This window comes from Cinclus cinclus, chromosome 23, assembly GCF_963662255.1.
Source record: "Cinclus cinclus chromosome 23, bCinCin1.1, whole genome shotgun sequence".
Classification (NCBI taxonomy): Eukaryota; Metazoa; Chordata; class Aves; order Passeriformes; family Cinclidae; genus Cinclus; species Cinclus cinclus.
Window position 1 is genome coordinate 1,934,470 of NC_085068.1, and position 116,736 is coordinate 2,051,205.

Consider the following 116,736-nt stretch of genomic DNA (forward strand, 5'->3'; position numbering starts at 1 on the left):
CCCGGCTCGTGCCGGCCTTAGGGCATCCCGAGGATGGTGGGTGAGGGTAGGCGAGGGGAGGAGGATTTGGTGCCCTTCCAGGTGGGTCGGCAGCCGAACAGCTGAGGGAATGGCTCTGAAATAGAGCTTCGGGGAAGAAATGAGTCACCCCAGGCTGGAAATAAACAGGACAACGGGCGCCCGAGCGGGTTCTGATGCGGGTTTTTGTCGGGATGCCGGAATATCCCTTACGGAGACACCCCTCGGGTCTGAACCCACACTCCTTTTTGAGGGTAAAGCATCAAGGAAACATCAAAAAATGGAGAAGGCGGCAGTCAGACGTTCTCAATAATTTATCCCAAGCTCTATATACAAAGACAAGCTCTGGCGAAGGGTTGGGAAGGGAACCTGGCTCCCGGCAGGACTCTTGGCACGCTGGATCTTCCCCTTCAACACACGCCAGCTAAAAATTGCCGGACCTGGGACTCCCCTCCGGAATTTCTCCGGTGGGTGACAGGATGCGTTCAGCATAGGTCTGACCCCACTCTGGAGGGAGCGTTCCCATTCCCTACCCTGCGTCCCGCCTCCTTCCCAAATCACCCATTTAATTAGTGAGGGAGGGAAAGGAGCCCTCCGACCCCTCAGATCTTGATCTCAGTCCGGAAGGTTTGCTGGACGTGCTCGGAGTGCTTGGCCGGCCGGCGCTGAGCCCGGATGGTCAGCATCCCGTTGTCCCCCAGCGAGGACGACACGGACGTGGGGTCCACGTCTTCGGGCAGCTGGCACTTGTGGGTGAAGGTGTTCATGATTGTGCCATCCGTAGCCAACTGCGAGGAAAAAATGGGTGAAAAGAGGCGATTTTGAGGTGAAAGCGGAATAGGGACTCATTATTCCCTGCGGTCGTCATTAATTAATGGTGAATTAGACCCCGCTGACTGTGGCTTCAGCTGTTTGAGAACTGGGTGGGAGCTGGGTGGTCCGCATCCCCCGGTGAGGATTTTGGGGTCCCCCGCTTTAGGGGTGAGCAGGGAATGGAGGGAGCACCCACCTTCTCGGCGTGCACCTCGATCTGGTTGTTGGAAGTGGTAACGATGATGTCCTCGGGCGCGAAGTCGCTGACGTCTACCGTGAACTGATAGGTATTCCCCAGGGTCTTCACCACACCCGTGTTACCGGGGCGAGCTGCTGAACAGGGTTTGGGGGCATCACAGCCTCGGCTTGCTGAGGATCCCCCCTCACATGCCTCCTGGGTGCGCCCCAAACTCACCTGGGAACCCCAAGGTCTCTCCGTGGGGCCGGACAAAGCTCCCGAAAACCTCCATGGTGCCGGCGGTAGAGGATTTCACCTTCACCCACCGCTTGTCCCCACCTGCGACCCCCAGCTCCCGCCGGGGGGAAGAGCAGAACCCCTTTTCTCGTTCTCCTCCCGGCGAAGGCGATGCCGGATCGGTTATTTCGGGATATTTCGACTTGACGAGCTTTTTAAAGCCTCGTTAAGGCTCCCGGCCGCCTGCCAGACCTCTCATAAAACCGGCTAAATTTAGGTCTTGCGCCGGAGACGGTGGAAATTTTTCCCCTCCCCGTCCCCCCCCCCCCCCCCCCCCAGCTCAACGCCATGGATATGCGATGCCTATTATTAAGGAATAATCATGCTAATTAATTAAAATACTTAACAAATCAAATCCTCCCCGCCGCGGGACGTACGTTGGGATTGGGAGTTGGGAGGTGGCGGACGGGGGAAGGAAACCCGGCTCGCTCCGGCCCGAGCGGGTCCGTCGGATTCGTCAAGGTCGTTTTTAATGAGCTCGTTTGCAAACTCAGTTGGGCAGCGGAGGCTGAGGCGGGAGGTCGGGTCACGGGGTGCTAAACAAAAGGGGGTGCAGTCCCCAAAAACGTCCCCGGGATGGAGCACCCCATCCCCGGGGGGCTGCGGGGGGAGAAGGAAGAGGAGGAGGAGAGGGTGCTGGTGTCGGAGCACAGCTGGAGACCCTGCCCCACCGCCCGGAGAAGGGTCCGAGGTGAGACCCCCCCACCCAAAGAGGGGGATTCTGGGGGCGGGGGCTTTTGGGGAGGTTAGTGCCCTGTTTCCCCCCTCGCAGGGTGCTTGGAGTGGGTGAAGCGGCAGCTATTCCGCGTCGGGGAGGATTGGTACTTCCTCTTCATCCTGGGGGTCCTCATGGCCACCATCAGCTTCACCATGGACATCATCATCACCAGGCTCCACGCAGGTAAACGAGGGGGGGCTCCACCGGCGTTTGGGGGTTCACCAAGGATATGGGGGAGAAATCTTTCGGGGGGTGCATCTCCCCACACCTCTCCTGCAGCTCACATGTGGTTGTACCGAGAGATCGGGGACATCGGGGTGCTCAAGTACCTCTCATGGACCCTGTACCCCATGGCACTGGCCGCCTTCTCCACCGGCTTCTCCCAGAGCATCACCCCGCATTCCGGAGGTGAGCCAGTTGCACCCCGACCTCCCTGGCTCCCTAAAATGGCCCCTCGGTAATAGGGGACCCCTAAAATTTGGATCCTGGCTCCCCCTCCCGGCTCCAGGTTCCGGCATTCCGGAGCTGAAGACCATCCTGATGGGCGTGGTGCTGGAGGACTACCTGGCCATACAGAACTTCGGAGCCAAGGTGGTGGGGCTGACCTGTACACTGACGTGCGGCAGCACCGTTTTCCTCGGGAAAGTGGTGAGGAGATCCCCTTCTGAACTCCAAAATCCCCGACGGTTCAGTTGGTGCGGGGTGGGGGGGATGCTCAGCGCTGTGTCCCCCCCACAGGGTCCCTATGTCCACCTCTCTGCTATGGCTGCAGAGTATCTGGGGAAGATGAGGACCACGGTCGTGAGGGAGTATGAGGTGGGAGTGCCACCGCCCAAAAAATGAATGGAGGGATTTGATTTTACCCCTAAAAAGTTGGGGTTGTGCTTAACCTCCCCTGCCCTACAGAACAAGTTCAAGCAGCACGAGATGCTGGTGGCAGCTCAAGCCGTCGGGGTGGCCACAGTCTTTGGGGCGCCCATCAGCGGTAAGGACCCCCCTAATCCCACTCTAGGCACCCCTAAACCTCGCCCTGATCCCTTTCCCTGTTTTTCCAGGGGTGCTTTTCAGCATCGAGGTGATGTCCCCCCACTTTGCTGTGCGAGATTACTGGCGCGGCTTCTTCGCTGCCACCTGTGGTGCCTTCATGTTTCGGGTCCTGGCTGTGTTCAACAGCGAGCAAGGCAAGGCAGGGCAGGGAGGATGTGCCCCTTCTTCCCCTTTACCCTCCCCCCGTGGCATTTTTGGCGTGCTCACCACTAACCCCTCACCCTCATTCCTGTCCCCCCTCCCAGAAACCATTGCTGCTGTTTTTAAGAGTGACCTCAAGATTGATTTTCCCTTTGACCTCCTGGAGACCTTGTTTTTTCTGATTTTGGGGTATGAAGGGTCTGTTTTAGGGGTGCTGCCTGTGCTCTGCCTGTACCTTACCTGCCCTCTCCTCACAGGACCATCTGTGGAATCATGGCCTGTGCTTATCTCTTCTGCCAGCGCTGGATGATGGTGGCCGTTAAGAAGAACCGGCTGACAGCCAAGCTCTTGGCCACTGAGTCCGTACTGGGCGTCCATCCATCTGTCTGTCTGCACCCTGCACCCTCTCTGTCTGTGTGTCCATGCCGTGCAGGCTCTGCGTGTCCCTGTGTCCTTCCCATACACCCTGGGTATCTGCATGCCTCACATGAAGCACCCTGGCTGACCCTGTGTCCCCCCCTACACCCTGCCCCTCCACTCTGAGTATGTCTACCGTGTACACTCTGGTCATCCATGCATCCACTCCATACACCCTCCACATCCACTCCATGCACCCTGAGTGGCCCTATGTCCCCTCCCTGCACCCTAAGTGTCCCTATATCCCCCTCATGCACCCTGCTCACCCCACCCCATCCACTCTGGGTGGCCATGTGTCCATCCTGTGCCTCCATATGTCTCCCCAGTGACCCTGGGTGCCCTGATGGCACCTGGTGCCCTTATGCACCCTGTTCACTATCCCCATCGACCCTGGGTGTCCCTGGGTCCCTCCTGTCTGTCCATCCATCTGCCCCCATGTGCCTAGCCCTCTGTGTTCCCCTGCAGCAAATCCGTGTACACGGTTCTGGTGGTGCTGCTCCTTGCCTCCATCACCTTCCCGCCCGGGCTGGGGCAGTTAATGGCCTCCAGGGTGAGTGGGGACACATGGGGCTTCCTGGGGACCCCAAAACCTCCCAACCTGAGCGGCGGCTCAGGGTGTCCATTTGTCAATCTGTCTAGCTCACCATGAAGGAGTATCTCACCTCCCTCTTTGACAACCGCACGTGGGGATTGCTGGCCCTCAACGCCTCGGGGGTGGCCAAGCCTGGGGAGCTCTGGCAGGAGTGGGACCATCCCTCTGCCACCATCTATGGCACCTTGACCTTCTTCCTGCTCATGAAGGTAACCATGTCCCCCAAGCTCTGGGTGGACACCCCCAATACGGTGTCTCCGTGGGGTGACCCCCCCAGTGATGCTGGTCCCCCCAGTTCTGGATGCTGATCCTGGCCACCACCCTGCCCCTCCCAGCTGGGTACTTCATGCCCATCTTCATCTATGGTGAGTTGGGGCTGGGGGACATGGGGAGGACAGCCAAGCCGAGGGGGGACATGGGAGGGACAGCCAGGCTGGGGAAGGGGTGCAGGGGGTTCATTCAGCCCTTGGAGTGGGGATACTGGGGGTGAATCCAGACCTGGAGGGGTACATCCAGTCTGGGGATACAGGGGAAGCATCCAGCTCCGGGAGGGCTGCAGGAGCGTGGTCACCTCTACCTCCATCATTTTTTGGGGGGGATTCAGGGATCTCCCCACCTTCCTTCCCCTCCCAATTTTAGGCGCAGCCATCGGGCGCCTGATGGGGGAGGTGGTGGCCCTGCTTTTCCCACGGGGGCTCTATTCAGAAGGACCCCCACGGCCCATTATTCCTGCTGGCTATGCCCTGGCTGGTGAGTTTGGATATACTCATGGGAGGGGGGACACCCACCCCTATCCCCTGACCCCCATCCCCCCCACCAGGAGCAGCTGCGTTCTCGGGCTCGGTGACCCATGCAGTGTCCACGGCCCTCCTGGTGTGCGAGGCCACCGGGCACCTGGGCCACATCCTGCCCACTGTGCTGGCTGTGCTGGTGGCCAATGCCATCAGCCAGAAGAACCAACCGTCCTTCTATGATGCTGGCATCATTGTCAAGAAGCTGCCCTACCTGCCCCCCATCCGCAGCCGGCACATCGCGTAAGCCCCTGCCCCAAAAATCCACATTTTGGGGGGATTCTCCAGGAAATGATGGAAATTTGGGGGTTTTGTGCTCCCCAGCTCCTATCGAGTGGTGGTGGAAAAGTTCATGGAGCGCCAGGTGGTGGCCTTGGCCAAGGGGGATGGTTTCCAGGAGGTGCTGGTGGCCTTGGATGCCTCTGCCGATGCCGAGTACCCCGTGGTGGAGAGCACAGGTGGGATGTGGGATCTGGGGGGTCACTGTCACCATGAGGGGTGGCCAGCAAGTCCCTGGCCCTGTGGTGGCCCTTCCGTGTCTCCTCATGGTGTGCCCCCAGTGCACACTGGATATTCCCATGCTATCTCCGTACCATGCCCACGCTGTCCCTATGGGGTGTTCCTGCAGTGTCCCCAAACTGCTCTTATGGTTCCCTTTGATGTTCCCAGGCTGTCTTGTTCCCATTGGTGTCCACAGGTTGCGCCCTCAATATTGCTATGGTGCCACCTCAATATTCCCATACTGTCTCCATGGTGTCCCCATGCCATTCCCTCAATATTCCCATACCATCTCCATGGTGTCCCTGTACTGTACCAATGCTGTCCCCATCCCTTTTGGTGTCCCCATGCTGTTCCCTTGATATTCCCATTCTGTCTCCATGGTGTCCCTACAAAGTGTTCCCTTAATATTCCCATATTGTCCCCATACTGTCCTCATACCTTCACCCTTCTGTCCCTATGGGATGTCCCCAGTACCTCCCCCTGTTATTCCCATACTGTTCCCTTGGTGTCTCCCTGGTACTCCCATGCTATCCCAATACTCTCCCCTCTCTCCAGGATCCCCCACTCTGGTGGGCACTGTCAGCAGGTCTCAGCTGGTCACCTTCCTCCAGAGCCCCGAGCATCCCCAGGCTCCCCAAGGGGAGAAGGTAAACGGGGTGGGGGGCACTCTGCCACACCCAAAAAGCTGCTTTTCCACCCCAAAATTAACATGCCACCTTTCTAAAGCTGGCCATCACGGGGACACTCGGGGACAACTGCGCCATCGAGCCCATCATGCTCCAGTTCTCCCCGTGGACCTCCTTGCACCAGGTTTGGGGAGGGAAATGTGTCTGGGGAGCACCCCCCCAGGCGTGTCCCACTGAGGGGACACTGCAAGGGTGGCTCTGTCCACACATGGCCCTGTTGTCCCTTTCCCAGGCCTATCACCTCTTCCAGCTGCTGAAACTGCAGCGAGTCTTTGTCACCCACTCTGGGGAGCTGGTGGGAGCCGTGAGCAGAGCGGAGGTGAGGGGGGAAAATGGGGGGAAAAGGAGAAGGGAAGGTGGGGGAAGGTCCCTGTCCCACCTCCTCTATGCCCTTGCAGCTGCGGAGAGCAATCGAAGACCTTGCCAACCCCAAGTGATAACGTTTTGGGACCACAGGGGAGCCCTTCCCAGAGATGTCCCCCAGGAAAAGAGGGGGAGTCCTCACCCGCCAGATGGTGTGGGAGGTCTGGGCTGGGGGCACCGGTTCTCTGCCAGTGTGTTGTGCATTAAACACATCGACCTACCAGTGCTTCCTCCCCCTCCTCCTCTTTCTCCAGCCCACCGGTTTCTTTTTTGGGGGGTCACCCCTTCCCAAACTCAACAACAACGTTTAAAACCGCCAGTATCACCCCAAAACTGCCCAGGACATGCACTGAAGTGCCCCAGTCTCTGTGACACCCCCCTCTGCTGCCCTCCTAAAACTATCAGCACATAATTATCCTTATTTTAATTACTGCAATTAATAAGGTGGGGGGTGTTTAGTGACCCTGCAATCCAGGGGGAGTGGGGGGGCTAAGTTCCTCCCCCCCCCCCCTTTGGTGACCCCCGGGCTGGGGCGCAGCGGGTATGGGCGGTGCATCGGGCGCTAACGAAGCCGTAATTAAGCCTGGGGGGATAATTAGGTGCGCCGGGACAGGTTGGGCAGGGCTGGCATGCCCGGGCCCGGCGCAGCACGGGTGAAGCGGGGTCAGCGCCACGCAGACACCCCAAAAGTGGGGCAGGAGCTGGGCTGGGCTCCGGGCTGGGCGCTGGGAGCGGGGCTGGGCGGCGGCACCCACGGGAGGAGCGAGGGGAGCGGTCCGCAGCCCCCTTGGGGGCTTGGGGAGGTTGGGTGGATGCGTGGTCAGCGCCCCCAGCTCTGTCCGTCACCCCAAAAACCCCGCTGTGCCCGTGCCTCAGTTTCCCCACGGCATCCCCATGCCCTGGGCTCCTTGCCCGGTCCCGCCCTGGGCACACAGGCGCCAGGGGCTGCCAGGAGCTCCGGCCCGGGCTGTCGGCCCGTCCGGCTCCTCCCGCTGGACTTTGAGCCGCGATCGAGGGACTGAAAGCGACAGACTCGCGACACCCACAGGCCACAGTGCCCCCACCTTGGGTGAAACGCCCCCAAAACCGCGGCTTTGGCAGCACGATGTTGGTCCGCCCTCACGGGCCGCCCGCCCCTTATTATGGTTTGGGGCAGAAAAAAATGTCAAACTCCTTGTTCCGGCGTTTTCCTAACCCGTGATTTGCAGGCTCCGGGTAGCCGGCGCGGCCGAGCTTTGGCTTCGGGGGAGCGGTGGGGGAATAAAAAGGCCAAATTCCTCGTGGGTTTTGCTGGGGAAAGAGGCCCCGCATGGGAAACACACCAGGAGCAGTGTGAAACCCCTTAAAATCCCTGATAGCCCCCTAAAAACCTGTAACCCCCTTAAAAAAACCCTCATTAACCCATTAAAACCCCTAAACTACCCCACTTTTAAAACCCTTTTAACCCCCTCTAAAAATCCCTAAATAAACCCCTTAAACAACATTAAGAATAACTTACAACCCCTTTAAAGCCCCTAACATCCCTTACACACTCTGATAGCTCCTTAAAATGTCCTAAAATGCCTAAAAACCCCCAAAACTTTAAACTTCCTTAACTGCCCTTTAATGCCCCCCCAACCCCTTTAAAAATCCTCAAAGCACCTTAAAAACGCTCTTTACATCCTTTAAATTCCTTTAAAAATGCCCTTAAAACCCCTAAAATCCAAGGGAAACCCTCTCTCCTTGCCCCCCACATTTCCTCAATCTCTGTGAACCAGTGGGAAAACACAATATTCTAGAAAAACAAAAAAGACATTTTTATTCAAAACCCCAGAACAATCCCCATAAATCCATAAAAAGGGGGGTGAAAAAGCAACCAAGTTTTTTTCTTTAATTTCCCCCTTTTTCTCTCTCCCAAACCTGACACGACTTTTAAATCCTCGCAATAAATATACAAAAATAGAATAAATTAGGTTAAAAAATACAAGGCAACACTGGCAGAACAGCCTTAAAGGGGAACAAAACCACCCAAAAACCCGGTGGGAGAGGAATAAATAGGGAGAAAAAAAGCAAAAATAAATCAGTTTTGGGACCGACCCCTTTTTTCTTGAAATGTGGGGGGGGAGTGGGGGGGCTGGAATAAGAAGAAAAATCCTTCCCCCGGCTCCAAACAAGCTTGAAATTCCATTTTTTTTAAGGGGGGAGGGAAGGGGCAGCACCCGTTTCATCCCCAGGTGGGGGGACAATATCAATAACACTATAAAAGAACGCTTAATAATTACAAAAATAATAAATAAACCCCTCGGGGAGGAGTGGGGGTCTTCATGTGGTTTTCTGAGGGGTTTGGGGTCAGCCTGGGGCCCCCCCAGCTCCTGCCTGCTCCTGCAGCCCCAGCAGGCTGTAGGCGATGCGCTTCTGGTGGCCCGGCAGGCGCACACCAATCCGCTTGATGTCCCTGGGAAAACAGGAAAAGAGTCAGGACTGGTGGAGCCACGAGCCTGGAATGGGGCTGGGAGGGGCTGGAGCCAGCGATGGCTGCACACCCGCTTTGGGAATCCCCAGGAGCAGCGTCCTCAGGGTGGGGATGGATGGCTGGGTGGACACAGCTCTTCCCAAGGGATGGAGGGCTGGACATGGCTCATCCCAAGGGAGGGATGGATGGATGGACGGACCAACATGGCTTATCCCAAGGGATGGATGGATATGGCTTAGCCAGATGGATGGACGGATGGACATGGCTCATCCTGAGGGATGGACAGACTGACATGGCTCATCCCACTGGATGGATGAACACAGCCCATCTCAAGGGACAGATGAACAGACACAGCTCATCCCAGCCGCTCTGGCCTATGAACATGTAACTTTATCCCATCCCTTGGGCCACCAAGGCCACAGAAGTAGTTTCCATTCCCAGCACCTCCCTGTCCCATGGGAGCCAGAGGGGGAGTATGAGGACAGTGTGGGGACAAATCCCAGGGACAGCAGGGGAGTGCTGTGGGGACAGTCTGGGAATTTCAAGGGGACAGCACAGGGATAGGGACTCACTCGCTGGTCATCTGCAGGACCTTCTCGATGGTGCTGTAGCCCGAGGCCATGAAGGTCTCTGTGTACTGGGGCATCCGGATGGACTCCAGCCACTCCGGGACTGAGCGGAACGGGACGCCCTCAGAGCCACTGGTGCTGGGGAGCCGGATGGACACCCTGCGGAGACAGATGGGGGAAAATGCCGCAAAAATGGAAAGACGCAAAAAAAAGTGGTGCAGAAATGCAAGGCTGGAAAGCAAAAGGACAGAAACTTGATGCAGGAAGGAAACAAGGCAAAAAAAAATGATTCCACAATGGAGGGATGTAAAAAAATAATGTGAAAACGGAAGGTGCAAAAATTGTGAAAATTGGAGGCTGCAAAAAATGGCGCAGAAAGGTGAGGATACAAAAATATTGCAGAAATGAAACAATGCAAAAATTTATGCAGGAATGGAAAGGTACAAAAATAGTGCAGGAATTAAAGGGTGGGAAATAGAGTTGCGAAAACGGAAGGACGGAAAAATAACAGAGGGTTGGAAAGATGCAAGAAATAACGTGAAAACAGAAAGATGAAAAAGTCTGCAGAAATGGAAAAGTGAAAAAAAAAATGCAAAAAACTGTGTGAAAGTGCAAGGTTAAAACAATGATCCAGAAATGGAAGGGTGGAAAAACAGTGCAGAAATGGGAAGATGCCAAAAAAAAAAAAAAAAAGGAAAAAAAAAAAGAAAAAAAAAAAGAAAAATGGGGATGATGAAATGATGGTGCAGAAAATGAAACTATGTAAAAAGTGGAAATATGAAAATGGGGAAATTCCAAAAAATGATGCAGAAATGGAGATGTCAAAAGCAGCGTGAAAGCACAGATGCAAAACCCAACCCAAAGCAGCACCACGAGAGTGCAAAGAACGATGCACAAAATGCGAAGATGAAAACAAAATTATGCAAAAAAAAAAAAATAGAAGACTCAAAGATGTGCAAGAATCAGAGAATCCCAGACTGGTTTGGTTGGAAGGGAGCTTAAAGCCCACCCCATTTCCCCCTTGCCATGGCAGGGACACCTTCCCCTATCCCAGATTGCTCCAGCCTGGCCTTGGACACTCCCAGGGATCCAGGGACAGCCACAGCTTCTCTGGGCAACTGCCCGCCTCCCTCTTCTTGCCCCCCACTTCATCCTGGCACTCCCTGCACGCACCGGGGGTCGAAATCTGCCAGTGCCTTGAGGGACTCGGGGGCGCGGATGAGTTTGTCGAGGATGCTGACGATGTCGGCGAATTTGGGGCGCCGGCAGTGCTCCTGCTGCCAGCACTGCATCATCAGCTGGTAGATGGCTGAGGGGCAGTCCAGTGGTGCCGGGAGGCGGAAGCCCTCATTGATTGCCTTCATCACCTACAAAGAGGAGGAGGGGGAACATTAAGGATAGTCCCCCCAAAAAAAGGTGTTCATTCACAGAATCCCAGAATGGTTTGGGTTGGAAGGACCTTAAAGCTCATCTAATTCCAGCCCCTGCCCTGGGTAGGGACACCTTCCACTGGCCTTGAATGTTTCCCAAAACACTGATGATGGTGGAGGGTGGGCTCTCACCTCATGGTTGGAGAGCTCCCAGTAGGGCCGCTCACCGTAGGACATCACCTCCCACATGACGATGCCATAGCTCCAGACGTCACTGGCAGAGGTGAACTTGCGGTAGGAGATAGCTTCGGGGGCTGTCCAACGGATTGGGATCTTCCCGCCCTACAGCAACATTGGGGTCAACCCTGCACCCCCAAAAAACCTCCCCACCTTGTTCAACCACCCCAATATGACCAACCACCCCCTCACCTTGGCCAGCCACCCTTCCATGACCAACCAGCCACCCCTCCCTGGCCACCACCCCACCGCAGTGACACTCACACTGGTGGTGTAGGTGGCTTCAGGGTCATCTTCCAGCACCCTTGAGAGCCCAAAATCAGACACTTTGCACACCAGGTTGCTGTTCACCAAGATGTTCCTGGCTGCCAGGTCCCGATGGACGTAATTCATGTTGGCCAAGTACTTCATGCCAGCGGCAATGCCCCTCAACATTCCCACCAGCTGGATGATGCCAAATTCACCCTCTTTTTCCTGGGAAAAAGGGAGAATCCAGTCTGGAATCCACCTGTTGTCCCACCTCCTGTGGTAAGTGTTGGATGTTCCACCACCCCATGGTCATTGCCACCATGTATCACCTACCCGCAGGAATTTATCCAGTGCCCCGTTCTCCATGTACTCTGTGATGATCATGAAGGGCTTGTCTGTACAAAAGAAAGACCCCAAAATAGGTAAAATCCCCAAAAAATATCCCTCCAAGCCCCCCCAAGTCATCCCCCTAAAAATCTCTAAACCTCCCACAAACCCCCCAAAATCCTTAAACTCCCAAATACCTAATGTCCCTCAAAAAAAAAACACCCCCCCAAAACAACCCCAATGCCTCAAAGATAACAGAAATCCCCAAACACCACCAAAAACCCAAACCCTCCCAATTCTCTCCAAAATCCCCTGACCCCCAACTCCCCAAAAAATCATGTCCATTAAACTTTCCCAAAAAGCCAAAAAAGTTTCAACCTCCTTGCAGACCTCAATAAACCCCAGCAGCCAAATCCCAAAATAATTCCCCCAACTCCTCCAAAAATCCCCTAAGCTCCCCATAAAACCTCCCAAATAAACCTGAAAGGTTTTAATTAATTTTTTATTAATTCCATCCCCAAAAGATCTCCAACCTCATTCCCCAAAAAGACCCAAATCCCCAAAATTCCCCTTTGCACCAGTGCTCAGAACACCCTATTTTTACATCACATTTTTGGGGTGTTTTGCTGGGAAATTGGGGTGTTTTTTGAGGCGGGGACAGGACATAGAGGCCACTCACACTTGGAGACGACGCCCTCAAGGCGGATGATGTTGTGGTGGCAGAACTGTCCCATGATGGTGGCCTCGCTCAGGAAGTCCACACGCTGCTTCTCTGTGTACCCCACCTTCAACGTCTTGATGGCCACCGACACCTCCTTCCTGCCACGCTTCAGGGTGCCCTTGTACACCTCCCCAAATTCACCTGCTCCGAAAATTGTGGTCCACTCTTAGCCCCCCTACCTCACCCTGATTTTGGGGTGTCTCTGGGGGAACAAAGCCACGCACCGGCACCGATGACCTTCTGGCGGGTGATGAAGGATGGAGGGATCTCAGTGGTGAACTTGAGCATGGCTTGGTTGGGGTCTTCGTAGGTGTGGGGGTCAACATAGGTCTTGAGGGGCTTCAGCTGGTCTGGAGATGTCAAGGAGGGGGTCAGCACCCCTGTCACTCCCCCGCCCATCCCCATTGTCCCCACTGTCCCATGGCTCACCTGACTTGGAGAAGTAGACATCCTCAGCTGATTGGCGTGGCCGTGGCCTCCTCCTCCTGTGGAAAAAGCAGCCCTTTGTCCCAAAAGATCATCCCTCACCCATATTTGGCAGTGGGACAATTAAATTTTTGGGGTTTTTGGGGGTCTCAGGGGAATTTTTCCCCTTACCGCCGGATGATGCAGAGGAGAGCGGTCAAGAGCCCGACAACAACAATGACACCAGCGACGCTGCCGGCAATGACGGCAGTCGATGCCATGGCCTCAGAACCTGTGGGGACCGTCCAGGTGAGCCCTGCTCCCCCTGGAGCCCCCACCTCTCACTTCCGAAAGCCCCTGGAGTCCCCATCCCACACTCCTGACACCCCAGGCCCCTCCTCACCCTCGGGCAGGGTCTCGAACTCGTGCTGGGGGCTGAAGGCCCCGTGGCCGTCGGCAGTGAGAGCCTGGACCCGAACCACGTAGGCGGTGGCTGGGGACAGCTTGGGCAGGGTGACAGAGGTGCCCTCACAGCGCAGCACTGAGTAGCTGTTCTCATCCACCTGGGGACATGGCAGGGTAACATTGGGGTGACACACAGGGAGGGGTGGCATAGGTGGGGCAAAGATGGAGGTGATGTGGGTGAGGTGACATGGATGGGGCAGGGATGGGGAGGTGACAGGGATAGGGACAAGGATGGAGGTGGCATAGATTGGGGCTGATGTGGATAAGAGCAAGGATGGAGCAATGACATAGATGGAGATGTGGATGGAGATTGCATCAATAGAGGTGACACAGGTGGGGGCAAGGATGGAGGTGACACAGATGGAGGGGTAGGTTTGGGGGTGTCAAGCTGTGTCACCTTCTTGCTGTAGGTGACCTCATACTTCCAGACCCGACTCTGCTGCCGCAGTGGCACCGTCCAGGACAGGACCAGGCTGGTGGCCGTCCTTCCATCCAGGCTCACTGATGTCACCCGTGGGGGCTCTGCCGTGGGGACATATAGGGATGTCACTGAAGTGTCCCCAGGGGATCAAGGGATAGCAAAGAGGGATGGAAAAATCACAGAGGTGTCCCCATTGGGGACAAGGACACCACAAATGTGTCCCCACCACGGAGAGAAGATGTGGGAAACTATTGGTGTCCCCTCACCCGTCTGGTTGATGCTGATGGTGGTGCTGGCCATGCTGCGCTGGTGGCTATAGGGGGACACCCCGTTCTGGGCCTCCACGGTGAAGGTGTAGTTGACATGTGGCTCCAGGTCGGTGACAGTGACCTCTGTCCCCATGAGCCCCCGGGGGGGCTGTGAGAACCGCACCCCCCCGTCGCAGGGCCGGCACTCACCACTCTCGAGCCAGCACTGCTCGCAGGTGACACTGTAGGTGACGTCCTTGCGGCCACCGGGGTCAGCAGGGGGGGCCCAGCGCAGCTGCACTGTGGCCCCCAACCCCAGGGCTGTGACAGCCTGGGGGGGTGAAGGGGGACCTGTGGGGGACACAGCGCAGGGTCAGGGGACAGGGCAGTGCTGTGTCACCTCAGTGTTCCCCCTCTGGAGGTGACTTACGGGTGCAGGGATGCTCCAGGGGGTCCTCAGGGGCCCGGAAAAATCCATCCTCACATGGGCAGGTGGCGGCAGCAGCCATGGCGGGCAGGGTGTGGGGGGGACAGGGCTGGCAGCCCCCTGAGGACACCACGGCCTTGAAGGTGCCTGGGGGACAAGCTGGGGGGGACACAAAATGACACTGGTGAGATCCCAAATCCCAATCCCCATCTGTGGGATCAGGCAGGTGGGGAGGGAAGCACCCCCCAGAGGAGTTTAGGGGGGTTCACCTCATTTTGCAGCTTCTTTACTATTGGGGAGCCCCCCCCCCCCAAAACCACCCCCCTCCAGGTTGAGTCCTGATGCACTCACTGCATGAGTGATGCTGCAGGGGAATGATCCAGGATGGGGAATTTTCCAACATCTCATTTCTCCAACTCAAATGAGGAATTTTAGGGTGTTTAATCTTATTTTGCAGCTTCTACTTTATTGGGATCTCCCCAGCGCACCCTCCACCAGTCCAAGCTCTCCCACACTCACTACACTGGTGATGCTGAAAGATGAGGATACAGGGCTGGGAATTTTGAAGCCAAAACCTCATTTCTCCAACTCCAAATTGTGAATTTTTAGGGCATTTCACCTCATTTTCGCCCTACCCTTCTCCCAGCTGAGCCCTCCCACACTCACTGTACTCAAGGCTGAGGATCCAGGATTGGGAATTTTGGGGCCAAACCCCCACCTTACCCCAAGCACGCACCAAACTGGCCTATCCTCAGTTTACCCAGTCCATACCTTGGCAGGTGTCTCCCAGGCTCTGGAAGCCGGTGCGGCACAGGCACTCCCCGATGGGCACGAGCCACTCACCGTCGGCATTGCAGTGCAGAGCAGGCGCCTGCTCGGCCACTGCCTCGGCCACGCACGAGCCCCGCACCTCGGCCAAGGTCTGCGAGTCCACCCCAGCCACGGTCTCCGGGAACTGCGCCATGCCCCGCACAACGGCTGGGCACCGCTTGTAGTAAACGCGCACGGAGAGCAGCGCCACACAGGCGCCCAGATCCTGAAAGGCCAGGTAAAAACCTTTCCTGCGGAGTGGCCCCACCGACCGCACCTCCATGTTCAGCTTCACATTGCGGGCAGCGAAATCCTCCTGCACGGTGATCTCATCCGGAGCGATGGTGTCGATCTTCTTGAACTGCCGCTTCTGGAAGTTGGTGCCGTAATCCACGTCAGACTCGGCATAGTAGAGGTTGAAGGTCTCCTTGCAGGAACCGCCGCCGGCCGTGGGGAAGCTGTTGCAGTCACGCACAGTGAACTGCAGCTCGATGAAGATGCGCTGGGCCACTCCACGGTAGATCCAGTTGGTGCGGAGCCAGTTCTCCTGCTCGCCCTCCAGGACGTTGCACACGGAGTACATGTAGATCAGGGAGTCATTGAGGACATTCTGCAGCTGGTCCCACTGTCCCCGGAGACAGAAATGGGGCTGTGGGGGGGAACTGAGGCACAGCCCCCTGCCCCCAGGTATGGGCTTGTCCTCATCTCCTTCCCCCTGTTCCCATCCCCATGGAGGTCCCCAGGCACATCCCAGAGGTCTCTAACCCCATGGATGTCCCCAGGCACATCCCAGAGGTCTCTAACCCCATGGATGTCCCCATGTCCATCCCCATGGGTGTTTCTGGTCCCATGGAGGGTCCCAGTCCAATTCCAGTGGAGGTCTCCAACACCACAGGTGTCCCTGTCTCCAAGCCCATGGAGATCCTCATGACTGTGGGATGTTCCTGTGGAGGTCCCTGCCTACAGATGCTCATGTCCCAGTGGATATCCTTGTCCCCATTCCCATGGATGACCCCAGGCCCATCTCCATGGATATCTCTATCCTCATGGAGAGCCCCATCCCCATTCCTGTGAAGGTTCTCAAAGATGTCCTTTTCCCCATCCCCATGGCTGTCCCCATTCCCCATGGAGGAGTCCCCATTCCCCATCCTGGTGCTGGCCAGTAGGGCCAGATGCCGGATCCATGGGTGCTCACCCCTTTTCCGTAGGGATGGGTGAGCCAGCCCAGCTCCCCATGTGCCTTGGCAAAGTCCAGCAGCACCACTGTGGGAGAGGAGAGAGGACAGGGCCATCAGGAGAGTCACCAGGACCCACAGATGGCCCCAGGACTTTCAGGTGCCACCAATACAACCTCCTGGTTCTTTAATGTCCCCCAGGACCCACAGACGTCCCTCCAGGACACATGGACAGCCCTATGGAAGTCTGCAGGATGTGCAAACACTCCTGGGATCCACAGATGTCCCCGAAATTCATGGAGGTCCTGGGCACCGACAGATATCCCTGGGACCCACAGATGCCAGGAGGTTCCATAGATGTCCTCAAGACCCCTGGATACCCCTAGGACCCATGGATCCACCCCATTCCCACAGATGTCCCCAAGAGTCATGGATGTCTCCAGGACTTCCAAACAGTCCCAGACCCCAGAAATGTCCCGTGGACCCCTCTGAATCCCTCCATTCCCGGCAGATTCCTCTGGAAGAAGCCCCCCGGGGCTGCCCCCGCAGGCGGAGAAGCCGCGGGGGCCGGCGGGACCTGCCCTGTCACGCCGAGGGCGGTGGCCGGATCCAGCGCCAGGAGAGGAAGAGGAGGCCGGACAGGGAGCGGGCCCCCCCGGTGAATCACCCCCCAGGAATGTGCCCGGACGCCCGGGTTCAGCGGCGAGATGGGTCCGGCGGCACGGGGCAATTTCGGGACCCATGGGCACCCCACTTCCCACGGCTGAACACGGACGAGCTCGTGGCGTGTCCCGAGAGGGTCAAGGCTGAGGGGGGACACCAAAAGCTGCCGGGGGGGACACGAGCGGCTGCACCATCCCCCCCGCGCCGTGGCCGGGGTCAGGAAGGATGCCGGGGCGGATATCCCGGTTTTCCTGAGGCTGGAAATCCCCCCCGCGAGCCTCCGGAGAGCGGAAAGCGGCGGGAGCCAGAGCCGGAGCGGGCGGGAGTTCCCTGCGGGTGCCCCCGGGGGTGGCTCTGGGGACACTCCCAGGGCGGGGGCTGCTCCAAGGGCGCAGCACCCGCGGGAGCTCCCGGGACAGCGCCGGGGCCGCACCCCCGTCCCGGGAGTCACCTGTACCCACAGCCACCATCATCAAATTCTCCGTCGCCTTCGTCACCTGGCCACGGCCGCCACCACCGCCAGTGCCACCGTGAATGTAGCCAGCAACCGCATCACCACCCTGAGCGCCATCCCCGCGCTCCGGAGCCGCATCCCCGTCCCATTCCCGTCTGCAGCCGTTGTCCCTGTCCCCTACCCTGCCCTAAACCGTCCCGATCCCAATATTTGTCTGATCCGAATACTATCCCATTCCCCAAGTGAACTCCAGTCTCACCCCCGCCGTTCCCATTCCTGTCCCCATCCCAATCGCACCCCCATCTCAACCTTAATGAGAATCCCAATCCCAAAATTAATCCCATCCCCTCCTCAGTATCAATCTGAACCCCAATCATAATCCCAAAATGGATCCCATCCCAATCCAAATTCCCTCCTCTTTAATCCCCTCCCCACCTCAGCTCACCCCAAATCCCACTGGATCTCACCGCGGAGAACCAATCCCACCTCTCTCTACCACTTTCGCTTTCCCCCCCACGCACTTTTTAAACCCCAAATCCCAATATTCCCTCCTGGGAAACAGCACTTTGGGAATACACCCCAAACCACACAGATACCACGGGATGATCCCCTCTGCTGTCCCCTGAGCACTTCCAAACCCCCTAATTTTAGGGGTTTTTTACCCCATTTCTAGTTTTTAGGGAGTATTTTCCATCCCAGCTTCTGATTTATTTGCATTTGGGGCTGGATTCTTCCACTTTACTCTCAAAAAGGATGGACTAAATCCATCAGAGTTCATAGAAACAATCTTAAAAAAATTCAGTGTATACACAAAAAAAGTGATTTCCCCCCTTTTCTTCTGCTCAGCCTTCCCAAAATAAGCCCCAGAATCACTGGGGGAAGGGTTGAGAGGTGGAGGCTGAGACGCTGCTTGTTTTTTCCCAACAATTTTTTGGGATTTTCCTGACATTGTTTTCCAGCTCTCCGGCCGGATCCAACCCGGACCTGCACCACCCATGGGAAGCAGTCCATTTTAAGGTGATTTTCCCCCTTCTTTTTTTTGGGGGGGGGTGTATTTTTAAATTCCCCTCCCCTCACGCCTCTGCCAGCTTCTTTTGGAGACTCGCGGCAGGATCTGGCCCTGGCGCGTCAGTCGGACACTCGGCACGGGGAAATTGCCCCTAAATATCAGTTTTTCTCTTATTTTAGCTTCCCCTCCCCCCCCCCATTTATATACTTTATTCTCTGTTCTAGATCTTCCCCAGTTATAGCTTTTCCCTCCCTGTATTTTTAAACCCACATCACCTTTTTAACTACCCCCTCTTACATTAACTTTTGGCCCTTAATTTAACGTTTCCTCTTTAAATTTAAACTTCTCCACCTTAACTTCAACTTTTCCCCTAATTTTAACCTCCCCCTGCCCCCCAAACGCGCTCCGGCACCTGCAGGTTCCCCACCGCCCCCCAAACGGTGGGGGGAGGAGGGGGAACCCACACCACCCTTTACCCTCAGAGCGCTCCCCGCGCTCCCCAACTTCTTAGCTCCCCCCAAACCACCCGATTTTACCCTCAAACCACCCCACCCTTGGCGCTGCCCACAATAAAAGAGTTTTGGGGCGCTCCCCCACAAAAAAAAAGTTGGGGACTCACCTTCCTCGGCGGCCAGGGGGCTGAGGGCGGTGAGGAGGAGAAGAGTGAGGGCTGGGGGGGTGCCCGCCATGGCGGGGCGGTTCTGGGGGTCCCGGGCTCGCCCCACGAGCGGCGGCCCCGCGGGGAGTGCGGGGGGTGTGAGGTGCGGGGCCGCGCGCCCGCTCCTGTTCATTCATGCCCCGCTGACGTCACCGGCCACGCCCGCTCTTAAAGGAGAAGGAGCCGCACCCAGTACGTACCAGTACCGCACCGGGAGGGCGCGCGCCCGAGGGTGGGACGCGGCCGGGTGGAGGGGCGGGGGGTGTGGGAGTCCCTTCAAGGTGGGGCATAGCCCTGGAGGGGGTTTAGGGGTCCCACAGCCCCGCGAGGATCCCCCAGGCCCGGCCCCGAAGGGGTGAACGCCCCCCCCCTTTCATTCATGAATCGGCGTGGGAAGGGCGGGGGGCGGCAGCCAATGGCTGCAGGGGGCGGGGCCACGCCGTTACTACCGGCCACACCCCCCCGCCCAGCAGTCCCATACTGGAGGTCGGGGGGGGACCGGTTTGGGGGGGCTGCCCGGTCCCCTCCGGCCCCAGCGCCCCAAATTCTCAGCACCACCGTTCTCATAATCCCGCAGTACCCCAAATTCTGCATCTTTCATAGCATCCCAAATCCCGCAGCACTCCCAACCTCTGTAGCACCTGCAGCACCCCAATCTCATCACCTCTAGCACCACAAATCCCCCAGTACCCCAAAGCAACTCAAATCCCACAGCACTCCGTTCCCATAATCCTTCTGGAACCAAATCCTCCAGGATCCACAACACACTAAATCTGCCAAGACGCCCAGCACGCCCATTCCCTGAACCCATTGAACCCCAAATCTCCCAGAATCTGCAGCACCCCCATCCCCAGGATCCCAGTGCACCCCACACCTCCCAGCACCTGCAGCACCCCAAATCTCGCAGCACCCACCTCCTGATTATCCCATTGCAATCCCTATTTCCCAGCACCCCCAAATCTTCATTATCCCAGCACTCCAAATCCCCAGTACCCCACTCACCCCAAATCCCCCCAAACCCCCCACCCCACGCATCGGACAAGGCAGGCCACCAGGGATCTTTTTCATAGAAAATCACTGCTTTAGCAAAAAAATACCTTCACCCCTCCCAGCCCCCAAACCCGCTCCAAGAGGGAGTTCATGTGGGGGTGTCCCCCATGTCCACCCGGGTGACGCCGGCGGTCACTTGGTCGCGCCGCCAGAGCCCCTCGACCAGGGCGTCCAGGACAGGGGTGACCCGGGCCAGCCCCGCCCGCGCCCCACCGGCCCCTGGGGTCCCCCCGGCCCGCAGCACACGCAGCCCCCACGTCCCCTCGAAGGTCCGCACATCCTCCTCCGTCACGGCCGCGTGTGTGGCCAGGTCGAATCTGGGGTGGGGAGGGGACAAAGGGTCAAGGGAAACAGCAACACCCTGGAAAATCCCCCCAAAACCACCCAAGATTCATGGAGACCTGTGAACTCATCGGTGTAACGAGGTGGGAGTGTTCTCTGCCTGCCCAGGGGTGAGTGGTTTGAAATCTGGGGGTGCAAACCTGATTGTGGGGGGCGACACAGGGTCAAGGGAGACACCAACACCCCGAAAACCCCCCAAAAAATACCTAAAGCGAAATGGGAATTGTGAATCCTTTGGTGTGGTGAAGTGTTCCACATTCTCAGCCTGCTGAGACAACAAGTGCTGAGAAATCTGGGGGGTGGGGGGGTGGCAAATCTGACTGGGGAGGGGGGGAACATAGGCTCAAAGGAGACCCAAAAAAACCTCCCCAAACCCTCTGTAAATAACTGGCAACTGTGATCCCCCCAACCCCCTAAAAAGTCAATGGGAGTTGAGGACCCATCAGTGTAATGAGTGTTGCACATTCTCAGCCTAACGAGGCATTGAGTGGGGGTACAAACCTGCTTGAGGAGGAAGGGGGACACACAGGGTCAAGGGAGACACCAACACCCCAAAAATCTACTTGAGGGTGGCAAAACTCCCTAAAAATAAGCAGGAGCTGTGAACCCATTGGAATAACAATTTGTGCATGTTCTCACCCTGCTGAGATACCAAACGCTGACAAACCTGGGGGTGCAAACCCCCTTTTTGGGGCGATAGGGGGTCACAGTGTCAAGGAACATGTAAAAAAAAAAAAAAAGAAAGCACCGACAAAAATCAACAGGAGTTGGGAATCCATCGGTATAAGGAAGCGTGCCCGTTCTCAGCTCCTGCCATGCCAAGCGCTGAGAGCCCCGCGGGTGCGACCCGTCCCCACGAGGTGACTTTACCCCCCAAGGGGGACGCCCAAAAGGATACTTGGTGCCCACGACTACCCTGATGAGGTCGCCGTCCCCGGGGCTCAGCACGCGGTCCATGAGCGCCGGCAGCTCCTCGAAGGATGCGCGGTCCGTGAAGGAGAACAGAAATAGGGCGGCGTCCGCCTCCTCCTTACAGGCCTGGGGACGGGGACATCCCCTCACTGCGGGCTCCTGGAGGTGTCTCCCCCACCCAGAAACGCGTCCCCCGCTCACGGGCAGCAGGTGCTCGAACTTCCTGAGCGCTCCGTCGCCGCAGTCCCAGAGGTGCAGCTGGAACAGCACGGGGCGGCCGCTGGCGAGGGGCTTGGCTGGCCAGAACAGCGTGGTGGCCTCGATCCCTGCGGGACACGAGGGACCGTCATCCCCCGGACCCTCTCGGGACACCCCAGGCTGTATCCAGGGTCTCGAGGTGGCCGTGGTGGCCTCGATCCCTGGGGGGACACGTGGGATCTTCACCCCCCGAACTCCTCGGACCTCTCAGGCCGTACCCAGAGTCTCGTGGTGGGCGGGGGGCGTGGAGGTCCCCCCCAGCCAGGCCACCAGCGCCGTCTTCCCGACGCCGCTTCTCCCCACCAGGAAGAGTTTGTAGGTGACAGTGGGGACAGCTAGGGCGGGCGGCAGGGCCGGGCGCTCCAGCAGACCTGGGGAGGGGGCTCAGGGTGATTCTGGGGCGGCTGAGACCCCGGCTTGGGGGGAGCAGGGGGGTTACCCACCAAACACTCTCCGTTGTTTCTTATGTAGGATGGAGTCCAGGTAGGGGCGGCCGGCGAGGGACAGGAGCCAGCCCGGCTCCAGCGCCCGGTCCTGCTCTGCCATGGGCCCCCAAACCTGGGGGACAGGGAAGAGCCCCCCCTTCCCATATGGGGTCACTGCATCCCGCAGCTGTGGGGTCCCCTTCTGACCCCACCCCAGGGTCCAGACACCCATCCCAGGGTCCAGGCACCCTCCCCAGGGTCCCTAAATCTTCCATTGTGTCCCTAAACCACCCCCCAGCATCCTCCCATGGGGTCCCCGACACCGCTCGGTGGGATGCCTAACCCCCTTTCCATAGGGTCTGTGCCCTCCCTATTGAGTCCTAGCATCCTCCCATGGGGTTCATGACCCCTCTCTGGGGTCCCTGTGCCCCTCTGGGGTCCCACCACTCTCCCATGGGTTCCCTGACCCCACCATGGGGGTCTCTGTGACCCCCTGCCACCCCAGTACACCATCACAGGGTCCCTGTTCCCCCATAGAATCCGTCCCCCTATCCCCGGAGTCCCTGCAAACCCTGCGGGGTCCCACCGCCCTCCCATGGGTCCCCTGCCCCTCTCCGGCTCCTGTGGCCCACTTTGGGGTCTCGGATCCCCCTCACTGTCCCACCACCCCCTCAGGGTGTCCCTCACACCGGAGTCCCTGCACTCCCTTATGGGAGCACCACCCATAAGGGGTCTGTGCTCCCCCAATCGACTCCGTGCCCCCACAACATTCAAAAGGGGGAGAACCCAATCCCCCGTCCCCCTCCCCGCCCCCGCTGCCCCCCAAATCCCTCCCATACATTGCCCCTACACCAATTTTCTCGTGCGGTCCCTTTAAGACACGACCCCGCCGCCCACCTGAGGCCGCTTCCGCCTCGCCTTGACGTCACGAAATAGGCGGGCACACACAGAGAGCACGCCCAGTTGCCGTCGCGCGTGCGCGGGTGAATTGAGGTGACGTGATGACCCCGATCCTGCGGATTTTGGGGGGTCCCCATCCCAAATTACTGACAATGTAATGGTTTGTGGGTCCCCATCCCCAATTCCTAGCACTGGCGGGATTTGGGTTCCCCAACTGCCCGTTTCTCCACGCTTTGGAGTCCTCATCCCTTACCACTGACACTGGAAAGCTTTGGCATGTCCCACACTGGCAGGACTTGGGAATCCCAATTTTCAGCCCCAGCGGGCTCTAGGATCCCCATCCCCAATTCCCATCTCCAACAGGCTGTGCGATCTCCAGTTCCCAGCACTGGCAGTATTTGGGGTCCTCACTTCCAGCCCCAACTACTTTGGGGTCCATGTCCAAAATTTCCAGCCCCAAGAGGGCCCAACAATTCCCAGCACTGGGAGGCTTTGGCATCCCCAGTTACCATCTCCAGCAGTCGTTGGGATCCCCGTTCCCAGCTTCCATCCCTAAGAGGGTTTGGTGTCTCCAGTTTCCAGTGCTGACAGGCTTTGGGGGTCCCCATCCCTAATTCCCAACCCTGGCAGGATCTGGGGTCCACAGTTTCCAGCACAGGCAGGACTTGGGCTTCCCATCCCCACTTCCAAGCCCTGGCAGGTTTTGGGGTCCCCATCCTAAACTGGGTTTGGGATCCCTGGGTCCTACAGGACCCAGCTCCAGTAGGCTTTGGGATCCCCATTTTCCAACCCCACCATGCTTTAGGGTCCCCATCCCAAATTTCTGTCTCCAAGAGGCTTTAGTGTCCCAAATTCCCGGTGTTCCCTTTTGCCTTCTCTGCTGCTCCAGCATCCCCTGGCACAAGTATTTCCTCTTTCCTACCCAAAAAGACCCCAGACCCCCCCCTTTCACCCCTAAACTTGTGGGGAGCACAGCAGTAATTCGCCCTCCATGTCATTCCCATCCCACCCCTCCCCAAAAGCATCAACCATCCATTTCTTTTCCTTTTTATTTGTTAAACCACTAAAAATTCGTCGGGAAGGGGGGGAGGGACCCCCATGACCCCCCCCCCAAAATGTACACAAGATTTTAAATATCACTGAAATTGCTTCCCATTGCTGCACTTGGCCCGGGAATGATGGCGGGGTGGGAGACACCTGAGTTGCGGTGGGGGGACACCTCGCTCACAGCACCAGCAGCTCCCATGGGATTCGGGGGGCAGGGATCCAAATTTGGGCTGAATGTCTTGTGAACGGCACAGAACACGCGTTTCCTGACCAGGGGGATTCCGGGAGCGGTGCAGGATGCAAATGCTGGCAGAGCATCCCTCAAGGGATGCTCTGTAAAGCGGACATCAAGGTGCCGTCCATCCCTGGTTTGACTCTTTTTTTTGGGGGGTGGATGACAAAAAACATGCAAAGGGGACGTGGGAATCGGTGCCGAAGCCTTGACTGCCCTCCCCACGGCCACGCTTGGAAAATGAATATTCCACAGCTCACCCAAGGTGCTCCTGAGGTCTGGGGTTTTTCTGGGGGAAAAATTGCATTTTGCTTTCCCTTAGGACAAATCAAATCATTCTGGGATGAATGGGAGAGGTGGGATTTGATGAGGGATTCATTTACAGAGGTGGAAATGCCACGGGTGAAGCAAATCCCTCCCCATCCCCATGTGGCTGGGATGGGATTTAAGGCTCTGACCGGCAAAAAGCTCAGTGGGAAAGGAGAACAAATATTTAGGGAAGGGACCACATCATGGCACTGCCGGCTTGGGGAGGGCTCCCAGTTTTTAGGGTGCTGGAGGTTGCTGACCAAAACCTGGCAGAATCCACCCTGTTTTCCCCCCATCTGGAAAGGACAGGGAACGACGGGGGTTATCCTAGAAGGACGCACAGGTTCAATCCCTTCGGATTTGGATTTAATCTTTGCGGAAGGAGGCACGTGCAAATATGAGGTGAAGTTACTGCATTGAGGCTGCCCTCAGATTTACCAATATCTGTCCTTTTCCCTGGAAAACCCACCCTGTTCCCAGGCTCCAAGGGGCTGCTTCAGCCTTGAATGGGTTTGGGCCATTGAATGAAATGAAACCTTTAAGTCTAGAAGGGAACTGGCAGACAAGTATGTCAGTTTTGGGGGAATAATGGGATTTTCAGAGTATTTTTTCTGGTCAGAGGGGATCAGGGCTGATCCTGAAGCCTGATCCAGCAGGGCAGGGAGAGGAGGGATGATAACAATCAAGATTTTTGGCATTTTGACACAAAAAAAAGTCCTTTCCTCCTCCTTTTGGTCCTGCCTGGAGGACAGGGACAAGCGACAGGTGAGGTAAAATAAAAGGCATTGTGTTTGTGTTAAGCAAAGGTTGGCAGCGCTTTGAAATTCCCAGTGGGATATTGCTGTTGTTTTCCTGATGGAGTCGAGCATGGAATTTATCAGGCTAACAGCCTCCTGCCTGCTGGAATTTGGATTATTCCTATAAAACCACTTCTACTCACAACCCATGAGGAGTTTCGGACAGACCAAGACTTGCAAACACCTGGAAAATAAACCCAGGAAGATCCTGGCTGGCAGAATTCCCTAGCTGCTCACCCCAAATCCTTGGATCCTTCCCCACCTGTAAACACAACTCGCTCGACTGGGGTCTTACTGGGAACTGCTGGGTTTACTTGGACTGGAGGGTTTACTTGGACTTTTATTGGTTTCCTGCTCCCTAATTCACAGTTTGAATGCCTGCCTGTGTCGGGAAGGGGCCTGGGAAGGAGGAAGAGCTGTGGGGATGGAGGGGACGGGTGGCGGCGGCGGCTGTGGGCCGCATTATCTCTTTGCTCGCACAAAGTACAAGGCATTTGTTTTGGGGTAGTATTTGACATTTTGTTTCTTGTCCATGAGGCCACCAAATATGATCAACTCCCCTCGGCCTTGCACCACCGTGTGTAAACTGGTCTCAGGCGGCCCCACCACAGAGCTGCTGTTGAACACTTTCCACTTGACTCGTCCCTGCTCCTTGGTATCCTTAATGTCCAGCACATACATCTGCATGGGCTTGCAGTTCATGCTCTGGTACAGTGGCTTGCCCACATTCAGTGACTGCGGTGGGTGGTGCCCAAGGCGCCGGGCGATGGGGGGCAGTGAGTGCCCCTCGCCCTGGGCAGCGCCTGGTCGCGCTGAGCCCTGCTCGGCACACGGGGACCCTGGGGACGCCACCAGGGGAGGGCTGAGTGCGGCTGAGGCCGAGGTGGCTTTGGAGGAAAGGGCTTTGACGGCCTCGAGGCTACGGCGGAGTGCGCTGGGGGACACGGCCCCGGGCAGGGTACTGGCAGCGTGGGGTGGTGTGTGGATGCCGTTGGTGTGCTCCGGAGGGTTCCGTGTGCCCGCTGTCCTGCCCTCCACGCCGTCCAGCTGGCACAGGAGGGACGTGGGCTTCTGCTCCCAGCCCAGCTCTACCGAGGCCAGGCGCAGATCCCTCTGCTCCGGCAGCGAGCCCCGGCGCGGTGCCAGGGCCAGCCCCACCTTGAGGTCGAATCCCTCGGCAGCCAAGGGGGTGCTGGGGGACAGGGCCTGCACGGGGCTGTCCAGGGCCGCTCCCGGTGACACGGTGCCGCCGTTGAGCACCGGGGAACTGTCCCCTCTGGCCGGGGACAGGCTGCCCTCCCGCGAGCCTGATGGTGTCTGCCTGCGGGGCCGCAGTGTGCCCCAGCGGCCATTGACACAGGGAGCCTCGTCCGAGTTCCTGATGGGAGACTGGGAGCGGAATTCCCGCGTCTCAGGCACCAGGGCGGGTGGCGTGGCGCTGATGGGAGACGGGCGTGAGTTGAGGCTGGGGCTCAGCGGGGCTCTCCCGCTGGGAGCTTGGCTGAACACCACGACGCACTGTCCCACCTGTGGGGAGAGCAGGAAACACACATCAGAAGGATGGCATGTTTGCACAGCCCTGCCCCACGTGACACAGCAGGACATGGGGACACACACACAGAGCCCTGCCCCACGTGTGACACATGGCATGAGGACATGCAGACACACACACAACCCTGCCCCATGTCTGACACAGGGACCAATGGATGGTGTTTATGGAGCATTTTGGGCAGGGAATAGAGGGAGGGATATGTGTGAGGGAGCAGGGACCCTGCTGTGTCCATACCCTGCATGCAGGATGGCACCACAGCTCTGGGGCTCCGTGGTCCTCGTTCTCCACCTTGAGCGGCTGCCATGTCCAGGGGTTGGCCTGCATGTGCAGCAACCAGGCATCTTTGAACAGCTGGGGAGGGAAGAGTGACACATTCAGGAGTCTGGTCTGGGATTCAGGAGCCTAGGCTGAGATTTAGCCCAGTTTGCTGCTGGGCTCAGCCCATCAGTACCATGTTGGGAGTGATGCTCTGCTGCTGCAGACAGAGGATGCTGACCCAGAGCAGGAGCTGATCACCCATGAGTGACTACACCCCACTATGACCATGGATAAATTCCTTCATTCCTGTCTGCTATCCCCATGCAGTCAGGGCTCATTGTGATGAGCCTCAGTGAACCCAGGAAACTGCTAAGAGAGTGCCTGGGGTAATTTTTATTAATTAAAGCAGCTCCAGCAACAGCTAAACAGCTTCTCTGGAAAATCTACCAGGGGGGTGCCCAGATTTGAGGAATAAAATGCCACCAACATGCAGAGTCCACCCCCATCCCAAATCCAGCCCCCAGTCCAGCCAGGGGGATGTTGTCCCTGCTCCCCCAGGTACTCACTGCATTGGGACCCCCGCAGCCTCCAAGGATTAAAATGGTCTTGTTGTCTATCACAATCTGGAGGGGACAAAGGAGAGTTTCAGGCCAGGAAGGATTTTTGGCCAGGCCTCCAAGGGCAGACAGAGGCAGGTTCCCCACTGCATGGGTATTGCTGGGTTCTGTGCCCCGGGATGAGGAGTGGAGCTGGGATGGAGCCGGTTTTGCCGTGCCTGGGGCAGAGTGGGATGCAGGGCTCATCCCACTCCTTGTCCCAAACCAGTTCCTCTCACCAAAGAGAGCTATCACCCTCCCCAATGCATCAGGGACCTGACATCCCTCTGCAAAGGAGGGGAAGGTGGAACGATTGTTTGGGAGGGCAGGTGCTGGCAGCAGTTTCTGATCAGTGCTGCTGGTGGGTGAGAGATCCCACGGGCTCCTTTCCCAGGGCATGGAAAGGCACATTCCAGCACGAGCCATCTGAGCATTGCTGCGTGCCCTGGTGGGACCACACTCAGGGAATCACTGACCATCCTGAATGGGGACACCTGCCTCAGCCCAGGTGACAGCCACGAGCTCCCTGCCCTGGGCAGGCACTGCCGGAGCCGTTCTTGGAGCAATCCCAAGTCAATCCCGGGATCGGGAGAGCAGAGCAGTCACAAGGGCCCAGAGCCAAACCAGGCTGTGCTGCCTCTCAATTGATCTCAGGTGCCACAGGGCATGAGTGGGGTTAAAGCAGGGATTTGTTCATTAGAACTCTGAGTCACTAGGGGAGATGGGGGCTGTGCCCACATGGAGAGGGCAGGCAAAGACTGCACAGGTAACTTGGGAACGAGCCTGTGCAGAGCTGTCTGGAGCTGGGAGTGAAGCTGTGCCTGGCTTCTCTGGCTGAGCTCACCTGGGACTGGCCCCCGCGTGGGTGAGGGCTGGGCCCGGAGATGCTGGGCTTGGACCAAGCCCACTGCTCCAGATCCAGCACCCAGACGTCGTTGCTCCTGCAGGGATGAGACAACATGGGCTGAGCATATAACCAGGGACATGGAACTCGGGCTCAGGGCCAGATTTTATAGAAATGGGATTTTTGCAGGCTGGAGCCTTGGGATTTGCTGTGAGAGGTGAAGGGTGTGCTAAGGCAGCAGGCAGACCCCAAAATCCTGCAGAAAATTCCTCATAGGCGACTCCAAGGCTATCCCAACCCTCTCCTGGCTCACAGGGGCGCTTGTCAGACACCCTCACCCCAAACTTACATCTGTCGGGATCCAAGGGAGCCCCCAAAAACGATCATTTTGTCTTCAATGACACAGGAGGAGTGTCCTGCCATGGGAGGGGGGCCGTGGGTGGTCATGATGCAGTTCCACCTGGGAAGAGAGGCAGGAACACATTCCCCAATGAAGGAAAACGCTGGATGAAAAACAAAAAATCCTGGTGGCCTGCAAAGTCCTCAAGAACATGTCACGGGGGAAAACCACAGGGAAAACCTCCAAATATCCAAATAGCAACGAAACTAATTAGAAATCCCAATGTGCTAAACATTTTTAAGGCATGACCAAGTCCCATGGCCAAGTTGGGAACATCTCCCCTTCCAATTAAGTTTGCCTCAAATTCTTTCCAAGAGGTTTAATTACAGAGTTGTAATGACACTGCTCAAAGAGCACTGGATAATTGATACTTTGGTGGATGAAAAGTTCTCAGTGCAAGAGAAGCATATCTTCTCTTTGATACAGCATATTCCTTCTCACACACATGATCAGTGAGAGAGCTGGGTCTAAAATCAGCCAAATGGTGTTTAAAGGGAAACTCCTGCCAGCTCCACGGACACTGCTGGATGCTCCAGTCCTGGAGCTGTAAAGGCAGAGGTTGAAATGATGGAGAAATCTGATTTATCACATCTCCCTGAGGGAGCTGAGTTTTGGATCCTCGCTAAATATAAGACCTCCAGCACTTCAGGCTTATCTCAGAAACACCTCAGTGCTCCCAGCCAAAGTGATAAGGCATTTTAAACACCGAGGTTTCCCACCTGGATGGGGATGCTCAGGCAGCCTGGAATATCCAGACACAAGTCCAGAACCACATGGAAGCAAGAGCAGCCACGAGGTGCTTGGCAGCACCCTGTCCTCAGCTCTGCTGTGCTTGTGTGGCTTTTTTTTGGTTTCAGAAAGAACATTAGAGACACCTGGAAAACCCGGACCATGCATAGCTTCCCAGGCATTCCTCCAGCTACATTCCTGAGCCATTTTTCCAGGATCAAAGGCTGCTCTTACCAGTTTTTGGAGGGGGAGTACGTGTGGATCTCATCAAAGAACCTCTCGGGCTGGTGCAGGGGGTAAGGGCTCGGCCGGGTCCACCCCCCAAAAAGCACCAGCAAGTCCTTGTAGACCACCAGTGTGGCCCCAGCCTTGGGAGAGGGGTAGGAACCTGGCAGGGAGGGAGGAAAAATTAGGAAAACCATGTTTGAACACAAGCCCCAACTCTGCATTGTTTTTTTCCCAAAGTGTCAAAACGTGGAGACTCCACCTTTCAAAAAAAAGAAAATAACAGGAAAAAAAAAGAGAAAAAAAAAAAGAAAAAAAGGCAAAATTAGAGCTGGGAGCCTGGGAAGAAAATTCCTGCCAATTTGTGTCAATGTAATTAGTAGGAGCCTGAAAGCACATCTCAAACAAAGCAAAATATCTGTCACTCACTGGCAGGAAATTGCTGGTTTTCCAGCATATCCCTCCAAATTATTGCTTTAGCGCTGAATAAAAGCAATAATTACCTCCAAATACCTCATAACGTCTCTCCCTGAGGAGGGAGGGAGAAGGGAGACAATTCCAAGGCACCCGGAGTGGCTCGTGCAGATGTGTGGGGAAGCTTACAAGTGGTGGCACTCACTGGACCCTGCATTTGAGAAGGAAGCCCTAGATGCTCTGGCTATGAATGAAGTCATTTTGCTTGAGTCTGCAAGATGCAGTGCTGCTCTAAAAATCATGGAAAACCTTTTTGAGGTTCAAAGGTCTCTGCAGGGACCAGGGGCCTCCTGAGCAGGACCTGCACAAGGACAACGTGACCTCCGGGGCTTGACGAGTTTTGCTGTGCTCAGATGATTCCGTGTATCCCAAGGGTTTTCCTGAGCTCGTCTCTCAACCCTACTGCTGCTCCTGCCAGTGGCCACCACATCCCTCAGAAGCTGTGGCTGCCCCATCCCTGCAAGTGTCCAAGGCCAGGCTGGATGGGACTTGGAGCACCCGTGGATAGCGGAAGGTGTCCCTGCCCATGGCAGAGGGTGGAATGAGATGAACTTTATGGTCCCTTCCAACCCAAACCATTCTGGGATTCTATGATTCCTGTGGCAGGTGTCTCTGCCCAGTGAAGGAGAGTGGAATGAGATGAGCTTTAAGGTACTCCCAGCTCACACCATCCTCCATCCTGGGATTTTATGGTTCTTAACCTGCTCGGAGAAGGAGTAGCCTCAATGCAAGAACCCTGTTGGCAAGAGCGAATATCCCTTTGAATTTATGTAGGGAAATCAGCCAAGATCCGCTGCAAAATCTCAATCCCTGCCTGCCCCTGGAGCCAGAGGTGCTGTGTGACCACCCTGCTGATGTGTGAGGGCGTTGAGCTGCTTCCCAGAAACGGCTCAAGCCTCTGCAGCCTGGCTGACTAGGAGCATCCTCCTTCCCACTGGAAGGTCACCAGCACCTGGCACATTCCTCCACCTCCAAAGCCACTCTTTCCAATTAATCCTGCAATCCCCATTCCAGCCCCATGGCTCTGTGCCCAGCTCTGGGAGCCGGGCAGCTCAAGGGCATGGCTCACACGTGGCACTGCCACCCCTGTGAAACAGCCGATGCTCCAACCTAGCCTCTGTCCCGTCCCCTGTCCCAGCAGGACTCAGAGACACATTTTTAGCAGGGAATGACACCCTGAACAGACTATTTTTAAAAGAAACCAGAGCAGCTATTTCAGGATGTTGCAGCTGAGGGAAGCAATTCCATCACGATGGGTTCCAGGTGCTGGGAGGGAAGAGCCCAGCCCAAAGCAGCCCCTGGCCTGATGCAGAGATGACCACGGTGTCCCTGAGCCCTTCCCCAGGGATGAAGTGTTCTGCTGCCCTCAGCCTCATGGAGATGAGGGAAAAATGGGAATAAAGCTCTGCAGAAGTACTTAATGCAAGGTAATGTGTGGGCAGGGCTGTACCAAGGTCTCCGTGAGGACGAGATGCCAGTGAGGGTCACGTTTGGTTACTGCTTGTTCCTGAATTCCAGTTTTCCTGGCTCGTTCCATGTGTGCAATTCATTAACCCAGATCAGCAGGTTTCCAACCTAAATAATTCCCTGGCAGTGCAGAAAATTTTTCTCCTAAGCCTGGCACCACAATAGAACATTTGCACCCGAGCTGATGAATCCCAGCCAGGTGATTCCACCAGGGACGCCACAAGGTGATGGGGTTAAATCGGGTTTTTTTGAAACAAAACGGGGCATCTAGAGTTATTCCAGGATGGAAAAACATTGGCACCTTGCTCAGAAAGGTCTGGGATGGAGCAGTGAGGAAAGTCACCCTCCCAGTGCTGTAACCTGAAGGTCAACCCTGGCCTCAGCCAGGGACACAATTCCCAAGTGAGTCACTGCCGTGCAAACAGCCCAGGGCAGAGGCCAGCCCTGGTTTTTCAGGAAGCTTTGCCTGTTATTGGACATTGTACGGATGTAAATGAGCTGAGTTTCATTCCTCAATGCAGGAAAACTCTGCATTTTACAAGTCAAAGAAGTGCTGGCCTCTCAAAGCCGCTTTCAACAGCAAAACTGGGATAGCTGTGGATGCTCTCCACAAACAAGATGCAAGCACCACAAGCATCTCCAGGATCTTGTTCGGGAGGAGGAATGTGTGGGAATCTGGAGAATTAATGCTGTTTATCCCTAAAGCAGGGGAGAGCTGCTGGGTCCTCGGGAAGGGCAGGAACATCCCGAGGGAGCTGCTGGAAGAGGAAGGCACTGGCAGCTCTGTGACCTCAGGACTCAGGCATGTGGAGGAGCCCTGCACACAGCGACATCAAAGGAACCCGAGGACCGGCTCAAAGTCCAAGCACTCTGGAGGATGTGGGAGGTGGGAGCGGCCCTTCAAAGACTCCCAGGAACACTCTCAGGGGTTCCTGTCTGGGACTGCACAAGGATCAGGCTGAGGAGCCGTCAGAACCTCATTCATAAATTGCACTGGCTCTCACCAGTCCCAGTGGGGAACCGGCTGTGTTCCTGGGCTCCCCACCCCAGCCCAACATCCAAGTTATCCATCCAGCCAAACATCCAGGTTATCCTTCCCTAACACCAGCCAGCCGAACACCCAGGTGATCCTTCCTGGGGATAAAGGTTCGAGCAGGCGGAGGGTATAACACAATTCACTCCTCCTAAGCACAGCAGGCCCCCTCCCGGCACAGCTGACCCCACCCCTGCACAGCTGACACTGTTCTTTTGGCTGGGATGAGTAGCTAAAAGCTGGGCTGAGCTATTTTTTTCCCAGCTGATGGATTTTCCTGGCTTGCAAACCCAAAAAAACAACCAATCAAAGAACTCTGGCTTCCACAGATGTTTGGAAAATAAATGCCAGCCTCTGTTCACTCCCGACACGAGCTCTGGGTGTTTTATCTGTGTTTGATCTGTCCTTATAAGCAGTTTTAAAAGCCCAGTTATCCAGCCCTGTAAAGCTGCCGGAGCTGGAGCCGAACGTGCAGATTAACGAGAACAAAGGAAAAGCCTGGCTCGAAGGGCACATGAGACACAGAGTGCCAGAGCAGCCTTTTACCTCTGGAAGGGGCAGCCCTGAGAGACTCCAAAAACCAGCTGAGGTGGGGAACAGGTATGGTCACCCCGTGGTTATCTGCTGGGAATGCCCAGGTGGAAGGCTCAGCTCAGATTGATGGAGTTTGGGGAATATGCCACAGGAGGGGCTGGAGCAGGGCCGAGGGTCTGCACTGGCCTGGGAGGAAGGGAACACATGGAAAAAGTTGTGTCAAGGGGATCAGTACTGAGGAGCTTTAACCTTGGAGAAGGATGAGAGCTGCAGCCAGGAGCTGATCCGCCTGGATCTGGTGGATCCTGCAGGGACCCAACTGCCACCATAATGGATTTCGATGGATAACCAATGCCATGTGTCCAATTTCAAAGCTGAGAAATTAAAATTAAAGGGACCTGCTCAAGCACCCCATGGATTTCAAGGTGCAAAGGAATTCAAGCTCCCAGGCTCAAAAGCCACCTGCAATCTGCACTCCAGAGGGACAGGAATGCATCCCTGTGAAGGGCTCCGGGCTGTCCTTTCACAAGAATCCTGGAATGACTTGGGTTGGAAGAGACCTTAAAGCTCATCCAATTCCGCCCCTTGCCATGGGCAGGGACACCTTCCACTATTCCAAGGTGCTCCAAGCCCTGTCCAGCCTGGCCTTGGACACTTCTTCCCAAGGCAGGATGGTAGCTGTTTTGCACTGTGAGTTGTCCTAAATCGGATCCAACACTATCCACCAGAAGTTTTGTGTTTCCATGCTCAGGCAGCGGCACAGCCACACCCAGGGGCTGGTTGTTAACCTAGCTTTTAGCTTGGAGCTGGATATTCAAATCCCGATTTCCAGCCTGGAATCCTCATCAACCCCAGCACAATCATCCACCCCAGCTGAGGGATGGCCCTGACTACATCCCATCTCACAGAGTTCATCCCAAACCTGTGTGACAGCATGAAATCCCCAAATCTTTCCCCTTCATCTGGAAGCAAAACTGTAGAAGAAAAAAACAATAAATCTCTCTGCTTCCCAGGCCAGCTGGGATTTTTCCACAGCAGTCAGCAGATTCATCCAGATCCCTGCCAGGTTTCCCAAAGGGAAGAGAACAAGCTGGTGAGCAGCAGTCCAGAGGCCAGAAGAGGATGACCATCCCAGCAATCTCAGCACTGGCACTGGATTTGGGAGATGCCAAAGGAGCACTCCTATGGGAAAAGCAGACATCCCTGTTGCACACCTGTTCATTCCCAAAGTCAAATCAACACTGAGGACTCTGCTCAGCTGCCTCAGATCCAGCACTTGACATTCACCTAGGACAGTTTTGACCAGGCCTGCCTAAACCTTAGAGCCTTTAAAAGCCACAGAAGTATAATTTTCTCGTACCAAAAACCACAGGCAATTTAGTGTTCTTTTCCAGAAAAACCCCAAATTCCATGCTGGGAAGCAGACAGGAATTCAGCCTTGCAAGAGTTTTAAGGAAAATCTGAACAAGATCTGATTCATCTCCTCAGCAGAGAGACAAGACCTCTGCAGGCACAAATAACCTCTCGGGAAGTAAGTAGGGGAATATCCCGAGTTTATTTGCAATTTTGGGGGGCACATCAGAAACCCCCTGATGCTGACATACAGAATTCCCATTGTGTTCCCAGTGTGGGATTTCCACCCTGCAGTGACTTGGGAATGTGGTATACAAGCCCAGTCAAACCCCAGCGTGGAAGCGAAGCTTTGGTTTCTTGCAATCTCTGGGAGGTGGAGGCAGAAGCCCCGGGGAGGATCAGTCACCTCCACACTGTTGCAAGATGCCCGTGGGTATTTTTTTAACCCCGGCATTTGAGAGGTGCTGCCGCTCTGATACAGCTGTGGAAGAGGAGAGGCAGTGCCCTCTGAACCCTGTGCAACTGGATTTACTGAGTCACTCTATGCTAATGCCTGGCAAAAATGTCCTCATGCAGCAATTGAGCAAACAGTGCGAGATAACTGCGCCAGAATGCAGTGGGCTTGGCCCTTATCTCCCAACAGCCTCGAAGCGGGATAGCCCGCAATTCCTGCCGCAATTCCCGCAGCTCCGCTGCACAAGAGGCTTTATGGGGATCCACCCTGCATCCTCCCCCGGCAGCATAGCCCCGAGTGCCGGCTGCTCGGAGGGGTGAGGTCACCCTTCACAACCATCCTTTGGGAAAGGCGGATTTGGCCCCGCACGAGGCCCTGCTCTTACAAAAGCCGCTGCTCCCTCTCTCCGTGGGCGGAATCTCCACCATCCACCTCTCCCTGCTTCCATGCTCGTGTTTTTATTCCCCCTGAAGTGACGCTGCCCCGCAGACTTCTCCGGTGATTTAACAGCCCGACACCTCCCCAGATCAGCCCGGGTGCAATTAAAAAGTGCTCCCAAAAAGGGCTGAACAGCTCCCGTCACTTGTGTTCCCTGCAGGAGGTGAGGGAAGAGAGGGCAATTGCTGACTCCCAGCCCTGAGGAGGGGGCAATTGCAGGGCAGGGAGGAGGTCGGGATGGGATAGCGGGGCTGTGTCCCAGTCCTGCTGAGCTCTGCACTTTCCACTCCCGGATCGCTTCCCGTGGCACGAAGGAGGCGGCGGCCGTGACATTGGAGAATCCCAAAATGAGTGGTGTTTCAGGAAATGGCTGCTGTGTAATTTGGTGAGGTTACAGCTACCACGGGGCTCCAAACCTCAACTATCCTCTAAAGAGCACCCTGTGGGCACAGCCAGAGAATCCCAGAATGGTTTGGGCTGGAAGGGACTTTAAAGCTCATCCCACTGCACACCCTGCCATGGACGGGGACACCTTCCACTGGACCAGGCTCCTTCAAGCCCTGTCCAGCCTTGGACACTTTTGGGGATGGGGAATTCACAACCCTTGTGGATGCAGTCAGAGGGAGGAAGTGCAAAAAGCCTGCGAAGACCCAGGGCTTTGCTGTTCCAAATATTTGCTGCACTGACAACAGTTATTTACTGTGAAACCCCAGCATCTTCCCACTTTCTACTGAAATTCCCAGCACAAGGAAGGGAAGTTCAGTCCACCTCTTTGCACTCCCCTCCCTTGCTGTCTTCCCCTTCACTCCCATTTTCAACCCATCAGATCCTGAGCTTTGCTCCCTCCATGCCAGGGAAGCACTTTTCTCCCTCATTCTGGTAACTCCAGCCCTGAATGCCGAACTCCCTGAATTTTTCATGTCAGGAACCAAAATCCACCTTTGGGCTGCAGACAAGCACGAGTGCTCTGTCACTCCACGTGCCTGCCCCAGTCCCCGAGAATTTTACAGCAGAAGCTTTGGGGAAATATTAAAATCAGGGTACGGAGGATGTGGAGAAGCTTGGAAGGCACATTGAGCTGGGTACGGATTAAAGTGCCCCGGGAATGCTGCCTGCTCAATTGCGAGTATTACACACATAATCCTGGCACATTGAGTCCTCAAGGCAAAGGCTGGGCTGCCTTGGAAGGAGCTCTTGCCGATAGATGTCAGCACAGCCTGCCCGAAATCCCCACGAGCACCTTTCCCTCCCATCTGATGATGCAGCCATGGGATGGGGGGGGGGGGGGTGGGGGGGGGGGGTGGTTATCCCACTCATCCCACAATGAACAGGAAAGTACCTGCCCAGGAGGGAAAGCGTTGTCAGAGACCCAGGTAAACGGGATAATTGGATGTGAAACCTTCAGGGAATTTGTGTCCAGGGAAACCATCACACCTGGGTGCCTCCCACGCCTCGGGAAGGAGGGATCGGCTCCCTCTGGGGTGCGACACATTAATGAGATGTGATACACCACTAGTGTCAACAACCCTGTGTGTGGCTCCGCTGTTTTGAGCCTTTTTCCTGAAAAGGAAATATACTGGACATGCTTTGTCTGAGCCACAGTTCTCAAATTCCTCAGCTCCAACCAAACTCAGACAAGTGAGAAATTAAATTCTCTGCAGGGCTGGGAAATCAAACATCAGGGAAAAGGAAAAAAAGTCCTGATAGAAAAAAACCAAACAACCCAACTCTCTTAGAAAATACACCCTAACTTCTGCCTAGGTTAAAGGGATAACAGAGCTGTGCTTTGGGATCATTAAAATGCAAATAGTTTTCCAAGTGCCGGCTTTCCAACGTGAAGTAGGGAGTAGCAGGTACTACTACTACTAGTAGTACATGCTAGTACTGCTAGGAGGGATTCTTTCTCAAACCTGGAAGTGTCCAAGGCCAGGATGGACAGGGCTTGAAGCATCCTGGGATAGTGGAAGGTGTCCATGCCAGTAGAACAAGATGAGGCCCCCAAATGGACTGAGGGAAGAGGGAAGCCAGAGGAACTGAAGGAAGAGGGAGACCAGATGCCCACTCAAGCACCCACTTTCCTCTCCCAGCCTCCTCAGCTTTTCCTTCTATTCACTTTCCACAGGACTCCTGCCAAGTCAGGTTGAGATGTCTGGGGCAGGGCAGGAGGGCATCCACATGCTGAGGGATCATTCCCTGAGGGAATGTCACTGTCTGACGATGCCTCCCTGTCCTGCTGACCGAGGCAGCCGAGGCCTGCTCCAAGGAGCCCATTTCCCACAGCAGGGAATGCTTTTCCCCCATGTTTTGCCCACGGATAAAAAGTGGCTGAACTGCCAAGTCTTGCGGTGCATGGAGAGCAGGGAATGGGAGAGAGGAAGTGCTTTGGCCTGCTGGGGTGGCAGTTTACCCGACTGAGCCCACCCCTGGTCCTGGGCACATTCCCACCTCCCTGCGCCCGGTAATCCATGGCTTCTTCAAAGCCATTCCCAGCTGCCTGCGGCACCGCATTCCTGGGAGGCAGCGGCTCTCGAGGCGCAGGCACATCTCACTGTAATGCTGAACTGCCTCTGCCCCCTGCCCTGCAGCTCCGGGAGTGGAAAGGAGGCCCGGGGTGACTCGGTGACCTTGGCGGATACCGGGAGCCGCTGGAAAAGCTGTGGGAACACAGCTTTGATAAGGATAAATCGCTGCCAGCTGGAGGGAGGGGCAGGATGCAGCCAGGTAGGGTCGGGGAGAGGGAGGAATGTGGGATTTCAGATGTGGGATTCAGGAACAGGAGGTACACAAATGTTCTCCCCGGTGGTGGTGATCCTCACCCACTTCCCATCCCACTGACCAGGAAAGCCTTTCACCTGCCAGGCTCTCCAAGCAGGTGCCTTTTTGAGTTGGAAGCAGATTCCCAGGCAGGGGAGGTATCCCAGAGAGGGATCTTTTGCCTTTTTCTGCTTGGTTCAGTGAAGGCACCTGTGGGACAAATCCTTGCAAACACTTAATCACATGCTCACTTGCAGTGGGTTTTGTACCCACGTGTCCCTGGGACTGAGCTATGCCATGCGTGGCAGGGTGGCCATCCAAGGATGGATGCCAGTGGAATGTGGTTTGGATCCAGACAACAAAAGCCTTCCAGAGGTTAAACAGCCAGAAAGGCCGTGAACTGGAGGAGGAGAGAGCCTGCCAAATCAAAGGGAGGGCAGGTGTGTGCTGTAAACCTAAACCCATGGATTAATCTGGAAACCAGCAGTGCCTTCCCAACCAGGCGGCAGCTGACGCAGAAAAAAACCGCCTTCACTTGATTTGGGTTGATTTTTCATCTCTTGCCTTTGAGATATTTCATACTGAACACCAAAAATTCCACTAGAGACGTTCTGCAAAACCAGTCAGGTAAAGAGAGGAACAAATGAAGTTCAGATCGATCCAGGGGCTGGGAATAGCCCTGGTCCCACCTCGGAGCTGCCAGTCCACCCTCTACAAGAGCAGGAATGAAGTCCAAACTCTGTATCCAGGGACACTGCTGGAGTTTGACTGTCAGCAGCTTAGCAGGAGCCATCACTCACCTCCTCGTAAAATTGGGAGCCCAAAAAAAGGAGGAAAAAAAATCAATATAATTTAAATGGGGTAAACAATTTCAAGCAACCTGTGCTGGGACAGCCTCGGCCCCAAAGGGTGGCACAAAGGACAAAGACTGGAAAGTCCTGGTTCCAGAAGGGCAGAAATGAGAGGTGGGATAAGAAATAAATGAAGTGTGCGTAAGGAAGAATTTAGGCATGTGATCAGGAGGAAACTGGGTGTGTGATAAGGAAGCAATTGGGTGCAGGATAAGGAAGCTCCAAGCAGGAGGCTCACAGGATTAAAGCTGAGCTTCCAAAGGGGTCAAGTCTCTCTGAGCTTGAGGACTCCAAGAGCCTTTGGATAGTGGTAGGAAAGCCATTGATTTTTGGAGTATAACATGGAATGTTTCAGCTCTGCAGAGGAAGAAACAGGCCCTACTGCCCCAAACTCAAAGGGCAACAAGGAAATAACCACTCAGGAAAAGAGGTGGAAAAAGCTTTCCTCTTATCCAGGCTCACCAAGACCGCTCACAGCACAAGGGATTTACATCCACCCCGTTAACCTGGTCCACTTTGGAGGCTCAGGCACTCAGCCATAATTAGAGAGGTTATTCCATGCCAGGAATCAGCTCTTGCATCCTCTGGGCTCTCAGGAGGACAACAGTGACCACATGGCTGCGATGGGCTCAAGGTGATTCCGAGGTTTTAATAAAACTGAGCTTTGCCTTCAATCAGATGGGGCCGTGGGGCCAGACCTCAGAGGCACAGGGGGACAACGATGGAATTTTGCAGCCAGAGTTTTGGTCAGGTCAGGATTTTGGGGGGGTTTAATGCCTAAAGCAAGGCTGTGCCTGGGATCCCTGTGAGGGAAGTGACTGCAAGGGGAACAGAGATGCAGTGTGGGGTCTGGGCAGAGCACCTCATTTACTGCTCTGCAGAAAAAAAGTATACACAATCCCTGAGGTTGGAAAAGCCCCCCAGGACCATTGAGTCCAACCTGTGCCCAGTGCTCTCCTTATCACCCAGCTCAGAGCTCTGAGTGCCACGTCCAGGCCTTCCTTGGACACCTCCAGGGATGGGCACTCCAAACCTCCCTGGGCAGTTCCAAGGCCTAACCACCTTTTCCATAGGGAAATTCCTGCTGGTGCCCAACTTGAGCCTCCCTTGAGCCTGAGACCATTCCCTCTTCTCCTGTCCCTGTTCCCTGGGATAAGATCCCAAATTTCCCCCAGCTGTTCCCTCCTGTCAGGGAGTTGTGTAGAAGCCAGAATGTCCTCCGTGAGCCTCATTTTCCCCAGGCTGAGCCCCTTTCCAGCTCCTTCAGCCTCTCCTGGTGCTCCAGCCCTTTCCCAGCTCCATTCCCTTCCCTGGACACGCTTCACCCCCTCCGGGTCCTTCCTGAGTTGAGGGGCCCAGGACTGGACACAGCTGATGCAAAATATGACCCTGAACTGCATTAGCCACACAATCTGCAGTCACAGAGGGCTTAAATCCACACATGAGGAGCTTCCCACTATTCCCACACCTCTGTTTACTCCTCAGATTCCCCCCAAGCCCTTGGACAGCCCTACTCCTGTCCCAGTGGGATTCATTCCCCGAGTGCTAGTGCTGCTCTGGTTTGTGGCTGTGCAGGGCCGGATGCTGTGGGATCCTGTGGGATCCCACATCACCTCCCCTCTTCGGGAAGCCCACTCAGTCCTTCCCCGTGTCTCCTTCAGCTCCACCAAGCTCCCAGAGCTGAGGAGATCCCAACCAAGGAATTCACTCCACAGCGGGACCAGCACCCTGAAACTCCACCGAGTGTTTGGAAAATTGTTCTGAAAACTCGCTGCTGTATTCTAGAAGGGGGAGATGAAAACAAGACTGGGCTTCTTAGCTCGGGGCAAGATTTTTACACAGCTTTGTCAAGGTCAGACCTCTCTACTCCGCAAGCGACAGGGAGGTTTCTCCACCAGAACCACATCTGACAGCAGGAGTCTCCCGAGTCTCCCCTGCCTCCTTCGGGCTGTTGCCTTTGTTGACACAACACCATCAAAGGCACCTTCCCCTCAATCACAAAAGGAAACCTGATCCTCCCACTCACGGCACGGAGGGGGCTGGGGAAAGAGCATGAGGAACCGCTGGCAGAGGGGTTTTACTGCGTCCGGCTAAGGCCACCCAGGAGGTTTAAGCACAAACTCCAGGGTGGAGGGCTCTGCTCACGCCCAGGCTGGAGCAGGAGGGAGCATCAGCCACGGCACTGCCAGGACAGAGAGGATCACGGATCACACGGCAGAGTTCTGCCTCCAAGCCTGGTTTGATCCCTAAATCCTATGAAAGTTTAGAAGCTTTCCCATCTCCCCAGAAACAGAAAATACCTGGAGAGAAGTCCTGGGGAGGTGCCCGTGCCAGGGCAAGGGTGGCCCAGGGCAGCAGCACCAGGAGTCTCCTCTCAGCAAAAGGAAAAGTGAAGCCTCAGGGCTCCTGAAGCCCTGTGGGAGGGATCAGAGACGGATATCCCGGCTTGGCAGTGGGAAAACACACAGGGACAGGGAGGGAGGGAGCTCTTCCCTGCCCTCCTGCCTCCATAGGCAACTGCAGGAAGGTGGGAGCACAAGGGGGATAATAAAACAGACCCAAGAGGAGGATGTGCAGATCCTACAGGACTTCAGCAGGAATGCCTCTCCCTGCAAAGCTCTGGTCTTTCCAGCACCATTGCTGACCTTATAAACACAACAAGCTCAGTTTTAAAGGGAAAAGCTTTTCACCTCTGTGCCGTGAACCCCCGGGAGAGCAAAGCTCCTGGCCTTTCTCTCCCTAATTCAAAAAGGCATTTTGTGGTGTGGTTCTGGCTGAGAGAGGCCAAGTGCAGGACTCTGAGGAACTGGAACCAAGGAACCCAGGGAGGGCCGAGCCTGCAGAGAGACAGCCTGAAACAGCCCAGGTGGGGCAGCAGGAGACTGCCTGGGGACATGCTCCTGATACTGCCTGTGAGTTATCCCTGTAGGACATGTGGACAGGAGGCTCAGATGGTGCCAAAGCACTCGGGGCTTTTCCAGGAGATTCCAGCAGCTCCCCTTGCACAAGGATGGGTGGGAGCTCACCAGGAGTTAGTTTCACAGGCCTGCATGGGAACAGGACAAACCTTCCCTGCCAGCAGGGCAGCAGATCCAGGGATGAATCCCAGGTCAGTGAAGTCCAGGCATCAGCAAAGGCCTCACCACAACCCCCTGTAGCTCCCATTGCATGAAGTCATGGAATGGTTTGGGTTGGAAAGGACCTTAAAGCTCATCCAGTCCCAACCCTGCCATGGGCAGGGACACCTTCCACTGTCCCAGGCTGCTCCTGGCCTTGGACATTTCAACCTGTGCCAGGGCCTCATTCCCTCACACGGAACAATTCCTTCCCAATATCCCATCTGACCCTGCCCTCTGGCATTCCAGGCCCTTGTCCAAAGTCCATCTCCAGTGTTCTTGGAACCCCTCCAGGTACTGAAAGTCCTGGGAGTCTCTGTTTCAAATGGGGTTTGGTTTCTTTCCCGGCTGTTCAGCCCATTTTTGGGGAGCAGCAGGGACTCTCACCACTGAAACCAGTGTGCTCCAGCTGGACTTGCAGGAGTGGGGCCTCATCTTGGCCTCCAGCTGGATAAACAGATTCCAGCATAAACCACCCCCAGTCCTCCATCAGGATGCCCTGAGCATAGATGGGTTCAAATTCCAACAAGTGAGGGCAAGGAAAGCATCCCCCAACACATGGAAAAGGCCTCTGCCTGCCAGGGACCACCTATCCTGGGATAGCAGTGCAGTGTCCCACACATGGGGATGGTAATTATCCCACTCCTGCTCCAGCAGATCCTGCGTGGGATGGGAAGGGGTGGGAGCAGCACCACAATGGCCAGGACAGCTTGAGGGAGAAGACCTGGGAGGCACCTTCCAAAAACAGAAATCTTGCTGCCTGCTACCCTCCTTTCCAGAGCTTCCAACCCCACCAAAAGCTCTCCAGAAGAGCCAGGCAACAACTCTCTTGTGCTGCTCCAGCCCCATCAGTCACACGTCAAAGCCATTGTTTCAGATCTAAGGAAAAAAATACTTTGAAACCTCAAAAATTAGGGTTTTTTGAAGTAATTATCTCCCTCCTCCGTCTCTGAGACAAAAGAAACCCAGGCCAATTATTTCTTTGAAGGCTAAATGTTTACTCCCAGATGAAGCAGCTCAGGCTAGAGGGGAATTATCCAGCTGTGATGTCATCTCATGCCTGGGAGCCAGAAAACCTGGATGAAAACAGGTAGGAACAAACAGCAACAACAACAACAAAAGGGTGTTTTCTCCTGGAAAACCCTTTCAGAAAGGGATGAAGTTGTGTCCAAGACATTGTGCTCCCATTCCCTGCCCAGGGCTTGTTAGAGAAGATGCTTAATGAGGGCACACATGGAGTGTGAGGAAACCTCTCTGAGCAAGACCTGGCCTTGGAAAAGAGCCAGGGTCTTATTCCAGAGCTCTGGAGTCTGTGGGGCAGGTGTGGGAACTCCTCCACAACAATTAGCCTGCACACACAACGAGTGGTAATCAATCAATGTCACCTCTTCGGTTTTCCTTTTAAAAAACCCTCTCCTGCCTTATTTACATCCCAGGATTTCAAAGCTCCCAGCTTCTGCCCCCTACAGCCACTCTCCTTTCCCAGGCAGGCGGTGTCAACCCCCATGCTCAGGGCACCCAAAGGAAGAGTGGGAGCTGTGGTGGATCCCACCAGGGGTGACTCATCCCTTCTGAAAAGCAGGAACCGGAGCGCTCCCTGTTCCCGGCCTCCAGTTTCAGTTGCGATCCCATCTGGCCCATGACAGCATGCAGGAACATCTCCTCGGGGGATCTTCCCGTGGGACCTCGCCCCACCACGCATTCCCACAGGCCCCGTTCTTTGGGAGCGCTGCGATGTGGCTCCCTGGAAGCCCGGGGCCGACTCTGAGCCCTGCCCACCGCGTTCAGCGAGGGAAGAGCTCCCCGGGCTGCAGGGATCCATGGCCTGGGGGGGAGCAGGGCCCTGCAGAGCCCAGGGGCCTGTCCACCTTCCCCTCTCCAGCCCCAGCAGGGCAGGACAGACGGCAGGAGCCCAGCGGGAGGGGTGGGGCTCGTTCTCCCCCGTTTAAATCCACAACGCCTTAATTCTGCCCTGTGGGAGTCACACAGGGGCTGTGACACAAAAATCAGAACACAAGGGAAGTGTGGGTGGAGATCCAAGCACCAAGCGAGGCGTTCACAGCTGGAAATTCCCAGGTGACACCAGCATTTGGGACTTGTCCCCAGTCCCCCTCCAGCTCTCCTGGAGCCCCTTCAGGCACTGGAAGGGGCTCTGAGGTCACCCTGGATCCTTCTCTTCTCCAGGTGAACACCCCCAGCTTTCTCATCTCCCTCTATATCCATCTCCACCTCTATCTCCTTATGCCCTGGATTTTGGAGGTCTTCAAGTGCCAGACAAGAAAATACTTTAAACAGTATCTGAGCAGTCCACAACACTTAGAGCACAGGACAGGGAATTCTGAGCCCAACAAGGAGTGCTGGGGGATGCTGAGCTCCTTTTCTCTTTCCTACTCCTGCCAAAACAGCTTCTTTAAAACTGATTTCTCCCACCTGCCCCAAGAGCTTCCCCCAATTCTTCTTCTTTCCTCAAAGTTATTTTAATAGAATTCAGAAATTAAAAGGAAAAAAACAAACTGTTGTGGGTGACATTTCCAGCACAAAAATCAGTGTGGGAAATAATCTGTGGAGTCTTCCTGTCCAGATGAGGGTGCCTGGACAGCAGGAATGAACCTGCTTTCCCATGCTCTCCCACATGCATGGGCTTGTCTCCTCCACTCCACAAAATACCTGGAGTGGGAGCCACTGGAATGAGCGAAGAAAATCTCAGCTTTGGGACAATGATTTCACCATGGCATCACAGAATGGGACCTTAAACACACCCAGTGCCACCCCCTGCCATGGGCAGGGACACCTTCCACTCCCCAGGTTGCTCCAGCCTTGAGCTGGACACTTCCAGGGATCCAGGGGCAGCCACAGCTGCTCTGGGCACCCTGTGCCAGGGCCTGTACACCCTCCCAGGGAACAATTTCTTCCCAATATCCCATCTGACCCTGCCTCTGGCAGTGGAAAGCCATTCCCTGTCTCCTGTCCCTCCATCCCTTTTCCAAGTCCCTCTCCGGCTCTCCTGGAGCCCCTTTAGGTGCTGGAAAGGGCTCTGAGGTCTCCCTGGAGCCTTCTCTTATCCAAGCTAAACAAGCCCGATTTCTCAGCCTTCCTCAGGCTAAACAATCATCACATCTTTCTCAGCCTATTTCAGCGTGAACAATCCCAACTCAGCCTTCCCCAGGCCGAAAAATCCCAACTCTCAGGTTCTGCCACAAACTCTGCATTTCTTGGGGGCACAGCCCAGTCCCCGGCTGTCTAAGGCTGAGGCACACATGAAAACGCTGAACCGGAGCCCTGGGGAGGAGGGATGAGGCACAGGGGGAGCTCACCTGAGGCCAGGGGCCGGATCCACTCCTTGCTGTTGAGGTCGAGTCTCCAGAGGTCGTTGAAGGCAGCATTGCAGCTGCTCTGGGTGCAGCCCCCGAACACATACATGGACTGGTTGGCATCATAGTAACACGCACCTGTAACAGAACAGAGCTCCTGTCACTGTTCTGTGCTTCACCCACAGCTCCTGTCCCTGCTCTGTGTGCCCCACACAGCTCCTGTCACTGCCTGTGTCCTCCACACAGCTCCTGTCACTGCCCTGTGTGTCCTTTACACAGCTCCTGTCATTGCCTGGCTGCCCACACAGCTCCTGTCCCTGCTCTGTGTGCCCCACACAGCTCCTGTCACTGCCTGTGTCCTCCACACAGCTCCTGTCACTGCCCTGTGTGTCCTTCACACAGCTCCTGTCATTGCCTGGCTGCCCCACACAGCTCCTGTCACTGCCTGTGTGCCCCACACAGCTCCTGTCACTGCTCTCTGTGTCCCACACAGCTCCTGTCACTGCCTGTATCCTCCACACAGCTCCTGTCACTGCCTGGCTGCCCCACACAGCTCCTGTCCCTGCTCTGTGTGCCCCACACAGCTCCTGTCACTGCCTGTATCCTCCACACAGCTCCTGTCACTGCCTGGCTGCCCCACACAGCTCCTGTCCCTGCTCTGTGTGCCCCACACAGCTCCTGTCACTGCCTTGTGTGTCCTTCACACAGCTCCTGTCACTGCCTGTGTGTCCCATACAGCTCCTGTTCCTGCTCTCTGTGTCCCACACAGCTCCTGTCCCTGCTCTGTGCCCCTCTCCCAGACCAGGCGCTTTCCTCCCTGCAGAAAAGCAGCCAGGCTGCTCAGCTCCCCAGAACCACAGGGTATCTCTGAGCAGGGTGAAGCTCCACCAAGAACCTTCCCAAGAGGATTATCCCCTCAGGCAGAGCTGCTCCTCAAAGTGCAGAGAAAACTGCCTTAGAAGCCTGTAACTAATTAGCTTAGCTGTGATTAAGGCACTCAGCTCACTGACCTTCCCTGAGCTGGTTCACACAGCTCACAGACCCTGCTCTGTGCACCCAAGGCTGGGGGCTTGTTCTCTTTTCAGGGTTTCACCTCATCTCATTTAAAAAGCCCCACTAAAACACAGGATCATCCATGGGCATCCCCTCTGCTGCCTGTGGGAAAGGATGAGGCAGCAAGATAGGGAACAAGGAGGGAACACCACGTTTGACAACCCCTCAAAGATACCCAGGGAAATCAAGAGCTTTTGGCCCCAAAACAAACTCTGCAGCAAAACAAAATCCATGGAAGTATCTGCCTTTGGCAAGGAGTGTCTGCAGCATCCAGGTACCTCTGGCAAGAGGGAACTGGAAGATGGAGCAGGGAAGGCTTGCTTAGCTTGTCTGCCTTGGAGGCTGGGCAGAATTCCAGGTTTCCTGTAAAATTCCATGTGGAATAACTTCACAGCAAAATCACTGAAATTGTACTTTCCTACTTATTTTTAGAGTAATTTTAAGCTGCTGAAGATAAGAAAGGCAGAGCAGCTTGAGGAAAAATAAATAGAGAAAAATAGGAAAAAGTAAGCACAATGAAAACTGCAGTTTATTCCAGCCTCTAGGAATCCCACAGTGGGATTGTTGGGACTGTTCTGTGCAGGGCCAGGAGCTGGACTTTGATGATCCTTGTGGATCCAGCTCAGGATATTCTGTGATTCCATGACTTGTTTATATATAGTTTCTATCAGGTGTAGAATAAATATGGCGGAAATTATGCACATCCCTAATGGTTTTAGTTTTTTTTTTTTTTTTTTTTTTTTGGGGGGGTGGAAAACACTGAATGGATTTAGTTGGGGTTTTTTTATGTCCCAGCAAAATTCAGTGACCCCCAGAGATTCAGCACGACAGAAGTGGCTTATCTTTGGAAATTAATCAATAATTCTGATGTTTGAAGACACTGATGCTCAGAGGGAGCAGAGGCAGCTGGTTCTGACCACACTCCTGACTCCCTGTCCTGAGTAAAGAATCATCGGAGATTTTCACCTGGAGCAGCCGATAGCCAAAGCAGAGATGACTGGGAAGGGAAAACCAAATGGAAAGCGCATTCCCTTCACCATAACTGAAGAACATTAACTTCTGAAACTCGGAGAACATGAAATAAATTAACCCATTCAAGTTCAAGGATTGTGTTTCCCACTGGAGAGATGGGAAGGAAATGGCTGGGCTGTAAATCCCATTCCCACACAGTCCTTGGGCTGGAGGGTGACAGCCCTTGGTGTTGGCCTTGGACATTGCCAGGGATCTGGGGCAGCCACAGCTGCTGTGGGCACCCTGTGCCAGGGCCTGCCTGCCCTCACAGGGAAGAATTACTCCTAAGTATCCCACCTCACCCTGCTCTATGGCAGTGAGAAGCCATTCCCTGTGTCCTGTCCCTCAAAGCCCTTGTTCCAGGTCCCTCTCCAGCTCCCCTGGAGCCCCTTCAGGCACTGGAAGGGGCTCTGAGGTCTCCATGGAGCCTTCTTTTCTCCAGCTGAATGCCCCCAGCTCTCCCATCTCCCTCTATCTCCATCTCCACCTCAATACTCCCTAAAATGCCATTGTCCTGCTCCTTGCAGTGCAGGGCCTGGGTGCAGCTAAAAATCCGGGGATATTGAGCAAGGCTGGGTGCTGGGAGGAGCTGCAGCTCTGCTCCAGGGGCAGCCCATCCTGTAAAACAAACATTCCAGCTCTCACCCTCCCAATGGGTTTGTCAAACCCACAAATTGCTGTAATTACTCACCCCGGTGGTGCCATCAACTCCAGGCTCGGTGGAAACAAAACCAATAAATCAGTGCTTAAAATTAGTCACTCCTCCAGAGAAGGATCAATACCCCTGGCACAACAGTTGGCATTCCTTTGCTGCTTTTCCATTTCTGCATTCCTGAGCCTCCCGATGTCTTTTTCGACTGTGGCAGTGATTTCACCCCGTGACTCATTGCCCTGCTATGACCTCGCAGGCTCATACATAGAACAACTCGGTGACTCCTGCAAACATCACCCAAAACCCCCCAAATATGGAGGATTTCTACCCCTAAATATGCAGCATTACTGATACTTCATGTTCTGCAGCTTCAGTCAAATCCTCTGGAAAAGCAACAGCTCGTCCATAGTTTGTTCTCAGCTGTGATCCCTCCCAAGCATTCCCTCCCCTCAGCAGTGCCTTCCATTTCATTATTCCTTATCAAGCACTTTTGTCATTCCTCTCTTCAGGACTGAGAGCAGACAGGTTGACCTCCAACTGCTTAAAATTCCCTTCCTTGTCTGTTTGTGCTCCCTGTGAGCACTTCTGGGATAGTTCTAATAATTCTTGGAAGAGAGAGCAAGCCCCAGACAGAACTTTGATGGCAGCACTGATTCGTGCCTGTGCGGTGACGTCTTCCCACAAAAACTGGCAAACCACTCATCCCTCAAAAAAGACTTTGTGAGTCCTCCCTGCATCCCTGCCCACTGCCCAAACCTCCTGCTCCCTCTACCTCAGATCACCGTCATCCCTTAGGATTTTAGGTGACAGTTCAGAGATTCAGTTTGACTTTCTGGAATTGATTTGCAGCTTCGCTTTAATGCTGGAATCTCGCCCGCAGGCACAGAGCGCTGCTGCAGGGAAAGCAGAGGCTGCAGATCTGGGCAGCTGCTCACAAACCAATCCGTTTAAGTCAGCAAACAAGTTAATCCAGATTAGCTTTGTGCCCACAAAATGCATTAATAACGCTGCCGTGGCCAGCGGGGCCGGGCAGAGCCGGGGCACTCTCACCGAGCGAGGCTAATACGGATTACACGCTCTGAGGGCAGAGGATTTAGGGAGACAACTCACTTTGGAGCCAGGAAGCCCGTGGCAGGCAGCAGGATAAAGGAAGGAGCACACAGTGCTCTTTGGGGCAACTCTGAGCCTTTTCCAGGGAATTTCTAGCTGGCCCGAGCACTCAGCAGTTGCGAAAACGCTGCTAAAATTGAAGGGAAATACATGCAAATGGGAAGTCCTTAATAAGCATTCCACTAATACTGCTAAAAATGAGCTGTGAACTGCGGAGCCTTTTCATCCTTCAGGAAGGGTCACCAGAGCTCCCCACAGCGTCTCCCGGACTTGTCCTGACAGGAGGCAGCTCAGTGGCTGCCTCATAAATTATTGCTTGGGAAGATGAAAATGTGATGCCTGCTGCTCTTGGAATGGCAGGGCTTGCACAGTGTTTATCATCGCTTAGAAAAATGCAATTTGCTTCCTGCAAGAGCCATCCCCCAGAGGGCTCAGACCCCAGGCTGGAGTCACAGGATGGAGTTTTTATCATGTTTTTGTTTTGTTAGAGCTGAGGCAGCTCAATGCTACTGCACTCCAAAGAATAGGGTTTATTTCAATATCTTTCTCTCAAATGCACTGTGTTTGGGTATCTTTTCCCTTTCTGTTCCCTTCCAGAATCCTGGAAGCAGGGGAAAAATTCACCCAAACATTCAGTGGTGCTGAATTGCTGCCTTCTGTCAGTAAATCCACCTGCAGCTCTGCTCGATTTGAACCCAGCACACTGGAGAATTCCAAATTTTCCTCAGAGATGTAGAGGACCTGAGCAAGCAGCTGGTGCACATCCCTGAGTGCTGCATTTCCCAAAACTCACGGCTTTGATGGGAATGACTCCACTCCAGGGGCTGAGGGAGGGGTTGTTGAGGAGGATGCAAAGCTCAGGCCCAAATCCTGGGGGCAGCTCTGGGTCCCTCAGGACAAGAGGGACAATGAGGAGCTGGAGTATGTCCAGAGATGGGAACAGAGCTGGGAAGGGAATGGAGCACCAGAAACAGCTGAGGGAACTGGGAAAGGGGCTCAGCCTGGGGAAAAGAAGGCTCAGGGACTCTGCACAATTCCCTGACAGGAGGGGACAGCCGTGGGGGTGGGGTCGGGTTCTGCTCCCAGGGAACAGCCACAGGACAAGGAAAAATAGCCTCAGGCTGAGGCAGGGGAGATTTAGGTTGGATATTGGGAAAAACCCTTTATGGAATGGGTGGCCAGGCACTGGCACAGACAGTGCTGGAGTTACCATCCCTGGAAGTGCCCAAAGGAGTGTGGATGTGGCACTTGGGGACACATTTAAGTCAAGGGTTGACTCCATGATCTGGGGGAGTTTTCCAACCTGGGCTCAACTAGCAAGCCACAATCCCACCCCACTTCCACTCCATCAGCATTTCCTATGATCAATGAGCCCACCATGACCAGCAGCTCCCAAATCCCTGCTCTTATGCTGAGTGTTGGCACAGCTGTGGGTTCAACACTGGCAGCGACAGGCACGGGTGGCACTGCCAGCCCCCAAAGAAGGCAGCTCCCATCAGGATTCCAGGGGATACTCACTGTGTGAGAAGCGCTGTGTGATGGGGGTGCCAGGGTAGGGGTAAGTGCGGCTCTCCCACTGGATGTTCCCTTCCTGCACTGCCTTGATAAAGCCGTGGTAGCACTGATGGGCCACACCTGGGGAGAGAACAACACATTCAGCAAACCTGGGAACAAACTGTGCCTGCATGGTGACCAAACGGTGACCAAGCAGCTTCAAACCCCTGTGTTTGGGTTAGAAACACGCTGGGAATGCGGGGGATGATTAAAGAGAATAAAAACAAGGGAACTCTGCAAATGTGGAAATCAGCAGTGTGCACTGGGCCGGGTCACGACGTCCCCAGCAGTTCTAGCTCAGGAAGTAGAGCCTTTAGGAAAGGAAGGAAGCACTAGGATGCTTTGGAGAGCTTGTGTTCAGCCCTCTCTGCTGCGCCTTTGTTCTCTCATTACACCCTGAGGGGCAGCTTCCCTTCCCTCAAGGAACCTCAGTGCAGTGATCAGCTTTTAAGAGTGTGAATGCAGCTACTGCCCATGGATCTGAAAAAAGTTGGAGATACCAGTGATAAAAAACAGCAGGGATGCTCCAAGGGAGCCATTAATTCTGTGTGAGGGTGCTGGGAGGAGCCAGAGGCTGCTCCCTGAGGAGACAAAAGGGTCTGGAGAAGGTTTCTGGCAGCAGCAGTAGCTCAGCAGACACTTGGTGGCACCAGCACTGAGGATACCACAACCTGCCAAGAGTTTTTCCCCAAGCCCTGTGCCAGGAACACCCCCAGCAAGAAATTCCACTCCGACATATAAAGCAGAAAAGGTTTTTTTAAATAAAAAAAGAAAGCCTGGGGTCCTCAAGGAGCTGATCCCTAAGAGTCACACGGGAAAGGGAGTGCGAGCTCCAGGACTGCACAGCAGATGTATCCTGGCAAACAGGAAAAATTAACCAGGAGAACACAAATCAATTGTTTACCTCAAGTGACCTCTCTGGGCACAGCTTGCAGGTGGTGCTTCCAGACCTTTTTTTGGCTGAAATTGCCCCGGAAAGGTCCAGCTGCCCAGCACCACTCTCCTCTGAGAGATGACACAGCCCTCAGGCTGCTCATCCCTCGGCTCCAGGGATGTTTGCCACATCCCTTTGGGGTGAATCCCAGGTGTTTGTCCATACCAGCTGCATCCCTTGCAGGCTGCTCCAGGAAACAGCCAAACAGCCACTCGGGGCTGCAGCACTTGGAAAAGGTCTTTCTCCAGTGCTCTGGGCAGCTGCTGCCCCAAAATGATGCACAAAAAGAGTAATTTTGGGCCACGGTCCCTGCTGGGATAGTTACGTTTTTTTTTAAACTCCTAGCCTGTTGAGCTCTGGGCAAAGTGAGAAATGCCTGGAATCTGAGCAATGCTTTCAGATGAAGAGAAGTCCATAAATGAGCCATCACCCCACAAACTGCCAAGAGCATGCCTCACCCAACACCCGCTCCTGTTTTCCAGAAGGAACAGCTCTCCTTGTGCAGCAACGTGCCCCATTTCCTAGGATTTAACTGCTCTCCTCTGAAACTCCTTGTTTTTTAAATGAAGCTCTTGATTAAAGCGTGCACCCAACAGCATGGTACCAGAAATCACCCAGTGTATTAAAATAAAATGAAGCAGAAAGTTCTGCTTGTATCCTTGTCCAAATTTTCCTTCCTTATTTGCTGTATCATGCTTCTCCAGCATTAAAATACCCCCACAAGGCTCTGGAATAAATGCTGTGCAGAGGCAAAGGAAGGATCTGTGTCTCTGGGCTATTCTTCCAGGAAGCTGCAATATGCATATCTCTACTTATGCAGACTCCACTTATCTCAGGCAGAGCTGTAAGAACCAGAGCCAGGGTTGTTTCCAGCAGAAAGCAGCAGCTTTGGGAATGTTAATTACTGAGCGAGATGCAAACAGTTAAAGCCACATCAGCCATGGGACACTGGCAGCGGCTGTGGGGAAGAGGCTGCAATCCAAGGTCACCACTGCAGCACCTGGGAGCATCCAAAGGACCTGCTCTGTCGTGGGGCTTGGGCTTTGTTTCACTCTGGGCTGGAAGTGACCTCAAAGCTCATCCCACTCCAACCCCTGCCAACGGTGGGACCTTCCACTATCCCAGGTCACTCCAAGCTCCATCCAGTCAGACCTTGGAAACTTCCAGGATGGGAATTCATGGCCTCTCTGGATTTTCTACCCTGAAAGGGGCTCAGTGGTTCAATTCTGCACAGCTACAGGCCCACTTCGAGCAAATCCAGTGACACCATAGCTGCTAGGATTCCCCTGGGATTTCACAGAAGTCAGATTTCAGAGTTTGAGGGAAAAACAAGAGGCAAAGGCAAAAGAGAGTTGGATTCTAAATCCCACAATTAAAGAAATGCACTGCCATCACTTGTACCTTTGATCAGTCGATACCACTGTTTGCAGACAAGGGCAGCGGTTTTGTGCTCCTGGTAGGGAGAGAGGAAGGACAGGATGTATTCCAAAACCTCTTCTGGCAGCTCCAGCATCGATCTGGAGCTGGGCCTGGGCTCCTCCACCTCCAGCTCGGCATGGAGCTCATCCTCCTGCTCCATTGTCCCTTCCACCACGGTGTCCTCTGGATCCACAGCCATGAACCCATCATCGTCACTGTCCGAGGAGCTGGCCATGGCATCCCACGTCACAGCTGGGGAAAGGGACAACGGGGAGGTCAAAGGGAGGGTCAGAAGAGGCGTATCAGACCACAGGGCTTGGGCACAGCAGTCCCTGAGTGCAGGATGTGCACAGTTGAGGGTGGTTTAGAAGAGGCTTTTCCCAGGCCACTCTATCTCTCAACCACCCTGCTGCTGCCTCCAGTGGGAAGAAGAGAGCCAGAGCCAAACCCCTGGAGCTGCTGCTCCCTCACTGGGCAGAGGAGACATCGCCTGGCCCTGCCCCGCGCCGTGGGGCCCAGCTGGGATGGAGAAAGGATCCCTGTGGAATGTCACCCAAGGTGACACAGGATCACAGTGACATTTACAGTCCCTCCACCCTGTGGAACCTGTTCTGCCAGCAAGGCTATGTTACCCCAAACAACTTCTTGTGGGGGAAAAATTCCCTGCCTCTTTTTCACCCCCCTTTTCCTTTTCTTCATGAAATACCTACACAGACATGACTGGCAGGAGGTGAGGAAAGCACCCCCCTGCCCCGGGATTTACTGCTGATGGAAGGCTGGGATATCAAAGGTTGTATCTCCAGCTATTCCTAACATCCCAAGTGTAAGGTGACACCTCGATGACAGAAACATATAATGAAATAAATCCACCTTAACAAGTGGCTGTGTCCAATTCAAGCAGCTGGCACCTTGTGAGGTTAAATCCATGCCTGTCACTGCAAGACAAACCCCTGGACTCCATTTCCCAGGAAGCAGCCAGCCTATCTTGAGGAAAGCAGCAGCACTTTTCCCTTCCAAGGTGACTGAGTGGAGACCAAGGGAGGCAGCTGCTCCCTGAGTGCTCCTGGATCAACAGCCCAAACCACAGTAACAGCTCCCGGGGATGACTCTGGGCTTTCTTTCCTGAAATTCCCTTTTTATCCTCTCCTAGCATGAGGAAAGGACCCAAACCAGGGTGAGCTCCCTGTTCTTGCATTGCTCAGCCTGAGTTCCTCCCAAGTCCACAAGGCAGAGGCTGCCCAGACATCCCCAAGTCCTGAACTGGCCAGGATTACCAGAGGCAGATCCAGACAGTCCATAGGATAAATCCAGCCTGCAGCAAACCAGCTCCTCAAGAGGGAAGACAAAACACAGCTTTTTCCTAACATCCTTCAATATAAAAATATTATCATTATTTTTTCCAAGCTCTAACTATCCCAGAAAATACAGCTGGAAGGAATTTAGGTTATTGATGTCATGGTTTAAGATGGGTTACTTAGCAGGATAAATATCCTGATATAATATCCTGATACAGAAATACCCTGATAAACAAATCCTGTTAAGCCACATCAACTTGGGTCATTGACCTGATTTATAAATGTGGTTTATTTATAAGGAATAACCTGAGCTGCTGTTACTAATCCAGGGTTTTCCCATGCTGTGGGAATGGCAGGTGCAGGAAAGCTTTCCATGGCAACCAATTCATGCCCAGTAAAATGACAGTATCAGTCCCCACTGCGGTCAGGCTTCCTGATGAAGCAGCTTTGGAAAATCCACAGGGCTATCAATCTCTGGGAGGAACCATGGTAGAACTCAGCACAGAACTCGCATCCCAGCACATGTTCTGCATGTTTCCCATATCAGAAATCCCTGCTGGAGTCAATGTTGTGACAGCAGAGGCTGGAACCCAAATGCTGTGACACAGGTGCTGCTGCTGCTGCTGCCAGGAACCCGCCTTAGCAGCAAATAGGCATGAACTCCCAGAGCCTCAGGGATGGAAAGTGGGGGTGGGAAATAATGAAATAATGGATGGTTTGGCCTTTTCCAAGCAAATGCATCCATGGCAGGGAAGTGTCTGTGCCACTTTCCATCCTGACACAGCACGGAGCCAGCACTGCTGGTGCTCCTGCTAAGGATGGGGCTGTGCTCCTGCTCAGGATACAGAAGGGCACAGGGGTCCCTCCCTCTCTCCCTGGGAACACATAGCAGTTCTCCAGGAGCCCCAGGTTTCACTCCCTGAAGCCCTGACAGAATCCGAGCAGGAAGATTTGCCTCCAGCCCAGGGACAGCCGGACCCTGTGGATAGTGATGGGCTGGGGGGTTGTCAGGACCTTAAGTGATCCCAACAACTTTTACTTGTCCTTTATTTATGCTCTAAATAATGTGCAAATCCTGCTGGAGGAAGTAATTGAAATGCAGGATTCCACACCCACTAGAAAGAGGTGTTTTCCAGACAGTAAATCCCAGTTTGGATCCTCTGGAGCAGGCTCAGAAGTAATTCAACACAGCAGACTGATCCCAGGCACAAAACAACAAAAATTATCTTTAAGGCTGATCTTAAAACAGTGGGAGGAGCCTCAAATAGCATGTCTGAGGATGGAGAAGCTCCACTGAGTTTGTCTGCTCTTCCCAAGCCACTTGATATTATAAATATTCCAAAGCATCTCCTTTGGTAAATCCTTTTTTCCTAAACATTTGAGCATAAGGAATAACCATCCTCACAGTTTTGACACCCACACCATGTTCTTTTTTGGAAAGAAAACAAGGCCAGCAATAAACTCAGCTCCCAAAAGGCAGCTTGCTGTCAAAATAACCCTGCAAGCTTGACCTGCCACAGATGTGGATTTTGTTTGGAACAGCAGGCTGGGAATAACCAGCCCTGGAACGCAAAGCAAAGCCTGTCCCAAAAGCCTGCTCCAATACAGAAAAAGGAAAAAAAGAACCCAGGCAGCTGGCATAAAAGAGCTAAAGCAGCCCAGCAGCTCCTGCTGCCAATTATTCAACAGATCCATGGGGGAAAAAAACCCCACACCTGGGTTTTTACTGGTTATTCCAGGAGCAGAACTGAGCATTCCTGCATTGTGGGCTGGTGTAAGATGTGCATTCTCCCTCATCCTGGCCCTCCAGGTGCCCTCTGCTTGCATTGTGCTGGACTCAACTTTGCACCTGGGCTAAAATTAATCTCTGAACACTCAAAAACCTGCAGCCAAGAGATTTAAGCAGTTGTGTCTCATCCCAAAGTAGCTGCAACCCAATAAAGTCCTGGATCTCATCGATCCCTGAAAACACCGACACAATCCCCAAACATTCCATGATATTCTGCACCCCAGAGCCCTCCTGGTCCCATAGAATTGCCTTTATATTCCAGCCCCAGGAATAAGGTTTTGGGGAGTTCAGGAATCAGCCTGGAGCTGGAGCAAGGAGAAATTGCAGATGCTCCCAACAAGGCGAAAAGAAGCCCTGGAAGGGCAGCAGGAGCAGAGCTCTGCCGGCGCTCATGGAATCTGCCTGCCCTTTCCTAAAAGCCGCGTCTCTGCCAGCTGGCAAAACATTTCATAATCCTTTTCCTCCCTTCAGAGCACTTAGATTTTCCCTCTCTCCCCTCCTGAAATTAGTTAAGAACCTGCTATTTATTCCTAAAGTAATTATCTGGAACAAACAGCTGAGGAATATTAAATGCAGGCAAAAATAACCCCACTGGGTTGAAGCACTGCTCAAAACCTGTTCCAGCAAATCCCCTCTTGAATCCAGGAGGTTCTTCTACCTGCAGGCCCCTTTCCCAGTCCCACAGACCCCAAAGCTCAGGTGTGGGTGGCACTGGTGGCTCTCATCCTGAGCTGCCTCCTCCTCTCCACAACTTCCAGCTGCATGAGGAATGCTTGAAGCTGCAGGGTTTTCAAGCTGTCTTTTTCTCCTTCTTTTTATGGATTTTACGGAAAAAGCCTCCAAGGGAAAGCTCTTAAATGGCAATGAGAGGCTGAGCACCAGTCCTGAGTCTGAGCACCTCACACACAAGGAATGCTCCCTCCAAACACCAGTGGAGGAGCCACACTGTTTCCACCGGGAACAAAACATTCCAGGTGTGTGTAAGGACCCAGCCCCGGCTGGCTGAGGGCTTGGGCTGCCAGGATAGATGGGTTTAATTGCACCTGGCAATCAGGAGCCCTGCTGGTGATAATTTAGGGGTGTCACTTTAGCAAGTGTCTCCAACCTGCTCCAGACTCTTCCTCATACTTTGGAATTGCTTCTTCTGTGTGCCAGCATCTCCAGGGGGGCACTTTGCTGACAGTCACACTTCTGGCTGATTCTCTGCCCCAGTTCAAATAAAAATCCTCTTCCATCAGACATAAACGGTTTATTTTTCTTTTAATAAAAAGGGAAGGATTCTTTCTACATTTTTAGTACTTTTGTGCTTGTCTCCCCAGCTGTGCCCTCAAGGACTTCACCTGGAGCTTTCCCTGCTCCTGGTTTTGTCCTAAAAGAAGTCCCAAGATCTTTTCTGGGGTGAAAAGAGGAAAATCCAGCACTATTTCCAAAGAGAAGCACAGTATTTTATAAAAGCAGCAGCACAGAGTCCGTGGGAGCCACGGGATTCAGGACTGGGATAAATACCATTAAATAAAACAATGTTCCCAGTCCTCCCAAACCTTCAGCAGCTGGAACTGTTCCTTTTGGAAATCAACTGCTGGACAAGCTTAACAACGGGGGGAAAAGCAGATTTTAGTCCAAAAAAAGAAAATTAAGACTTTGGGAAGCTGTGAGATGAACAATAACCTGTCTGAGCAGAGTGAGACCTTGGGAATACCAGCACCAGAAATGCTCCTTATCCCTGCAAAACAGGCAATTCCAAGAGTTCTTCAAAGAACAGCTTTCCCTTTTTTTTTTTCCCCCAACAGGAAATTGTTTTTCTTTCATACAAGTCACCCAGGAAAATAAATGATTCCTAAATTCCATCCACCAGGTTGAAAATTCCAACATTTCTCTGTCAGCATGACCTCCCTGTGATGGTTTTGCTTGTTAGAACAGTGGGTTTAGGGACTTTGGGAAAAAATTCCAAATGACATCGTTTTTACTGCTGCCCATTGTCCTGAAACAGCATCACTGCAGCTGAATTTTGGTTGCTATTTCTGCAATAAAAAGGTATGAAGATGCCAGGAATTCCTCCCAGCCTAGTGAAGAGCTGACCCTCTGCTATTCCAGATTCCTGCTCTTTTTATTTCCAAGGTTTCAGTTAAAAAATAAGCAGCAATGTGACATTGCACAAACAGCACAGCAACCTACAAATAAATCCTGCTGAATCTGTTTTCCCAGAAAACTAATGCACTGAAAACCAGAATGAAAATGTGGGGGTTATCCTGGATTTATTGGTGGAATACAAATTAGGGAGCTGGCGTTTGAGGAACTTTTTGGTGTGGGGTTCACAGGAAAATGGGAAGCAGCAGAGTTTAATATTAGACACCACACTTGAGGTGTACGTAGGGAAATCACCATTGTTGTTATTACAAAACCTCATAAATGGCTCCAAAGCTTAATAAAAGCATAATCCATATTAATAAATATGCAGGAAATTTATAATGGAAGCATGAAGAAAACACTTCAACTGACCCAAAATCCAGCCTGGTTTTGCTCACATGAAAAAAAAAGTCTGAAAACACAATTCCTGTGAGTTCTGTATTTTCCTTTCCACATCAAAAAAGACAATCCTCAAATATCCCTGCAGAATGCCATGAAAAAAACCAAAATGTCCACCATCCACCAACCCCTCCACTTGTTACGGATGTATTTGGAATTTGGAGAACTTCCATGGTTCTGGACAATGTCATTACCCTTAAAAGAGCTGGATTTGTTTCAAACCTTCCAAAACCTGCCTTGCCAAGCCCTGGCAGCACAAGAGGAGCTGCTTGGGTGCAATAACCGGCTGTTGCCTTTTCCCGGGCTCCCGAAATCCCCTAAATTTTGTAGGAAATGAGGAGGATTTTTGGGCTCACACACTCCCTCTGCCGGCCCTGCCAAGCCCTGAATTCCAATTATCCTTGCCTCAGCTTTTCTCAACAAACAAATCCTGTTCCATTTGCAAACTGAACTCCTTTGGAGCCCCGAAACCCAGAATAACCCCTAACCAAGCAAATAAAAGGTTTTCAGGTGGAAAATTGAGGTTTTTCCAACGAAAAAGGCAGATGCTCCTCCTGGTGTAACATCTGCTGTAGGAGGATGAACTTTACAGGATAAGAACATTTATCCAAACCTGCCCAGGATGCTTTATTGGCAAGAATTCCTTGCCAATAAAGGGAATGCCAAGCAAACACACAGCAGGAGATCCTGGGAATTGCTGTCACCCCTCCCTTTATCAGGAGAGCACAGGAGCTCCTGGAAAAGCTCTTGGAAAACTGTGGATAATTGTTTGGAGGACAGCCTCCAAATGTGAGAATGTCACAGCATTCCCTGAGTTCTACAACACCTGAGACCTCCCAAAGTCACTGAAATTGGTTCGTCTGCACAAATGAAGGGAATTAATAATGGCACCATGAGGAAAACACGGCCACTGACCTAAATCCAGCCCACTTCTGCTCCTCTGAAAAATCAGCCTGTAAACATAACTGCTGCACTTCTGGATTTCCATCCAGCCCAATGTCCACTTCTGCCTGGGTGGAATTATCAAATGAAAAATGTGGAAATGTATCAGGAAAGGGTTTGGATACATATTGGATGCCTTAATTTCCCATTTTCTGGTGGGCTGCATTAGAGACCTGTGGGATTGTTTTGTTAAAGTCTGCTCTCTGCACAGCAGAAGGGAGGGATGCTGAGGGCACCTCCCAGCACCACATCAGGGGTGCTGGCCCCGCCCCACGTGTCCCGCAGGAATGGCTGGGGAGAGCTCCAGAGCTCATCCACCTCCCGCAGCTCCTGCCGCCCCACAGGCAGCGGGGGAGCAGGAACAGGGCATTTCCTACCCCGGAACTGCTCAGGATGGGAGCGCCTGGCTGCTTTCTCCTCTGTCTCTGGGATTCTGAGCTCTCTTGCCTTTGCTGAGGATGGTCCCAGTCCCTTTCCAGTCTTATGGAACTTGGGGGAACTGAGGATTGTGGAATCATGGAATGGTTTCAGTTGGCAGGGATATTAAAGCTCATCTCATTCCATAGGCAGGGACACCTTCCACTATCCCAAGATGCTCCAAGCTCCAGTGTCCAACCTGGCCTTGGACACTTTCAGGAATCCAGGGGCAGCCACAGCTTCTCTGGGCACCCTGTGCCAGGGCCTCACCACCCTCACAGGGAAGGATTTATCCCAGTATCCGACCTGAACCTACTGGATCCTAGAGCAGGATGTTTGGGACATTCCTGCTCCTGTTGATTCAGGCAGAGGGGGGCAGCAGGATCAGGAATCACTGAGAGGGAAAGCAAATGGTTCAAGCCTTGTTTCCAAAAATCCATCAAGGGCTGGACACACGACTCCCTTCAGAAACCACCAACACTGACAATGACCAGAATTCACACCTCGCTGCAGTGCTGTCCACAGAACTCAGGAACCTCTGGTGGGACAACTAGGCAGCGTTCGGGTGTCCAACACTGCTGCAAAGCTCAGGTTTAATATTTTGCTGTGGGAACAAAGGATGGAGTTTCAGGAAAATGAACAAAAGCATAGACAGGTCAACGTCAAGGTTTTCCTGCTATGGGTTCTCATGCTCCAACCCCTGGTTCTCCATCATGACGTGGTCTTTGGCAGCACTCACATATCAATCACAGAACCATGGAACTGGTAAGGCTGGAAAAACTCTACACAATCACCAAGTCCATTGCTCCCCCAGCACTACCATGTCCCCACTAAGCCATTTCCCCAGGTGCCACATCCTGGGACCAGCCAGAGGCCATTGGCCTCTTGCTCACCTGGACATACCTGGCTCATGTCCAGCCCCAGGCAGTGGCAAAGGAGGAGTTGGGGGGGAGAAGGGATAACAATTTTATTTTTGCAATAACTGAAGTTATTCTTCAGTCCAGATTCACCAACCACAACCTTCCTGTCCCCTCAAAAACACACAAGTCACAAACAGCCCCCAGACCTTGCAGCCAAAGCAAAGATGAACTCAAGGCTACTGACTTTCTAGCCATACAGAGAAAAGGATATACTGGAAAAAAAAAATATTGCAGCCTCACTGGCCAAGGTTTGATTTTAATTGATACCCAGGGCTTTTGGACACACTGCTGACTCAGCAGCGGCGCTGATGCAATGTTTTTGTTAGCAAGCAGGACACCAGGACATCCACCACCACCTCCACATGGACATTATCAGGGATGAGCACCATAAACAGCCCTCCCCTCCTGATCTGAACTCCTGCGACACAGGAGTATGTCACACACACCCCCAAACTGTGCTTTTGGGATGCCCACTGGCTGTGTCTCACATCAAACCTATCTGTGTTCCACCTTCCCACCCATCCCTGCCATTCCAGAGGTGAAGCCTTTAATGGAAGCTCCCAGCTAGGGATTAACCATCCCAAGCAGTGCCCAGGAGCAGGGCTAGATCATACGTAGGGGGTTTAAAGGCAGATCTGTTTGCTAAACACAGCAAAACAGTATGGAAGCTATTTTCCCTCTCTCAGGTGGAACAAAAGGAGTTTCCATCACAGACAAACACCTGGTCTGACCACAGAGACACAACCTGAAAACCTCAAACATTTCAGCCTCACGCATTCCAGCAGTTAACCCCATTTTGCAGGAAAGGAATAAAAGCCAGGAGAAGCTAGGGTTAACTGCAGCACTGGGATTCAGGGAGCAGAGGTTTCCAGCTTCCTGCCCTGAGCGGCTGCCTCTCCAGAGCTCAGAGGGATGGGCAGACAGCTGGAAACAGATACCCGAAGGGAGCTGACAAGAAACATGGGAAGGGACTTTCTACCAGAGCCTGGGGTGCCAGGACAAGGGGGAATGGTTTCCCACTGAGAGAGAGGAGGTTTAGATGGGATATTGGAAAGAAATTCCTCCCCGTGAGCGTGGGGAGGCCGTGGCATGCCCTGAGCTGTGGCTGTCCCTGGATCCCTGGCAGCGTCCAAGGCTAGGATGGACAGGGCTTGGAGCAACCTGGGACAGTGGAAGGTGTCCCTGCCATGAGCAGGGGATGGGACTGAGTGGTCTTTAAGGTCCCTCCCAACCCAAACCATTCCATGATTCTTTGCTGCCCTGATCAAAACCTAAAAAGGTGATGGGAGGCGTGATATTCCTGAAAAGTAAACAGCATTAAGCACCTCCTTGACTCCCAAAGAGGTGCTGGAGTGGGTGAAATCCAGAGGTGCCGGAATTAACGGCTGGGCTTTTTTAGCAGGAAATGTGAATTAGGGAGGGCAGACGAACCTCTGCAAATTTCAGACAAAGGAGCCCTCACTGAGCTGTGCAATGGGGATGGAGAGAAAAACCCACAAGCCTAAAGGTCCATGGTGAGATCTTGGTGTGGGCAAAGGGCAGTGCCAGAGGGAAATATCAGCTTCACCAAGGGACTGACCTTGAGGAATCCCAATTCCTTCCTCAGAATCCCAAGGAGCCAGTGTGAGCTTGGTGCTTTGCAGCCATCCCGTTGATTCCCCGTCAGTGGAGCTGGGAGCTGGTATCCTGGAGTTCCACTCCTGCTAAAGGCATTGCACAGAACCAGGGAACATCCTCAGCTGGAAGGGACCCACGGGGATCAGAGTCCTGCCCCTGGCCCTGCAGACACCCCAACAATCCCACCCTGGCTGAACACTCCTGGAGCTCTGGCAGCCTCAGGGCCATGCCCACTCCATGGGGAGCCTGGGCAGTGCCCAGCACCTTCTGGGGGAATCTCCAACCTAAAGTCCCCTGGCAGCTGCTCCCTAGATCCTGTCCCTGGTCACAGAGAGCAGAAACTGGAGCTGCCCCTCCACATTTCTCCCCAAAATCAGTACTTCCGTGAGGGAAAATCCCAACCAGTTCCCAACAAACAGCAGGCAGTGAGCAGCAGAGGACTGGCAGAAATCTTTGAGGGGGATAAAGCAGATGGGAAGGGAAGGATCTGAGGTGCAGACCAGCCCCAGGGTGGTGGCAGTTTAACCCTGTTATTATTACAGAACTGGAGGGATTCCTCTGCATGGCCTTAGAGCCCAGGCTTCAAAGGAGGAAATGGGACTAAATCCACAGGGAATCTCAGCACAGACAGATGTGAGGGGCTGAGAACAGCACCCACAAACCACCAGGCAAACCCCAACCACAAATGATCCAGGACAGGAAAATACAACCCAAGGATTGCATTTGAAACAGATTTCATGATTCTGACCCACCCAATGGGCTGGAGGAGGATTTGCTGCAGTTTCCACTCATTTGAGCGGAATAAATAGGAGCATTTGTTCTTGTTTTGTACAGGATTTTCTTATTCCTTAGCTAACAGGAAAGGCAATGCATGGAGAAGCAGAAGCACCAGATATTGGGGATGAGGAAAGCAGGAGCTATTCTTCCATCCTTTGTGCCATGCCTAAAGCCTGGTTGTTTATGGAGGCTTAAATATCAAATACTAAGAAAGAGACAACAAAGAAGTGCAGTGAAATCCATATTATGTTAATCAGCGAACAAAAATTCAGGGAAATTGTGCAATTTTCAAGTTCATCTCTACCATTCAATGCCAAAACAAGCTCCCCAAGATGTCCCTTTGTCACCACCCTGTCACCTCAACAATCCCCATTAAACGGCACCATTGCAAGCAAGAAAAGGGGGCAAATACCTGATCCTCACGTTATGGAGCCCTGGGATCTCAAAGCACTCAGGAATCCTGTTCAGAGCAGGCTACAGCATCCCTGTGCCCCTCCTGACACAATGAGTCTGTGTCTGCAGAAAACCCAAAGTCTGGGGGGTTTCAGGAATTCCCAGCAGCTGCTGGGATCAGGAAAGAAAACGCCCAGCCTGACACCAGCTCTGAAAGAGCAGGATGGATTAAAGGCAGCTGCTCAGAGGAACTGAACACAGTAATTCCACAATGGATGCTGCTCCAGAGGGATCTGCACCTGGATCTCTCCTTCCAGGTGTTTTGGGCAGGTGGCAAAAGGCTCCAGTGTGCATCTGGCATCAGGGACAAGAAAAAGCAGCGATTCCCACGCCAGCCCCTTCCCTGAAAGCTCACTGTGAGGATAACGGCACCCAAAGCGTTCATAAGTCTCTTTTAAAGCACAAATAAATCACACTACAGGCCCTCCAGAGCGACAAAAATCCAACTGGAATGATTAATGTGTCCCAGATTCCCTGATGTGACAAGTCTGGGGATGGACAGTTCTTCCTGCAGCCACCCTGACTCAGTGAAATTCTGACATTTCTGAGCTGCTTTTTACCCAAAAACCCCAAATCACTCCTCAAACCAGAGATGATCTTCTGCCCACTGAAACCTAATGGGAGCCAGAATAATGGAATGGTTTGGGATGGAAAAGACCTAAAAACTCACCCCATTCCCTGCCATGGACACCTTCTAGATTTGCTCCAAGCCCCATCCAACCTGGCCTGGAAAGAGAAGCTCTAAATAAATAAAAGCAGCTCTGCCAACTGACCTTATGCCTCCAAAACCCCAGATTATGAAAAAACTTGCACAAGAACAAGACAAAATGAGCCAGGGAAATGCTTCCAAAGGAGTCTGGAACCCAGGGAGAGATGCAGTGCATTGGAACTGCCAACTGCTGGTACCTGAACTCCATCCACATTTCCCAAGGGGGAAAACGAAGATTCTCAGTCACAGATGTTGCAGTGGGAGTTCAGTAAGCAAAGATAAATATTTAAAGATTGCCATAGAAATGGAGAAGAGAACACAGTTAAGAGCAGCTCCTGAAACAGTAAATTCCTGATGGAATTTGGAAGAGCCCTGATTCCTGCAGGTTGGTCGACATGAGCCACAATTTTCATGTGGATGTGTCGCCCCTGCTCTGCTTTGATGCAGCGACACAGATGAATTCAAAAGGAATTCTGACCTGGATTTCCCAACTCCATCACAAGCTGTGCTGGCTGCTCCTGGCAGCACAGCCTGGATACTGCTGGGGACAGCCCAGAGAGACGCCGGCAGCACCACTTGGGGCAGGAAGCGCAGTCTGGAAGGAGCCCCTACCTGAAGAAACATCCCTGGAGCACACCAGCACTTCCCAGCTCTTTCCAGTTTTTATCAGGATTTGGACCAAACCTGAGCCTGGCTCCAGCTCCAACACCTTCCTTTAAGCCTTCACAGCCATCTCCAGGTGATGCTACCTTTCCCAAGTCAAACCCCAAAGCTTACCCACTTCCAGCCTTGGAAAATGCTGAACGAATGTTTTCCAACAAAGCCTGCCCTGACAGAACACACACAGAAAAATCACTTCCCTTGGAGGCACAGTTCTGTTTACACAGAGAGTGGGAAGCTTTTTCCAGCAGCCCTCACTCACATCCTGTGGAAGTGGCTGGGATGGAAGCAGGCTGTGCCCAAACCCAGCACTCTCGGAAGCCCTGGGAACAGAACTCCACAGATCAGCTGTGTGCTGGGAATGCACAACCAGCCCATCCTGTGCTCCCACTCCAAACCTGCACTGCTGTCACTCCTGGCAGACGTGCAGATCGCTGCACGCATTACATTTCCTGGGATTAAGGATGGGATGAGGAGCACACCCCAGCTCTCCCTGGGAGCAAACACCTCTCCAGAAGGTGCCCGATGCAGTGCCTGAAATCTCCAAATCAAAGGTCACACACGTTCAGCAGTGGGAATAAACCAACCCCACCTTCATTCCAAGCCCAGGCAGGGCAGGAACATGCGTCCTGCAGATGAGCTTCCTTCAGGGGCTGTTCCTGCAGCCAAACACAGGGAAAGCCAGGGTCCCAGGGAATAAAGGCTGAAGTAAACTCGAATTAAAATTTTAAATCATACAAACTGCCTGTAAAAACCCACGAGAGAAAATGGTAAAACTATCTGGAGCCTTTCTGAATCTAATAGCTTCACCTGCCACCCTGGAAAAGCAATGCTGCCTGGGTGGAGCCACCTGTCAGGGAAAACTCCAGGGAGCACAGCAGGAAAAACACAGCAGGAAAAACATGCACAAACATCCCTGCCATGCCAAAACAACCATGGGATGTGGCTCTGCTGCCGCCTGAGCACAAAGAGACAGAACTCTTGGAGAACAGGATGGAATCCAACACAATGTGTAAGACGGGCACCACCCCACCCTGGAAAAAAGTGTCCAGGTTGGACGGGGCTTGGAGAGCCCTGGGATATGGGATGGTCTGTAAAGCCCTTCCAACCCAAACCCTTCTGGATTCTATGAAATAGCTGGAATTCTGTCCAAGATTTTTGCTCTCTTCTCTTCTACTTGTGACACCAAGGAAAGCCCAAGCCCAGGGGGACACAACCTAAGAAAAAAATCCTTTCTCTCACATTAGCATAAGAAAAAGGAAGGAAAGATGGTGGTGGGAACACTCAGGGCTGTGGGAATGAGGAAATCTCCCACTCTGGCTCTTGATCTTCAGAAGGACTGAGCCCTGGCTGCGGTGTTATGTCACGACATAAAGCACTTTGTCAGGACACCGCCCCTGAGCCGCGGCTTCCCTGGGAGGCTCCGCTCCTGAAGGACAGGTGGAGAAAGGTCCCTTCCCATACAGGGCATGGATTTAGGTCAGCAGCTCCTCCACGGGAATTCACTGCAATTCCCATCCCTTTCGGCCAAAGGGAAGAGTTCCAGCTGACCCGAGCCGGCTCCCAGGGATGATTAAACCCATCCAAGCACAAACGACATTCCCGGCGATCCCAGGGTTATCTCCCATCCCCGTTGCGCAGACGAGCATTCCCGACTTCCCTTTTGTTCCTGCTCCGAGCATTCCTTGGAGTTCGGGTCATTAACAGCGAGACACCCCGGCCCTGCTCCCGCTCCTCCTGCCCCACTGGAAAACGCGACTGGAAAAGCCAAGAGGCTCGGGAGGATGAGATAATGCTCCAGCCAAGCCCTGCAGCGGCTGCTCAGCCCAGCCCCGCCGTGACAAGAACACGATCCCAAATGAAGCCGTTCCCAAAGCGCCGAGCGGAGACCGGCAGCGGAGACAATGGCGAGCGACACCCCAAAGCCCCCGGGGGTGCCGAGCTGGGCACCTCGGCTGTTCCTACACCGCGATTCCAGGACCGAAATTAAGGGATTGGCACACACCCGGCATGCGGACCGAGGGGAGGTGCGGATTCACACGGAGAACGAGCGGAGACTAAGCCTCACCTTTATTTTCACACGTACCCAAAAGGAGCTGAGGTTTTGGGGGCAGCCCCGGCCATGTCTGCCCCCCAAACAGACGTATTTTCCCCCTCTAAAAGCCATGTTCCCCCCCACAAAAGATGTTTCCTCCCCAAAGAGCCATCTTCTCCCCGTGAAAGGTGTATTACCTCACAGAAAAAGCTGTTTCCCTCCAGCGCCCGCACTGCCAGCCTGTGCCTTGGCACTGCCCCATGCCAGCACTGAATTTTTGGGAAATAAGGCTTTTAGGACAAAAATAGTGCTTTTCTTTTTTTTTTTTTTTTTTTGGGGGGTGGGGAGGGGATATGGCTTTTTTGAGGGAACCATGGAGCTGGGTGGGGAAACATGGCTTTTGGGGGGAATCAACTATGTTGGGGAAAGCATGGCATACAGGGATGAAAACAGACGTCTTAGGAGAGAAACGTGGCTTTCCTGGGAAACACGAGGTTTTTGGGGAATTGTGTTTTTTTGAGGGGAAACATGGATTTTACGGGAGGAAACATGGTATTTTGGGAAAGAAACATTGCTTTCAAGGGGCGACACTTTGCTTTTTGGGAAGGAAACACAGCTTTCAGGTGGGAAACACATTTTTAGGGGGCAACACGGCTTTTAGGGGGGCAAGCTTTGCTTTCTTCCCGCCCTGGGGCAGCCCCCGGGGCCACCTTCCCCTCAAACCCCGGAGCTGGGAAGGGGCTTCCCCCCTTCCAGAAGGGGTTACAAACCCCTATGGGCTCTGCCCTCCACAGCGACTCCCCAGAAATGCTATGAGGGGCTGGGACAGGGGCTCCCTCCACACCAGGCCTGTCCCACCCCGAGGGGCCCGTCCCGCCGCCCCGCTCCCCAGGGAAGGGCCCCGCCCGGGGAAGCCCCACTGCGGCGCCGCTCTCACCTGCTGCTGGGCCGGGCCGGGCCGGGCCGGGCCGGGCCGAGCCGAGCCGGGCCCTCAGGGCTGAGGGCGGCGGAGCCGCTGCGTCTCCCCGGTGACGGCTCCGACCGGCGCCGCCATCTTCCGTCCCCGCCCTCCCACCGCTGCTCCGGCTGCGCACTACGCAGGCGCGGAACCGCCCCAGGCATCACGTGACGATGGGGTGGGAATGGGGGGACGGTGTTATGGTGGCGCCATGAGGGGAAGGTCAAGTATTCTCTTCGCGGCGCAGCGAGGGGCAGCCATGTTTGGACTGTCTCGCCGCCATGTTGGGAGAGGTGGGCGGGCGAGGCCGCCATGTTGGAAAGGTCGGCGCTGAGGCGGAGGCCGTTCTTTATCCCCCTCCCTCCCCGCTCCTTCCTGGTTACCCACCCTCATCCACAGCCCCGCGAGGCGCAGCTGAGGCACGGGGAGCCGCTCTGTCCGCAGGGATGACCCTCAGCGCCTGCTGCAGCCCCGCCATGTGCCTGAGTATTACTCAGAGAGCTGGAGCCTCTGAGGGCTCAGCAGGGAGGCGGGATGTGACCTTCTGCTGGAAGGCTGTGGTGCCCCTCTTGCCATGGAGGTGGGGAAAGGAGGGAGTGGAGCCCATTCCACAGAGGAACAACCCTGTGCAGGGTTGTGCTTTGGCATCAGATCCCGCTGGCGGGTTGTGTGGGGACATTATTCTCCAGGGAAAAGGTAATCGCTGCCACCCTGTCTCCCACAGACCGGCATCCCACATGGAGGAGCCTGCTCAGCATCCCGGGCCCCTGTCCTGCCCAGGGGCATGCTCCAGAAGCCTCACGGAGAGCCGAGATTGCCGGGGAGGAGCCATGGGATGTCCCAGGTGCCTTGTAGAGGGCTGAAATCACCCGGGAGGACCCACGGGCTGTGTCCCAGGTGCTTTGTGTAGGGCTGGGATAACCTGGGGACACACCTGGGGTTTGTCCCTCTCCAGGTGAGTACCCTTGGGATTTGACACAGCTATCAGAGCCACATTCCCAACGGATCCCGCCGGTTTTTTTGGGATGCTCGGAGTCCCATGCTTCCCGTGGCTGGAAAGGGGATTTTTTTACCACAGGATGGAAGGAGATGTCCAAGGGAATGCTGCTGGAACGGATCGAGCCAACCATGCCAGGCACTGGCTGCTGGAAAACTTGGTTTCTGTTGCCTTCTGGAAAAATCCCAGAGGATGGACAGGAACAGTCCCAGGCTGCTGAAACTTTTCTTCTGTGGGCAGCATTCCCAAAGAGGAGAAACGCCGTGTCCCACCCCGCGGAGCTGCCCAAAGAGTTGAAATCCAAGGACTTAACGTGCCCGGACCACTGCACAACCCCCAAATCCCCTTCAACAGTTCCACCTTAGATAAACAGCCCCCCAAAAATCCACCTATGGGGGTGTCCGGAGCAACAGGAATTCAGTCGCCATCTGCCGGCAAACTCTGGCTCTTGGGTGGGAAGTTGAGGGAAATTTAAGGGTTTAAAGACAGGTTCTGTAACTCCCTGTGTGAAAATCGGGTGGTTTTTTGATGCTGAAGGGACGGGTAATTTTTGAGTGAGGAAAAGGAAATTTAAATCTTGGTACAAAAACCTTTATATGGCTTGGAGTTCAAAGAAGAGCATCGAAGGGTGAATATCTTGGATATAAATGAGAAAGATTTAAGAAATTACCCCTAGGGTCTTGGGGAATTTTTGATGTTTCTGAAGGCTAGAGCTAACCCTAATGCTCTGTAGAAACAGCTTTAGGCTTAAATGAAGAAGCACAAATTGGAGGATGGAAGGACACACAGACACCTGGATTGGTGGCTGAAATAGCCTAAATTTGGAGAGATAGTTGTCAAATAACCCAAAATTAGGGGAAAACGCCTAAAAAATAAGAGAAAACACCCTAAAATTAAGAGAAGATACCCCAATATTAAGGGAAAACCAAATTACTGAAAAAAGACCCCAAAATTAAGAGAAAACACCCCAACATCAAGGAAAACACCTCAGAATTAAGGGAGAACTCCTCAAAATTGTGGGGAAACACACCAAAACTAAAGGAAAATATGTCAAAGGGGAAACACCTCAACATTTAAGGAAAATACTGGGAAACGCCTCAACACTGAAGCACCTGCCCTGAGTCCGGTCTTCCGGGCCGCCAGTGGGCGCTGTGGCGCGCCGCCCCTTCCCGCCCTTTTCGCGCGCTGCGCGTGCGTTGCCGGGCGCGGGCCGGCGGGCGGCGCGCGCATGCGCGGGGCGCGGGCCCGGCGGCGGACGGGAATTAAAATGGAAGATGAGGAGGTCGCGGAGAGCTGGGAAGAGGCGGCCGACAGCGGGGTGAGGGTGGCGGCGCGAGGTGGTTCGGCGGGTCCGGGATGCCGGGGGTAGCGGGAGGGCGGCGCGGTACTGCCTGAGGAGACGGCGGGACGCATCCGGCGGCGCGGTGGTCCCGCGGCGCTGCTAGGCCTCTTAAAGGGACCGCGGCCTCGCTTGGCGCCGGGGGTTGCGGACCGACCTCTACCCCGCTGCTCGCCGGTTCTTCAGTCCCCCTTCAGGTGCCTCCTTGGAGCAACTCCTTGCCCGTCCCCCGCTTCCCCTCTCCTCCTTCCCCCGTGTACTCCTAGGTGTCGAAACTCCCCTGGGCCCGGCGGCACTGCGGCCGGGGCGGCAGCGGAGGCTCAACGGGGTCGCGGCCCAGCCCTGCACCAAGCTCCGCTTCCCGGGGGGCGTGAAGCAGGAGGGGGAAGGGCGGCGAACAGGGCCAAAATGTGCGTGCCCAGCATGGCCGTGACCCTGGCGGGGTTGTGGGGACAGTGCGGGGGCTGCGGGCGCACACCCAAAGACCTTTCCCCCTTGATCAAAACGTGCTCCTTCACTCCAGGAGAACGGGGGCACTCCCAGCTTGGCCCCGCGGAGCCGGGTCCCCGCTTTAACAGCTCAGCAGCTGGAATCGGTATCGCGTTTGTCACGCTGAGAGACCCCGAGGATTTGTGTGTGCTGTGCTTGGAAATACAGTGACTCTTTTAACAGGAGTGTGGGCAGGTGCTCTTTGGGGTGTTCCTAGGGAGAAGAAACTCCGCCATGCAAACTCTACTTTTAATCAGTTCCTCGGGGTCGTTGAGGATCAGAGGGCAGAAGGACCTCCGGACAGGGCCTCAGCGAGGAGCTTGAACAGGACTGTGGGCAAGGGATTGGGTTACACCTGGCCTGAGCCGAGGGAGCAAAATAGAGCCTGTAACTCAACGCCCGAGAGAGGCCAGTGCCAGGGTGGCAGCGGAGCCACTCCTGCCAAGGCTGGGGTCTGTGCCCAGCGGGAGCTTTGTGCCCGGCGTTGGAGTTAATTCCAGCGCTCTCGAAGCCACTCCATGAAGGGACATGGCTGGAACCTCGTGAGCTGATGACTGTGGCCTTGAGTAATGGTTTAAAATGGTCCTGTTGCTCCAGTCCTGCCATGGAGCATCTTCCCAGTTTGTCCTTCCTGCTGATACCTCTCAGGTGTTTTCCTTAGAAGGAGAAATCCCTGTCACGTGTCCTTTCTTACACCCTTTTCCAGTCCAAACTGCTGGGAATTCATGCTCATAACTTCAGTAGTGCTTGTGCTGGTGAGCAGGGAGATTACGTGGGGAACCACAGAATCCTTGAGGTTGGAAAAGCCCTCCAGGACCATCAGGTCCACCCTGTGCCTGATTCCCACCTTGTCCCCAGCCCAGTGGGGGCTACATCCGGGCCTTCTTTGGATACCTCCAAACCTCCCTGGGCAACCCTTTCAAGGGCTGACCACCCTTTCCATGGGGAAATTTCTGCTGGTGTCCAATCAGAACGTCTCCTGGTCCAGCCTGAGGCCGTTCCCTCTCCTGTCCCTGTTCCCTGGGAGCAGAGCCCAGCTGTCCCTTCCTATCAGGGAGTTGTGCAGAGCCACAAGGTCCCCCCTGAGCTTCCTTTTCTCCAGGCAGAGCCCCTTTCCCAGCTCCCTCAGCTGCTCCCTGTAGGCCTGGCAGGTGGAGTAGCTGCTGTTGCAGTTGTTGGGCTCTGGAAGCCTGTGGGAGCAGTTGGAGGGGTGTTGTAAGCAAGCTGCCTGTGCAGGGTGGGAGAAGGAGCAGGAGCTGCTGTGGGCCATCCCTGGTGGTCAGGAATGGGATTTCTCTCTGTGCCTGGCAGGAAGGCGTCCTGGAGCTGCTGGTGGTGCCCGCAGGAAGAGTGATGCTGAGCAGGATGGAATGCAGGAGAGCCCAGAGCCTGCCCTTGTCCTGTAGTTCTTGTGGTCCCGATGGATTTTGGTGCGCCTGGGGACATTCAGGTGTCCCAAAGTCACAGCTACAGGAGGCAGTGGGTAGGCAAAGAGCAACGAGGGCAGGAGGAGGCTGTGCTGTAGCAGTGACAGTGACTGCAGCTCCTTCTGAGGGGCAGCTCTGATATCTGCTCTTTGAGCAGGGATAGGACTGAGGGAAAGGCTGGAGCTGGGCCGGTGGGGTTTAGGCTAGACATCAGGAAAGGCTCTTCCCCAAGAGGGTGCTGGCACTGCCCAGGCTCCCTAGGGAATGGGCATAGCCCCGAGGCTGCCAGAGCTCCAGGAGCCTTTGGACAGGGTGGGATTATTGGGGTGTCTGTGCAGGGCCAGGGGCAGGACTCTGATCCCTGTGGGTCCCTTCCAGCTGAGGACATTGCCTGGTTCTGTGGTTTTCTTCCATCCAAGGCAGCACAAGATGGATCCCAGCATAAAGGCACAAGGCTTGGCAGTTGTGGTTGGTGCTCAGGAGGAGACTGCAACAGAACAGAGACACTGAGGAGCAGCTTCCATCATATCCTGTTCTGACAGTGCCAGAAGGAACAGGCAGGATTACCTGGGATACTGGGCAGGAATTCCTCCCTGTGAGGGAGGGGAGGCCCTGGCACAGGGTGCCCTGAGCTGTGGCTGCCCCTGGATCCCTGGCAGTATCCCAGGCCAGGCTGAACAGAGATTGGAGCAGCCTGGGACAATGGAAGGAGTGGCACTGGATAGGCTTTAAGGTCCCTTCTATCCCAAACCATCTGTGATTCTGTGATGCTGATAATTTGCACTGTTTGGAAGCTGAGTTATTTAGACTTCTGCACATGACTGAGCAGTAGAGATGTAGCTGGAGATCCATGGTGGGTTTTATGGGATACATTAGCTGTGTCCCAGCATGTAATTTTTTTAATATTCCGCCCACAGGGTGGTCCTGGGGAAAGCAAATGGGAAAGCAGATTTTTAGTTCTGGTGATTTTCATTTGTAGTTTTTGGTGAAGCTGAGAACTTCTGCTCAAGGCCTTAAAGAAGGTTCGTCAGCAAGAGGCAGTTCTGGGCTGAGCAGAGATCTTGTGGCCTCTTAATTGAAGTTCACTTCATTTCTCTTCTGCAGCTTTCCCAAATCATGCACCAGGAAAAATCTCATTGGGTTGAAGACAACCCCTAAAACCCCAACACAGCTCTTCTGCTTCAGTTTGGTCACTCAAGGAGCTGTAAAACAAATCCTCTGGTGGTTGTTTGGGTGTTTAATGTGGCTTCCATTTGTTCCCTTCCTTCTCTTGGTCTTGTGCCATCAGAATTGCCCCCAAAACAGAGCAGCTCCATGGAAATATGTCACCCCTGAGTGACCATGGCAGGCAGGTGTCCTCTGTTCTGGCAGGGCATCTGGATCCCTGACACCTCCCTGGTGTCTGATCAGAGCCCTGGAATGTCTGTGGAATGAGGAGGTTTTGCTTGTCCAGGAGTTACAGATGGAAAACCAGGGCATAAGTAACGTGTGAGTTGTCTGAATTAGGGGTAAGGGTGGAAAGGGCTTCAAAGGCCAGTCTGGGTCAGAAAACACTAATGAGACTTAATTCCTGGTTTGTTCTTCTGTTGTGTTGTGTGGCCCAGCTGGAAGACACAAATGAGAGGTCAGTTGGTGACACTTAGGTCTGTTTACCTGGTTAAACCAATAATTAAATGTTAGGTGGGAAGCTGGCCTCCAAAACTGGAGTGTATCCATGGTTCATGGGTGATCCTCAGCTTGGAATTGGTGCTTGACAGATGGATTCATTGGTTATTCCTTTGCCAACTAAAGTTTGAGTGTGTCAAAGTCTTAATAATTGATTTCAGGTCAGAATTTCTTCAGCTTCATCCCAAGGGGAGAGACAGCTCTGATCTCTGCCTTGTGAGTAGGGACAAGACCCAGGGAATGGCTGGAGCTGTGCCGGGGAGGTTTGGGTTGGAGATCAAGAAAGGCTCTTCGTCAGAGGGTGCTGGGCACTGCCCTGGCTGCCCAGGGAATGTGCACAACCCCAAGGCTGCCAGAGCTCAAGGAGCCCTTGGACAGGGTGGGATTGTTGGGGTGTCTGTTTAGGGTCAGGGGCAGGACTCTGTTCTCTGTGGGTCCCTTCCAGCTCAGGATGTTCCCTGGTTCTCTGCAGGTCAAACATTACTCTGTAAATCCAAAACAGGTTTAAAAAATCATGGAATTAATCTCCTTGTGTGTATATTTCCCCCTGGAGTTTGCAGATTGAACTCCCAGCTGCTTCCTCCAGCCTCCCCAGTGGCACCCAGCGATCCCAGCTGTGCCTTACCAGTCTCCCCCAGGAATGGAAAACCTGCCCCTTGTCCTGGTCGTCGGCTGGGCTGCTCCGGGAGGATGGGAGTAGCCAAAGGCTGGGAATGGACCTTGTCCTGGCCTGGGGGCTGGGGGGTTGTCCACAATTTGTGTTGCAGAGCCTGGGGGCTCAGGGAGGACAGGTCACCTGATGTGGCAGAATGTCTCCTGTCTGTCACCTAAATGAACCTGTGAGGGTGGGGTGGGTACCATCTGCCAGCAAAGGCTCCAGGTCGCTGGATCTGAAGGTTTCAGCTCCTGTCACTTGGAGTTGGCTGAATGGGATTGAAATCCATCAGAGTCAGAAGGGAAGTATTTTGGAGTGTGATAGTGTGACCTCCCTCTGCTAAATGACTGCTGTGGTCAGAGGCCACAGTAATGAGGCTGGGGTGTGCAAGAGCTGTGTCCATGAGGAAAACTGGGTTTTGGTGTCAGGCTGTGAGGATCATGGAATGCCAGAATGGTTTGGGTTGGAGGGACCTTAAAGCTCATCCCATTCCATGTCCTGCTATGTCCCAGGCTGCTCAAAGCCATGTCAAGCCTGGCCTTGGACACTCCCAAGGATCCAGGCACAGCCACAGCTTCTCTGGGGATTCCATCCCAGCCTCTTCCACCCTCACAGGGAACAGTTTATCCCAAATACTCCAATCTGAGTTGTCCCTTTCTAGTTGGAAGCCATTCCCTGTGTCCTGTACCTCCAGCCCTTGTCTCTGGTCCTTCTCCAGCTCTCCTGGAGCCCCTTCAGGCCCTGGAAGGGGCTCTGAGCTCCCCCTGGAGCCTTCCCTTTTCCAGGTGAACATTCCCAGCTCTCCCAGCCTATCCTCCCAGCAGAGCTGCCCCATCCCTCTGATCACCCTGCAGCCTCCTCTGGCCTGGCTCCAGCAGCTCCAGCTCCTGCCTGTGCTGGACCCGCCAACCCCCCGGGCTGGGGCAGCTCTGCAGGTGGGGTCTCCCCTGAGCAGGGCAGAGGGGCAGAATCCCCCCTCTCCTGCTGCCATCTGCTGCCATGAGCCCAGGATGGATTTGGACTTCCCACACCAGAAAGATTCTGGGCAACCTTTCACGCAATGTGTGCTTTAGGTGTCAAAAAAAAGTCTTGAAACTGGGAATGGAAGTTTCTGTTTCTGCTGTTCAGTGTTGCTTGGGCAGAGGGAGATTTTTGGTTAAGAAATTGGAAGTTTGGAGGTTGGGAATGAGTAGTGGGAAGGGAGGGTTTGTTTGGGGATGTTGCAGCAAGGGAAGAAGGAGCTGCTGTCCTCCTGAGTGCTTCCCCTACCCGCAGACATCCATGCTGGGAATGCCTGGTGCTGCCAGGCTTATTCCCAGAACCACTCCATGTCCTGTTTCTCAATGCCCTGGTGCCTAGGAGCAGGATCTACCCAGGCAGACAGAAACACCTGGGGCTGTCCTGGGCCAGGCACCACCAGGCCTGAGCATGGCTGAACGACTGGGAGGACTAATTCATGCAGCAGGCTGATTCCCAGTCGCCTCAGGAACTGGAATGTTGCAGTAATTAATAGATTAATTTCTCTTTGGGTGGATAATGAGGAGATCAGGGACTGCCCACATCTGCTCTTTCCTGATATTGGAAAGAGGTGTTTTGGGGAAGCAGTTCCAGGTTCAGGAACATCTCTAGTCAACAACTCTGGCCACCTCAGATCTTAAAACTTGTTTTTATTTCCTAAAGAAAAGAACATTAACCAGGCTGCAGAGTTTGCCAGAGCATCCAGTGGCGCTGTAATGAGCGGACAAGGCTGTGGTTTTGGGAGGATCCAGCTCCAGCCTAATTGGCTCGTTCTGGGGTTTAGCATTCCATGTTCCTGGAGTGAGAAGGGGTAGAAGGTTGTGCTGGGAGTAAATACAGCAGAGAATGTGGTTAATGGTTTTCTAGAGCTTTGGAGTGTGACCAGAGGTCCAGGAGAGCCCTGTGCTCCAGCAGGGATCTCCCCGAGATTTCTGCAGAGGAATTTTGCAGGAAGAGGGGAAAATACTCACCCAGTGTAATTGATTTATACAAAGTCTCTGCCCCCTTCACACACCTTCAGTCGTGGTCACTCACTGAACTTGGGATAAAATCCAGCCAGGGGTTATCCTGTTATTCCTTCCCCAGCTCAGCTGAGCTTGGAACTGCTGGTATTTATTGTGTTTGGAGAATCCCTGCTGGCAGGGATGGTGGGGGGATAATGCTTTGTACATGTCCAGTGCAATGCAGTTATCCCCAAATATTCTTTGGACAACAGCATGACTGACTCGGGCCCTGTGCTTTACCATGTTCTGGTTTTGCTTGGTGATATGCCTCCATCCCATGGCTCTGTGGGGCCTGTCCCTTCCTGAAGGACACATTCTTGTGGTGCTGGGGGTCTCCAGCTCTCCAGGAACACCCCCAGCGTATCAGCTTTATGGCTGGGGTGGCTCTGGATGCCAGGCCATGGGAATGTGGGATCTGGGCAGCAGCTTCATGTCTTGGGGTTTGTGTCTGCATTCCAAGGGGGCGTTATGGATCCTTGTTGCTGTTTTCCTCAGGGCTGGGGTAGGAAGGATGACTGTGATGGGGCTGGAGCTCAGTTTCCATGATGTCCTCGTCCACAAATGCAACCTAAATGTCAGAGAACAGAGTCTCCTTCAGGCTGTTTGTTTGGGTTCTGTTTGGCATCCACAAATAATAGCCCTAAAAATAGGTGGGTGAGATTCCTTACTAATCTTTGGGGAGGGGTTTTTGCATGGGGATGTGAGCCAGGCTTATTTTTGGTGATACAGATAAGTTTGTCCGCGAAGGGGGAGCTGGAAGAGCCCCTCAGGTGATGGATACCTGTGATTTGTCCACAGTGATCTGTCCAGGTCCTCAGATGCCAAATCCAGCTGCCTCTGCAGAGAGCTCATGTCTGTGGTGCTTGTAGTGCCTCTGGCACTTGCCCTCCTCAGCTCCTAATTTTATCTCCTTACCCACAGGGTGACAACGCGACACAGCAGAGGGGAGGGAATGACATCAGCAGACGGATGGTTCCGTGTGGAGCAGCAGCAGGGATTTGATTTTAATTAAAAACGAGCAGTGCCAAGGTGATTCTGCTTTTAAATTGGTGCAGTGATCCCTGTCATGAGCTGTGAGGCTGCTCAGGGTTGGAGCTGTCTCTGCACGTGGTGTTCCATTCCTACAATTCCAAACATCCTAGTAATGAACACTGAGCTTCCCGGAAAATGCGGAGTCAGTCCCCGTGTTTAAAAGAAAACACAAATTCTGACACACCATGAGGTGGGGAGCTGCTTTTGGCCGTCTATTTAAACACAAAGGGAAACTTTTTCTACCCAAAAGTTCAGTGGATGTCTGGAGGCAGCTGGAATCCCCTCAACAGTGCCAGGAATTCTGTGGAGCCTGCAGGACTGACAGTTGTTGGGATGGGTGGGAGGGATTTGTGTGTTTGGTGTGAATCGTTGGTTTATGCTATTCTGGCAAAATCCCTACAAGGGGAGGAAGCCTTGTGTTCCACAGAGAGCACAATGCTTCCATCAGCTGCTGAGGCTGGAATTTAGGGAATATTTTAGCTGCTTCTGGCTTTGCTCCGTGTGCCAGCCTGGTGTGGGCACCAGGGTCTGTCCCCTGTGCTGAGGCATCTCCAGTCCTGGGACCCTTGTGGCAAGAAGGACTTCAGGGGCTGAAGCATGTCCAGGGAAGGGAATGAAGCTGGGAAAGGGCTGGAGCCCAAGGAGAGGCTGAGGGAGCTGGGAAAGGGGCTCAGACTGGAGAAAAGGAGGCTTAGGGGGACATTCTGGCTTCTATACAATTCCCTGACAGGAGGGGGCAGCTGGGGGAGATTTGGGATCTTATCTCAGGGAACAGGGATAGGAGGAGAGAGAATGGCCTCAGGCTGGGCCAGGGGAGGCTCAGGCTGGACACCAGCAGGAATTTCCCTATGGAAAGGGTGGTTAGGCCTTGGAACTGCCCAGGGAGGCTTGGAGTGCCCATCGCTGGAGGTGTCCAAGGAAGGCCTGGACGTGGTGCTCACTGGGCTGGGGACAAGGTGGGGATTGGGCACAGGGTGGACTCAATGATTCAAGGACTTTTCCAGCCTCCATGGTCCCGTGTGATCATTGGTGAGGAGCTCCCCAAACACAGAGCGGCTGCTGAGTGTGTTGGCACTGCTTCATGATCCAGGACCATGTGTTTGCTCCCTGACCACTGGCAGTTTTGGGGCTTTGGAGACAAAGACACCAAGAATTTTGCTGGAAGTGACCTGCTCTGGAGTGAAACAGGCTGTAAAGGAATTGTGATGGTTTAGGATTCCTTGGAATAAGTTTTCCTGTTGAGCAGAGTGAAGAGCTTCACATTTTTCCTCTGGCAGGGGAGGCTGCAGTTTGTGGGTTGGAGTGTCCAGAGCATGTGGGGCTGTCCGGCAGTGCTGGGGCTCAGTGACAGTGACATGAATCACCTGTCCTGAGGTGCTGAGGTGGACATGATGTTCTGCAATTGCAGCATCTCCCAGTCAGTCCCATGTTTGGATTATGGCTGCAGGCCCAGGGCTCACCTCAGAGACAGCAACAGTGCAGGAACAGCTCTGGGGCTCACCTCAGAGCCAGCAGCAGTGGAGGAACAGCCCAAGATCACCTCAGAGCCAGAAGCAGCGCAGGAATGTGACTTTTGCCAAGGCCACCTCTCCTCTGCCAGGAAGGAGGGAGCAGAGCAGAGCCTTACCCTGGGCTGCTGTGTGGCTTGTGACACCTCTGTGCCCATGGTCTCACCTAAGGGCTCAGTAGCCCTGTTTTGACTTGGAGTGAAATGATTTGAGAAGCTCATGAGTGTGTTTCTCCTGCTTCCACCCTGTATTCCTGTTGTCTGTCTTCTCCATGCACTGGGATATTTAATAGGGGATATTCCAGGAGGGCCTGGGAGCCGTGGTGAACTCTTGGAGGCTGAAAACGCAGTTTCAAGACCACGATGTCACCTGGGCTGGCTCAGTGAGGAGCCTTCCCCTCAGTTCAGCTTCCATTGTCTGCCACCAGCATCTCCATCCTCATCCTCACTGGGATATTCCCCTCCCTGCTCCCTGTTCCTGTGCCTCTCTCAGAGGGCAGAAGGCAGCTCATACACATTCTTCTCCCTCCTGAGCAGCACTGGAATGGGATTTTCCTCCCTCCAAGTCCCCTTGAAGAGGAAGAAAACTGCAGGTATTTGCCCCCCCCCCAGGAGGCTCTGGCTGAGACCTGCTTTGTGAAGCTCTGCCTGCTTTTGTTACCTCCCTGGACAGGGTTGGGTAGGAAACTCAACCTCCCACCCACCTTTTATCTACCTGAAATAATTTATTCCCTTCTAGGTGGAGGTTGCTGTGGCCTGAATGACCAGCAGCCAACACTGTGGTTTGGCATCCTGTGACTTGTGCTCCTTCCTGCTCACAGGGGCAGGGAATTTCTGTCCAAACCTCTTCCTTTCCCGAGCTGTGCCTTGCTGTAGTTCCTGCTGGCAGTGTGGGGAAGCAGCCAAGCCTCAAAGTAGAGCAGCTGCCTCCTGCCAGACGTTTGGAATTTCCTTCTGTAATGCCAGTTATCAGCTGGCTAAACTAGGACACTCTCAGGTAGTGCTTTCTCTGTTTGCTTAATGATTACATCAAACACAAAAAGCTGTTTTGGAGCCTCTTTTAACGGAGCTGTCACGAGGATCTAAAAATATTGGTAGGGTTGGTGCAGGTCACCTGCAGGAGGGTTGAAATCTGGCTTTGTTCTCCCTCTCAGCCGAGTTTCTTTGTGAAATTGCTCTCATTGCAATACCTGGCCACCTTTGCTGAGGTGGATGCCAGCCTCGGGCAGAGGCTGACTGGCTCAAAGCCTGGCTTTGTCAGTGATTAAGGTGTCTCTCTGCCAATGGCAGCGTGTGGAAAGGCCAGGAGTAGCACAGGGAGGTTCCCTGTGTTTGTGTGGGGCAGGGCAGGGCCTTCACCTGGCAGGAATGTGGCCCTGCCAGCCAGCCCTGCCTGTGCCCCTGGCTGTGGGCTCGGGGCTCAGCTCCCCCTGGAACTGTGCCTGTGGATTGCCCGGGCCCTGGCTGCTGCTGCTCCTCTGCCTGGCAGGCTTGGCATGGTCCCTGCCAGGATCCAGGAATACCTTGCTGTGGAATCCCATGGGGCTTTACCATCACAGGTATTTTTTTACTAGATGAAGTGGTTAAAATGAGCGATACATGCGGTGACCTGCTGTGGGTGTGCTCCTGGGTACAGCAAAATACTTGTGGTGGTTTTGCTTTTCTCATGGCTTATCCATGGTGGTTTTGCTTTTCCCTGCCTCTTGATTCCCAAGTCATCCTCAGATGGAATCACACCCTTCCTTCCTCCCTCCTTCCCTTCCTCCCTCCTTCCTCCCTCCTTCCTCCCTCCTTCCTCCCTCCTTCCTCCCTCCTTCCTCCCTCCTTCCTCCCTCCTTCCTCCCTCCTTCCTCCCTCCTTCCTCCCTCCTTTTATAGACCAGTATTGGGAAGAGTGAAATTAAATGCGTGCCTAGACAGGCTCAAAATCTGACCTCCAAACTTGGAGATTGGTCTTAATTTTATTAAAAACTTTGTATTTACTTTTCTCTGCTTCTTTTCAAGGAAATAGACAGACGGTTGGAAAAGAAGCTGAAGATTACACAGAAGGAAAGGTAAAATCCTGATTTTCTGAAGGTGCTGTTTGGCAGCTGAAGGCCTGGGGAGTGAGAGCAGTGGGGAAACAGCTTCAAACTGAGCAGGGAGTGCTGGGTTGGAGTTGAGAATTAGGGAATCCCTGTCTCCGTGCCACTAGGTGGCCCTTTGGAGCCACCACAGGGCAGCCGAAAGCTTCTGAGTGTGATTTGATTTCAGAGCCGGCTCCTCTTGACTGGATGTAGCTCCAGCTTGGGGGGAAGCCATGTAAGAAAGAGGCAGTCACAGGAAGAAATGGGTGAGTCAGGTAATCCCAGCTTCTGGCTCTGGATTGACTTGCTGTGTCTTGCATTAAGGAGAATTTCTTTTCCTGCTTCCTTTGGGTCTGGCTGCCTTATTATCTCCTACCATAAATGTTTTTAATCCCTGCTGACAAGTTCTTTGTTGTTGGGGATTTTTTTCCCCTTTGCTTATTAGAGAGTCATGGGATTTATCCTCTGGGAGTTCCATGCAGAAAAGGGACTACAAAGCATTCAGATGGTGAGCTAGGGCCAGGGCTGGCTCTGAGGGGTGAAATGGCAGGTTTGGAGTGACAGGCTGGGTATCCTGGTGAGAGGAGCCCTAGAAATCCTTGCAGGGAATGAAAACAAGGTGCTTATACCAATATCTTCTACTAGAAATGCTAAAACTTTGCCCAGTGTCTCTTCCTTTTCCTTCAGTATAGTTTATTGGTGTCAAACACAGCAGGGACTGATTTTCCATCCCTTTCAGAGCTAATCCACTGCTCTAGTTCAGAGTTACAGCTACAACAAGGTCTTTAATTATTCCAGGCTGTTCTTAATCACAGGAATTCTACCGGGCAGAAAGCCCCCGTGGAAAACAAGCACCAACCCCATATTTTTCTTCCCAGCAGCAGAAAGTCCAAATCTCCTCCCAAAGTGCCGATTGTGATCCAGGACGACAGCCTTCCTGCGGGGCCTCCACCCCAGATCCGCATCCTCAAACGGCCCACGACCAACGGTGTCCTCAGCAGCCCCCACTCTGCCAGCCGCCCCGCCTTCCCTGTCAAGTCACTGGCACAGCGCGAGGCCGAGTACGCTGAGGCCAGGAAACGCATCCTGGGCAGCGCCAGCCCTGCGGAGGAGCAGGAGAAGCCCATTCTGGACAGGTGAGAGCAGCCCCGTGGGGAATTCCTGCCTGGCACTAGCGGGGATGGGCTCCTTGAGGAGTGCAGCCAGACTGGCACAGATAGAGGAGGGCTCTGTTGGCAGAGCCTCAGCTAGGTGGGAGTGAGAAGTGCCTGGTAAGGCCATAAACCATGGAATCACTGAGGTTGGAAAAGCCCTGCAGAATCACAGAGTTCTGCCCTTGACTGGCACTGTTGTGTTCCATACTAAGCATGTCCCCAGGTGCCACGTCCGTTTGTCTTTGGAACACTTCCAGGAATGAGGCAGCCCACAGCTTCTCTGGGTAGCCTGTGTGAGCACCTCCCCAGCCTCACAGGCAGTAATTCCTTCCCAATATCCAATCCATCCCTGCCCTCTGGCAGTGGGAAGCCATTCCCCCTTAACCTGTCTCTTCAGGCTTTTGTCCAGAGTCCCTCCATCTTTCCTGTTGGCCCCTTCAGGCACAGTTAGGTCACCCCAGAGGTTCTCTGTTCTAAGCTGAACAATCCCAGTTCCCTCAGCCTTTCCTCACAGCAGAGCTGCTCCATCCCTCTGATCACCTTAGCAGACTCCTTTGGACTTGTTCTGTGTCCTTCCTGTGCTGGAGACCCCAGAGCATGCGACAGCATTCCTTTGGTGCAGGGGTTTCCTGAAGGCACTCAGAATTCCACACCTCATTCCCTTGTCCCTGGTCCCTGTGTCCCTGCAGCCCCAGCCCTGCTCCCTGTGTCTCCGCAGGCTCAGCTGTGCCCCCTCTGTCCCCACAGGCCAAGGATCTCGCAGCCCGAGGACACCAGGCAGCCCAACAATGTGATCCGGCAGCCACTGGGCCCCGATGGCTCGCAGGGCTTCAAGCAGCGCAGATAGAGGCGGAGGTGCTGTTCTGCCGGCACGGACACACGGACCCGGGCCAGGGGACCTCCCGGGGTGATTTGCACTGTGACCCTTTTGCTCTGCCCACTGTGACCTTCAGCCCCATGCACTGTGACCTTCCCTCTCCACCCACTGTGAGCGGTGATCCCAGCAGGGCTGTCCCCACGGCTAGGGGGACACGAGGGGCTGTGCCAGACTCGGCCAGGCACAGGGAGTTGTGTGTGTCTCACTCGGGTCGGAGTGAGCGCCAGCAATAACGTCTGTTGTACTCAAAACCTGGCATTTAAAGAAAGAAAAAAAAAAAAAGGAAGCCTCCCCAGCCACTGCGCATGTTGTCCTCATCACTTCCAGAATGAGTTCTGTTTCCAAGGATTTTAGGTTCTTTCATTTGGTTTTCTGTTTGTTTCCTGTTTGCTTTCTGTATCTTGGATTGGTGGAGTGCATGGGAAGGATTTGAACTGTTTGTTTGAATCCAGAGAGGTAGCTGAGTATTCCGGAAGGAATTCCAATGGATTTCCATGAATGTGATGGCTTAAGGATGACAAGCTCATGCTTTTCCCTCTCCATTTCCACTGCCGTGGAAGCAAACTCCTGGATACCTCCAGGTACCTTGGAGTGGCACCCAGTTCACATCTTGCTCTTGTTAAAGCTTGGCTCTGATTCCCTGCTGGCTTTGAGGAAAAGTTTAAAATACATCCTTTTTGGGTTCTTTTGTATTTGGGGAGAAGGGAATGCAGAGTGACTCCATGAAAATGACTGCTGTCCGGCCACAGAGGGCTGGGCGGTGAAGAATTCGGGAGATGAGGAGGAGAGGCTATGGCCATGACGTCGGGCAGTGGGATATCCTGAGGGTCCGGCCCCAGTGGCACAGGGATGGTACGAGCTCTCCCAGAGTGGCAGAACTGGGAACCAGACCAGCCCTGGAGAAAGCCTGATGATCCCTCTGTATCCCTGGAGACAGCGAGGCTTCAGGGAAGGGATTGTCCGGCTCCCGGGAAGAGGACAGGGAGGCTGCTGCTCCCCAGGAATGTTCCCCCCTGGATGAAGCTGAGGATGACTTGATATCAAGGGATTGAATGAACACTAAATGCTCTTCCTGGAGGGGCCAGGACCTGGAAACCCAGGTGGTTCCTGATGGATTCCTGCATCGGGGTGCTTCCTTCAGTAGGTCTGAAGGGGAATGAGCCAATCTTGATGTGCATGAAAAGCCTTGTGTGGAAATGAGGCTGAAATCCCACAGAAACGGGGAAAATAGAAACTACCTGTGTATCCAAGTGATCCACTGGAACCTTAATGAGCTCCTCACAGCTGGTTCCCAGTGGGGTGGGATTCCCCCTGGGATCCTGCTGACTTTGGGGGAATCTCACTCATCCCCCTCAGGCTGGGGGCCGGAGGAGGTGGGAGGGAGAAGGATGTCAGCAATAACCATAGACACTGCGCCTTTCCTTAATTATTCCTAAAAATAGCATCGAATAGCCAAAAACTTCCCAAATCCACCGGATTTCCGATGCAACTGGTCGGCGCCACATTGCTGCCTCCTCCGTGTCCGGCACCAAAATTCCACCTCTGGCACCAAAATCCCCTTTTCCAGCACTGAATTCCCTTTCTCCCGGCTGCTCTCTCCTGCTGCGTTCTGGTGCCAGGACGCGGAGCCAGGACACAGTGCCCAGGACACGTCCCGCCCGCGGGCAGGGCTCGGTGGCGTTCCTGTGGGAAGCGCCTTCATCCCGAGGAGGGGGAGGATGGACGTGGTACCGCGTTTCCACCCCCCCCCCCAAAAAAAAAAACAAAACGTGCGCCGGAAGGAAAACATTTTATAAATCGTATTTTAAATAAATGTCTTTAAACTTTTCACGGCTTTATGGCTCCCTCCTTTTTTAACTGTGTTTGCCAGGTGCAGCTTTTTGATGGCATGTGTGTAAAAACCTTCCAGGAAGGTAAAATCTTGGAGCTTTTGCCCATAATTGTGCTGGTTTTACACAAAAAGCAAGGGGATTTTACCCTGTTTTTAGGGTGGTTGAGAGGAATGGTCTTGAGGAGGGTGGGAAGGGCAGTGCTCCAAGGGAAGATGTGGATCCCAGATGTGGATGTGAGTGCTGCCTCTCCCTGGAGGAGAAACAAGTGAATACATTTAACTGATTTAATCTAAACTGATGATTTTATTGCTCCATGCTGGACTTTCTCCTGGATGCTGTGCTCCCTAAGGTCCAGAGAAGGTGCTGGAGGCTCTTGGGGTGAGGAGTCCAGGAGCCCTGGCAGATCCCACAGCCCCTGGCTCCCTTGGAATTCTGATGATTTTTAACTATTAATTTATAATAGAAATAATTTAAACATATAACATTAATATATAATATAGAAATACTGATAGATACATGAATATGAAAGAAAGATATACAACCCAGTATTAATACATATATTTAAATATTCTATATATCTCATAGAATACTAGCACATATAATATATAACACTATAATATAATAAATAGAAATAGTAGACTCCATTATCTGATTTATAAAGTCGGTGAAACCCATGAGTTTTGTGGCTCGGAGCCCAGAGGGGTTTCCAGTTCCGCAGCGCCCTGCACCGGGTCCTCCCGCGAGCTAGGCGGCGCCGCGGGTGCGGAAGCGCCGTTCTCCGGTGGGCCCCGCCCACCCCTGGGCGGACGCGGAGGCGGCAGCGAGGCACCATCGAGGCGGCGGGACAGAGCGGCGGCGGGGCCGCGATGGCGGCGGAGGAGTACGAGTCGGTGCTGTGCGTGAAGCCGGCGGTGCTCGTCTACCGGCTACCGCCGCGGGCCTCCAACCGCGGCTACAGGTGGGGCCCGCGCCCGCCCGCGGGGTGTCAGCGCCTCCTGGCGTAGGGGCGCTCGCCCCCTCCCTGTGGGGTTTGTGGGTGTCCCCTCTTCATGAGGTGTGTGGGGTTTGTGGTTCCCAGGAGGTGTTTGGGGTCTGTCGCTCCTCGTGGGGCAGCAAGAACTGTTCCTCATGGGGTATCTCAGACCCCGAGGTTTCTCTCATGAGGTCTCTGTGTCCCCCATCGCCACCCCACAGCAGTGTCTCCATCCCCTCATGTGTTTTGGAGCTCCCACCCCGTCAGTCCCCATCCAAAGCCTGTCCTAGCACAGCCGCCTGTCCCTAACGGAACTTCGGTTCTAGAAACTCCGCGGAAAGGGAACCGAAACCTCCGGCGCAGCTCCTGCCTGCTCCCCGCTCAGACCCAGCAGCTGTTTTGGGGTGAAACGAGACATCTTGTGACAAATCCCACTCTTCCCACCGTGACCCTTGTTACCAGCTGCAGGCAGAGGAGCTCCGGGGCAGCACACGGGGGCTGGGGGCGGCACAGGGGCTCAGACTCCCCTTCCTGCTTCCCAGAGCCGCGGAGTGGCAGCTGGACCAGCCGGCCTGGAGCGGCCGCCTGCGGATCACGGCCAAGGGCAGCACGGCCTTCATCAAGCTGGAAGACAAGACCTCGGGTGAGGAGGGAAACCCAGGACTCGGCGCTCCGTGGGGAGCAGCGATGTGCTGAGCCCGGCCTTACCCCGCTCCGTTCCCGTTTTCCAGGAGAGCTCTTTGCGCAGGCTCCTGTGGAGGAGTTCCCCGGCATCGCTGTGGAGGGCGTGACAGACTCCAGCAGATACTTTGTCATCCGGATTGAAGACGGGAACGGTGCGTCCTGCGCACCTGGGGATACCTCAGAGCCCTCGCTGCTGCTGTTTGGGAAAGATTTCTGCTTTCCACGGCACAATATTCCCTGCACGGGGCGGGGGAGGAGGGCAGACGGAGGAGCTGCCACCCCCTCACGGCTCTGACTTTCTCCAGGAACAAAAACACTTCGGTTTAGCTGTTCAGCATTGGCAAGAGCATGCAGGAGAATCCCCCTGCTGCCAATTAATTAAAAAGCTGTTTGTACTCAAGTTTTAGGTGCAGCCAGTGAAGTGAAATCTCTGGAGATGCCTTTGGAGAAGGGAAGGCTCTGGGGTGACCTAATTATGGCCTTCCAATCCCTAAAGGGGCTCCAGGAGAGCTGGAGAGTGCCTTGGGACAAGGGATGGAGGGACAGGACACAGGGAATGGCTTCCCACTGCCAGGGGGCAGGGTCAGTTGGGTTACTGGGTAAAATCCTTCCCTGTGAGGATGGGGAGGCCCTGGCACAGGATGCCCAGAGAAGCTGTGGATCCACTGCCCCTGGATCCCTGGCAGTGTCCAAGGTTGGAGGGGGCTTGGAGCTGCCTCGGATAGTGGAAGGTGTCCCTGCCCATGGAATGGGATGGGATTTACAGTCCTTCCAACCCAAACCATTCTGAGATTCTGTGATCCCCAGTCCCGTTGCTCAGTCTCCAGTGTCCCAGCTCCCTCTGGAGGCAGCGCCAGGCACGGGGATGTACAGGATGGAGCATCCCATCCCTCCTCCTGTGCTGCTCCGCATCCTAGCCCTGACTCCTCCCTGCCCAGGCCGCCGGGCATTCATCGGGGTCGGCTTTATGGACAGAGGCGATGCTTTTGACTTCAACGTGGCTCTCCAGGACCACTTCAAGTGAGTCTGCTTCTCCCTGTGTCCTCTCAGCTCTGTTTTTGGCAGGTCTCCTCCAGGAATGGTGAAGTGGGAGCTGGGGTGGGCAGATGTAGTGGGAAGAGGAGGAAACTCACAGCTCTTCCTCTCTCCAGAATTTCCCAGCCTGGATCAGCAGCAACCCAAACTGAGCTTCCCAACTCCAAAATTTGGCATCCAAATTCCCAGTCCAGATTCCTTAATTTTATTTCTTCTGCTTCCTGTATCAGCTGTAAGAGGCTTCCCCGGGGGGCTGCTCCAGCTGCTGGGGGTGGTGGGATTTTGGGACGGGATGGACATGGTGCTGGCTGGGGGATTCTTGGGGCTCTGGCAGTCGCTGCTGGGAACCATCTCCTGGGTGCTCCCTCAGGTGAGGTCTCGGCTCACACCTTGGCCTTTGCAGAGCTGCTGCCACAGAGGGGATGATCCTGAGCAGGATTTATTTGTCTGGGGGAGCGTGGGACAGGCTGTGACGTCTCCTTTTCTGTGGGTTTAATTCCTGCAGGTGGGTGAGGCAGCAGAGCGAGCTGGCCCAGCAGGCCCAGGACCTGGAACAGGGACCCAAACTGGATCTGGGCTTCAAGGAGGGACAAACCATCAAACTCAACATAGCTGTGAGAGCCTTTCCCAGCTGATTCCAGCGTTTCCTTTGGGTGGCACAAGGAAGCAGCAGCTCCTCCCCAAAATCCCCGGCCATGGGCACAGGGCAGAGCCCGTCAGGATAATGCTGCCCGCAGGGATTTGCAGGGGCTTGTGGTGCAATCAATTCCTGCTGCCAAAACCAGGCCTGTAGGATTAGGGGGCAAAAACCACCCTGACTGTGCCCCCTTTGGATGCACTGGCATTGGGATGTCACAGCAGCGCAGGATTTTATTCCCAAATTAAAACAATTTGGCTTCCAGGGTTTTCCCACTCCAGCTCTGGATTTAAATGCAATCCCACCCAAACTTCCTGCTCTCCTTTCAGAACATGAAGAAAAAGGAAGGAGGGACTGGGAGCACCAGGCCACATCCTGCAGGGCCTGGGGGCCTGAGCCTGCTCCCCCCACCTCCCAGAGGGAAATCCTGCTCTGGAGAGCGCCCGGCCCCACTCTCCACACCTGCCCAGCTCCCAGGAACCCCCATTACAGGTCCGTGCTCCCACAGAGCTCCTGAGGGGCTGCTTCCTCCATCAAAGCAAGGGAAAATAGGGAAATCTGGGAATGAGAGTGGGAAATCACACTCCTGGTGTTTTGTTTTCTCTCTTCCCGACTTTCTGACAGACTCCCTGTTGTCCTGGCCTCAGCCCACTGCTGCTCCTGCTGCTGATGTTTGGGGAGACTTTGCCAAAGCTTCGGGGTGAGCAGGAGAGGTATTTGGGGGGGATGTGGATGCCCCAAAACTGCCTGCTTCTGCTGGGAAACCCTGCTGGGGTGGGGGCACTGCTTCATCCAGTACCAGCTTTGGGATTCAGAAGCAGCTCTGGCTCTGTGCTGCCAATTCAGTTTGGCAGCACAGAGTTCAGGTTTATGGGCACTTCTTGCTCTGCTGCTCTAGGAGAGTTTTGGGGTGGTTCTGGATGACCCATTTGCAGCCCAGTTTCCTCCCTGGATACCTTTACCGTTTTTAAACACCATTTTCTCCCTGTTTCTCCCTCTCTCCAGGTCAGCTTCCAACCAGGCTCAGGGGAACACTGGCTGGGTTCAGTTCTGAGCTCAGCCTTGATCCACTTTTCCCCATGTGGATGCTGGGATCCTCGGGATTCCTGTGGGACCAAAGAAGCAGACTTAGGACACCTCATTCCTGCCCTTAAATCCCACCTGGCGTGGAAATGCTGGAATAAGTGCTGGAAACAAGCAACCATGTGCCTTAAAACACTCCACAGCCTGGGCCTTCCACATCCAAGGCCTGGATCATAGGAGACCTCGGAGATTTCTCTCATGGGAAAAGTCATCAGGTCCATCCCTCTGCCTTTTCCTCCTGCTTTTGGGCTGGATCAACCCTTCCCTTGGTGAGGAGCATCCCTGTGGAGCCATCCCACCTCCAAAATCCACACAAACCTTTCCCTGTCAGGATGCCAAGCACCACCTGGATTTTTTTTCTGGGCACTTAGCTGGATGTGAGGAGCCTGATCTTGGCATTTCCATGCTGAAATTCCTCATTTTTTACTCTGGGAAGTTTGTTTCACTCCTCCTCTATGTTGAAGACATTATTTTTTACTCCTTTCCATGGACATTTTATTAAGGACAAAACAGAGTCAGGCTCGTGGACAGAGCTGGGGTTAAGATTCCTCTTGAAGCAGATAAATATTTTCTTACCTATTAAGGCTTTTCCAAGTATAAAATCCCACTTAATTTATCCAACCCTTTGGATCTTCCTTTCTGTTTCCACCTGAAAGATGGGCGTTTTGCTTTCAGAGCTTTCCCCTGGGACTGGCAGTGAACCCAGGTGAGAATGTAATGCTTACAAGTGAACAATAAAATGGTTTTGATGCCAGACTGGAATGCTTTTCCTCCCCGGGTGGGCTCGGAGCCGCCGGGATGAGCTTTTGTGATTCCCGTTCCTTGCTGGTGCTGAAGGAATGGGATTGGGCACGGAGCACAATAGAACCTGTTGCTTAGCAGTAGTTTCTGTTGGGAAGGACACCGGGAAGGGAAGGTAAGAGAAGAAATGAGGGGGAAAAGAGGGGGTTTGGGGACACAAACGCTCGGGGGTGGAATTGGAGGCAGCTCCCTCCTGGCTGGAGGCATCCAAGACGCTGTAAATCCTCAATCCCATCTGCCTGCTCCCTAGCCTGGGTAATCTCCGGCTCTCCGGGGGAGAAAGGGCACTTTCCCTGCCGGTGGGGGTGGCGAGGGGAGGGCGGCCGGGGGCGCTCCTCCTTCCCGGAGCGTGGATTGGGACCGGATCCATCCCTTGTTTCAGGAGCGGGGATGCCTCCAGCCCCCGTTCTGGGGGATTTGGGGCCCGGCTTGGGGATTTATCCCCACTTTTCCCTACTAGGGTGGGGACAGAAAGTCTTTAATGACCCGGGGGATAAATAAAGCTGCGGCGGGCGGGATGATCCGGGGTCCCGGGGACATCCCCGCATCCCGGGGCTGTTAAAGCCGCTTCACCCCTTGGCAACCCCGGCTCGCTCCACCCCGAAGCTTTTCCTGCCGGAGCAAACTCCCGGGCCTTAATGAGCTTAAGGACCGCGGGGCTTAAGGATCGGGCCCTCCGAGGAGCCCCGAGTCCCGCGGGGGAGCGGCTCCACCCCTGGTAAGGACTTCCCCACCCTCCCTGGGCACGGGCACCGTCGGCGGACGGCTTTTGGTTCTGTTTCCTTTTCCTCCTTCTCCTCCCGCCGGGAGCCTCGGAGTGGGTTTGTCGGCAAAGCCCGGGAATGCCGAGGGATTTCTGGGGGAGGGATGGGGCCGAGCCGCTGTCGGGACCTCCAGGAAGAGGAGGGTCCCCGCTCCCGCCGTCACTCGGGGAGGGGACGCGGATTTCGGGCTAATCCCGACCCCGCATCCGCTTCCCGCGGGCAGGCACCGAGCCCAAACCGCCCCAAATCCCGGGAAAAGGGTCTTGGGGACGAGGAGGCCGCGGCAAAGGGGTGCCCGGGGCTGGGGAGATGCTCCCGGGACTGAGGTGGGGTCACCGCGTCCCCCCCGGCGGGGGGAGCGTGGGATGGGGACCGGGAATGGGATCGGGGTCGGGAACGGGATCGGGAATGGCACTTGGGCAGCGGCTTTGGGAGGGCAAAGGGGGTTTGTGGTGGGAAAATCACGGATCGGGGCGGCTCCGTGATCCCAGCGGAGAATCGGGGGCGGGTCTGTGGCGGCGAATGGAAAAGTGCGGCGGCTTGGGATCGCAAATGCGAATTTAAAGTGGGTTTGGGATCTCAACCACGAATTTTTAGTGATTTTGTGGTTGCAACTGTAAATCTGCAGCAGTTTTGTTGTAACTGGAAATCTGCAGCGGTTTTGTGATCACAAATGCAAGTTTTTGTCAGTTTTATGATTGTAACTATAAACATGCAGTGGTTTTGGGATCACACACATTAATTTGTAGAAGTTTTGGCATTAGAAATGCAAATTTTGTGTTAGTTTTGTGATTGCAGTTACAAATCTGCAGCGTTTTTTGTGATTGTAACTGGAAATCTGCAGCAGTTTTGGAGTCAAATGTTAATTTACGGTGGATTTGGGATCACAAACACGAATTTACAGCAGTCTTGGAAAACACAACGTGAATTTACAGCCAGTTTGGGATAATGGATATGAATTTGCAGCAGTTTTGGGATTGTAACTGGAAATCTGCGGCAGGTTTGGGATCACAAACATGAACTTTTAGTGGTTTTGGGGTTTCAACTGTAAGTCTGCAGCTTATTTTGGGAATGTAACTGGAAATCTGCAGCAGTTTTGGGACTGAAATGCAATTTTGTGTCAATTTTATGACTGCAGCTGTAAATCCATGGGGGTTTTGTGACCACAAACACAGATTTGCAGCAGTTTGGGGATCATAGTTGCAATTCTGCTGCAGTTTTGCTGTTGCTGCTATAAGCCTGCCATGATTTTATGATTCCAAACACTCATTTACAGAGGTCTTATGCTGTAGCTGCAAAATGAAGTGGGTTTGGATGACAGCAGTAAATCTACAGCCCTCTGTGATCCCAAACACCAGATTTTAGCCATTTTGTGGTTGTAGCTGCAAATCGCTGCCGGTTTTTGTGATTGTGAACGTGGATCTTGCAGTCACAACTGCACACTTCCAGTGGGTTTTTGACCACAACTGCACATTTCCAGCAGCTCTTCCCTCACAAAGGGCATTCCTTGGAATGTCCGAGTGTGGGAGGTGGCATTTCCAGCTGGGGCAGGGCTCAGAACACTCCTCATGGCCTGGAGGAGATTCATATTGAGGGGCTGGTGGGATTTTGGTGGAAACGCCCCTGTTTGCACCTGGTTATTAAAGTCAAAGCAAATATCAGGGAAAGATCCCAAGGCAGGTTGTTGTTCCTGTCCCTGAGGATCCTTTATTCAAATGCTGCACCCAGGGAGTGCTCGGCCCCTTCCCAGAGGAACAGAGCAGCTCGTGGTGGCAAAGGATACCCTGGCTGTGCTCTGGGCTGGATCCCATTCTAGATCTCATCCCAGATCCCAAATCACATCCCACCTATCTCCGTGCCATCCCATCCCGCAGGAGCCATGGCCTCGCTGCTGTCCCTGCAGGAGGAGAACCGGATCCTGCAGCAGGAGCTGTCCCGTGTTGAGGACCTGCTGGCACAGAGCCGGGCCGAGCGTGATGAGCTGGCCATCAAGTATAACGCCCTGAGTGAGCGGGTGAGCCCTCCCAAATCCGCCTTTCTAACCCCAAAATCCAGAGTTGGCCATCAAGTACAACACCCTCAGTGAACATCTGAGCTCTCCAAATCTGCCTTTTTTAGCCCCAAAATCCAGGCAATGCCAGCTCCAGTCCTGGCCTTCTCTGTGTGGAGTGGGAGAACTGTGGTGTCCCTGTGGAGGGAATTGTCCAGGCCAGTCCTGGCTTGCCAGGGCTTGTCCATCTCTATTTTATTTGTCCTGCTGGATTTCAGGAAGAATCCTCCTTCCCTGTGGAAATCCTTCAGTTTTTCTGTTCTTTGCCCTGGCAACCAGGAATTCCAAAAGCTTAGACCCTTCCAGTACTGACTGTGGCTCCAAACTGAGGGACTGGTGGGGTTCTTGAGTTTGTGCCTCATTATTTAAAAAAAAAAAGCCAATTATCAGGACAATATCTCCAGGCAAATTTCCGCTCCTATACCCAAGGATATTTTATCCATCAGCCACTCAATGCAAACTGGGAAGGGGCTTTGCTGGACCCCCAGATTGGAGATTGAGTTATCCTTTAAAGGCACCTCTGAAACTTCTCATTCATCCCCTCCCTGTACATGGAGAAATGAGGGAATGTGTGGATTGGGGATTCTGCCTTTGGCTGGCTGGGATTTGCTGTGGAGCCCCGTGGAAATGACAGCTTTGATGGGAGTGATGCTGGGGGATGCTCAGGGGTGTGGAGGTGTCAGCCTGGAATCCCCCTGATCCCAGCTGGAGCAGAGCCTGCAGCTGGAGCCAGAGGAAGCAGCTGAGAGCCGGAGCCTGGCTCAGCACAACATTGAGCTCCGGAGGCTGCTGGAGGAGGAGCAGGCTGCTTACAAGAGGAAGCTCCAGGCCTACCAGGAGGGCCAGCAGCGCCAGGCCCAGCTGGTGCAGAAGCTCCAAGCCAAGGTAAATCCTTCCTGGGGACGCACTGGGATAATTTGGGAACCCTCCCCACAGTCAGTGTCACCCCCCCTTTCTCTCCCCCAGGTTTTGCAGTACAAGAAGAAATGTGGGGAAGTGGAGCAGCAGCTGCTGGAGAAGGCGACAGAGCTGGAGCAGGAGAGGCTGACGGTGAGGGAGGCTTTGGGGGTCCCCTGCCCCAAATCTCCAAACCGGGGTGATGGCCAGCAGGGGGATCTTCCCTCAGATCCAGCTAGATGCCAGTGGCTCCCAGCCCGAGGAGGAGAGCAGCAACGAGCTGGAGAACGCCCTGATCCGGCTGGAGGAGGAGCAGCAGAGGTAAGTGGGATCCTGGGGGGATGTGAGGATTTCCAGGGGGATGGGTGATGCCCTGGGATCCCAGGAGGATGTGAGGATTCCCGGGGGTTTCTGACCACGGTGTCCCCTGGGATCCCAGGAGCAGCAGCCTGGTGCAGGTGAACTCGATGCTGCGGGAGCAGCTGGAACAGGCCAACGTGGCCAACGCAGCGCTGAGTGAGGACATCCGGAAGCTCACAGCAGACTGGGCGCGGGCCCGGGATGAGCTGGAGCAGCGGGAGGCACAGTGGAGGCGCGAGGAGGAGGTGGGGGACACCCCGGGCAGGGTCAGGGATCCAGCGGGCAGCAGCAGCAGCAGGGAGAGGGATGTGAGGCAGGGGGATCATGAAGAGGGATGTGAGGTGATGGGGCATGCTGCAAAGAGCAGAATTTGGAGAGCGTGGGGGTGTGGCATGTGATGGGAGGAGCATGCAAGGCAGAGGGCTAGAGGATGTGGGGTCACTGAGGAGGGATGCAGGGCCGGGGGCATGTTCCATGGGGAAAGATTTGGGATGGGAAAGGGATATGAGGCAGGGGGATGTGGGCATATGTCAAGGACAGTTATACAAGACCTGTGGGAGGGATGCAGGGCTGGGGGGATGTTCCATGGGGGGAAGGGAAGGGAAGGGAAGGGAAGGGAAGGGAAGGGAAGGGAAGGGAAGGGAAGGGAAGGGAAGGGAAGGGAAGGGAAGGGAAGGGAAGGGAAGGGAAGGGAAGGGAAGGGAAGGGAAGGGAAGGGAAGGGAAGGGGGTGTGAGGCAAGGACATGTCACCCCTCCACCCCTCTCTGTGCCCACAACAATTGGGGTGGGGCTGTGGAGGACTGTGGTGGTGATGGGTGTGGCCAGGAGGGATATTTGGAAATTTGGGGACCGTGGTGAATCCCTGATCCCGCTCCATCCCATGCCAGTCCTTCAACACCTACTTCAGCAACGAGCACAGCCGGCTCCTGACCCTCTGGCGGCAGCTGGTTGCCTTCAGGCGCCACTTCGGGGACATGAAGGCCACCACCGAGAGGTCAGCAGGGCCCAGGGTGGGAGCTCTCCCTCTGGGGATCCCTGCAGATCACACCCTGCACCTCCTGCCCACCCAGGGACCTGGCGGAGCTGGGCCACGAGGTGTCCCAGACGGGCCGTGCTGCCCACGCCGCCTGCCTGCACCTGGCCGCCAACCTGCGGCTGGCCGAGAGCCAGGCGGGCGCGGCCCGGGAGCGACAGGAGCTGCGCCTGGAGCAGCTGGAGGAGCAGCTGGCAGCGAGGGCACGGGACGCGGATCTGGAGAAAGCCACCCTGGCAGCCAGGTACGGGGTGCTGGGGGACACTAGGATGGGTGAGGGGAGGAATGGAGGGATGTGGCACAGGATGGGGAGGGAATGAGCCGGGGGGATGGGATGCAGGAGCACCAGGAAGGATGCAGGACCATCAGGAGGGATGCAGGAACACAAGGAGGGATGCAGGACTGTGAGAAGTGATGGAGGAGCACCAGGAGGGGATGCAGGAGCACCAGCAAGGTGGAGCCATGGGGGATGTTTCACGGGGAAGGTTTTGGGGCTGTGGCACAGATGGGAAGGGACACAAGGCAGGAGGAGGCAGGAATGTGCTGTGGGTTGATGGTGGCTATGTCTGGCCAGGCTGGCGGAGCTGACGGCGGTTCTGGAGCGGCGCCGGAGCGAGGACGAGGAGAAGGAGCGGGCAGTGGAAGCGCTGACCCTGCAGCTGCGGGAGCTGGTGGGTGCAAGGTGTGGGGGATTTTGGGGATGCACGTCCATCATTCCCGGCCTGATCCTGTCCTGGGGTTTGCAGGAGGCTGCGCGCGCCCGGGAACCGACGCCGGAGCAGGTTCAGGCTCTGCGCTCTGAGCTGCAGCTGCTGCGCCGGACGCTGCATGAGGTCACCCAGGTGCTGGGACACCCCAGGGCCACCCACGGCCAGGAGGGGCCTCTCTGTGCTCCACTGTCCCCTCCCTGCCTGCCTCAGTTTCCTGTTTCCCTTACTCAGTTTCCCCCTTATTTGACTTGATTTCCCATTTCCCAACTCAGTTTCACCGTCCCTTGACCCCATTTCCTCTTTCTCACCTTGATTCCTCCCTCACTGACTTTATACCCTTCCCTTCCTGACTTTGCGCTGCGTTTTCCCGGAAGCAGGCAGTGCTGGCGGATGACCCCGAGCCCCCCGCGCCTGCCGTGTCTGCGCCGTGTCCCGCTGTGTCCCCTCTCCGCAGCCTCTCTGCCAGTGCCGCCGCTGCTGCTGTGCACACGGCCCTGAGCCAGCGCCAGCTCCAGCTGCAGGTGAGGCTGGAGGAGGAGGATGGGATGGGATGGGATGGGATGGGATGGGATGGGATGGGATGGGATGGGATGGGATGGGATGGGATGGGATGGGATGGGATGGGATGGGATGGGGATAGGGATAATGGGGACGAGGATGGGGATGTGATGAAAGCTGACCCTCAGGAGGCCCGGAGCCAGGTGGAGGTGGGCCGGGAGGTGGCCGGAAGCCTGCGGCAGGAGCTGGGAATGCTGGAACAACGACTGGAGCAGATGGGAGCTGAGGCCGGGAGCTGCCGGAGGGCTCAGGAGGAGGCGCAGCGGGAGGGGCTCCGGCTGCGTGCTGAGGTGGAGGGGCTGCGCAGGTACTGCCCCGTCTGTCTGTCCCTGCGTGTCCCTGTGTCCCTCTGCATCCGTGGGTCTGTCCTGTGCTTGTATCCACATGTCCCCAGCTGTTCCTGTGCATCCTGGCTCATCCCTGTCCCTCAGTATCCTTGTGTGTCCTTTTCTGTCTCTGTGCATCCTTGTGTCTGCGTGTCTCTGTGTCCATCTGTCCTGGTGAATCCTTGTGTCCCTGTGTCCCTGTATTGCTGTGTCCATGTGTCCCCGTGTGTCCGTGTGTCCCCGTGTCCCTGTATTCCCATGTCTCTGTGTCCCTGTCTCACTGCGTCCCCATGTCTGTGTCCCTGTGTCCGTGTGTCTCCATGTCCCCATGTCCATGTGTCTGTGTGTCCCCATGACCCTGTATTCCCATGTCCGTGTGTCCATGTGTCCCCATGTCCCCATGTCCGTGTGTCTGTTAGGGAGCTGTGCCGTGTGGAGGCGGCACTGGCAGAGGAGCAGCAGCGTGCGGGTGCCCTTCAGCAGGAGCGGGAGCAGCTGCGGTGCTGCAGTGAGGGACTGCAGGATTCCAGGGATGAGGCCGCCCGCGATGCCCAGGCTGCCCGCCAGCAGCTGGAGCACAGGTGGGCATGGGGGCATGGGTGGGCACAGGTGGGTTCAGGTGTGCACAGGTGGGAGCACAAGTGGGTGCACAAGTGGGCACAGGTAGGCAGAGGTGGGTTCAGGTGTGTGCCAAAAGGTACAGGTGGGTGCACAGGTGGGCATGGGAGGGTTCAGGTGGGCATAGGTGAGTTCACAGGTGTCACATGTGGGCACAGGTGAGTTCAGGTGGGTTCAGGTGTGTGCAGAAAGGTACAGGTGGGCACACAGGTGGCACAGATGGGCACACAGGTGGCACAGATGGGCACTGTCCCTGCACAGCCAGCAGCAGGTGCAGGAGCTGGAGGCGCAGCGGGCACGGGCGCAGCGGGAGCTGCTGGAGGAGCGGGAGGCGCTGAGCCGGGCACTGCTGGAGGCGGAGCTGGCCCGGTGCGAGCAGGACGCACTGGCTGAGGCCCTGGGCAAGGTGGGCACCAGGACCTGCCCCACAGCGGGGCTGGGCACAGAGAGGTGCATCCCCGTGGATGCTTCCCCAGGAGTGCCAGCCCTGCCGTGGGGGCAGCCCCATGCCTCAGCTGCCCCCATATCCTGGTTCCACATGTGCCCCCCCCATGTCCCAGGTACTCCCCAAGCCCCAGACCTTCCTATCCCACCGCGCCCTGGTGCCCGGTGCCAGCCGGCATCCCCAAACCCCAGTCGCCTCCATGCCTCCCAAGCCCCTGTCACACCGTGGCCAGTGCCCGGTGGCAGCCAGTGCCCGGTAACAGGCGCAGGCCAGCTGCGGGGAGCTGGCCGAAGCCCGGCGGGCAGCGGAGGCGGAGGAATCGCGGCTGCGGGACGCACTGGCCAAGACCAGCGAGCTGGCAGCCGGGCTGGCCCGGGACAAGGCGGAGCTGAGCCTACGGCTGGAGCGGCAGGAGCAGGAGCGGGAGCGGGGCCGGCTGCGCACCCGGGAGCTGTGCCGGGAGCTGGCGCTGCTGCGGGCGCGGCTAGAGCGCGGTCCCCGGCCCGCGGACCAGCGGCAGAGCCTGGAGCGGGCGCGGGGGGAACCCCGGGACAACAGGCGGGGGCTGCGAGAGGAGCTGCGGGAGCTGCGCGGGCTCCACGAGCGACTGCGCCACAGTCTCGGCCAGGTAGGCACCGCGGGGGCAGCTGGGAGGGTGCTGGGGTAACTGGGAAGGGTGGGGAGGGCGCCGGGGTGGGTGGGGGTGGGCGTGGAGTAACTGGGAGGGTACCGGGGGTGACTGGGAGGGATGGAGAGGGTGTCAGGTGTACCTGAGATGGGTGGGGAGGGGGCATAGGGAAACTGGTGGTCCCTGAGCTGTCACTGGTGGTCAGTGAGGTGTCACTGGTGGTCAGTGAGGTGTCCCTGGTGCTCCCTGAGCTGTCCGTGGTGCTCCCTGAGCTGTCCCTGGTGTCACCGCTGTGTCCGCAGGCAGTGCAGGAGCAGAGCGCGGCGGGCGAGGCGCTGGCTCGGGCACGGGCGGAGCAGGAGCGGCTCCGGGCGGAGCAGGAGCGGCTGGGCCGGACACAGGCGGCGCTGGCCCAGGACGGGGCTGGACTGGCCGTGAGGCTCGCGGCTGCTCAGCGCCAGGACCAGCACCGCGACCGCGAGGCCGCCGGGCTCAGGCGAGTGCTGGGCTCAGATGGGTACTGGGCTTAGGTAAGTGCTTGGGCTCAGGTGAATGCCGGGCTCATGTGGTTCCTGGGCTCAGGTGAGAGCTGGGCTCAGGTGGGTGCCGGGCTCAGGTGGGTGCTGGGTTGGGGGCTGCTGGGCTCAGGTGGGTGCCAGGGCATGTCCAGCCCTGTGCCCAGCCCCATGCCCGGTGTTCCACAGGTCAGAGAAGGAAGGGCTGGAGAGCAGCGTGTTCCAACTGCAGCAGGAGTTGGCCCAGCTCCAGGCCCGCAATCAGCAGCTGGAGGCCCAAGGCCGGACACTGACCCAGGCCAAGGAGGCACTGGAGGGTGAGGGGTCCCGGCCATTCATGTGTCCCATCGGCCTGGCCATGCCTAGATCCAACCCATCCATTCTCGTTCTCATTCTCATTCTCATTCTCATTCTCATTCTCATTCTCATTCTCATTCTCATTCATCCCCAACCTCATCCATCTTTATCTCCATCTATTCCCATCCTCACCCATCCCCATCTTCATCCTCAGCTCCATCCGTCATTCCCTATTGGCAGGGGGTGTCCCCACTGATGGTAGGGTGTCCCCATGACTGGGTGTCCCAACTGACTGCGGTTGTCCCCTAGTGACTGGAAGGTCCCCATTGGCTTGAGGGTGTCCCATGGCGAGGTGTCCCCATGTCTGGGGCTGTCCCCATGTCTGCCCCCATGTCCCCATGTCTGAGGATGTCCCCATGTCTGGGCTGTCTTCATGTCTGCCCCCATGTCCCGCAGCGGAGCTGGGCGTGGCCCGGCGGGAGCGGGCGCAGGAGCTGCGGGAGCGCCGCCAGGCGGTGGCGCTGGCCGAGGCGGCCGCGGTAACAGTGGCCCTGCAGAGTGCCCGCGATGCCCACCGGGACCAGCTCGAGCACCTCCAGCATGAGAAGGTGCGCACGGCTGGGTGGGGGCACGGGGATTTGGAGCTGCGGGAGTGATACTAGGGGCACGGCAGTGCGATTTTGGGGTGCTGTGGTGGAGATTTTTAGGGTGTGATGGTGATTTTGGGGGTTTTTAAGGATGATTGTTGGGCACAATGTTGATTAGCGGGGAGCAATGTAGATTTTTGGGATGAAGTGTTGGGTTTTGGGGTGAAATGCTGGGTTTGGGGGCTCAGTGCTGATTTTTGGGGTGAAATACAGATTTTTGGGGTGCAGAGCTGATTTTTCATGCGCATGCTGATTGTTGAGGGCACCATTGGTGATTTTTGGGGTGCAACCTTGATTTCTGACATTCCCACTGATTGTTGGGATATGATGCTTGGGGTGAGGTACTGATTGTTTGGGTTTGCTGATGATTTTTGGGGTCCACTGGTGATTTTTGGGGTCCACTGGTGATTTTTGGGGTTCATTGGTGATATTCACTGGGGTCGGCAGGAGGAGCTGGAGGCTGAGCGGGGCCGGCTGGTGCAGGAGCACGAGGAGCTGGTGGCCGAGCTGGCGGCAGCACGGCAGCAGTGCCAGAGCGAGAAGCAGCAGGTGGTGGCCCCAATGTCCCTGTGCCACCCCCACATCCCCCTGTCCCTGTGCCACCCCCACATCCCCCATCCCTGTGCCACCCTAGATGTCCCCTCAGGCTCTGGCGCTGCAGCAGGAGGAGCGGGCGGCCCTGGCGGGGACACTGTCTGGACTCCAGCAGAGCCTGGACGAGGCCATGGCCGAGCTGGAGTGGCGGCGGCGAGAAGTCAGCGGTCACCAGGAAAAGGAGCAGGTGGGTCTGGGGGGCTCCCAGAACCACGGTGGCACTGAGCACCCACTTCAGGCCCTATGCCCAGGTGTCTCCTCTCATTGCAACCCCCATTGCCAAAGTGTCACCTCCTGCTGCAGCCGCCCATGCCTGGCTGTCCCCCCATTACCCCCCAGCTCCTGGGCATCCTCCCCTGCAACCCCTCCTGTCTGAAATCTCCTGTGGCTCCCCTGTAACAGCCCCCCATGGTCCCCTTGTGGGTCCCCCACTGCAGCCCCCATTACTGGGTATCTCCCAATTGCAGCTCCCCTCATTCTTGGGTATCCCCCATGACCCCCGCATTGCACCCCCCTGCTTGAGCCTCACCCCCACCACTGCAAGGCCCCCCGCCCCCCCCAGTGTCCCTTTATCTTGCAGCCCCCCCCAACTTTACCCCCATCTCCCCAGGCACTGGGGCTCAGCTATGGTACCTGAACCCCCCCACCCCATCCCTGCACCACCCCCACTGCCCCCCCTTTCCGGGACCCCATCCCCATTTCCCCCCTTTCTGGGACCCCATCCACACTGCCCCCCCTCTCTCCGGGATCCATCCCCATTGCCCCCCCGTCCGGGACCCCTCCCCGGCCGTGCCGCCCCGGTGACCCCCGAAGGGAGGAGTGGGGGTCCCAGGGTGCCGTGTCCCCGCAGGGCTTGGCCGCGGAGCTGCGCTCGCTGCGGGCGCGGGCGGAGGAGGCGGCGCTGAGCCACGAGCGGGAGGCGCAGGCGCTCCGTGACCAAGCGGCAGCGGCGGCCAAGCAGAGGGACAGTGCTCTGCGGGAGGTGAGCTCCCCCCGAAAAACCCTTTCCAGCCCCCCTAAAATCCCCAAATCCCCAAATCCCCCTGAACTCCACGTGCGGGCAGGCAGAGGAGGCGCGGGCGCAGCTGCGGGCGGGGGCGGAGGCACGGGCGGCGGCGCGGCGGGAGCTGCTGGAGGCGCAGCGAGAGGCCCGGGACAGCCGCGAGGGCTGCGACACCGAGCGGCGGAGGACGCAGGAGGCGCAGCGAGCCCTGGACGATGCGGCCCGAGAGAAGGAGACGCTGCAGCGCTCCAACGAGGAACTGCGGGCGGCCCTGCGGCGCGCCGAGGGAGAGCGCATCAGGTCGGGAATGCCGGATGCCCTCAGCCCATCCTTGACGGGAGGTGGAGGGCGCAGCACCTTGGAAGTAGCACCTTGGAGGGGATGCTCAGGGTTGGGGGGATGCTCAGGGTTGGGGGGATGCTCAGGGTAAGGGAATATCCAGACTGGGAGAAGCAGGAGTAGCAATGATGGGTCGGACAAGGGGCTGCCTGAATTGGGAGATGCAGGAATTGGGAGATGCTCGGGATGAGGGAAGCACAGACTGGGAGATGCAGGAGTTGGGAGATGCTCGGCATGAGGACAAGCAGGAGCTGGGAATTACAAGGGTGAGTGACCCCCCACCCCGGAGGGCAGTGCCTGGGGTGGGGGTGGTGTTGGGGCACAGAGGTGCTCAGGTTGGGATGGGGCGATGCTCCAGGTCAGGACACTCAGGACAAGGTGATTGAAATGGGGGGTTGGGAGGACACCCGGGATGGGCACAGCTGGGGCAGGGGCCATGCTGCCCCCCCCCCCCGGGTGCTGCCAGCCCCCGCTTCCCGCAGCCTGAAGCGCTCCGGGGAGGACAAGGAGCAGCGGCTGGCACTGCAGGAGGCGGCGCAGGCGGCGGCCGAGCGGGAGGTGTCGGAGCTGCGGGCAGCGCTGCGGGGTCTGGAGCGCGCCCGCCTCGAGAGCCGTCGGGAGCTGCAGGAGCTGCGCCGCCAGGTTAGGGACAGCCGCGACAGGGGGACAGCGGGGTGGCACAGAGCCTCCCCCGCCATCGAGGGTGTCCCTCGTGGGCAGGTGAAGGAGCTGGACAGCGAGAACAGCCGGCGGGGCCGGGAGCTGGGGGAGCTGCAGGCGCGGGTGGCCCTGGAAGAGCAGCGGGAGCAGCGGAACCGCCGCGAAGCCTCCGGCCTCAGGCAGAAGGTGGCGGAGAGCGAGGCCGGCACCGAGGCTGCCAGGAAGGAGGTGAGAGTGTCCCCAAGGGTGCCCAAGACCCTGCTGTGGGTGTCCCACATCCCGAAGTGTCCCTGTCCCTCCATAGCTGCCTTTCCTGTGTGTCTGGAGGTGTTCCTGTCCCCTCAGGCTTGGTGCCTGTTGTCCCCAGTCATCCTAATCACCGTGGTATCCCGTGTCACTGTGTGTTCCCGTTGCTCCATCGCTCCATCCCCTCATGCCTGGGGTCCCAATCACCCCACTGCTCCTTCTCCCCGCTCCCCATCCCTCCCCTCCCCCGTTGCCCATCCCTCCCACCACACCATCCCCCTCCCCTCACCGCCCCCTGGCCCCTCCGGCAGCTGCAGCAGCTTCAGCAGCGTCTGGCGGCGGCGGAGCAGGAGTTCGGGCGGCGGGAGCAGGAGCTGTCCCGCAGCCTGGAGGAGGCGCGGGGCAATGAGAAGAAGTTGCTGGCGGACGCTCGGAACCTGCAGCTTAAGGTGGAGGCGGCGCGGGCCGAGGTGGCCGAGCTGGGGCTGCGGCTGAGCGCGGCTCAGGGCCGGGCCCAGGGGCTGGAGGCGGAGCTGGCCCGGGGCGAGGAGCAGCGCAGGGCCACCGAGTCCCGCCTGGGTGGTCTCCAGGCCACCCTGCGCCGCACCGTGGCCGTCGCCAGGGCCAAGGGTGAGCGGCCCCGGGGGCACCGATGGGGCTGAGGAGAAGGGAGGTGTCACCCCACTGATCCAGCCCTGGGGGTCTCCAACACACCGGTGCTCCGGTCCCTGTATCCCGGGGCTCGCTCAAACACCTGCACCCCTGGGGTCTCCCATTGCTGCATTCCCTGTGTCCCTGGGGTATCCCATACCTCGTTATTCCATTCCCTGTAACTCCGGGTACCCCCATTTTTCCATCTCCTGCATCCTGGCCATCCCCTTTACTCCATCCCCTGCACCTCTGGTGTTCCCTGCTGCTCTGTCCCCTCACCCCAGGCTGGTGTGCCCATGCCACTGCTCTTGTCCCCTGCAGGCGGGGGCCCGGAGGGGCCGGGCCGCCCCGGTTCTCTCCCGGATCCCGACGCTGATCCCGAGGCGCTGCGGACGGCGCTGCGGGAATTCCTGCGGGAACTGCAGGACGCGCAGCGGGAGCGGGTGCGTTCCCCTGTCCCCCCTGTCCCCGTTATCCCAAAAAGGCCCTTTCCGGCCGTTTCCCAGCCTGTGCTTCCGGCAGGAGGAGCTCCGGGTACAGCTGGGCAGCTTGGGCCGGCGCCTCGCAGAGGCAGAGGCACAGCGGGACAGCGCCGGTGCCCGGGCACAGCAGCTCCAGAAACTGCTGGACGAGAGCGAGCAAGGTGATGCGCTTTTGGGGAAATTTGTTGGGTTCGGGGTGGTTTGACGGCTGCTGGAGCCTCCACTGTGAGTGGGAGCTCGAAGGGAAACTGAGGCACGGGGAGGGGGTGGTGCTGCCCGGAGCGGAGGATGCTCCTCGGGATTTCCTCCAAAATCCTCGTGGGAAGCCTCATAGATCCCAGTAAACCCCAGTAAAACTGTTCTGTGCCTCCTTTAAACCCCAGTACAAGTGATAAAAACTTCCATATAACCTAAACCAAATAAAATGGGTAAAACTTTTCTGCATCCCCCACAAATCCCAGTAAAACCTCTCTGCATACCCCACCAATCATAATAAAACCCCTCTGCATCCCCCACCAATCCCAGTAAAACTAGTAAAACGCTCATGAATGCCCATAAACCTCACTAAAACTGGTAAACTCCCCTGTGGATCCCATGTAAATACCAGTTAAACTGGTAAACTCCATGAAACCCAGTAAAACTGGTAAAACCCCCTGTTCAAACTCCATAAATCCCAATAAAGTGGGGCAGAACCTCTGTTCATCCCATGTAAATCCCAGTAAAGCTGGTAAATTCCCTGTGTATTTCCTGTACACCCCAATAAAACAGCTGAAAAAACCCTGTGCAAACTGCATAAATCCCAATAAAACTAAATTAAAGACTCAGAACATTAAAAAATAATAATAAAAAAATAACCCATTAAAAATTCCCCATAAACCTCACTGAAACTGGTGAACTCTCCTACAGATCCCGTGTAAATCACAGTAAAACTGGTAAACTGCCTGTGCAGTCTCCAGAAATCCCAACAAAGGGGTAAAACTGCTGTGCATCCCTCTTAAACCTGAGTAAACCCAGTAACCCCTCTCAGTTTGTCCCCCATCAACTCCATTAAAACCACAATAAAACTGAAAACCTCCCATGTCCCACAACCACCCCAGGAACACTGGGAAATGCCCTGAGCAAATGCTATAAATCCCAATAAAGTGCATACGACACCCCTGAATTTCCCAGAAACACCAGTAAAACGGGACATCCCATGGATCCCCTGTAGTTCCCAGTAAGACTGGGAACCCCCCCAGTGTGAACTCTGTAAGGCCCAATAAAATGGGTAAAACCCCTCTGCACCGCCCCAACCCCACATAAAACCCACCAAGCACCCCCATAAACCCCAGTAAACCCCTTGCATCCCCTATTAACCCCACTAAACCACTCTGCACCTCCAAAAATCCCCATTGCACCCCTATAAATCCCAGTAACCCCCCCTTTCATGCTGCTAAATTCCAGAAAAACCCCATACATCTCAGTAACTCCCCTGCATCCCCCATAAATCCCAGTAAACTGCTCTTCAGCCCCCGAAAACCCCAGTAACCCCCCAGCACACGCTGTAGATCCCTCTGTAATCCCCATAAACCCCAGTAACCCCATTGCATCCCCCAGTAAACCCCAGTAATGCCCTCTTCCAGCCCCCATACAGCCCAGGAACCTCAGTAAAACTTAATTGCACCCCCATAAACCCCACAAAGCCTCTCTTCATCCCCCATAAACCCCAGTAACCCCATTGTAAACCCCATAAACCCCGGGAACTCCCAAGAGCCCCACAAAACCCGTCTTGGTCCCCCATAAATCCCAGTAGCTCCCTCGCCCCCCCTCGCGCCCCCCAAATCCCGTCTCCCTGCCCGCACACCCCAGCCCCGGTGCCGGTGTCCCCGCAGGGCGGCGGGAGCTGAGCGCTGCCCGCGCCTCGCGGCTGCTGCGGGACGAGATCCTGCGGAATTCCCAGCGGGAATGCCGGGAGCTGCGGGACCGGCTGCGCACCGCAGAGAGGGAGCGCCGCGGGGCACAAGTGGGAATGGGGGAGAAATGGGGGGAAAGGGGTGGGAATGGGGGGGAACAGGTGGGAATGGGGGAAAAGTGGACGGGAATGGGAGGAAATGGGTGGGAATGTGGGGAAAACGGGGGGGAGTGGAGGAAAAACAAATGGGAATGGGGGGAAAACGGGGCTATGGTGGGTGCGCCAGGCAGGCTCCACGCCCGCATTTCGGTGGCTGCAGGAGAAGCTGGGCGAGCTGGAGGAGGCGCGGCAGAGGCTGGAGGTGTGTGAGAGCCGGAGCTGCCGCCTGGAGCTGCAGCGGCGGGCGCTGGAGGCCGAGCTGGGCCGGGCCCGGCGGGCTCTGGCCGAGCGGGACGCGGAGGTGCGGGAGGCGCGGCAGCGAGCGGAGCAGCTCCGCTCACAGGTACCGGCACAGTTCCAGCGGCTGAATTGGCTTTTCGTTGACCCACTGCCACAGTTCCCCCCTGAGCGCCCTCCCAGTGCCTCCTGAAGCACTTCCCAGTCCCACAGTTCCCATTGAACCCACTCCCAGTTTCCCGTGAACACCTTGTGTTTTCCACAGTTCCTCCTGAACACCTTCCCAGTTCACCCTGAGCCCACTTCCAGTTCCCGAGTTCCCCCTGGATCCCCTCCAAGTCGTCCCCAGTTCCTCCAAAACCCCTCTCAGTCCTCCAGTTCTCTCCGAATCTCCCTCCCAGTTCCTCTGAATTCCTCCTGAACACCCACCCAGTCGCCCCAGTCCCCCCGAATTCCTTTCCAGTTCCTCTATTTTCCCCTGAACCTCCTCCTGGTTTCCCCTGAGCCCTTTCCCAGTCCCACAGGTCCCCCTGAATCGCTTCTCAGTTTCCCGTAAATCCCCTCCCACTTTCCCCAATTTCCCTGAACACCTTCCCAGTTTCCCCCGGAGCCCCCTCCCAGTCCCCCCAGTTCCCCCACTCTCCGTAACGTTCTGGGGCACAGCTGGCTCAGGCCGAGTCCGGCTCGGGGCCGTTCCCGGGGAGCGGCTCCAAGGGGGAAGCTCCGGGCGGGTCCCTGCTCCACGAGCGGCTCCTGCAGCTCCAGAACGCGCTGGTCGCAGGCGAGACGGACCGGAGACTGCTCCAGGTGGGATCAGAAGCCCTCCCAGTGCCCCCCAGTTCCTCACGAGCCCCTTCCCAGTCCCCTGATTCTCTGTGAACCTCCTCCCAGTTCCCCTGAACCCTTCCCAGTACCCCCTATTTCCCCCAACCTCCCTTCCAGCTGCCCCTGAACCCATTCCCAGTTCCCCCAGTTCCCCTGAATCTTGTCCCAGTTCTCCTTGGACCCATTCCCAGTCCCACTGAGCCCTTTGCCAGTCCCTGGTGTCCCGGGGCTGTCCCAGGGTATCCCTCAGACGTCCCGGGGGTGTGCCGGGGCGTCAGGGATGTCCCGGGGACATCCGGAGCTGTCCCAGGGGTGTCCCGGAGTTGTCCTGGGGATGTTCCTGGTGTCCTGGGATGTCCTGGGGATGTCCAGGGCTGTCCCGGGGTGTGAAGAGGCTGTCCCGCTTTCCCCATGGTGTCCCAGGAGGGGCTGGAGGAGGCGCGGCAGGCGCTGGCGGAGGTGCGGCGGGAGAAGGGAATGCTGTGGGCGCAGCTGCGGGAGCAGCGGGAGCCGGGGATGCTGCAGGAGCCGGGAATGCTGCGGGAGCCGAGGATGCCACCAGAACAGGGAATGCCGCCAGAGCCCTCCCAGGACCGGCAGCAGGAGGTGAGGGAGGGTCGCACCCCAAACTCGATGAACTTTGACCCCATGCAGGACCTGTGGGTCCCCCGTAGAGTCCTGCACCCTTATGGGCTAATTAATTATGTAATTATCATTTCATATCTATATAATCGTTTCTAATTATCTGATACCATATTAGCTAATAGATATATTATCTAATATACATATACGTTTTAACAGATATATTTTACTCTAATATATTTTTGAGTTTATCTGTATTTTTATATCTATTATACATAATTTAATAAATATTTATCTGTGTGTCCGGGCAGGAGCAGGAGCCTCCTGGCCGGGCTGGATCCACACGGCTCCCGGCAGGGCCGGATCTCCCCACGGGCTCGGCCGAGCAGGACCTGGGAGAGGCTTGGAAGCGCATCCAGGTGCTGCGGGTGGGTCCCTGCACTGGGCTGGTCCCGATCCACGGGATGGGACTGGGGCTGATCCACAGGATGGGACTAGTCCCGATCCATGGGCTGGGGTTGATCCCGATCCATGGGATAGGGCTGATCCTGATGGTGGCATGGGGTTGGTCCTTTAGGAGCTCATCCTGATGGGAATGGTCGCAGTGCAGGTACTGGGGTTGGACTGAGCTCATCCCAGTGGGAATGGTCCCAGTGCAGGTACTGGGATTGGACTGAGCTCATCCCAGTGGGAATGGTCCCAGTGCAGGTACTGGGGTTGGACTGAGCTCATCCCAATGGGAATGGTCCCAGTGCAGGTACTGGGACGGGGCTGGACCCATCCCAGCGGGAAGGGAGGTGTTGGTGCCGGCCCTGGGCTGCTGTCGGGGTGCCCGGCGCAGGCAATGCCCAGTTCGGGGTGCCGGGCACCCCTCCCCGCCAGGGGCAGGTGTCGGCGCTGGAGCCCCGGGTGCGGCTGCTCCCTGAGGCGCCCACGGAGCTGCAGCGAGAGCTGGAGCGGCTCCGCCTCGGCCGCGGTGGCCTGGAGGAGCAGGTGAGGGAACACGGCAAGGGGAAGACACGGGGACAGCTTGGGGGGACATGGGGACAGCCGGGGGGGACGTGGGGATGCGGCCCAGGGGGGACACGGGGACAGCCTGGGGGACACAGCCCGGGGGTCACAGTCCACAAGGGCACGGGGACAGCCTGGGGACAGGGGGCAGCCTGGGGGGAATATGGGGACACGGCCCCGCTCCACAACCTACTTTCCCTCCCTTGTGCAGATCGCGATGCTCAAGGAGCAGGAGCTGCAGCCACATCCCACCGGAACTTAGGGAATTACGGGACATCTGCAGGGATCGGCACAGTTCCGCTCAGGGGTGAAGGGATCCAGCCCACACCAAAATTCACAGCAGAGCCCGGCCATCCCCAGCCCCATCCTCATCCCAATCCCCGATCCCAAAATCTACAGCAGAGCCCGGCACAGATCACAGATGGGAGGATCCATCCCTGTCCTCCAAACCCACAGTGATTTTTGCCTCCTCATTCCCTTTTGTCCAGGAAAAAGCTGCACTTTTCCCACCAGCCGACAAAATTTCTTCACTTTTGATACAATTTGGGAACCTCATGGATGGTATACCCATTTTCCTGTTGCAGTTTTATACGAAAAAAAAAAAAAGGGGGAATATTCCCTTATTTTTTGCCCCGGAAAACCCAACTGATTTATCCCTCTCCAGCCTTCCAAGCCCTGCCCTCACCCCATCCTACTATTTCCCTTTTTTCTAACAACAGCATCAACAAATCCCTGGATTTGTATTTTTGAAGGATTTTTTAGGAACTAGCGGGTTTTTTGTATGAAATTTTTGGGAATTGGTCCTCTGTGTTAGGAAAGCCACAGAAAGGGAGGTGCTGGCTCCAACCCCTCTCAGTCCCAGCGGGAATAAACATGGAAAATCCAAACTGGGGGTTCTGAGGGGATTTTTTGGGGGGAAGTTGGCATTTTGGGAAGGCCCAAATTTGGGCTGGGTTGAATGAGGTCCCTAAATAATAATTAATAATAAGAAGAAATAGAAATAAACAATAGTCAAAACCCAATAATAATTAATAACAATGAAGCATAAAGGATAAGGAATTGTAATAAATAGCAAATAATGATGATGATAAAGCTGCACCCTATAGACAAGAGAGAAACTTTGGGGACAAATTCACACTATAGGTGGGAAATTTACCCTGTAGAGGGGAGATTCACGCTGTAGAGGGGAAATTGATCCTATGGATGAGAAATTCGTCTATAGATGGATGGATGACAGCTCCAAAGTGTGTGAAGGCACCCCAGGATGGGAAATTCACCCTATTGATGGGAAATAGACCCTGTAGCTGAGATACTCCCTGTAATGAGAGCTGTACCCTAACAAAGGGGACAGCACCCTGCAGATCGGCTCTGCACCCCACAGACAAGAGAAAGGCTGCAGACTAAAGCTGCACCCTATAGACAGGACACACCCACTGTATATGAGACACACACTACAGACAACAGGTACATCATATATCCCAAAGCTGCCCCTATATCCTAGAGCTGCCCTACACTATTTCCTACAGAGCTGCAGAAAATCCCCAGCCCCTACACCCCACCCTGCTTCCTCCACATGCAGCACACCCCAACCCCTCCCCATTCTATAGGGGATCCCTAAACACTGTGAGAATCCCCCACAACCCTTCTCTAGGGAACCCTAAACACTGCAAGACCCCAACCCCTTCCCTTTCTATCGGGGAACCTTCCCCTTCTGTAGGCAGCACCCCAAAGCTGGCCCCAAACCCACACCAAACCCCTTTATTGTCCATAAGTGACTCAGACCCTACCCCAAACATTTCCACACTGCACTTCTTCCTATAGGGACTGCCCCAAATGGAGAACATACATCCCCCAAAATCGAGCATTTCACACTCCAACCCCCCTAACCCCCCCCAAACCATCCTGGCCCGCTGCGCACAGGGTGGGGAATTGTTCAAATCACCAGAAACTCCCCCCAAATTGGGAATAATCCCAGAGGAAGGAGCTGGGAGCCCCAAAATTTGGAATAGTCCTAGAGGAAGGAGATGGGAGCCCCAAAATTGGGAATAATCCGAGAGGAAGGAGCTGGGAGCCACAGGGTCCCTCCTGCACAGGGACGGGGCTCCCCCTCTGCCACAGAAGAGAGAAAGGCACAAAAATAATAAACCCCCCTGTTTTAATCATTATGTGCACAAAAAAAAAAAAAAAAAAAAAATCCCGGGATTTTGGGAAGCTGCTTGTTCATGCACGGGACCGCCAGGGCATAGGGCTGGAGCAGGGCCGGGGTCCCAGAGTGGGGCTGGAGTCCTGCAGGGGGGGTGGGGTCCTAGAGCGGGGTCCTGCGGTCCCAGAGCCGGGTCCCGGAGCAGGTCCAGGGTCCCGGTGCAGGATCCCGGAGCGGCCCCGGGGTCCCGGTGCAGGATCCCGGGGCTCAGCAGCCGCCGCAGCTGCGGGCGCAGGATGCACCCACGGTCTGGCACAGGCCGCTCGTGGCCATCACCCCGCACTTGGAGAACTTGTCCCGGCACAGGTCGGCTGCGGGGAGCGAGGGATTGTCCCAGGATATCGGGAAAGCTCCGGGAGAGCAGCGAGAGAAGCCTCCCAGCGCAGCCCCACCCCAAAGCGAAATCCCACTCTGCCCCGGGGGTCTCTGGACCTTTGGGCCAGTGGGATTGTCCCTCCCCAAAAATTACGGGAAAAGGGTTGATTTGGATGGGGATGATACTGCTCTTCTGGGTGCCCCCTCTCACCTCGCAGCAGCTCTTCGTGGGCGCACACGGTGCGGACGCAGATCTCCTTGTTGATGACGTACACCCGGCGGAGGCTGAAATTTTTTCGGGATAGGAAGGATGGGGATATAAAGCAGAGGGGTTCCCCAAACCTCCAGAGGGATCAGGGAACGTTTCCCCTCCCTCACGCACCTGTAGAAGCAGATCTCGTTCAGGCACTGCTTGCAGGGCTTGTGCACAGAGTAGAGCCGGGTGCAGGGGTACTGCTCCTCCCGGCAGTCTGGGAAAACGGGAATTCCCGGGAATTCCTCAGCCAGCGCCTCCGCCCGGCCCGGCTCTCGCCTCCCCGGGACACAGCCCGTCCCCAGGGCGGGGAAAGAGCGCGCGGAGCCATCCCGGGATCGGGGAATGGGATCGGCACTCACCGAGCGGCCCCGGCTCCGTGGGCTCCGTCTCGGGCAGCGCAGCTGAGAGGGACAGGGGGAGAGGGGACAGACGGATAGAGAGACAGGGGGGACAGAGGGACAAAGGGACAGACGGGCAGGCGGAGGGGGGGATGGGGGATAGGGGACAGGGTGACAGGGGGACAAGGGGATAAAGGGACGGGGGGACAGGGAATGGGGGATAGGGGACAGGAAGGACAGGGGGACAGAAGGACAGAGGGAAAGGGAGGGAATTTCAGGATGCCGCAGGAAACTCTCCCTGCCCCTCCCCTGGATTTTGGGGCTGGAGCACCCCCGGGACCCTGTGGTGGCTCCAGGGGGGAGCACAGCGGGGCTGGGGGTGCAAAGAAGGGACCGAGAGACCAGTCCTAGGGCTGGGGGTCTGGGGACTGTCACCCACCCTGTGGGGCTGTCACCCATCCTGGGGGGGTGTCACCCATCCTGGGAGCTGTCACCCACCCTGGGAGCTGTCACCCACTCCAGGGGCTGTCACCCACCCTGGGGATTGTCACCCACCTGGGGTCGGGGCCGGCACGGTTTCCTGCTGGGATTGCTGTTGGGATTGGTACCGGAACTGCTCCTCTGGGGCTCGGGGGGTGACATCTGCAAGGAGAGACCCAGTGCAGGGACACCCCAAAATCCTGATCCCCCCCCACCATCCCCCAGGGAAACACTCACCGTGGTAGTCATAGTAATCCTGAATTTCTGGGGACAAAACAGAAACAGGCTGAGGGAGGGTTCAGGGAGAAAACTCATCCCGTGAGGGTCGGGAGCGGGAAATGGGATCCCTGGAATTCCGTGGGGTGTTGGGAAAATTCCCTTCAGCCACTCCAGGGATGAGCCTGGGCTGCTTCCCACCAGGTGGGGATTTGGGATGAATAAGTGTTCAAAATATAATTGGATAAAGGTTTAATAAATAACTGGATAAATGTTTAATTAAAAAAAGGATTAAGGTTTAATAAAGAATTGGATAAAGATTTAATAAATAATTGGATAAATGTTTAGTAAAGAATTGGATAAGGGATTAATAAAGGACTGGATGAAGGTTTAATAAATAATTGGATAAGGGTTTAATAAATAATTGGATAAAGATTTAATAAATAATTGGATAAATCAGATAAAGGTTTAATAAAGAATTGGATAAAGGTTCAATAAGGACTTATTGTCAGTGAGAGCAGAGGGAGGGAATGGGAAGGTTGGGAATTGCAGGGGTGGGAGAAAGAGGATGGAGCACAAAGAAGGATCGAGCACTGGATGTTTGTCCAGGGCAGGGAAGGGAGGCAGGAGAGAGGTGGGCGGGGGCTGGTCCAGCGCGGGGCTGAGGCTCACCTGCCTGCTGATCGTACTGGGAGTACTGGGCTGGCTCGGGATAGGTGATGCCCTCGAACCTGCTGAACTGTCCCTGCACCAGGAGCACTGCGGGGCACGGCAGGGCATCGGTGGGGGCACGGGCACCCCAACCCGGGGTTCAGGGCTCCCACAGACACCCCAGACCGGGGTTCCCATGGACACCTCAAACCGGGTTCTGGCATTCCCACACTCCCCAAACCGGGATCCATCATTCCCACAGACACCCCAGACCGGGGTTTGGGGCTCCCACAGACACCCAGAGTGGGATTTGGGATTCTAACAGACACCCCAAACCAGGATTCCCACAGACACCCCAAACCCGGGATCTGGGATTCCGTGCTCCTACCATCCTCAATCCCATTCCTCTGTGCTCAGGGCTTCACAGCCCCAGGAGAGTGGGAGGAGGATGTGGGATGCTCAGGGATGCAGGATCAGCCCCAGCCGGGGATCCCTGCAGCATCCAGGTGATCCCAGAGGTGATCCCAGAGTATCTCACAGCCCCGCAGACCCCCAAGCCCCTGGATCCGGGGGGAAAAATGCTCCAAATTCAGCGTGGAAGAGTTGAAGGGATCGGAATTCCCAGGAAGAGGGATCAGCACACACTCCATCCCTCTGTGTCCCGGAGACAGGAGCATCCCTGGGCCGGGAGTGCTGATGGGATGGGGTTTGAGGCTCCTGCCCCCCTTCCCTTGCCTCCGTAACATTTTCCATGTGTCTTCCAGCCTTTGTGTGGAGCTGGTTTCACCCAAAATTTCCTGGCTCTGGCTCCATCCTCTCCCTGCTCGTTTCCATTCTGCCTCTGCCAAGCCACCCCCCCCCACCCCCCCCCCCCACCTCGGGGGGGCTATGAATCTCATTTTCCTGGATTTTGTCCCGGTTTTGTGCCACCTCCATGTCCCCATGGCAGGAGGGACTCCCTCAGTGCCTCGTGGCCCCAGCTCAAATCCTGAAGATGAGCCTGAAGGGGGATTTTGGGGGAATTTTGGGGAATAACAGTGATGGTGCAGCCACACAGAAAATACTGGGAATTGTGGCCACCTCCTCATCATCCCTCAAACGATGCTTTGGTACAGAAAATTAACACTTTGCATCCTAAAAATGGATTTTTGGAGGTTTTGGTCCCCCAAATGAAGCTTTGGGCCACAAAATTGAGTATTTGGGTCTATAAACAAAACTTTGCACTCTAAATTTGAGGCTTTAGACTTTCAAAACTGAACTTTGTGCCTTAAAAATGAGCTTTTGGGCAATGAGATGAACCTTTAGACCTCAGAAAGGGCATTTGGGACTTAGAAATGAGGGTTTGTACCATAAAAAAAAGAGGGTTTCAACCACAGAATCAGAACTTTGGGCTCCAAAAGTGAAGATCTGGGACCTAAAACTTAGGTTTATGGATGTAAAAATTATGTTTTCAGACCTAAAAAGGAGGGTTTAGGACCTAAATGTTAGGGTTTGGAACATTAAAATGAAGTTTTGGGAAGTAAAAAAAATCAGTATTTTTTCTAAAAACAGGGTTTAGACCCTGAAAATGAGAGTTTGGACCTTCCTGATGTGCCTCGGTTTAAAAATGAGAAAACCCAGTAAGAATTGAGCTGGAAAATGTGGGTTTAGAGGTGCACAGGGGTCACCTGGGCCCGGGACACTCACCTGGCAGACACAGCACCAGGAGCTCCGCCGCTCTCATCCTGCTGGAATGCCGGGCCGGGAGCGCGGCCGGGATGCAGCCGGAGGAGTCTGGATGTGAAGCAGAGGGAATTCAGAGGGAAGGGACATGCAGGGACGCTGCCCCTGCCCCCGAGGTGCTCCCGGGAGCTGGCTCCAAAAAAATCCTTCCCCTCAGAAGCCTCAGAAATCAAGGAATTTTCGTAAAAAGGCTTCCCGCCCATTCCCAGGGGATTTGCAAGGACCAAGCCCTGAAATATCCCGCAGGCAGAGCAGGGAGGAGAAATGCAGGGATGCGGGATCGCTCCCGGGATCACTCCTGGATGTCGGGATCACTCCCAGGATCATTCCCGGGGTGCCAGGATCACTCCTGGGATTATTCCCAGATGTTGGGATGGCTCCTGGGGTCATTCCCAGATGTTGGGATCACTCCCGGGATATTGGGATCACTCCTGGATGTCAGAATTGCTCTCGGGATCATTCCTGGGATCTGGGATCACTCCTGGATGTTGGGATCACTCCTGATGCTGGGCTCACTTCTGGGGTGTCAGAATCACTGCCAGGATCACTCCTGGGCTGTGGGAGGAGAGGGCCAGACCCCTCGGAGTGGAACTTTGGGGCTCCTTTCCCAGTGTTTCCAATTCCTTGGGAAAGGAATTTTTTTTGAGAGGATGCTGCATTTCCTCAGGCATCCCCTAAAGCGAAAGGAACATGGGGGGTTGAGGAGAAAATCCTGGATTTTGAGAAGAATCCCATGGGGTCTGGTGGCTTCCTAGTGTTTTCCAATCCTGGTGCTCCTGGTGGGAAGAGGGGCCAAGGCTGGGAGCCCAGGAATGCTGACTGCCCTTTCCCCCATCTCCTGCCAGCTCCAGGGGGAAAATCGGGAGCAAAAAGAGAAATTTTCCCCAAAAACTCCTCTGAAATCCAAGGGAAGAGGTTTGAGATGAGCCCTTTGGAATCTCATCCCTGTGGAGTGGGAACATCAACCCCCCGTGCTGGGAGAGCTTCCCAGCCCAGATCCCAGGGGGAACGCGGCTCCAGCCCCACAACACTTGGGAAG

The 116,736-nt window shown here is 55.3% G+C and overlaps 9 protein-coding genes across 20 annotated transcripts; 4 read left to right on the forward strand and 5 right to left on the reverse strand.

Moving 5' to 3' along the window:
• Window positions 1-620: 620 nt before the first annotated feature.
• On the reverse strand, window positions 621-1,301 carry HSPB7 (heat shock protein family B (small) member 7). Its single transcript, XM_062507701.1, has 3 exons — window positions 1,247-1,301; window positions 1,028-1,164; window positions 621-806 (listed from the first exon to the last, which is right to left on the reverse strand). Exons 1-3 carry the CDS (start codon window positions 1,299-1,301, stop codon window positions 621-623), a joined length of 378 nt encoding a protein of 125 aa, XP_062363685.1.
• A 581-nt stretch (window positions 1,302-1,882) lies between these two features.
• LOC134052762 (chloride channel protein ClC-Kb-like) lies at window positions 1,883-6,636 on the forward strand. The gene is made up of 19 exons (XM_062507395.1): window positions 1,883-1,997; window positions 2,079-2,207; window positions 2,304-2,432; window positions 2,533-2,672; window positions 2,763-2,840; window positions 2,931-3,009; window positions 3,080-3,205; window positions 3,317-3,401; window positions 3,470-3,571; window positions 4,095-4,179; window positions 4,269-4,430; window positions 4,517-4,586; window positions 4,861-4,971; window positions 5,042-5,255; window positions 5,337-5,470; window positions 6,069-6,160; window positions 6,240-6,323; window positions 6,432-6,518; window positions 6,598-6,636. Exons 1-19 carry the CDS (start codon window positions 1,883-1,885, stop codon window positions 6,634-6,636), a joined length of 2,061 nt encoding a protein of 686 aa, XP_062363379.1.
• Window positions 6,637-8,380: 1,744 nt separating this feature from the next.
• EPHA2 (EPH receptor A2) lies at window positions 8,381-19,359 on the reverse strand. Its single transcript, XM_062507735.1, is given in 19 exon segments — window positions 8,381-8,996; window positions 9,587-9,742; window positions 10,757-10,950; window positions 11,146-11,295; window positions 11,455-11,664; window positions 11,773-11,834; window positions 12,446-12,628; window positions 12,712-12,837; window positions 12,917-12,972; window positions 13,085-13,184; window positions 13,296-13,455; window positions 13,755-13,879; window positions 14,045-14,377; window positions 14,457-14,612; window positions 15,225-15,888; window positions 16,459-16,526; window positions 19,184-19,274; window positions 19,277-19,321; window positions 19,324-19,359. Coding segments are annotated over 19 exon segments (3,021 nt in total). The 3' UTR covers window positions 8,381-8,890.
• Window positions 19,360-20,357: 998 nt separating this feature from the next.
• Window positions 20,358-23,125, reverse strand: CPLANE2 (ciliogenesis and planar polarity effector complex subunit 2). Of its 5 annotated transcripts, none has more exons than XM_062507567.1 (5): window positions 23,107-23,125; window positions 22,228-22,366; window positions 22,003-22,155; window positions 21,513-21,852; window positions 20,358-20,589 (listed from the first exon to the last, which is right to left on the reverse strand). In XM_062507567.1, the coding sequence occupies exons 2-5, from the start codon at window positions 22,328-22,330 to the stop codon at window positions 20,361-20,363; spliced, it is 825 nt and encodes a 274-aa protein (XP_062363551.1). In that variant the 5' UTR covers window positions 22,331-22,366; window positions 23,107-23,125; the 3' UTR covers window positions 20,358-20,360. The 5 variants fall into 5 exon arrangements, with proteins under 5 accessions (XP_062363551.1, XP_062363550.1, XP_062363549.1 ...); XM_062507566.1 differs by lacking the exon at window positions 23,107-23,125 and having other exon boundaries at window positions 21,513-21,652; window positions 21,728-21,852; window positions 22,228-22,767; XM_062507565.1 differs by lacking the exon at window positions 23,107-23,125 and having other exon boundaries at window positions 22,003-22,119; window positions 22,228-22,767.
• Window positions 23,126-24,262: 1,137 nt separating this feature from the next.
• Window positions 24,263-68,752, reverse strand: FBXO42 (F-box protein 42). 3 transcript variants are annotated; one of them, XM_062507620.1, is made up of 11 exons: window positions 68,694-68,752; window positions 53,741-53,868; window positions 53,599-53,650; window positions 51,228-51,344; window positions 45,887-46,021; window positions 30,108-30,261; window positions 29,094-29,204; window positions 28,745-28,841; window positions 27,871-27,927; window positions 27,281-27,397; window positions 24,263-27,021 (listed from the first exon to the last, which is right to left on the reverse strand). In XM_062507620.1, the coding sequence occupies exons 2-11, from the start codon at window positions 53,849-53,851 to the stop codon at window positions 25,957-25,959; spliced, it is 2,016 nt and encodes a 671-aa protein (XP_062363604.1). In that variant the 5' UTR covers window positions 53,852-53,868; window positions 68,694-68,752; the 3' UTR covers window positions 24,263-25,956. The 3 variants fall into 3 exon arrangements, with proteins under 3 accessions (XP_062363604.1, XP_062363602.1, XP_062363603.1); XM_062507618.1 differs by having other exon boundaries at window positions 53,599-53,868; XM_062507619.1 differs by lacking the exon at window positions 68,694-68,752 and adding an exon at window positions 63,085-63,226 and having other exon boundaries at window positions 53,599-53,868.
• Window positions 68,753-70,932: 2,180 nt separating this feature from the next.
• SZRD1 (SUZ RNA binding domain containing 1) lies at window positions 70,933-85,764 on the forward strand. 5 transcript variants are annotated; one of them, XM_062507808.1, is made up of 4 exons: window positions 70,933-71,029; window positions 81,850-81,899; window positions 82,790-83,047; window positions 83,813-85,764. In XM_062507808.1, exons 1-4 carry the CDS (start codon window positions 70,940-70,942, stop codon window positions 83,910-83,912), a joined length of 498 nt encoding a protein of 165 aa, XP_062363792.1. In that variant the 5' UTR covers window positions 70,933-70,939; the 3' UTR covers window positions 83,913-85,764. The 5 variants fall into 5 exon arrangements, with proteins under 5 accessions (XP_062363792.1, XP_062363793.1, XP_062363790.1 ...); XM_062507809.1 differs by having other exon boundaries at window positions 82,793-83,047; XM_062507806.1 differs by lacking the exon at window positions 70,933-71,029 and adding an exon at window positions 80,474-80,843.
• An 823-nt stretch (window positions 85,765-86,587) lies between these two features.
• NECAP2 (NECAP endocytosis associated 2) lies at window positions 86,588-90,940 on the forward strand. Of its 2 annotated transcripts, none has more exons than XM_062507804.1 (8): window positions 86,588-86,732; window positions 87,290-87,390; window positions 87,479-87,583; window positions 88,370-88,451; window positions 88,972-89,080; window positions 89,433-89,595; window positions 89,728-89,816; window positions 90,109-90,940. In XM_062507804.1, the coding sequence occupies exons 1-7, from the start codon at window positions 86,641-86,643 to the stop codon at window positions 89,805-89,807; spliced, it is 732 nt and encodes a 243-aa protein (XP_062363788.1). In that variant the 5' UTR covers window positions 86,588-86,640; the 3' UTR covers window positions 89,808-89,816; window positions 90,109-90,940. The 2 variants fall into 2 exon arrangements, with proteins under 2 accessions (XP_062363788.1, XP_062363787.1); XM_062507803.1 differs by having other exon boundaries at window positions 89,728-89,803.
• A 914-nt stretch (window positions 90,941-91,854) lies between these two features.
• Window positions 91,855-109,778, forward strand: CROCC (ciliary rootlet coiled-coil, rootletin). Its single transcript, XM_062507396.1, is given in 34 exon segments — window positions 91,855-92,109; window positions 93,655-93,765; window positions 94,507-94,686; window positions 94,768-94,851; window positions 94,928-95,019; window positions 95,138-95,303; window positions 95,947-96,053; window positions 96,130-96,336; window positions 96,667-96,763; window positions 96,839-96,934; window positions 97,180-97,323; window positions 97,489-97,667; window positions 98,106-98,267; window positions 98,566-98,710; window positions 99,012-99,377; window positions 99,680-99,873; window positions 100,082-100,209; window positions 100,646-100,797; window positions 101,284-101,385; window positions 101,483-101,617; window positions 102,281-102,412; window positions 102,495-102,733; window positions 103,255-103,414; window positions 103,493-103,660; window positions 103,990-104,308; window positions 104,651-104,772; window positions 104,852-104,972; window positions 106,683-106,813; window positions 107,022-107,204; window positions 107,762-107,905; window positions 108,347-108,598; window positions 108,817-108,933; window positions 109,388-109,498; window positions 109,728-109,778. Coding segments are annotated over 34 exon segments (5,352 nt in total).
• Window positions 109,779-111,477: 1,699 nt separating this feature from the next.
• Window positions 111,478-115,749, reverse strand: MFAP2 (microfibril associated protein 2). Its single transcript, XM_062507694.1, has 8 exons — window positions 115,662-115,749; window positions 113,997-114,083; window positions 113,346-113,372; window positions 113,184-113,270; window positions 112,650-112,691; window positions 112,417-112,504; window positions 112,246-112,319; window positions 111,478-112,030 (listed from the first exon to the last, which is right to left on the reverse strand). The coding sequence occupies exons 1-8, from the start codon at window positions 115,696-115,698 to the stop codon at window positions 111,927-111,929; spliced, it is 546 nt and encodes a 181-aa protein (XP_062363678.1). The 5' UTR covers window positions 115,699-115,749; the 3' UTR covers window positions 111,478-111,926.
• Between the last annotated feature and the right edge of the window lie 987 nt (window positions 115,750-116,736).

Excerpts from the sequence above, each read along its gene's own strand:
- SZRD1 (XM_062507805.1), top strand. The coding sequence starts at position 81,130 with ATGGCAGCGTGTGGAAAGGCCAGGAGTAGCACAGGGAGGTTCCCTGTG. Across the intron at positions 81,406-81,849 it reads ATGGGGCTTTACCATCACAG|GAAATAGACAGACGGTTGGA; the intron begins GTATTTTTTTAC and ends CTTCTTTTCAAG. Across the intron at positions 83,048-83,812 it reads GAGAAGCCCATTCTGGACAG|GCCAAGGATCTCGCAGCCCG; the intron begins GTGAGAGCAGCC and ends CTGTCCCCACAG.
- FBXO42 (XM_062507618.1), bottom strand. The coding sequence starts at position 53,851 with ATGGCCAGCTCCTCGGACAGTGACGATGATGGGTTCATGGCTGTGGAT. Across the intron at positions 51,345-53,598 it reads GTGGTATCGACTGATCAAAG|GTGTGGCCCATCAGTGCTAC; the intron begins GTACAAGTGATG and ends TTCTCTCCCCAG. Across the intron at positions 27,022-27,280 it reads GGTGCCATCCTGCATGCAGG|GTGGGACAGTGCGTCGTGGT; the intron begins GTATGGACACAG and ends CTCTCCCCACAG.
- HSPB7 (XM_062507701.1), bottom strand. The coding sequence starts at position 1,301 with ATGGAGGTTTTCGGGAGCTTTGTCCGGCCCCACGGAGAGACCTTGGGG. Across the intron at positions 1,165-1,246 it reads AGAGACCTTGGGGTTCCCAG|CAGCTCGCCCCGGTAACACG; the intron begins GTGAGTTTGGGG and ends AACCCTGTTCAG. Across the intron at positions 807-1,027 it reads TCGAGGTGCACGCCGAGAAG|TTGGCTACGGATGGCACAAT; the intron begins GTGGGTGCTCCC and ends TTTTCCTCGCAG.
- MFAP2 (XM_062507694.1), bottom strand. The coding sequence starts at position 115,698 with ATGAGAGCGGCGGAGCTCCTGGTGCTGTGTCTGCCAG. Across the intron at positions 113,271-113,345 it reads GGATTACTATGACTACCACG|ATGTCACCCCCCGAGCCCCA; the intron begins GTGAGTGTTTCC and ends CTCTCCTTGCAG. Across the intron at positions 112,505-112,649 it reads CACGGAGCCGGGGCCGCTCG|ACTGCCGGGAGGAGCAGTAC; the intron begins GTGAGTGCCGAT and ends CCGTTTTCCCAG.
- CPLANE2 (XM_062507564.1), bottom strand. The coding sequence starts at position 22,441 with ATGGGTGTCTGGACCCTGGGGTGGGGTCAGAAGGGGACCCCACAGCTG. Across the intron at positions 21,853-22,002 it reads CGCCCACCACGAGACTCTGG|GGATCGAGGCCACCACGCTG; the intron begins GTACGGCCTGAG and ends CGTGTCCCGCAG. Across the intron at positions 20,590-21,512 it reads AGGGTAGTCGTGGGCACCAA|ATTCGACCTGGCCACACACG; the intron begins GTATCCTTTTGG and ends TCCCCACCCCAG.
- NECAP2 (XM_062507803.1), top strand. The coding sequence starts at position 86,641 with ATGGCGGCGGAGGAGTACGAGTCGGTGCTGTGCGTGAAGCCGGCGGTG. Across the intron at positions 86,733-87,289 it reads GCCTCCAACCGCGGCTACAG|AGCCGCGGAGTGGCAGCTGG; the intron begins GTGGGGCCCGCG and ends CCTGCTTCCCAG. Across the intron at positions 87,584-88,369 it reads CCGGATTGAAGACGGGAACG|GCCGCCGGGCATTCATCGGG; the intron begins GTGCGTCCTGCG and ends CTCCCTGCCCAG.
- LOC134052762 (XM_062507395.1), top strand. The coding sequence starts at position 1,883 with ATGGAGCACCCCATCCCCGGGGGGCTGCGGGGGGAGAAGGAAGAGGAG. Across the intron at positions 2,433-2,532 it reads CATCACCCCGCATTCCGGAG|GTTCCGGCATTCCGGAGCTG; the intron begins GTGAGCCAGTTG and ends TCCCGGCTCCAG. Across the intron at positions 3,206-3,316 it reads TGTGTTCAACAGCGAGCAAG|AAACCATTGCTGCTGTTTTT; the intron begins GCAAGGCAGGGC and ends CCCCCCTCCCAG.